This window comes from Nicotiana tomentosiformis, chromosome 5, assembly GCF_000390325.3.
Source record: "Nicotiana tomentosiformis chromosome 5, ASM39032v3, whole genome shotgun sequence".
NCBI lineage: Eukaryota > Viridiplantae > Streptophyta > Magnoliopsida > Solanales > Solanaceae > Nicotiana > Nicotiana tomentosiformis.
The window spans coordinates 54,819,102-54,963,280 of record NC_090816.1 but is presented as its reverse complement, the minus strand read 5'-3'; the positions used below and the strand labels follow the sequence as shown (position 1 = coordinate 54,963,280).

Sequence of the window (144,179 nt, the reverse complement as noted above, 5' to 3'; positions counted from 1 at the left end):
CTTGTGCGAATTTTGAGGTCAATCGGATTTTCAGAATTATGAAGTTCATAGTTCATAGGCTTGAATTTGGGTTGGGATTCATAGAATTTACGTTTTTGATATGATTTTAGGCCTCGAGTAGGTCCATTATGTGTTTTGGAACTTGTTGGTATATTCGGACAGGGTCCCGAAGGCCCCGGGTGTGAATCAGATTAAAATCGGATCATTATTGGACTTAGTGTTTTGCTGAAGTGTTGTTGTTCTAGTGTCATCGCACCTGCGGAGGGTTTGACCGTTGGTGCGGACACGCAGGTGCGTCATGGTCATCGCATAAGTGGAGGAGCCCAACCTAAGCCTGAGTTCACAGATGTGGATGCCTGGGCGCAGATGCGCTACCGCAGGCACGAGCTTCTCTTTCGCAGAAGAGAAATTGGGAAGGTCTTCTATAGGACCGCAAGTGCGGTCTAGTCTTCGCAGAAGAAGGCTCGTAGGTGCGAGCAATTTGTCCGCAGAAGCGGAATTTCCTGACCTTAATTGGAATCCGCACCTGCGATGGTTTTTCCGCAGGTGCGGCATCGAAGAAGCTGTACAAAGGCCGCAAATGTGAGGATCGCTGGGCAGACATATGAAATTCGAGGGTTTTGATTCATAATTCATTTTGGACATAGAGAGCTCGGCGGGAGGCAATTATTTCGAGGGTTTTTCAGAGATACCATTGGGTTAAGGAATCCTAACTCATTTTTGGTTAATTCACATGAATCTATTGTTAATTTCATCATTAAATTAGTGTTTTGGAGTTGGAAATTGGGGGAAAATGGTGGAAACTTCTTAGAATAAACTTTTAAGTTTTGAAAGGCAAATTGAGGGCGGATTTGAATAATTCTTGTTTGGTTGCACTCGATATCGAATGAGTGTTCGGATTTTATAATTTTGGTCGGGTTCCGAGGCACGGGCCCGGGTTTTGACTTTTGGGTTGACTTTTTAATTCTTCGCAAAGATCATAATTTTCATTGTTTGAATTATTTTCCTATTGTTATATTTTTAGAATGAAATTGTTTTGGCTAGATTCGAACCGTTCGGAGTTGGATAATCGAGGGAAATGCCTTTGAGTTGATTGATTTAGCGTGGTTTGGGGTAAGTGACTTGCCTAACCTTGTGTGGGGGAATTACCCCTTAGGATTGGTGTTGTTTGTGATAATTGTGATATGTGAAAGCTGTGTACACAAGGTGACAAGTGTGTAAACCAGCTACTTGTTGAAATTTCTGGTCTTGGCTATGTAGATCCCATTCGTGCCTTAATTGTCTTTCCTTAACATGTTATAGTCATCATTTTTAGTTTAATTTCACATGTCTACTGGTCTTATCTCTTACTTGCTAATTGCTCTTCATGCCTAGTTGAAGTTCTTGTTTCCTTTAACCCGTATTCATTATTTAACTGTTGAATTCTTTATTTGAAATTGCTATTCTTGGAATATCTTATTGTTAAAGTTGGTATTGAGTTGCAAAGGTCGTGATTCCTATTGAGGCAAAGTGTTAAGTGGTGAAATATCATTCTATCGAGTTAGTCTTCCGGTTATTATTGTTAAGACTTTGTGTACATTGTGGTTGAGCTGAGGGCTCCTTATTGTGAAATTCTGTTATTGTTTGGTTTCTCTTGCAAGTTGTGATATTGGGCGCTTGAGGTGCGAATCGTGATACATTGTGATATTGATATGCATGCGGTGGTATAAGATCTGGGTATTAAAACGCATGCGGTGAGATAAGGTGGGCTTGATACGCTTGGATAGTAAGGGAGCTACTACAAGCTATGTGGTGAGATAGGGTGGGCTAAAACGCGGGATGCTATTTCGGAAAAAATAATTTTTAAACTAAATGTAAAGGCTCCCGCAGTGGTATATGGAAAGACTGTGAGTTACTTTTGTGATTTGGGACTACGAGGCAGTACATCGGTAGTGGCCCTTGCTGATCTTTCTCTATTTGCTGTACTTCTCTTGGTTATTTGTTTCCTTAACATGTCAATCCTTAATTCCTTGCGTGTTGTATTATATGCCTTGATTCTGTATAGTTAATATTGGTAAATTCCTTATTTGTTTCATTTCCATTGTTATTACCATTGTATTGTTAAATCTTTCGCCCTGTTTCTTATTATTATTCCAGTAGGGCCTTGACCTGACCTCGTCAGTACCCTACCGAGGTTAGGATTGGCACTTACTGGGTACCGTTGTAGCGTACTCATACTTCGCTTCTACACATCTTCTTGTGTAGATCCAGATACATCATATCAGTCCCGATACTAGTGAGCTGAGTTTGCATTGGAGACTTCAAGGTACACCTGACCGCGTCTGCAGGCCTCGGTGCCTCCTTCTATCTCTTTTTATATTTTTCCTTCCTTACTAGGCATTGTTGTATATGAATGATTTGGTGTTGTCATGGAGCTTATGACTTGTATTACGCCAGGTTCTGGGCTATTGTATACACTTTGAGTTGTAGAGATTTCCTTTTTTATATATGTTGTTGAGTTTGAGATTTTAAATTACTATTTCATTCACTTCCGCATTTTTGTTAGGCTTACCTAGTCGTAGAGAATAGTGTCATCACGACATCCTATGGAGGAAAATTGGGGTAATGACAAATTGGTATTAGAGCTCTAGGTTCATAGGTGTTACGAGTCATAAGTAGGTTTAGTAGAGTCTTGCAGATCGGTATGGAGACGTCTGTACTTATCTTCGGGAGGCTATGGAACTGTTAGGAAAAAATTCACTTCTTTGATTCCTTATCATGCAAATTTGTTGACTTCGGAATTCTAAATTTCTGTATTTCTATTCTCTCACAGATGGTGAGAACACGTACAGCTGGATCGGATGACCAGACACCCGTGCCCCCTGCTAGAGCTGCGAGAGGTCGGGGCCAGGGTAGAGCCTGAGGATGTCCACGTGGTACAGCCAAAGCACCTGCACGAGCTGCTGACCTTTCTGTTTTTGTTCTTCAAATCTGAGGTACCGGACTCTGACCTTAACATTGAGACACTGATTTGTCTTCGTTCTCTCAAATCCAAACTCAGAGAATCATTCGCTTTGTCCCTAGACTATGAGGCCTGTGATTCACTTTTCATTTCATTGATTGGATTCAAAAAACCCCAAATCTGAAACCCTAAACTCAAAGGTGAAACTTCAAATCTCCAGATTTCTCTTTTGCTCAGCATGCATGAGCATATCTCGAAGCCTCATTATGATTATTAGAGGTCCAAAGGTCAAATGCAATGACCTCTAGACACTTGAGCTTTGACCGATGGGTTTTGTCTTCAACGATCAACAGCTCTTCTTTCAGGTAAAAAAATCTCATTGATTTCCTTCTGTCTCTCTGATTTTACTCGCCTATGATTGTATCATCCGATAGTCGTCACTCTCCACTACCTATGCTTGAATCTTATTGAAACCTTAAGCCATTAATGGCACTATAAATAGAGCCTTGATTGCTCTCACATAAGAATCACCAACCAAACCTACTGGACTTAACAATTGCCTAAAATCTCATACAAACTAAGAATCTAGGTCTCTTTTTTGATTGATCTCTATTTTCCTTTGTTTCTGAGTTCATTCACTGCAAAAAAGATTGAAGCTTTGGTTTTTATATGGCTAAGTAATAAATCATGTTTGGTCTCCTGCCCTAGAAAAGGGCCTCCACCCTCCCTTTTTGATTGTTTCATTCAAAGACCATGAACATACTACTGTCTTCTTATTAATTATTTCGTTTATAATGTTTGTTACTAGTCTATAATTGTTTATTTTGGTTCACTATGACCTGTTGTTGATCTATGATTAGCTATCATGCTTTCATCAGTATTTGATCGAGTTCCCATGTGACCTTAATGTCTTCTATTCTATATCAAACAACCTATGTGATTAAGCTACTTAATTTGCCTTAATGACTTTTCATGTTTGTATAGGCTTCATGTTTTCTTTTAACAATTCTGCTATGGTCTTTATCCCTATCATACTGTCTCTGTATTTATTGTTAAGATTGTTGTTTGATAATCCTAACTAGAACAAAGATGAAAGCTCGCAGTTTAATCTTTCATCACTTAATTGAAGTATGTGAAGTTTAAGTGCTTAAATGCTGTCCTTCTTTGTATAAGTGTTTGTTAACCTATAAGTATTCTTTGAGTCATCACTATGAAAGTCTTATGCCCATGTCTAACTGTTAGTTATATCTCTGAGTCTCTTTGCATGAAATAGTCTCATTAAGGACAACCTTTGTGAGCATCAACAACCATCTTGCATGTGTTCGGTTATGATTAAGTTATCTTTCATAAATTAGGTAATAATCATGTTGAATGTTAACTGTTTTACAAGCTGAGTATAACTACATCATGCTCAGATGTTAATCTTAGTCTATACAGCTGAGATAAACTTATTTGGTATAATATCTTTCATGTCTTTGACCCTTAATGACATTGTTAACCTGATTTTACAATGACTGAAACTCATCCTATTTTTGTAAGACTATGACATTAGTTGAAATATCTATATGTATAGTTGAATGAAGGTTTTGCATGTATCTCTGCATATCTCTCATGATTTTATGCTTCTGTGCATTGTCTTCAAACTGCATATAGTATTCTCTTTCCCCTCTAATCTGAATTGAACCTAGTTTATAAAGTTTAAGAGAAACCCTTTGTTGCTACTGCTTGGACATAATAGTTTGCTTATTTCATAACAAGATTAATACTCTCATAAAGGGTTGGTTCTATTACCAATTTCAAGGTTAAGTGAGACTGATAGTTTTTGATCTTGTTAAGCATTCTTAGATGTTCCATTTGAATTTGCAAACCTGTGATCATGTTAAAAGTTCTGATTATATTCTGGTAGATCTAATAACCCATATAAAAGTTCTAATTATGATTGGTTTCCCGAACCTTTGTTGATACTTTCAAAAGTTCCAAACAATATTGGTAACCTATGTGTGCAAGACTTGAGCTAAGCTAATCTGTGATTAGTGTATTAGGGCAAAAACATATGTGCCCTCTAAGATGTAGCTGCTTTAAACTCTGTGCTCTTTATCTGTCATTGAAGATGTATGATCCCAATTGTTTGGTTCTTTAGCAATAACAATATAATGGTTCCTACCTCTATGTGTGTTTGGAAGCTTGACCTTTAGATTTGTTCAATGTGTGTTTCATTCACTTAGTACTGGAAACCTAGTCATGAAAAAATAAAACTGCTTTGTGTTATTCTGGTAAGAAAGGCTATGCTTCTACGGTAGGGTGTGTTATGGTAGTTGGTTCACATTGAAAGAGCCTCATTGGCACCCAAACCTATACGGAAGAATGAGTCATTAGTGGTTGAGGGTATTTGGGAGTAAAATTTAATTATTGGTTGGGCTACTCTTCCCGGCACAAGCATTGCCCTGGGCCTTGAGACCCTTGGGAACTTTGAAGTGTCGGAGGATTCAAAGGGGGCATCGACCTTGAATAAAATTCTCTCCTTAGCCCTTAATTCATTGACACTTGTTATTCTCTTTGGGATTAGTGTTTAATGACAACGAAAGGTGTTCAATGTAGATCATTTGCTATACATAACCGCCACATTGGTATAACCTTCTTAGTGTTTAAATATTGTTAGTTATCCTTCTTTTATTCTTTGCTTGCAAGCTTCATGTATGAGCATATATATAGTATTGTCTTTCTAATGACTTTCTCTTTTTTTTTTTTGAACATGTACAATGGCTTGGGCCTACTGAGTTCTTAAAGAACTCAGGCCCAAATCCAGTATTGTTATATCATGGGAGTCCAGAGTTAGCTGTCATCCCTATTACTGTTGAGCCTGCCTCTTTGAGGCCCAAAATCCAGAGTCCTTTCTTTCCCTTTACCCCTTTATTTACTGCTTTCGCTATTCTATAGCTCTATATTATCGTTGTCCTTTATTGTGTTCCTGTTGTTTTACCTCATATGTATACAATAATTATATATTGTATTGAATGCTTTACTTTATGTCTTAAGTCATATAAAATAACTTAGGCAAGCCTTAAAGAACCTTGGATTAAAAGAAGCATTAGTTAGTAATTAATCCTACATTAATCAATCATAAGTTGTATATGTTATTAATCTACTATGCCTTCCTAACTCTTCTTAAAGATTTTTGAAGCTCCAAAAGCCTAACAAAAGGCGGCAGTCCCTCTTTGAAGAAGAAAACCAGAACTGAATTGCGAGTTTAACTTTCTAAAAGGAAATCAACCTCCTTTCGAAAACCAAGGTGCTGCCGCCCAGAACAAGGATTTTCAAATGGTTCCTTCAAGCCAAATATTTAAATACCAAGGTATATCTTAGGCTTATTTTCATACACCTTCACTAGAGTAGTATGAACTCCCATGCTTTAGGAACAAAGTTTTTTAACTTAGCTTTTCTTTTACACGTTTTCATACAAACACCACATCTTTTAAAGCTGTTTTCAAGCATATATACACTAGCATTATTTTTCTAAGATTCTTCTATAAACCCATACCTCTTTAAACGCTAGTTAAGCATAGTATAAGCAATTATTCCTAAATCTAGTCTAAGTCCTATGGAGCTACCTCAGATAGATTTTAAGGGGTGCCTAACACCTTCCCCTTACAGCCCTTACCCATAATCTCACAGGTTAACAGACTAATGAAGAATATGACCCATAGTAATTAAATAGGTATCCTAGTATACCTTTAAATATAAGGTGGAGACTCTCTTTCATCAACAAAAGAGAAATCACAAGTTGAATCTTGTTTTGACTTGTGCAAAATAGGGTGCAACAACATGGAGACTCTGTTAGGGAATCACACTTAGGTTCTAACCTTAGCAGATTTAGATTGAATTTGGTACATAGATTTATTTGTACATTACTTTAACTGTTTTTAATTTTCCATTAGATGCTTACCTGCCTTACTTGTTCCTTATGCTTTCTTATTATCATGCTTATTATTGCTACACCCTTATCTATCACTGCTATACATATACTGTCATCACACTTCTTCCTAGCGAGTCTTGGCCGTACACTATCACACATAATGGCACGCGAGGGCTGTCTTTTACACCCTTTAGAACCTTCTTTTAAAAACTCTTTCATTTTAGAGAATGGCTTTGGAAGAAGTTACTAGTTTTACAGAGTTGCCATTTACAGGGAGGAGACCAATACTACCAGTCACTATGCCCGGCTACAGGTTCCTAGATGCTTTGGGTCTAGCTAATAGTCAAGGTTTGAGAAACATCAAGGACGGATGGATGAGCCTAGATCAGTTGTTCGATAGGTTCGGACATCGTGAAAGCTATGAGTGGTATTCAGGAGAATTTCAGCGTGATCAAGCAATGTGGGAGAGTCTCAGGCCCATCACTTTCTCATTGGCACTATTGGAATAGTTGGTCTTCCCACAGAGAAGAGGTCGGATCAACATCAACTTATTACCCATGGTTCTGGCGACCTTCCATGGCAACCTCCAAGATACATTGGTATCTATGGTGCTAGATGAGATTCTAAGGGCTTTGTCTACCTGTGCACGGGGGTATGATTTCATTAAAGGGTGTAACTTGCTGCTTCAGATCTGGGCCACATAACATTTCTTCTAGCGAGAGGCTACCGTTGACTACTTTGTGGGCGTCAGCAACATGATGTGCAGTCACAATGAGAGGATGATACATTAGGTCTCCCCATATGCGCAATAAGAGTGGAGAGAAATGCTGACCAATCTAAGTGGAGAATGGGTCAATTGGAAGTTGTCATGGTTAGGCGGGAGGGCGACTCCTCAGAAATACTTCATTGAGCTGATAGGACTTGAGGGCATCATACCATACTCACCCTTGCGGGTTCTCAGACAGTTCAGGATGATCCAGGATGTGCCTCTATGGATGAGGACAATGCTATATGAGGATGTGTACAATGTACATATTCTAATACCAAGGATAAGAAGGCTCCAAGAAGAGTGGAACGATCTAGTCACAATGTCGATGGGTCAAAACTTGTGGTGCACTCCGAAGTATTATGTCGAGATCAAAGAGGAAGATGAGCTAGTCTAACCAAGCAGAAAATGTATAGCCTGGCTGGAGGACGCAGTGGCTGCTTTGCAAATCTACCATGAGATTCTACCACATTTCCTTGTGACTACCTCGATGCACCGTCAAGTGTTCCCTGGATCCATCGATCACATGCTGCCACCTACTGAAGATGATGACCGAGTAGTGGAGTGCATCTAGATTGAATCTGAGATAGAGCCGGAGGGAGATCTAGGAGAAGAGTCTGAGTTCAACGATGACGAAGAGGAGTTTGAAGAAGATCCGGAGGAAGAGCCAGAAGAAGAAGAAGAGGAGATGGGGAATGATTCCGGGGATGGTTACTAGAAGTTGGTTGATTTCCCCTTCTTTCCCACTTTGTATCTTTATCCCCAGTTTTCTTAATTTTCCCTATGGGCAAGTTGTTCAAGCCTATGCAGTTCTATGAATATCAGAAGTAGTGATGTGACCTCTGGTCTCACTTATCTCAATCCAAACATTATCAATGAAAACAAAATTTGTTTTGGATCTAAATGTGTCAAGTCTAATTGTTTTCAAACATTCGCGATTTAGGCCCACCTCCGGCAATGAGAGGTCCCACAAATTCTAGGAAAACGCACTTTCCTGAATACGTGAATTAATTGCTTTATGTGCTTTTCTGCTTGTATAAATGAAGAAATTGACTTCTGTTTCTTTTTTTTCATTTCTTATTTTATTATTAATCCCCAAAAAGGAAAGTTAGTAAGATCAAAAGGGAAGATGTCTGGTATAGAAAACCCTATAGAACATGCTCTGGTCATAGTTGATAGCCTGGGGCAATCGGGAGAGAAGGACGATACAAGGAATGATGAACACGTGGCCAGGATGGCCCAGGAGATGGAGTCTTTAAGGGAGGAAGTAAAACATATCTGGGAACTAGCACATCTGGCCGTGACAACGCTCCCTCAACCACCTCGCTTTCCTTCTTTGGATTCAATCCCTGACCACTTTCCTTCCACATCACGCCAAACCAATAAGTCCCTGACTTCAGTCCCCACCACTCAAATAATACCTCCAATAACCCCCGCAAACCTACCAAACCCCCATATCCACACTCCCTACGTACCACAATACGTTAAAATGCCACAAATCCTACCTATTACCACTAACACAACTCACACCCCTCCTCGTGACAGAGTCACTTTTACCACTCACCAAAATCAGCATATACCCATGGCACATACCGCCGCCCATGAGCGATATGTTCCTCATGTATATGCCATTTATGAACCTACCATTACAATGTCTGTCACGGTCAGTGTGCCTCCAAGTTGCTTGGGGAAGTGAAAGTTTCGATACGAGGATCTATGTATCCATCCAGATGTGGATATGCAAGTAGGGTATAAGCCTCCAAAGTTCGATATCTTTTATGGGACGGGCGATCCCCATGCACATTTGAGGGTATATTGTGACATGTTAGTTGGAGTGGGAAGGAACGAGAAGCTAAGAATGAAGTTGTGCATAAGGAGCCTAACGGGAGAAATACTTACCTGGTATACTCGACAAGATCTGCAAAACTGGAGAACATAGCAAGATATGGTGGAAGATTTCAAGAATCGCTTTTGATTCAACACAGAGATCACTCTCGATAGGTTCGCACTGGTAAACCTGCAGAAAAAGCCGTCCGAGTCATTCCAAGAATATGCACGTCGGTGGAGGTCAGAAGCCGCCAGGGCACAACCTCTGTTGGACGACAGTGAATTAACCAAGTATTTCATTAGGGCCCAAGAAGGGATATACTTTGAAAAAATGATGGGTATGATGGGACAGAAATTCCCCGAACTGCTCAAGATGGGATATTTCTTAGAAGAAGGTGTAAGATCCGTCAAAGTACAATCGATGGTTGCACTGCAAACGGCTAGCAAGGCAAAACAATCAGGGTCAATCGATAGCAGGAGGAAGAAAAAATAAGAAGTCTCAGCAGTCATCCCTTACTATCAACCTAACCCACATCATGGAAACAATTTTTATTCCCCGAACAACCATTTACCACCACCCACTTACACTCCAATCTACAATACCCAGTCATATTACCACCCTAACCTCAATATAACCCTCCTCGAGCCTATAACAACCTGAATCCACAACGACCATATGCTCCTGTCCAAACCACCACTCACCAAAATCGACCCACTTATGCACCACACCCTCGTCCCAATTCCGAAGAGAGGGGTCCCAGAAATTATACCCTGATTGCTGAGCCTCTAGCTGAATTGTTTGAAAGATTGAGGAGAGCAGGACTGATACATCCAGTGGAAGGAAGGGTTTCTGATATCCCTTAAAGTATTTTGATGCAACCAAAAGATGTGTGTACCATTGAAACGTGCCTCAGCATGATATTGAAGATGGTTTTAAGCTAAAAATTGAAATTGAAAAACTGATCAAGAGCGAAGCCATTCAGTGCACTCCGACTCCACCCAATGTGAATCGAAATCCGCTGCCAAATCACCAAAATCAGGGGGTCAACATGATCACCTTGGACGGATATGATTTGAAAGGAACTATTATCACAATAGGAAATGCAGAGGCCGCAAGGATCCCACCTCAAAGGACTCCGATGATCATAGTACAAGTAAGACCCACGATGATGGTTCAGACTTATCAGTGACAACCTACCGTTGCTACATGGGACGAAGAGAGTCGGGAATACAAAAATATCCCATGGACATACCAGCAAAGGGGAAGGCCAAGATGACAGACTCTGCAGCAGCCCGCGGTATGACTAGGTCTGAGAGATGTTACGCTCCTGAAGATGCAAATCGAGGGAATTTGGAAAGAGAGCAAATTCAAAGAAGGAACATAATAGACCCCGAAGCCACAGAATTATGGAAGAGAATGTTGACCAAAGAGTACTCCGGCGCAAATATCAACCATGGACTTGCTGATGAGGTTCGACCGTCATAAGGATGCCTTGATGAAAGTACTAAGTGGGTTAAGTGTGCCAAGCAACACCACCAGTGAGGCGCTGGCTACAATAATTAGGAAAATGGTCGAAGCAAATATGATCACTTTTAGAAGAGACGAGCTTCCTGTCGAAGGTGTGAGTCACAATAAAGCTCTTCATATCACTGTCAAATATGGGGAAAAGGTGGTGTCCCGAGTACTGGTTGATGGAGGGTCAGGAGTCAACATCTGTCCGCTCTCTACTCTGCAAGAGTTGGGAATCCATATGAGGGAAGTCAAGGAAATCCATGTGAGGGTAAAAGCTTTTGATAGTTCGCAGAAGGATGCTATTGGAGAAATTTATTTGGATTCGCAGATCAGACCAGTTGAATTACCCATATATTTTCAAGTGATGGATATTTCTTCTTCATACAATTTGCTACTAGGAAGACCCTAGATACACATGGCAGGGGCCATCCCATCCACCTTACACCAATGCATGAAATTTTAGTGGGGATGTCAATAGATCGCGGTCCATGGAGAATGGGGAAAATCAGCTTATTTGGTGCATGCAGTCCCGTTCATTGAAGAGCTAGGCAGAGTTGCCTTCCATGTAGTGGAAATCATGCAGACCACCGAAATAAAGGAGACTGAACAAAATTTTGGAATGCAGTTGCCGTATAGATCCAAGATGGCCATGAGGGAGATGATGAAATATGGATACAGACTAGGAACTGGGTTAGGAGCTAGGTCAGATGGGATTACATAGCCAATTGAACCAAATGGGCAGAAAGGAAGGGTCGGCATAGGATATAAACCTCCGATGGGGAAAACTCATACTGGTAGCTCTAGGGAAAAGGCTTTTGTGCCAGATCATGTTTCGGGTACGGGCTAGAGTTCAGCACCAAAAGATGATATCATCGATGAAATAGGAAGGCTATTCGTTTCTATGATTGAAGAATGTTGTGAAGAAACTAACATCAAGACATCGACCATCAAGAATGCTGAACCAGGAGAAGAGCTACGGAATTGGACTGCCAGTCCATCTTTGGTTCACTGGGAGTCTTGGTAGTGTGGAATTGTAAAAGTTTGCTTTTGAAAAGCGCACGATAAATTGAGGTCTGCACTGTGTCTATACCTTTTTGTCATTTGCCTCTTTTGAATGCTTAGTCGTTCCTCTTTTGATGAAATTGAAAAGAATCATTTTCTCAAAATATTGCAACTTTATTTACCGCTTCATTTATACTTAATTTTTCTTTTCAGTAATCAAAATGATAAAAACCCTGCGTTCCGCGATTGTGACATGTAACGAAACCATCAAGCAAAATGGCCCAGATCACGAGGAATACGATGAGAGTATGATGCCAGACAATCTCCCACAAGAGATCGAACATATGGAGAGTGAGAAAATGCCTAACCTCGAAGAAACGGAAGTGGTCAATCTCGGAAGCAAAGAAGATGTGAAAGAGACCATAATCAACATTCAGCTAGAAGCCGAGCAAAGGGAAAAATTGGTTGAGCTCCTTCGACAATACATCGATCTGTTCATAAGTTCATATGATGACATACCTAGATTAAGTACTAACATTGTCTTGCACCGACTACCAACCGATCCCGCCAGACCATTAGTCAAGCAAAACCCCGAAAATTCAAGCATGTTTGAGTTTGAGGATAAAGGAGGAAGTAACAAAACAGATATAGGTGAATGTGGTAAGGATCACCAATTATCCTAGCTGGTTGGCAAATATTATACCAGTACCCAAGAAAGACGAGAAGATTAGGATAATGCGTGGATTGACGAGATCTCAACAAAGCTAGACCAAAGGACGACTTCCCTTTACCAAATATCCACATCCTCATCAACAACTGCGCAAAGCATGAACTACAATCGTTCATAGATTGTTTTTCTAGATACCACTAGATCTTGATGCACAAGGAAGATGCAGAAAAAATAGCCTTCACCACACCTTAGAGAGTCTGTTGCTATAGATTCATGTCGTTTTGTCTCAGGAATGCTCGTGCCACTTACATGAAGGCCATGACGACCCTTTTTTACGACATGATTCACAAGGAGATCGAGGTATATATGGATGATGTTATCATCAAGTCTTAGAAGAGTTCAGAGCAATTGGATGATTTGAAGAATTTTTTCGAGCGCCTGCGGAGGTATAACTTGAAATTGAACCCGGTAAAATGTGCGTTTGGAGTCCCTGCTGGAAAATTATTAGCCTTCATCGTAAGCAGAAAAGGGATAGAACTTGACACATCAAAAATCAAGGCCATTCAGGAATTGCCACCACCCAAGAGTAAGAAATATGTGATGAGTTTCCTAGGTAGACTGAATTAAATTAGTCGTTTGATAGCCCAGTCCACGGTAATCTGTGAACCCATTTTCAAGTTTCTAAAAGAATGCTTCCATAAAATGGACAGAAGAGTGTCAGAAAGCCTTCGATAAAATTAAGGAGTATTTGTCAAATCCACCCGTACTGGTTCCCCCGAGCCCGGGAAGCCATTGTTACTATATTTGTTAGTCTTGGATAGCGCCTTCGGATGTGTGTTGGGACTACATGACAAAACTGGGAGAAAGGTCGAGGCCATCTACTACTTAAGTAAGAAGTTCACACTATGCGAGGCCAAATGCACTTTGATAGAATGCACTTGTTGTGCTCTAACTTGGATTGCCCAGAAACTAAGGCACTACATGTCAGAATACACTAAACATATGATATCTCGGATCGAGCCACTCAAGTACATCTTTCAGAAGTCGATGCTTACCGGAAAGCTAGCTAAATGGAACATTCTCCTCATCGAATTTGACATTGTGTACGTAACTCAAAAGGCTATCAAGGGGAAAGTTTTAGCCGACCACCTCGCAGAGAATCTAGTGAACGGGTATTACGAGCCGCTCACTATGTATTTTCCTGATGAAAAAGTTTTATTCACTGGAGAAGATATTGCAGAGTCATACACTGGATGAAGAATGTTTTTCGATAGAGCAACAAACTTCAAATGAGTAGGAATTGGGGCAGTCCTAATTTCGGAATTCGGACAACACTATTCAGCATCGGCAAAGATAAGATTCCCTTGTACCAATAATATGGATGAATATGAAGCATGCATCCTTGGGATAAAAATGGCAGTCGACATGAACGTCAAAGAACTTTGGTCATATGGGATTCTGATCTATTGATACACTAAGTCCAAGGAGTGTGGTCTACCAAAAATGTCAAGATCCTTCCATACTTGCATTGCATAAAAGAGCTATGCAAGAAGTTCATGAAGATTGAGTTCAAGCACATTCCCAGCGTTCATAACAAGTTCGTCGATGCCTTTGCAACTCTATCGTCCATGATTCAGCATCCAGACAAGAACTACATCAACCCTATCGAGGTAGATATCAGGGACCAACATTCCTATTGCTTCCATATAGATGAAGAGCCAGCCGGTAAGCCATGGTTCCACGACGTCAGGAGATTCCTCACAACTAGAGAGTACCCGAAGAATGCTACTAATAGTCAGAAGCAAGCCCTCGGGAGGTTAGTGAATCACTTTTTCCTTAATGGAGAAGTCCTGTATAGGAGGACCCCAGACCTGGTCTTGTTGAGATGTGTAGATGCCACCGAGGCGACCTGGTTATTGGAAGAAATACATGCAGTAATGTGCGGACCCCATATGCATGGGTTCACATTAGCCAAGAAGATCTTGAGAGCCGGATACTTTTGGATTACTATGGAATGTGATAGTATCCGCTACATACAAAAGTGTCACCAGTGCCAGGTTCACGGGGATTTCATCCGGGTTCTGCATAATGAGTTGAATGTTATGGGTTCACCCTAGCCGTTCGCCACTTGGGGCATGGACGTGATTGTACCTATAGAGCCCGTTGTATCACATGGGCACCACTTCATCTTGGTAGCCATCGACTACTTCACTAAATAGGTTGAACTATCTACCTACAAGGCCATCACAAAGAAGGTAGTGGCGGATTTTGTCTGAAACAACATCGTCTGCCAATTTGGGATACCTGAGTCAATCATCACTGACAATGCTGCAAACCTAAATAGAGACCTCATGAAAGAAATCTGTGAGAAGTTCAAAATAGCCCACCGCAACTCCACAACCTACAAATCACAAATGAATGGGACAGTCGAGGCAACCAACTAGAATATCAAGAGAATTCTGCGAAAGATAGTGGACAATCACATGCAATGGAACGAGAAACTATCCTTCGCATTACTGGAATATCGAACCACCATGAGAACATCCGTTAAGGCAACTCCATACATGTTAGTATATGGCACCGAAGATGTGATACTTGCAGAGGTTGAGATACCGTCTTTAAGAGTCATCGAAGAGGCCAAGTTGGATGATGTAGAGTGGATATGGGTCAGACAGGAGCAACTCATGCTCATCGATGAGAAGAGAATGGATGCAGTATGCCATGGTCAGCTATATAAGAATAGGATGGCCAGTGCATTTAACAAAAGGGTGAAGCCTCGCTAGTTCACACCGGGGCAATTGGTTCTGAAAAAAATATTTCCCCACCAGGAAGAAGCCAAAGGAAAATTCGCACCAAATTGGCAAGGTCCTTATGTTGTTCACCAAGTTTTGTTGGGCGGAGCTCTAAGCTTGGCAGAAATGGATGGAAGAATCAACACGAAGCCCATCAACCTAGACACAATCAAGAGATACTATGTTTGAAGATAGATAGAGTTAGGTTTTGCTGTAACAGAACTATGTTCAACCTAACTTCCCAAGGAGGGATATGTAGGCAACCCACGTAGGGTTCAGTTTCTCTCCCTCCTTTTTTTTGTAAAAGAAAATTCAAATATAATTTTTGTATGTTGCTCTGGAACTATGCCGACTTGATTTCCTCATGAAGGAATACGTTGGCAATCCTCATCGGATTCAGTCATCTTTTGTAATTGAACTACGTTCTGGCCTGATTCCATTTGGATACGTAGGCAGTCTGAGTCAGACTCGGCCATTTCATTCTTAATCTCATCATTTTCGCATCTATTGTAATTGAACTACATCTTGACCTGATTCTATTTGGATATATAGGGTGCCTGAGTCAGGCTCAATCATCTCTATTATGTTTCTTTCATGATCCACGAACTACGTTCAGAACTGATCCCCTTTGGATACGTAGGCAACCTGAAAGGGTTCGGTCATAACCTTACGAAAAACCTTTGTAATTAATTAGTTCGAATTAGGATGCAGTCGCAACAACAAGCAGCCGCATTGTTAAAGCATCACGAAGGATCGACATCAACGGGGTAGAGTTTTCAAGAAGTGACATTCGCATTTGGAGAATCTTTCATAGCATGTCATAATCCGGAAAGACGATATTTGTCTTAAAACAAAATTTTCAAAATTGTTTTAAAAAGAAAATATAGTAATTTGTTCCACCTACCGAACTTCATGGCGTAGCCACATCAAGGGTCAGGGAAAAAACCAACATTGTGGTTGACACCAACCAACCCCCCCCCCCCCCACTCCCATTAAGAAATTTTCTTTGAGTGCAGGGTCAACAGGAAGTAAGGAAATGTTGGGACCACACTGAGGCAAATGACGGATTCGCCACTTTCCTAGGATTATCACTCTTTCTCTTTTATTTAAATTTTTTCTGGTACATATGAAGCTAATTCTTGAATCCTCGCATGTATCTCGGAGTCAGATCGCTGATGCAGAAAAGGTACACTGTATATAGCAAACTAGCAGCTCAAACAATCATACCAACTTGTACAAAACAAACCGTTGGCTTCGCCGATTGAAGCCATGTATATAGCAAACCATGTGCTCGCCAATCAGAGAACTTTATACAAAACGGGCCGCTATCTTCACCAATTGAAGTGCTGTATATAGCAAATCATCAACTCAATCGATCGGAGCGCCCTGTACAAAATCAAATGTCAATTTTGTCAATCGGAATCTTGTATATAGCAAACTGTTCAGTACATCAACAGAACAATCCCCACTGTCGTTCCATCACAACGGAGGCCAGAATAGAGAGCCGCAAACCTCGTTACCGATGTTCTGTCAATCGGTGGCCGTAACTTAGCTTCGTAGTCAAGAGTATCTCTTGGGCATGCTTTCCTTTTCCTTTGCTATTATCTTGAATGTTTTGTTATTTTGCTCATGCATCTTTCAGGCATGATTACATTTAAGTCAATTACTCCCAACCAGAGATTACTTTACATTTTCCGGTGCAAAGCTCTCCCAACAAGTGGAAATGCACTCTACGAATCAAGCTCTCCCAACAAGCGGAGACACTCTTTAGTGCAAAGCTCTCCAAACAAGCGGAGACACTCTTTAGTGTAAAGCTCTCCCAACAAACGGAGACACACTCTACAAGTCAAGCTCACCCAACAAGCGGAGATACTTTTTCGTTGCTCTGAAAGCTGCGGAACAGTATAGAGCTTGACTAACAAATCGAGTCAAGTTCAAGTATCACATCATCCCAATCACAAATAACGGCTCGCTAGCAGCCAGACATCATCATTCCTGTATTATTTACATAACATCATAATATAATCTGCATTATATGGGTATGTGTGTATTTTGTTTTGCAGGAACAAATATTGCAACATGGAACTCCTTCTAAGTAGCAGACCAAACTACAACGCTATGAGGGACAACAAACTCATTAGTGGGCCAAGGATCTAAGCTCAAGTACGAAACGACCAGTGGAACTCCAAAATTTTCAAATCCTTCAAGTCAAGCCGCAAATTCAAGCTACTATAAGTGTCAAATCCTCCGTATCGCAGTATCATCATAATACGATACTGGGGCAATTCCTGCGAGTATCGCTTCCTCAAATTCCTCCCTCCAGATCTATATGAGGCATGATCTTCGTTAAGCCCGAGGTATATAAGCAATTCAAAGCCAGAATTTGGCCCTAACTTCCCAAAAATCCTCCCAGAATCTTCCTTAACTCCCAATCCTGCTGTTCATAATTTTCGTGCCATTCTTGCAATGTATGCCTAAAGTCGAGATAAAATTGGCTTTGGTTCAATTTCTTTGCCCGAAAACTCTTTCATCGTCTCTTGTCAAAGAGGGAAGCTGTTGACGACCAATTTTGACCCTCCTTTTTAAAATTAATTTACTTGTACTTAATAATTTACAATAAATATTTTGGAAGTATTTGCTATCGATAAATACCTATTTTACAAATTAATTAAGTATTAAATTTTAAATTAATCACCTAGTATTAGCATTATGTAATTATGAATTTAATTAGTATTTCAATATTATTAAAATAATCTTTATACACACCACATAGGATTTATAATTATTTTAATAAATTATTTCTCAATTTTAGTTAAATAGGTTACTATATTAATAATTTGAAATTAGAGTCATAATTTAGAAAACAAAGTATTTCATAAATAACTAGTTGCAATAATTGGTAGTATATTTGATATTTATGATTTTACTACATTTTATTGGAAATTATTTAAGCTTAATTAAACTAATTTTAAAAAGTTTAAAAACTAAAAGGCTACAATTGCAATTCCTTAATTAATTACACAATGGCTATCTTTAAAATAAATCCAGCCCAAATCCGGATATGGCCCAGTCCAAACAACCCCCTCGCTCGAAGTTGGCAATCTGCCCAACCCATTTGAACCAATCAAAGCATGTCGCGTCACCCGTCTCTATCACTTACAAAAGAAGAACAACAGATCCCAACCGTCCACCCTGCAGATTAATGACCCTCATTTATCTCCGCTTTTCTTTTAATTTTAATACTCTATTTGATTTAATCTCAACCTTTAAAATTAGAAGATCCAACGGCCTCCATAATTCTTTAGTTTTATTATTTAATCCCTGAATTATCAGGGTCGTTGATCTAAATAATCAATGACACAATTCCATCTCCAAACTTTAACCCTCAAAGACCCTCCCTAATCTTCTAACCCTAATTCATTTGCAAACTCCTTCAGCCGCCTCTCTTTCCTCTTTCCCTCCCCTTTCTCTCAATCTCTCAGGAATGTCAATCAACAAACCTTGCACAAATTCGTGCAAGGTCATGAAATCTCTTACCAAATCGTCCTCTCTTACTGCCCTGTCCAAGAATCCCTCTAACCTTTCTCTTTTTTTTATTCAAATCTGAAGTACAAGACTCTGACCTTATGTAAGGCCCCGTAAAAGTTTACCTAGAGCCCGGGGTTTCGTGCTACCGAGGTAGGCTAATATGTTTGAGGGTTGTAGGTACGGACGTTTTGGGTTGTGCAATGCGTTGGGGAGTTGGAAGAATAATTTTTGCAGAACATGGTATTTCTGTGGTCCACTATGCGATCGCAGAACCACTTTACGGACCGTAGATCGACCACTGAATGCAATAGGTGCCAATTATTTAGGGTCATTTTGTGGTCCATTATGCGACCGCATAATCATTTTGCGGGCCGCATATCCATCGAAGATCCAGCATGAGAAATTTCGGAGGAAGATTTTGCGGTGTGTTATGCGACCGCATAACTGTTCTGCGGACCGTAGAATGACCGCAGACTTGATCAGGCCAGCCCAATTTTGGGACCCTTTTTTCGGTACATTTTGCGGGCCGTAGACCTGATCGGCGGTGCACTCTACGACTGCATAGTTGAGTTCGGAGGGTCCATTTTTTATTTTTATAACCCGGCCCCATTTTGATTTAAATCCATTGGGGCTCGTTTAGAAGGCAAAAATCTGATATTTTAGAGAGAGGGAAAAAAAGTTAGAGAGAGAAGGAAGGGCACTAACATCTCCATACTTCAATTCCTTGCTCAAGCCTTAGAAAATTCACAAGGAAAGCTTGCAAAATTGTCTACTAAAGAGGTAAGGTTCTAGCCCCAGCTTTCAGTTTTGAATTTGGGAAGAAGTTGGGCAATGGGGGGTGATTATTGGATATGGGAGTCGTTCTTTGTGCATGCATGTACCGATGTAGGTGGTGGGGAGGTCATAGAACTAATATGGATAAACTCTTGGTTTTGGATTTATTGTGAGGTGAAGGAAATCCACCATAGAAACTTTGCAGTCGAATTTGTACACCTAGTGCTTGATGAAATGCATAGGTAGCTGAACCCATAAACCTCTCCCTAATTATGGTTCAACTTTGTCATGTCTCTAATTAGATTGAAGTCGTTAGGAGTTTCGAAATGTTATAGTAATTTAAGAAAAATTCAAGCGAGGTATGTTGGCTAAACTTCTCTCATAAGAATCGAATTTCGTGATGTTCTAGTAAGATTCAAGTATGATTGGCCCAAGTTCCTAATTCCCATGTTCCGAGTCATTCCTAATATATTCATTTATTCCAAATAAGCATTTTGTCGGAAATTATATTATCAAAATATGTTTCAATTGCTTCTATCACATTATGCTCGCCTTCAGGAGTGTGCTCAAGTATGGTTTATGTATTAAAATGTTATATTTTCAATTCGTGTTTCAAATGCAAGATTGTTATGCTTAATTTTTGAAAGAAAACTCAATGTGCTTGGGACTAATATTGCTCATATACATATTTAAAGTCTCGATTCAAAATGCTCTTATTGTTGATAACCTATGATGATGCTTGAAAGTGAAAGAAGTGAATATAAGATATAAAATTTGGCTATCTTGCCAAGAATGAGAATTACACTTGTGGCCAATAGTGTCAATGAAATGAAGAGGATGTGTGAAAGACTATGAAATTAACTGTAACTCCTTTATATAATAAATGTTTTGGGAGTATTGTTTAGTCACCGAGGAAGGGTGGGTTAAAATAACCTAAACCCCAAAACTACATATGCATGTGTATGAGTGGTTGAGGGGTAAAATCCCCGTATTTATGTGATGAGATTATTACCCTTAAATGGGATGAGATTGATGTGTTGAGATTATCCCCCTTAATTGGGATGAGATGATTGCCAGCGAAAAGTGATGTCGACCCACACGACATTGTGGTGAGACGGCTTAGCCAATCGGGCTGAGATCGGACACCATGCGGCGCACATGGTGGTATTGTGATTGGAGATCTTTGGGTGAGATGGCTTAGCCGATCGGGCCGAGATCAGACTCCGTGCTAAAAATACGGTGGTGTATCGGTACTAAAGATCTCCCAACCTAAAAATATTGACACTTTAATGTTGTTTAAGACTCTCATTGATTTCATGATTCTTACTCATTACACTGTTACTCGTTCCATTGAGAGGGTGTTTAGTCTTACATACTAATACTATTCCATATGTACTAATATTGATACCCAATTTTGTCCTCATATTTTATAAAATATTTTGTATACTTTCAAAATATCATTTTCGCATCATTACTCAATTTACATGTCATATAAGTATTTTCTATAATTTTCCATAATTTTTAAATTTTTTAATGGATCTCCTTGCATTTAATTTGTTAAAATATTTATTAATTATCTCTTTAAATTATTCTAGGGTGATTTAATTATCCAAATTTATCATTTTATATCCCCATTCATTTTATAATATTTTATCTCATTTTTATATAATTCTATTTGCATTTTTCCTATTTTATCTATACTATTTACAATATCATCCTATAAATAATCGCATTTATTATATTATTTATGACAACAATAGCATTTTTTATATTTTTATAATGTTGAGTTATTATTTTCAGACATTTGTACTGCATAAATAATATTTTTACAATTTATTATGGGTTTTAATAATTTTATTTTTATTAATTTCAGGTGTTTTAAAGCTAGCCCAAAAATGGCCAAATTTACGGACCATTCTAACGGCCCAAATGCCCAAAACCTCTGGCCTAGTCCTTTAACCCAAACCAAACAACCCCTTTATTAAATCCGGTTGCGACCCGTTCCAATTGACCTGCCCCACTCTTTCTTTTAATCTTGGCTGTTGATCTCAAAGATCAATGGCCCATAAACTATCTCCCTTTTTTTAATTAACCCTCATCAAAACCCTAACCTCATTTTACTTGTCCGCCGCCCCCAGATTCTCTCGAACCTTCTCCTCTCCTCGCAAACCCTAGCCGCCGTCTCCAACTCTTCTCCGAATCCAATCCATTCATGGATTCTTACCCTGATTTGCTTACCTTTTATGAATTATATCATTGTTACTTGCATAAATATGGTATTACTTAGTACTTGCCCAGTTTTGGCAAGTACCAATCTCCCAAATCAAGAGAAATCAGACGTACTCCTCAAGATTCAGATGGTTTCTCGTCTATATACGGCCATAGCAAGATTATGCAGGTCCGATTTGACAAGATTCTTCGGCCAATCTATGATTCCGGACAAAATTAAGGTTTGCATGATTTTTCTCCCAAATTGGTTCTTAGTCAATTCTGCATGCTCTTCTTTCCTTATTTATGTTTGATTAATTGTGTTTCCTTGTTTGGATGTTTGATTCTGGCCACTATATAAACCCCTTTCCCGTCTCCCAAACGGACCTTAATAACTACTATTATTCTGTTACTATCACTTGTCCTATACTACTCTGGAACCTAATTTCTTCACCGGCTGGAAGCCAAGGCCACCGGAATTCGATTATTGGACCTTTCTCAGTGTGAGAACTGTCCGGGGTTCATCTGAAACTCTTAGGAACTCTGACGCACTGCGATTCTTGGGTTCTACTGCTCATTTTGCCACTAACAATTGAGATATTATTGAAATTATTCTTCTTGTTTTCTTGTTTGTTAATTAGTAACTAGTAAATCCTTTGACCCTCGCAGTTTCATTTTTTGTTTGTGTTCATGAACTCTTATGAACTAAAGTGTTACCATGCTACCTCTGTTTACTGTCCTATTTCTTTGAAGTTATTTTGTGATTCTAAACTTCTTCTAACACTAGAACTTGCCTAGTTTGTTAACCCTGATCCTGGATTCCTTATGCATGTTTAGCTTACTATTCTATGTATTTCTGAGTACTTATGACTACTATCTGCCTGAGCCTATCTTTTTGCCTTACTCGAGATTCTTGTGAGAAACCAGTTTGTTGCCCTAAATGTGTTCAGATGCATTGCTTCAACTAGGTCATTCATGTATAGCCAGTTAACTTCCTCAATGATCATGTAATTTCTAAATGCCATTGCTGCTTGATCCTTTAAGACAAGTATCATATGTTTTCTGTAACTCTAATATGTGCTCTTTGACCTGCTCAATTCTTTGTTTCTAAATATTGCTCAATACATTCTAGGGTGAATCCCAATGTTTAGCCTCTTCTTACATATGCTCAATTGGCACTAAGCTTTATAATTACCTATATTGTTAACCTAGGGTTGATGTTTTCATGAATTCTAATGTCTACTTGTGCTTTTAACCTAGAATTAACATGTTCTTCTACCTACTATGAGTTCTTTAGAATCTTATACTGCAGTTAAATTTCATATTCAACTAAGTATGTTCAACAAATTGTTCTACTAGTATATTGTGTAAAATCCTCATATCAAGATTGCACTCCACCTTCTTCTTGTCTATGATTCTTCTAAGCTGCTATCTGGAATTCTTTGAGCTGGTTTTACTTTGAAACACTATTTGCAACAGTTTGCTAGCTTAGGATATGTAGTTATTTCAGTTATAAGAACTAAGTGTTTAAGTTATTTTATGAGTAGTTATGTTTGGTATCCATTAGCTTAATTACTTCGATCGTTTGAGCCTGGTATGTTGGACTTGCCTTTGGTATTGGGGGTTTGAAGTACACTATCTGCACCTGGAATTTGGGCCTGCTGTTCACATGAAGTTCTAAGCCTACTTGAAGGCCCAGATGTGTACTGGATTATTCTATATTTGTATTTGGACCTGTAATTATTCAATGTGATCTGTAATAACTTGTAAAACTTAATGATGGCGAAATTAGTTAAAGAAGGAGGCTGGGGTATTCTAATGCTTACATGAATGGGTAGAAAACCTGTCCATAGGGTTTAATTGCTTTGTTTGCTATTTGTTTGACGTGCTTAGAAATCATGCCTATAGGAACCCATGCACTTCACTTGCTTAACATGTTCTATTCTTGTACATTGTTAGAAAGCGTGCCTATAAGAATCTAAGTGCTTCACTTGTTCACATGCTCCACTTCTATACGCTACTAGATAGTATGCCTATAGGATTAAAACATCATTGGTTATTTGCTCAATTTGCTCTATTGCTATGTGTTAGATATCATGCCTGTAGGATCGCGTCAAGTAATAAAAGCCCGCTCTTATTGCTATTCATCTAGATACCATGTCTATAGGGCCTTAATTGATTAATTAAATATTCGTTGTTGCTGTTATGCCTGCCTAGGAAATATACTTACAGGGATAAAGTATTACAAAAATCAATTTCAATTGTCAACCGTTAGAAATCCTACCTATAGGATGCTAGTACTCGTTTTAAGACAGCATGAAACATCGTTAACCCTGGGGTTTTGAACAGTCTTACTGCCTCCTTGCACGAATAATATAGATGTCTTGCCTATAGGTTTGTAATACCTTTAATCTGCAAATCTGTTAGCTTAAAAGTTGTAACGCTGCCTGCACACTACAGGAAATCAGAATTACTAGAAATCATGCCTATAGGATTTAACGACTATAATGCTTCTTAACTATGAAATTGTCTACTGCCTAATCTGCCGTGTGTGTTCTCTATTTATGTGTGGGGGGTTAATTTGAGCCTTTTATTGCATTCATGTAAAGTCCTATATGTTTTGAATGTGCACTAGTTTTATCATTTTTTGAGCATCCTGAGTAGAGTCTAGAACCACCCAATAGTAGGCTCAGAGCCTCATGGACGATAGACATAGGACGGGTAGTGCACGCATAGGACGCGACCTAGATTTGAATTAGAGAGCCTTTAAGTAAACAACTTTAATATAGTAATCGGGTAGCAGATGATGATAGTCTGTGCCCGCTGAATAATATGAGCAACCCCTACCTTAAGGGAGTTGTGAAGTATTATTTATGTTGCACGTGGTGATCCTTTAGGCTAAAAACTTAGAACCCCTCCCCTCCCCCCCCCCCCCCATATGTTTGTTGTTCACACTTAGTCATTAAATATAGAGCAATGCAGTTGTATCCTGTAACTTCTAATGACTTGTACTGATTATTTATATAGTTTAATTCTTGTGCTATTTTCTTTACACTCATTTATATTACAATAGAACCTTTAAATTCCATGTCTTCCTTCACTTATATAATCAATTAGCTTAATTATAAATCAATAATCTACATAGTGCAAACTTCGGTCAGGACCCACAGTTATGGACCTTGAAGAGTGCCTAACACCTTCTCTTTCAGGTAAGTTGAGCCCTTACCTGTCTTTGGTAACATGAACTAGTTAAAACAGAGTTATTTGCAAATAGGTTCCCTAACGCACCTTAAAAATCGTTAGGTGGAGACTCTCCTCTTTTAATAACCATCTAAAAGAGTTGTCACATGTCGAAAACCGTTTTCGTTAGGAAACGGGGCGCGGCAGCATGGCGACTCTGCTGGGGATGTTGACTTAGGCTCTGACCATGATGAAGTTGACTTATGTGGATTATTGAATGACATGTATATCCGCTCCCTTATTTCCTTTATTTGTTTAAATTGCTATGACATGTACATCCCTTCCCTTATTTCCTTTATTTGTTTAAGTTGCTATGACATGCACATCCCTTTATCTGCAGATGGGCCCGACCTGGTTTGATGTATAATTCTAAGTACTAGACATATCCACCACCTACAACCTATTGTTGGGACGACCATGGATATACGCAGCTGGGGCAGTCACTTCTACTCTGCATCAGGTTATGAAGTTGGAGTGGAATAATCAAGAGGTGATCATTCATGGAAATGGAAGCAACCCTATTTACACCAACCAGACCATGCCAGTCATCGAAAATATGAGGAAGTTGGGAAGAGAAACATACCACCGCATTAAGCGGGTAAATGTAATTGAGAAGGATCAATGGTGGAGTAATAAGATAGAAAGCATATTGATGTGGTTAGGATATGAACCAGGCAAGGGTCTTGGCCGAAAGCTTAAGGGGATCACAGAACCCATACGACCATAATATCATGGCACAACCTTTGGTCTCGGGTATGAATTTACTGTGCAAGAATACCAGGATTGGACACTGCCATGGCGCACTGATTACTTTCCGCTAGAACAACCCATATCACCGCTGCACCAGACATTCTATCAGACTGACGTGATATGGGGATCCGAGGAAGACGAGATTTTGGCCGGTGTGAGGAAGTTGTTTCTGGATGAGGGAAATATGGAATGTAGTGCAATTTTAGAGGAGGAGGAGGAAGACCTTACAATTCAGACAGTGGGAGAAGGAGCCATTCTCAAGAACTAGACTGATGTACCATCCCGGGCTCGCCGAGTACTTGGATAGCCTTGGCAAAATTAGCATGATTTATGTTTAAAATCATTTTTTAGGCATTTAAGACATTTTCAGTGCTTTGTTTTGAAATAATTACTCGAGCCATCAAATCGTACTTGTTCACAATTTTATGTTTTATTAATCCATTATTGCTTTTCGTTTATTTATTATTATCTTTCTACATTCTTTTCAGCGTAATTATTATATATTCTGATGAACCTATGACTGTGACATGTAATGAGACAACACAACATAAGGAAAGTGATTCGAAATATTTTGAAGATGATATAATACCTGAGGAAATTGTCAAATAAATAGAGAACTTTGAGAACAAACCAAAGTCCAATTTGGAGGAAACTGAGGCAGTTAACTTAGGAGATTCCGAAACGGTTAAGGAAACTCGCATAAGCATTCATCTATCACCATCAGAGAGGGAAGAGTACATCCATTTTCTAAAGGAATATGTGTATACTTTTACATGGTCCTACGATGACATGATTGGGTTAAGCATATCCATAGTAGCTCACAAGCTACCTACCAACCCCATATGTCCGCCGGTAAAACAGAAGCTCGGGAAATTCAAGTCAGACATGAGTCTAAAAATAAATGAAGAAGTTACCAAGAAAATCAAAGCCAAGGTCCTTTGAGTAGTCGAATACCCAACATGGTTAGCCAACATTATGCCGGTTCCGAAGAAGGATGGGAAAAGTTAGGGTGTGTGTTGACTATCGAGATCTGAACTGAGCAAGTCCTAAGGATGATTTTGCGTTGCCCAACATACACATACTAATCGAAAACTACGCCAAGCATGAACTCCAATCCTTTGTGGATTGCTTCGCAGGATACCACAAGATTTGGATGGACGAAGAGCACGCCGAAAAGACTGGCTTTATCATGTCATGGGGGATATATTGTTACAAAATGATGCCATTTGGTTTGAAGAATGCTGGAGCCACCTACACGAGGGCCATGCCGACTCTTTTCTATGATATGATATACAAAGAGATAGAGGTGTACGTAGATGATGTTATCATCAAATCTAAGAGAAGTTTAGATCACATAGCAAACCTGAGGAAGTTTTTCGATCGACTTCAAGAATATAATTTGATGTTGAATCCTGGAAAATGTGCCTTTAGAGTCCCTGCTAAGAAGTTGTTCGGTTTCATCGCCAGTCGCCACGGTATTGAGTTAGACCCGTAAAAAATCAAAGCTATTCAAGACTTGCCACCGCCAAAGAACATGAAGGATGTGATGAGTTTTCTGAGACGCCTCAATTATAACAGCCGTTTTAAAGCACAGTCATCGGTGATATGTGAGCCGATCTTCAAGATGCTAAGGAAAGATGCTGCGACAAGCTGGACCGAAGAATGTCAGAAGGCTTTCGACAAAATCAAGGAGTACTTGTCTAAACCGCCCGTGTTGGTCCCGCTAGAGCCAGGAAGACCTCTGCTGCTATATCTGTCCGTGTTGGATGGAGCCTTTGGTTGCATTATGGGGCAACATGATGAAACCGGGAGGAAAGAGCATGCGATATATTATCTGAGTAAGAAGTTCACACCTTACGGGTAAGTTAGCAAAGTGGCAGATATTGCTCAGTGAGTTCGACATCATCTATGTGACTCAGAAAGTAGTCAAGGGGCAAGCTTTGGCCGATAACTTGGCAAAGAACCCCATAGACGGAGAATACGAACCATTAAAGACGTATTTTCCCTACGAGGAAGTGTCATTTGTAGGAGAAGATATTGCCGAGACATATGATGGTTTGAGGATGTTTTTCGACACAGCAACTAACTTTAAGGGAGTGGGCATCAGAGTTGTTTTAGTGTCAGAAACTAGTCAACATTATCCGGTATCCGCAAAACTCAGGTTCTCGTACACCAACAATATGATGGAATATGAGGCTTGTATCTTGGGACTCAGATTGGCCATCGACATGAATGTTCAGGAGTTGCTGGTAATCGGAGATTCAGATCTATTGGTAAACCAAGTACTGGAGAACGGGCTACCAAGAACACTACAATGTTGCCATACTTGCATTGTGTACAAGAGTTGATCAAGAGGTTCACAAAGATAGAATTCAAACATATTCCAAGGATTCAGAATGAGTTCGTAGATGTATTGCCAACCTTCTCTTCCATGATACAACATCCAGACAAGAATTTTATCGATCCTATCCTAATAGAGATTCGTAAACATCCAGCTTATTGCGCTCGTGTTGAAGAGGAGTTTGATGGAAATCCATGGTTTCACGATATCAAGGAGTATTTGGAGAAAAGGGAATACCCAGAAAATTCCACACACACTCAGAAGCGCATGCTTCAAGGTTGGCCAACCACTTCTTTTAGAGTTGAGGAATTATGTATAGAAGGACTCTTAATTTGGGATTGCTGCGATGTGTCGATGCCAAGGAGGCATCTAGATTGATCGAAGAAATACACGCCAGAACTTGTGGACCTCACATGAACAGGTTCGTTCTGGCCAAGAAGATATTAAGGACAAAGTATTTCAGGATGACTATGGAGAAAGACTGCATCAAATTTGTTCAAAAGTGTCGTCAATGCCAGATACATGCTGATATGATATGAGTGTCGCCCAACGAACTCAATGCAACAAGTTCACCATGGCCCTTCTCTGCTTCGGGAATAGATGTCGTCGGACCAATTGAGCCTGCTACCTCAAATGGGCATAGGTTCATTTTGGTGGATATAGATTACTTCACAAAATGGGTTGAAGCCACTTCCTATAGGACTATGACTAAGAAGGTTGTAGCGGATTTCATCCGAGATCGTATTGTTTGTCGATTTGGAGTACCTGAGTCAATCTTTACTGATAATGCCGCCAATCTCAATAGTGATCTGATGAAAGCTATGTGTGCAACATTCAAGATCAAGCATCGGAATTCTACAGCATACAAGTGGCAGATGAATGGAGTTGTAGAAGCCGCCAACAAGAATATCAAGAAGATATTGAGGAAGATGGTGGACAACTACAAGCAATGGCATGAAAAGCTACCATTTTCTTTGCTCGGGTACCGTACCATAGTTTGTATGTCAACTGGGGCAACCCCTATCTACTGGTCGATGGTACTGAAGCCGTTATACCCGCCGAAGTGGAGATTCCTTCCCTACGAATGATACAAGAGGCCGAACTCAGCGACGCGGAATGGATACGGAGCAAGTATGAACAACTGTCTCTCATTGACGGCAAGAGGATGAATGCAGTATGTCATGGTCAACTCTACTAGAATAGAATGGCAAGGGCTTTCAATAAAAAGGTTAGACTGAGGCAACTCACACAGCGTCAATTGGTGGTGAACGGATCTTCCCGCATCAGGACGAAGCAAAAGGGAAATTCTCACCTAGCTGGCAAGACCTTTACATGGTTTATCGAGTTATGACAGGAGGAGCGCTTATACTCGCAGAGATGGATGGAGAAATATGGCCAAAACCTATTAATTCAGATGCAATCATGAGATATCACATTTAAGATTATGCTTACACCTTCTATTTGATGTAATCTGAACTATGCTTGATCTGGTTCCCGTTTAAGAGGGGATACATAGGCACCCTTGTGGGCTCGGTAACATCATAATAAAATCTTCATTCCCCTCTATGGCCAGAAACTGGGGCAAGATTTCGAGTTTGTCAATCTCATTACGTCAAGGATCGCTAAGAAGTGCATTGCTGGAAGTATGTATTTCAACTGGGGAAGAATTTTGAGACGGGTCCTCAAAATTCCGAGTGAGGAGGTTGCAATGTCTCAAAGTGTGTCACAGTCTCCGATTCGACAAAATTATTTGTTTTATGCATCATCACATATTTTTAACAGCTGCAATTTTATAAATAATTATCACAAGTGCATATTTTTTCGAAAATTTCATTTTTCTGTACTAGCCAGATGTTACCCTGGGTGACTCGAACAAGGCATCAAGACAAGGAACAAAGGCGAAATGAGGAGTCAAAGCCATGGACCAACCTTCCCCCAAAAAATCACGATTTGTCTTTGGATGTAGGCATAATGGACATAACAAGCATGTCCACAAATACATAACAAGAATGTTGTCTTAACTGACATAAGTCACCAAGCACAAACGTGTCAAGCTAAGGACCACTTCCCCTATCATATTTAATCGTTGCTTTTTTTGCATAGGGATAAGCGCTACCCTCATCATCGCATAAGGCTAAACACTGCCTTTCTCTGTATAGGCCTAAGCACTAACCTCATTCATTGGATGAGGCTAAGCATTGCCTCCACTACTGCATAAGGCTAAGCACTATATTTCCTTGCATGAGACTAAGCATTGTCTCCATTACATTGCATGAGGCTAAGCACTGCCTCCATTACTTCACAAGGCTAAACGTTGCCTTCCCTTGCATGAGACTAAGCACTGTCTCCATTACATTGTAAGAGGCTAAGCATTGCCCCCATTATTGCATAAGGCTAAACGCTGCCTTTCCTCACATGAGACTAAGCACTGTCTCCATTACGGCTAAGCACTTCCTCCATTTGCATGAGACTAAACACTGTCTCTGTTACATCTACATGAGGCTAAGCATTGCCTCTATTATTGCATAAGGTTAAATGCTGCCTTTCTCTGAATAGGGCTAAGCACTGCCCTCATCACATACAAGGCTAAGCGCTGCCTTATTTTGTTCTCGCATATGATATATCACATGTTCCCTCTATTACATGATCAATATCATCGCATCTTTGTATTTCATGAGCTGAACATCGCCACTTGTCCGAAGGCATCTTAGTCTGAAGGCATCATCCTCGTAGACCGAAGATATCATGCCATGGCCAGAGGATCTCTGTCGAAACTGCATATCATTATTCAAAGGCGTCATAGTCCAGAGGCACTATCTTCATGGCCCGAGGACCCCATTCCATGGCCTACGAATCCCTTATTATACGCTTCATGGCCCATGACGTCATGGTCTAAAGACATCATCCTCATCGTCCAAAGACAACTCTCATGGTCCTAAGGGAATTTGCATCATGTCAAAATTTCTGCAATACCCATATGTATTTACGTGCATCATGTTTTAAGTTTTTCATGTAACTCGAGAGGTAACCGTTCTACAGACGGGAGCAATTCTCACTCCGATTTCCGTTCACAATGTTCACATCCTTTGATTATCTCAAATGTAACCAATAATCAACAATTGTTTACTCTTCGTCCCGTAATCGTCCAAAAAATTTTCCCAAATATCCGTAACATTCAAATTTGTATTATAGCTCCATCCAAAATTATCTGTTACTCATGACACCATCTTATACAATAGATCTTACCTTGAAACATATAACCCTTCTTATAATAACTCCATCGGTTTTGTTCGACGTTGGATCCAGAACTACACGACCTAATTTCCGTAACACCAGGGATATGTAGGCAACTCAGAAACAGTGTTCGACCCCCATTTTTCAAAAAGCAAAAACATCATCCTCACTCATTTCGGACAAAATTGGTCATCATTTTCTTTACCCGACAATTCTTTCATCATTCCCGGATAAAGAGGGGCAGTTGTTGATACCCAATTGTTTTCTCATATTTTATAAAATATTCTATATACTTTTAAAACATTATTTTTGTATCATTACTCAATTTACAAGAGTCATATAAGTATTTTCTATAATATTCCATAATTTGTAACGTTTTAAATCGATTTCCTTACATTTAATTTGTTTAAATATTTATTAATTATCTATTTAAATTATTCTAGGGTGATTTAGTTATCCAAATTTATCAGTTTAAACTCCCATGCATTTTATAATATTTCATCTCATTTTTATATAATTATATTTGTATTTTTCCTATTTTATCTATACTTTTTACAATAATAGCCTACATCTTATAAATAATCGCATTTATTATATTATTTATACCAAAAATAGCATTTTTATATTTTTATAATGTTGAGTCATTATTTTCAGACATATTTACTGCATAAATAATATTTTCACTATTTATTAGAGGTTTTAATAATCTTATTTTTATTAATTTGAGATGTTTTAAAGTTAGCCAAAAATAGGCCAAATTTACGAACCATTCTAACGGCCCAAACGCCCAAAACCTTTGGCCCAGTCCTTTAGCCCAAACCTAAATACCCCTTTATGAAATTCGGTCGCGACCCGTTCCTATTGACCCACCCTACTCTTTCTTTTAATCTTGGTCGTTGATCTCAGAGATCAACGACCCATAAACTATCTCCCCTTTTAATTAACCCTCACCCAAACCTTAACCTCATTTCACCCATCTGTCGCCCCCAGATTCTCTCGAACCTTCTCCTCTCCTGACAAACCCTAGTTGTCGTCTCCAACTCTTCTCTGAATCCAATCCATTCATGGATTCTTACCCTGATTTGCTTACCTTTTATGGATTATATCATTGTTACTTGCATAAATATGGCATTACCTAGTACTTGCCCATTTTGGCAAGTACTAATCTTCCAAATCAAGAGAAATCAGACGTACTCCTCAAGATTCAGACGATTCTCGTCTATATACGTCCATAGCAAAATCATACAGGTTTGATTCGACATGATTCTTCGGCCACTCTGTGATACTGGGCAAAATTAGGGTTTGCCTGATTTTTCTCCTAATTTGGTTCTTAATCGATTCTGCATGCTCTTCTTTCCTTATTAGGTTTGATTAATTGTGTTTTATTATTTGGATATTTGATTCTGGCCACTATATAAACCCCCTTCCCCGTCTCCCTAATGGACCTTAACAACTACTGGTATTCTCTCACTCTCAGTTGTCCTATACTGCTTTGGAACTTAATTTCTTGGTCGGTTGGAAGCCAAGGCCTCCGGAATTCGATTATTGGACCTTTTTCAGTATGAGCACTGCCCGGGGTTCATCTGTAACTCTTGGGAACTCTGATGCACAGGTATTCTTGGGTTCTACTGCTCATTTTGCCACTAACGATTGAGATACTGTTGAAATTGTTCTTCTTGTTTACTTGTTTGTCAATTAGTAACTAGTAAGTCCTTTGACCCTCGCAGTTTCATCTTTTCTTTGTGTTCATGAACTTTTGTGAACCAATGTGTTACCATGCTCTGTTTACAATTCTATTTCTTTGAAGTTATTTTGTGATTCTAAACTTCTTCTAACACTAGAACTTGCCTAGTTTGTTAACCCTGAACCTGGATTCCTTAAGCATGTTTAGCTTACTGTTCTATGTGTTTCTGAGTACTTATGCCTACTATCTGCTTGAGCCTATCTCCCTGCCTTACTCGAGATTCTTGTGAGAAACTAGTTTGTTTCCCTAAATGTGTTCAGATGCATTGCTTCTACTAGGTCATTCATGTGTAGCCCGTTAACTTCCTCAATGATCATGTAATTCTAAATGTCATTACTGCATGAACCTCTAAAATAAGTATGACATTTTTTCGGTAACTCTAATATGTGCTCTTTTACCTGCTCAATTTTCTGTTTCTAAGTGTTGCCCAAGACTTTCTAGGGTGAATCCCAATGTTTAGTCTCTTCTTGCATATGGTCAATTGGAACTAAGCTTGATAATTACCTGTCTTGTTAACCTAGGGTTGATATTTTCATGAATTCTAATGTCTACTTGTCATGTTAACCTAGAATCAACATGCTCTTCTACCTACTATGAGTTCTTTAGAATCTTATGCTACAAATAAGTTTCATTCAACTAAGTATGTTCACCAAATTGTGATACTAGTATGTTGTGTAAAATCCTCATATGAAGATTGCACTCCACCTTTTTCTTGTCTATGATTCTACTAAGCTGCCATCTGGAACTCTTTGGGTTGGTTTTACTTTGAAACATTGTTTGCAGTAGTTTGCTAGCTTAGGATATCCTACCTTGTCCCTGTTAATCTTGTTTTTTTCTGAAATTACTTGATCATATGTGTCTTTGACACCTTACAACTTAGCATGGCCCTGATTATTAGTTGAAACTGTAGTTATTTCAATTGTATGAACTAAGTGTTTAAGTTATTCTATGAGTAGTTATGTTTGGTATCTATTAGCTTAATTTCTTCGATCGTTTGAGCCTGATATGTTGGGCCTGCCTTTGGTATTAGGGGTTTGAAGTACACTACCTGTACCTGGAGTTTGGGCCTGTTGTCCACGTGAAGTTCTAAGCCTACTTCAAGTCCCAGATATGTTACTGGGTTATTCAATATTTGTATATGGACCTGTAATTATTCAATGTGGTATATAATAACTTGTAAAACTGAATGATGGGGAAATTAGTGAAAGAAGGGGGTTGGGTTATTTGAATGCTTGCATGAATGGGTAGAAAACCTGTCCATAGGGTTTAATTGCTTTGTTTGCTATTTGTCTGACGTTCTTAGAAATCATGCCTATAGGAACCCAAGCACTTCACTTGCTTAACATGTTTTATTCTTGTATAATGTTAGAAAGCATGCCTATAAGAATCTAAATACTTCACTTGTTCACATGCTCCACTTCTATACGCTACTAGATAGTATGCCTATAGGATTCAAACATCATTGGTTATTTGCTCAATTTGCTCTATTGCTATGTGTTAGATATAATGCCTATAGGATAGCGTATAGTAATAAAGACCTGCTCTTATTGCTATTCATCTAGATACCATGTCTATAGGGCCTTAATTGATTAATTAAATTGTTGTTGTAGCTGTTCTGCCCGCCTAGGAAATATACTTATAGGGATAAAGTATTACAAAAATCAATTTCAATTGTCAACCGTTAGTAATCCTGCCTAAAGGATGTTTTTACTCACTTTAAGACAGCACGATCAACATCATTAAAGCTAGGGTTTTGAACAGTCTTACTGCTCCTTGCATGAATAATATAGATGTCATGCCTAGAGGTTTATAATACCTTTAATCTGCAAATATGTTAGCTTAAAAGTTGTAACGCTGCCATCACACTACTGGAAATCAGAATTACCTAGAAATCATGCCTATAGGATTTAACAACTATAATGCTTCTTAACTCTGAAATTGTATACTGCCTAATCTGCCACGTATCTGTTTATGTGTAGAGGTTAATTTGAGCTTTTTATTGCACTCATTTAAAGTCCTATATGTTTTGAATGTGCGCTAGTTTTATCATTTTTCTGAGCATCCTAAGTAGAGTCTATGACTACCCAATAGTAGGTCCAAAGCCTTCTGGACCATAGGCATGGGACGGGTAGTGCATGCATAGGACGCGACCTAGAATTGAATTAGAGTTCCTTTAAGTAAACAACTTTACCATAGTAATCGAATAGCAAGACATGATAGTATGTGCCTGCAGAATAATATGAGCAACCTCTACCTTAAGAGAGTTGCGAAATATTATTTATGTTGCACCTGGTGATCCTTTAGGCAACAAAACTTAGCCCCCCGACCCCCTCCCCTTTATATGTTTGTTGTTCACACTTAGTCATCAAATATAGACCAATGCAGTTGTATCCTGTAACTTCTAAAGACTTGTACTGATTATTTATATAGTTTAATCTTATGTTATTTTCATTACACTCATTTATATTACAATAGAACCTTTAAATTTCATGTCTTCCTTCACTTATATGATCACATAGCTTAATTATAATTCAATAATCTACATAGAGTAAACTTCGGTCGGGACCCACAATTGTAGACCTCGACGAGTGCTTATCAGCTTCTCTTTGAGGTAATTTGAGCTCTTACCCGTCTTTAGTAACATGGGCTAGTTAAAAAATAGTTATTTTCAAATAGGTGCCCTAACACACCTTAAAAATCGTTAGGTGGCAACTCTCCTCTTTTAATACCCATCTAAAAGAGTTATCACATGTCAAAACCCGCTTTCGCGAGGAAACGGGGTGTGACAACTAATGTCCCTTTTGCCAGGGGTTCTGCATCTTTAATGGATGCAGGTGGTTCTATAGAATGTGGAATCAATTGATGATAGTGGCACACCCTTTTTTCAGCTGACTTGGTGAGCCCCACTCCATACTGGGGTCTTGTATCTTTTGTTCCATATGTATAGTGTTTTGAGGTCTTGCCGGAAAATTGTTGTCTGAACCATCATTTTACTCTTATGTATCCATTAGAGGCTCCGTAAACATAGTGTGGGTTGTATCTTGGTTTTGGAAAGTCAAACTAGAAATGTTGTATTTGTATCACATGTTCCGACTTCTAAACTATGAATGTGTAGAATATTTTTAGAAGTTGTAAATGAAGTAACTAATGGTAATGAAATTTGTGTTGTTCTTAAAATCCTCTCATTATCTAACGAATGGTATGCATCTTCACTTTATTCATGGGTAAGGTCGGGTAGAAGGCATTGATGTAGGCTTGCTTGACAGGAATATCTCGGTTGAGCACCGGTCGCGCTCCCCTAGGTCGGGGCATGACACCTTAGCATCGAGATACTATTTTGCCTTTGTTCTATCAAATCCAAACTCGTAGAATCATTTTCTTTGTCCCTAGGCTATTAGGTCTGTGATTCACATTCCATTTCATTGAGTGGATTCAAAAATGCCAAATCTGAAATCCTAAATTCAAAGGTGAAACTTCAAATCTCCAGATTTCTCTTATTCCCAGCATGCATGAGCGTATCTCAATGCCTCGTTATAATTATTTGAGGTCCAGAAGTCAAATTCAATGACCTCTGGCCACTGGAGCTTTGACTGATGGGTTTTGCCTTCAACGGTCAACAACCATTCTTTCAGGTAAAAAAACTCTCACCTATGCTTGAATCTTGCTAAAACCCTATGCCATTAATGGCACTATAAATAGAGCCTTGATTTCTCTCACCTAAGAATCACCAACCAGACCTACTGGACTTAACAATAGCCTAAAATCTCATACAAACTAAGAATCTAGGTCACTTTTCTGATTGAACTCTATTTTCCTTTGTTTCCAAGTTCATTCACTGCAAAATTCTTGAAGCTTTGGTTTGCTAAGTAAAAAATGATATTTGGTCTGCTGCCCTCGAAAAGGTCAGTGTGCCTCCACCCTCCCTCTTTGATGGTTTCATTCAAAGACCATGACCTTACTACTGTCTTCTTGTTAATATTTTCGGTTATAATGTTTGTTACTAGTCTATAATTGTTTTTTTTTTGGTTCACTATGACTTGTTGTTGATCTGTGATTAGCTATCATGCTTTCATAAGTATTTGATAGAGTTTCTATGTGACCTTAATGTCTTCTATTCTGTATCAAACAGCCTGCGTGATTAAGCTACTTAATATGCCTTAATGACTTTTCATGTTTGTATAGGCTTCAGGTTTTGTTTTAACGATTCTGCTATGGTCTTTATCCCTGTCATATTATCTCTGCATTTATTGTTAAGGTTGTTTTTTGATAATCCTAACTATAACAAACATGAAAGCTCGCAGTTTAATCTTTCATCACTTAATTGAAGTATGTGAAGTTTAAGTGCTTAAATGCTCTCCTTATTTCTATAAGTGTTTGTTAACCTGTAAGCATTATTTGAGTCATCACTATGAAAGTCATATGCCCATACCTAACTGTTAGTTACATCTCTAAGTCTCTTTGCTTGAAACAATCTCATTAAGGAAAACCTTTGTGACATCAGCAACCATCTTGCATGTGTTCTATTATGATTAAGTTATCTTGCATAAATTAGGTTATAATCATGTTGAATGTTAATTGTTTTACAAGCTGAGTATAACTACATCATGCTAAGATATCAATCTTAGTCTATACATTTGAGATAAACTTGTTTGGTATAATATCTTTCTTGTATTTGACCCTTAATGACATTATTAACATGATTTTACAATGATTGAAACTCATCATGTTTTTGTAAGACTATGACATTAGTTGAAATATCTATATGTATAGTTGAATGAAGGTTCTGTATGTATATCTACATATCTCTCATGATTTTATACTTCTGTGCTCTGTCTTGAAATTGCATATAGTCTTCTCTTTCCCCTTTAATCTGAATTGAATCTAGTCTATGATGTTTAAGAGTAACCCTTTGTTGCTACTGTTTGGACATAATAGTTTTCTTATTTCATAACAAGATTAATACTCCCATAAAGAGTTGGTTCTGTCACCAATTTCAAGGTTAAGTGAGACTGATAGTTTGTGATCTTGTTAAGCATTCTTAGATGTTCCATTTCAATCTGCAAACTTGTGATCATGTTAAAAGTTTTGATTATATTTTGCTAGCTCTAATAACCCATATAGAAGTTCTAACTATGATTGTTTGCCTGAACCTTTGTTGATACTTTCAAAAGTTCCAAACAATAGTGTTAACCTATGTGTGCAAGACTTGATTTAAACTAATCTATGATTAGTCTATTAGGGAAAAAGCATTTGTGCCCCCTAAGTTGTAGATGCTCTAAACTATTTGCTCTTTATCTGTTCTTAAAGATATATGATCCCAGTTGTTTGGTTCTTTAGCAATAACAGTATAATGGTTCATGCCTCTATGTGTGTTTGGAAGCTTGACCTTTAGATTTGTTCAATGTGTGTTTCATTCTTAGTAAAATTGCTTTGTGTTATTCTGTTAAGAAAGGCTATGCTTTTGTGGTAAGGTGTGTTATGGTAGTTGGTTCACATTGAAAGAATCTCATTGGTGTTGATACCCAATTTTGCTCTCATATTTTATAAATTATTATATATACTTTCAAAATATCATTTTGCATGTATAAGAACCATATAAGTATTTTCTATAATTTTTCATATTTTGTTAAAGCTTTAAAATTAATTTTCTTGCATTTAAATTTTTAAAATGTTTATTAATTATCCTTTCAAATTATTTTGTGATGAATTAATCACCTAAAGTTATTATTTACAACCACATGTATGTTTTATAACATTTTACTTCATTTCATAAAATTACATTTGTATTTTTGAGCTATTTACATATTTTTTGCAATAATAGCCTATATTCTATAAATAATAATATTTATTACATTACTTATGCTAAAATAGTATTTTATATTTTTATAATATTAAGCTATTGTTTTTAAGCATTTTATTGCATAAATAATATTTTATTATTTATTAATTACTTTTTATAAATTAGTATTATAATAATTTTTGTGTATTTAAACATTGCCCAATCCTTGAATTAATTTTAGACCCAATACACTAGCCCAATAGCCCCAAGCTCAAACCAGACAACCCTTTTATGAACCCGGTCGGTAGTCATTTAAATGACCAGCCCCGCTCTCTCCTTCTATCTCAGTTGTTGATCTTAGTGATCAATGGCCCACAAACCATCTCCCATTTTTAATTAACCTGCCCCAAACCATAACGCCCATTTTCCCTGAGACGCCACCCCCAAACACTCCCCATCCTCTTCTTCTCCTCTCAAACCCTAGCAGCCGCCTCCCTTATTCTCTCCAATTCCGACCCTAATATGGAATCTCTCAGTGAGTTTCCTTCCATATATGCTTTGTCGCTTTGTTACTTACATGGCACTTACCTATTTTTGGCAAGTACCAGGTCTGGAATCGAGTACAATCATCTACAAATCTTCAAGATCCAGACGGTGTTTCTTCTATATACATTCACTACCAGGTTATATGTGTCTGATTCACTGAGATTTTTGACTGATTGTGTTCTTCTTCTTGAACTAGGATTTACCCAATTTTTCTCCTAAATTGATTATGGATTGATTCTGCATGCTTTTATTTCCTTGTTTGTGTTTGATTAACTATGTTTCCTTGTTTGTTCATTCAATTTTTTCTACTATATAAACACCCTTCCTCGTTCCCCTTCGAAGTCTCAACGACTATTACTTGACTATTGTTACTACCACTATTCTCTCACTCTCACTCACCCTATATTGTTCTGAGACTTTGATTTTGGCCGGCTGAAAGCCAAGGCCACTAGAATCTGTTCATTAGCCTCCTCCAGTGCAAGCACTTCTCGGAGTCTACTTCGAGGCTCTTGTGAACTCTGAAGCACTGGAGATTTGGGGTTTCATTGTTCTCCTGTAATCGCTGCTATTTCTGAGATTTTGAGCTTCTCATTCTTTGTTCTTTTTGTCTGCAACTGGTTAGTACTTTATACTCTCGCAATTCTACTTCCTTCTGTTTGTGTTTCTGTTATGTGCACTAGGGCTACTTCGATTTCCTTGAGTTAATTTTGATATTATGTCACTTCGTATACAATTCTACTCGTTTTAGTACTACTCTATAGTTCCACTAGCTTCAACTCTATTGAAGTCTTGATTTTAACTCATGTATGGCTAGCTAAGCTGATTCATGATGCCCGCCTGACACTTAATTGAAACCTGATTGACATCGATTGCACCTTGTCTTTATTTCTTGTATTGAAATCTGTAAGAAATTAGGTCCTTGCTCAAAATTGCCTAAATGTCTCTCTATTGAATCTTTTATGCACAGTTGTTATTTTCTCTGCAGATCATGTAATGACATTGTCTAAATGCTTAGCCTAATACGCTTTCCTAACATTACTAGCCTTAATGCATGCCCATTATAAGTGTCCAACCTGATTGATTGCTCACCTTCATGTTTATGTATAACTGGTTACTTAAGGTCCGTTGTTTATCATGAATCCATGACTAAGATTCTCCTAGGGAACTAATGCATGCCCAAAATATATTTGAATGTGTTTTGCTAAGTATTTCATGTACAACCTACTACTTCCCTAAAATCAACCTGTGATTATATGATTTCTATATGCCAATATTGTTGCAATTGCCAAGCAGACTTGTTTCTCTGCTCTGATGTTGTATGCTCACTAATTTCTTAAGACTCCTAGGGTGAAATTCCAATATATGTCTAGTCTATTCTCCTTATGTCAACTAAAATAAGTCTTGGCCCTCTTCTTGTGATGCATGTTTGCCTTATTAATCTTGAAGTTAGCTTATTCTCATTAGCTATGAATGCTTACCTGTTGGATTTAGAACCTTTGTGTTGTGATTGGTATTTTCCTGAACATTTCACATGTTAAGTTCTGCAAGTTAGTTGTGATCATTAGGCTCTCCTGCCAAAGTTTTCTTGTGAAATTGTTTCACCCTTTGTTTGTTCTGATTATGGCTCTTCTGGTCTTCCATGTCAAGACTATTATGTCTAAAGCCCTACTGAGATTAGTTTGGAATCATGTCTACTTTGAACTTCTGTTTTTGTTGTCCTATGATGTTCAAATCTGTCATTGGGAACTTACTTATGTCTATGTCATATGTGCCTGTAGAGGATTTTGTGTAACCATACTTGTGTGTCTTTGTTTGGAAATCCCTGCTCTCTGTTAGCTATAGTGTTAAGGGATAAAATTCCTAAGTCTTGAAGTTTGTCTAGCTGGCTTAGTACCTAGCTTGTCACTTGTGTTGTTATGGCTATTTAGTATTCCATAGGTAAGCAAGGAAGATGTCTTATGGTTTGTGCCTAGCTGTTGGGTCAGTTTGGTACTCAGAACTGAAGCATATTAATCACGCACGATTTATGCCAAGGTTGTTCGGCCCGATTAAAAAAAATATATTGTGTGCACTATCGAGGGTCGAACGACACGAACCATAGATGCACCTATTATACTGTCGAGGCAAACGGCCTGCTCCCATGAGAATAGAGAAGTTTACCTCGCTCGCGGAAGTACTTGCGACGCGAGAGGACATGGATTTCTCAGAGATAATAAATTCTCACCAATTCTTCCCCAAAACAAGATCTTTAAATTGGAAGTTTTCAACTCTAAAATCTCTAGTCTCAACTCTATTCAAGATAATTGATATGCATAACAAATATGACATTACAATTAAAGCATGATGTAAAGCTAAGACTACCCGGACATCTTATGAAATATACCTACGCACGGACTCTCGTCACCTAGTGTGTATGTAGCTCCCCAAACAAATAACACACAACAAGATACACCTAAGGGGATGAGTTCCCTATTACAAGGTTAGGCAGCAGACTTACCTCATTCTCAAGCTCACTTCAGGTCCAGAAATACGCTCTATGTCCTCAACTTGGTGCCAAACAACCCAAAACTACCCAAATATTATATAAATAAATCAATATATACTCAAAAGTTCATAATTTAACTATTGCAGTAATTACCCAACCCAATTTGGAAGATTCCTAAAATTTACCCCCGGGCCCATAACCTCACGAACTCAAATACATAATTTTTACCCAATTTCATAACAATTTTCGTGGTTATATTCCATTTTTATCAAAACCTAGGTTTTTCAACTAAACCCATAATTTTCACTATTTTACATGCTAAAATCTACCCATAATCTATGTATTTAACTTACATTGGGGAGGAATTACTTACCTTCAATAGCTAGGTGGAAATCTCTCTCTAAAAAGCTCCAAATATCGCCCAAGAAGTGAAATAAATGAACCAAAATGGCCTAAGTCCCGTATTAAATGGACCTCACGGCCTCCCAGCGATTTCCGCTTTTGCGGATAATTGGCCTCTTTTGTGGCTCTGCATCTGTGGAAAATGCATCACAGATGTGACCCTTCCCCAGCTGGCCTACTTCCGCTTCTGTGGACAAAGTCTCGCTTCTGCGAGCCCGCTTCTACGGCGTATGTGTCGCGCATGCGACCTTGCCTGCTTCTGTTGTCATCTGCCTCGCACCTGCGCTTTCGCAGGTGTGCTCGTTTCTTCATTTCTATAACAACGTGCCCAGGCTGCAAAATCCACTTCTACGAGGTCTTTTCTATGACCAAATTTCTGCAGAAGCGATCGCACCAACAACAGAAAATTCTCAACTCTTCAACATGGCCGAAATCGATCTGAACCCCATATGAAACTCACCCTAGCCACTCGGTGCCTTAACCAATTATACCAATAAGTTTGTAAACATATGACGGACTCGCTCGATTCCGCGGATCGCGTAAAACAACATCAAAATTAAGAATCATAGTCCAAACCAAATCCCAGTTTCGGGGTCGTTTACGACAACTGTTGACCCAAGTCAAACTTAACCCTTTTAAGCCAATAATAAAGAACTAAGTGTTCTGATTTCAACCTGAACCCTTCCAAACCCAAACTAACCACCCCCGCAAGTCATAAAACATTAAAAGCAAATACGGGGAGTCTTATTTAGGGGAACGGGGATCTAGGAATCAAAACGACCGGTCGGGTCATTACATTCTCCACCTCTTAAACAAACGTTCGTCCTTGAACGAGTCTAGAATCGTACCTGCAGTGCCGAATAAGTGTGGATATATGCTCTGCATGTCCTCCTCAGTCTCCCAAGTCGCCTCCTCGACTAGTTGACCCCTCTACTGAACTTTTGCCGTAGAATTCTTCTTGGACCTCAACTGGCGAACCTACCTGTCAACAATGGCAACTGCCTCCTCCTCGTAGCCCAGGCTCTCATATAACTGAACTGTGTTGTAGTATAACACATGCGACCTATCGGCATGATACTTCTGGATCATAGACACGTGGAAGAATGGATGAAATCCCGATAGACTGGGAGGCAAAGCAAACTCATAAGCAACCTCCCCGACTCGTCTCAACACCTCAAATGGACCTATAAGCCTTGGGATCAACTTGCCCTTCTTCCCGAACCTCATGATTGCCTTCATCGGCGATACTTTCAAGAGAACTTTCTCACCCACCATAAATGATAAATCACGCGCCTTCTGATCCGCATAACTCTTTTGTCTGGACTGTGCTGTGCGAAGTGGCTCCTGAATCAACTTTACCTTTTACAAGGCATCCTTCACCAAATATGTACCATATAACTTAGCCTAGCCGGGTTCAAACCATCCGATGGGCGAATCACATCGCCGAACATATAAAGCCTCAAATGAAGCTATCTCGATGTTGGACTGATAACTGTTCTTGTAAGAAAACTCGGCCAAAGGCAAGAATTGATCCCACTTCCCTCCGAAGTCAATCACACATGCTATGAGCATATCCTCCAAGATCTGAACCATCTGCTCCAACTGCCTGTCGGTCTGCAGATGAAAGGGTGTACTGAGCTCTACTCGGGTCCCCAACTCACTATGTACTGCACTCCAGAAATGCGAAGTAAACTAAGGGATTCTATTTGATATGATGGAAATAGGAACACCATGCAACCGAACAATCTCTTGAATGTAAATCTGGGCCAATCTCTCTGAAGAATACATGGTCACGATCGGAATGAAGTGTGTTGACTTATTTAGCCTGTCAACAATGACCCAAACTGCATCAAACTTCCTCAAGGTCCGCGAAAATCCAACTACGAAGTCCATAGTGATGCTCTCTTATTTCCACTAAGGTATAATTATCTACTGGAGTAGGCCACCTGGCCTCTGATGCTCATACTTAACCTGCTAGCAATTTAGGCACCTCACTACATACTCGACTATGTCCTTCTTAAACCGCCACCACCAATAATGCTGCCTCAGGTCGCGATATATTTTCGTAGCACCTGGATGAATAGAATACCGAGAACTGTGTGCATCATCTAGGATCTTCTCCCTCAATCCATCAACATTAGGGACATATAGACGAACCTGGAGTCGCAGAACACCATCCTCACCGATAGTAACCCATTTGGCACCACCCTATAGTATTGTATCTCTGAGAACCAATAAGTGTGGATCTTCATATTGGCGAGCCTTGATCTGCTCAAATAGTGAAGTCTGGGCGACGACTCATGCGAGACTCAGTTGGGCTCTGAAATATCCAACCTCATAAGTCTGTTAGCCAAGGACTGAATGTCTAAGGATAATGGCCTCTCCTCTCCTAAAATGAAGGCCAAACTACCCATACTCTCTGCCTTTCTACTCAAGGCATCTGCAACAACATTTGCCTTACCCGGATGATAAAGGATAGTAATATCATAGTCTTTTAGTAATTCAAGCCACCTGTGCTGCCTCAAATTGAGATATGTCTTCTTGAACAAATAATGCAAGCTATGATGATCGGTGTAAACCTCACAGGACACCCCTTAAAGATAATGCATCCAGATCTTAAGAGCATGAACTATCACAGCCAACTTCAAATCATGTACGGGGTAATTCTTCTTGTAGGGCTTCAGCTGACGTGAAGCATATGCAATAACTCGCCCCTCCTGCATCAGTACACAACCCAAGCCAACATGTGAAGCATCGCAATACACAGTATACATCCCTAAAATGGAAAGCAACACTAACACCGGTGTTGAAGTCAAGGTGTCTTGAGCTTCTGAAAGCTCGCCTCACAATCGTCGGACCATCTAAACGGAGCACCCTTCTGGGTCAATCTAGTCAAAGGTGCTGCAATAGATGAGACGCCATCCACAAAACGATGATAATAACCTACTAACACCAAGAAGCTCCTGATCTCGGTCGCGATGGTAGGACGAGGCCAACTCTGAACTGCCTTGATCTTCTTGGGATCTACCTTAATACCCTCGCCTGATACAACATGCTCCAAGAATGCCACAGAATCTAACCAAAACTCACACTTAGAGAACTTAGCATATAGCTTTTGTTCCAGCAAGGTCTGAAGCACCACTCTCAAATGTTGCTCGTGCTCCTCTATGCTACGCGAGTAGATCAAAATGTCATTAATGAAGACAATGACAAACGAATCAATATATGGCCTGAACACCCGGTTCATCAAATCCATAAATGTCACCGAGGCATTAGTCAAACCGAAGGACATCACTAGGAACTCATAGTGGCCATTTCTAGTCCGAAAATTTGTCTTCGGAATATCCGAATCATGAATACTCAACTGATGGAACCCGAATCTCAAGTCAATCTTAGAGAACACCCTGGCACCCTGCAACTGGTCAAACAAATCATCAATATGTGGCAACGGGTACTTGTTCTTAATTGTAACTTTGTTCAACTGGCGGTAATCAATGCACATATGCATAGTTACATCTATCTTCTTTAAAAATAACATCGGCGCATCCCAAGGCGACACACTCGGTCTGACGAACCCCTTTGCTAGCAACTCCTCAAGCTATTCTTTCAACTCCCTCAACTATTTCGGAGCCATTCGTTACGGTGGGATGGAGATAGGCTGGGTACCTGGAGCCAAATCAATACATAAATTGATATCACAATCTGGTGGCATGCTTGGAAGATCAGAAGGAAACACATCGAAAAACTCCTGAACTACGGGCATTGAATCAACCATCGGAGTCTCTATAGTAGTATCCCAAACATAAACTAGATAAGCCAAACAACCCTTCTCGACCATGTGTCGAGCCTTCAAAAAAGATATAACCTGACTAGATGCACTGACAGACGAACCCTTCCACTCCAATCTAGGCAACTCTGGCATTGCCAAGGTAACAGTCTTGGCATGGCAATAAAGGATGGCATGATATGGAGACAACCAATACATGCCCAGGATCACCTCAAAGTCGGTCATATCAAGCAACAGAAGATCTGCTCTAGTCTTATAACCACAGAAAGACATGATATAAAACTAGTGGATCCGATCCACTACAACAGAATTGCCCACTAGCCCTACACATATATGGAGTACCCAAGGACTCGCGAGGAACACCCAGGAAATGAGAAAACAGAGATGAAACATATGAATATGTAGACCCTAGATCAAATAGTACCGAAGCATCCCTACTGCAAACAGAAATAATACATGTGATCACTACATCTTAGGCCACTGCATCTGGTCTGGCTAAAAAAGCATAAAACCTAGCTGGAGCGCCACCTGACTGGCCTTCACCTGTCTGGCCTCCACCCCTAGGATGGCCCCTACCCACCTGCCCTTTACCTCTATGCGATCGGACGGTTGGTGCGGTAGTTGGTGCTAAAATTATAGGCTGATGACCCTGCTATACTACCTTGCCCCAAAGTTTAGGACAAAATATCTTCATGTGGCCAGGGTCCCTGCACTCGTAACAACCCCTCGGATGGTGGACTACTGACCTGAAGTCTGACCCTGATGACCTGAATACCCACTGGAGGAACCTTGAATAGCTGGTGGGCGGTAGGAGCTCTCTGGCATGGCGCTGAAATAGGGTCGCACTGGAGCACCCCGAGAAGGAGGCAGTGCTGGATATGTAGGCCTACTAGGCTGACCTCTCCCAAACTGGCCTTTGCCCCCAGACGGAGCTCCACTGAACCCTTCAGAATAACGGAACTGCTTGTCCCCGGTCATCGGCTCTCGGCTACGCTGACGAACGCCCTCGATCCTTCGAGCTATCTCCACAACTAGCTCGTAAGAAATTCCCATCTCAACCTCCCAGACTATGGTGGCCTGGATACCAGAGTGAAACCCTGCAACAAACCTTTGCACCATCTCTGCATCGGTAGGAAGTATCATAAGTGCATGACGAGATAACTCAGAGAATCTCGCCGTATAGTCGGTCACGGACATCTGACGCTACTGGAGCTGCTCAAACTAAAACTGTAACTCTTCCCTCTAAGAGGGTGGAATATACTTATCCAGAAAGATACGTGTGAACTGGTCCCAAGTCAAGGGAGGAGAACCTGTTGGTCTGCCGAGAAGATAGGACTGCCACCATCTACAAGCCCTGCCATCCATCTGAAAGGTGGTAAAGTCCACCCCGTGGGACTCCAATATCCTTATGTTGTGTAGTTTGTCCCTACACCGGTCAATAAAGTCCTGGGGGTGCTCATGTCTCTCACCTCCAAAGACAGGAGGATGTAGCCTAGTCTATCTGTCCAATAGCTTTTGCGGCTCGCCGGCAGCAACTGGCCTGGGTTCAGGTATAGCTGCTGCAACTGGCTGAGCTCCACCCATGGGTAGTGCACCCGGGGTCTGATATATGGCAGATGCATGCCCTAGAACCTGAGCGGTAGGGGTCTATGCTTCCTCTCCCTCCTGAGATGTGGGTGGGTCCATTGAAAATAAACTAGCCTGAGTCATAGAATCCGTGAACCACAGCACACAGCCTGTGACCTCCTGGAATCCCGGTGCAGACATCAAATCCACTGGGGACGGCTCTGATGCAGCCACCTCATCCTACTCCTCAATAATAGGGTCCTCTAATGGATCCACTGGTGGCACAACTAGAGCAACTCTAGGACGTCCTCGTCCTCTACCACGAGCTGGGGCTCTCCCTCGGCCTCTGCCTCGGCCTCTAGCAACAGGGGGAGCAACTCCTCCATCTATGAGAGAATAAGAGAAAGGTACTTAGCACAGCATCAACTGCACGATAGGAAATGAAGAAAGGGTAGTTTCCTAACACCCTTTAGCCTCTCGAAGATAAGTACGGACGTCTCCGCACCAATCTGCAAGACTCTATTAGGCATGCTCATAACTTGTGAGACCTACGTGAACCTAGTGCTTTGATACCATATTGTCACGAGCCAATTTCTACTATAGGTCGTGATGGCGCCCAACGTCACTGCAAGGCTAGCCAACAGTGAACTAGCCATGTATTTATTCTTTTTAAGAATTTCAAAATAGTTGATTTTTATTTATTAAGTAAGTTAGAGGTGAAAGATTTAATAGAATAAAGCATAAACAAATATAAGAACAAGTGTGGTGAAATAACACTCAAAAGCCATCAAATGTCTACTAGCATATTTTCTAACACCTGGTGTTACAAGTGTATGAGCTACTAGTAGGATATACAAAACTCTAAACTATTGTCTGAAAAGGAGTAGACAGAAAGTAAATGCAAAAGAGAGACTACGGGTGCTACAGAACGGACTCGTAAAGCAGCTCACCACTAAGTCTTGAAGTATCAGGGGTGCGCGCCGGGATGACTGCCAGATGCACCTACCTCAAATCCTGAACGATTAGTACAGAAGTGTAGTGTGAGTACATAAACAACATGTACCCAGTAAATATCAAGTCTAACCTCGAAGAAGTAGTGACAAGGGGTTGACATTGACACTTACTATGGGCCAACAATAAAGTACAGAAATTCTAAACGGGCATGGGACATGGAAATAATAATAATAATAATAATAATAATAATAATACAATGCCAAGTAGTGAATAAATAACTCATTAACTAATAATAAATCCCAAAATCTCTAGCCAACATCTGCTAACCCTAAATCAATTTATGTTATTAATAAATTATAACCTCTCGAGCCATAAAGTAATATCAAGTGTAATCAGGATCGGACTATTATCACGCACGATTTATGCCGAGGTTGTTCGGCCAGATCCAAAAACATATATTGTGTGCACCGCCGAGGGTCGAACGACGCAAACCATAGATGGATCTATTATACTGCCGAGGCGAATAGCCCGCTCTCATGAGAATAGAGAAGTTTACCTAGCTCGTGGAAATACTTGTGATGCGATAGGACATGGATCTCTCAGTGATATTAAATATTCATCAATTCTTCTCCAAAATAAGAATTTTAAATTGGAAGTTTTCAACTCTAAAATCTCTAGTCTCGGCTCTATTTAAGATAATTAATATGCATAACAAATATGACAGTACAATTAAAGCATGATGTAAAGCTAAGACTACCCGCACATCTCATGTAATATAGCTATGCACGGACTCTCGTCACTTAGTGCGTACATAGCTCCCCACACAAATAACACACAACAAGATACACCTAAGGGGATGAGTTCTCTCTTACAAGGTTAGGAAAGAGACTTAGGTTTTTCAACTAAACCCATAATATCCACTATTTTACATATTAAACTCTACCTATAATATTTGTATTTAACTTACATTGGGTAGGAATTACTTACCTTCAATAGCTAGTGGAAATCCTCTCTAAGAAGCTCCAAAAATTGCCTAAGAAGCGAAATAAATGAACCAAAATGGCCTAAGTCCCGTATTAAATGGACCTCACTACCTCCAGCGATTTTCGCTTCTGCGGAGAATTTGCCGCTTCTGCGGCTCCGCATATGTGGAAAATGCTTCGCAGATGCGGCTCTCCCCCAGCTGGCCTACTTCCGCTTCTGCGTACAAAGTCTCGCTTCTGCGAGCCCGCTTTTGCGGCGTATGTGTTACGCTTGCGACCTTGCCCGCTTCTGCGGTCATCTGCCTCACACCTGTGCTTTCGCAAGCCGATTCTACGACATGCCCAGGCTGCCCGAGACGCTTCTACGAGATTCACCTCACTTCTGCGGCCAAACTTCCGCAGAAGTGATCGCACCAGCAACAGAAAATTCTCAGCTCTTCAACATGGCCCAAATCAATCTGAACCCCGTCCAAAACTTGCCCGAGCCACTCGGGTCCTTAAACAATTATACCAACAAGTTATTAAACATAGGACGGACTCGCTTGAACCCTTGGAATGTGTAATACAACATCAAAATTAAGAATCACACTCTAAACCAAATCGAATCAACTTATGAATTTCAAGTTCTTCCAACATGCTCTAAACGCGCCAAATCATACTTAAACTACTCGGAGCTATACAGAGCTATTCCCATGTCCGTATATGTCTTAAATCACCATACGGAACTCCTTGCGTGCATGTCTTAAATCACCATACAAAGTTATTCCCAGGCTCATAATCCCAAACAGACTTCGATAATACCAAAACCTACTTCCACCCAAATTTAAAGCACTTGAATACCTTCATTGCACCAATTTTCAACTTTAGGCGCTGAAACGCTCCCAGGTCATCCAAAATCATCATACGAATCTATTGGAACCGTCAAATCCTGATTTCAGGGTCGTTTACTACAAATATTGACCCAAAATCATCATACGAACCTACAAATATTGACCCAAGCTATTTGAATCATCAGAATACAATTTCGGTGTCGTCTACACAAAAGTCAGACTCCGGTAAACTCTTGCCACTTAAGCTATAAAACAAGAACCATTCTTCCAAATTAATCCTGAATCATCCAAAAATCAATCTCGGCCATACACGCAAGTCACGATACATAATACAAAGTTGCTCCAGACCTTAAGCTACCTAACGAAATGCTAATTCTCAAAATGAATGATCGGGTCATTACAATATCTCTCAAATATTATAATTGATATTTGACACAGATACAATGTACATGGTATCACGTGGGCTTTTATGTGCGAAGGTTATTGTTATTTTGGACATGAGGTTCTAGACGTGTAAGATTTGGAAATTATGGCTCATGTTAAGAGGTGTAGTCCATGCGTTGAAAACGATTGATTAATTGTGTTGTCATATGTAATTCCCTATTTGAGTTCATTCATATCTCATCTGTGCTCTGATTATGTTGCTGCTTTATTACCAGTCTACTTCTTGCTGCCATTTGTGCTTTTATTATTTTCATTGCTGGTTGTAAATCAATAATCTTTCCGATGCTAGTCTTACATTTTTGTTCTTTCCATTGTTAGCTTTATGTTATATCTTACACAAGTTTCTATGGCTAGTAGGTATCTTGACCTGGCCTCGCCACTACTCTACCGAGGTTAGGCTTGATACTTACTGGGTACCATTGTGGTGTACTCATGCTATGTTTCTACAAATATTTCTGCTGATCAAGGTACTTCTAATCATGTTGTTGAGAGTTGTGTATGTGCGGTGGGAGAATTCAAGGTTTACCTGCTTGACGTTTGTAGGCCTTGGAGTCACCTTCGTATATTATCTTTACCGTTATTTATCTTTAATGTAGAACAGTATTGTATTTAGAAATTCTAGTGTAGGTCAGTAGAGCTTATGACTCCGTACTACCGATTTTGGAAAATGTATAACTATTGTCGTTTGTAGCTATGTATGTCATTTAATGGTTTATAACAAATGATTAAATAGTTCAACTCTATTATTAACTCAACATGTGTTAGGCTTACGTAGTCTTACAGACTAGGTGCCATCATGACATCCTAAGGTGGGAATTTGGGGTCATGACAAGTTAGTATCAGAGCTCTAGGTTCATAGGTGCTACGAGTCATAAGCAAGTTTAGTGGACGCGGATCGGTACGGAGACGTATGTAATTATCTCCGAGAGGCTACGAAACTATTAGGTAATTCCATTTCTTTCATTCCTTATCGTGCGGCATTGATTCAACTTGAAGCACATATCTTACATTCCCTTGCATCCACTTGTATACGATATTGTGCACGCGGTATCAGCTATGCACCGACGATTTTTGATGCCACATATGGGCTACGAGGGGGCCATGGATGCTCGATCATTTTCTCGAGGTGTTTTCTAGACTGTGGACACGAATGTGTTAGTAGATATTCATATGTTCAAGTGTAGGATGCAACGGGTTCATATATCTAATTGGTGTTGTACGAGCTTATGAAGGTTGGTATTGTGGATCATCGGATGTTATGTCCTATGGTCATGTGTTATATCAGTTCTTGTTTGAGGTATATATGTGTTATTGAATGATTCCCCAGAACTGTATATGGCTAAGGTCAGAGCTTTGCATGGGATAGTATTGGGACTTATTACATTTCTGTATCATTATTAATTCTACATTTCAGTATCAAAGAGGTTAGATAAACAACTTCAGATTCAAAGAAGGTCTCTTCAGAATGGGTATCTCGATTGTGGCATTATTGGGTGCTTTAGAGGAAATACAACAGTTTATGGGCTTTTGGACGATGTGGTTCATGTTAGGATCTCTTGCAGCAAGCTTGGTTTAGGATCATAATGTACTGGTGAGGAGAAGTGTTAAACTAAAGACAAGTCGAGGAGGATTCGAAGAAATGGGTCAACTCGGTGGTGTTGGGTCAGCGTGGCAATAAAGGTAATTGGTTCTTTTGGTGTAGTAATGATTTACTAGTGTTTTACGGCAATACTCTTGGGTTTGACGACTTGCATGACTTGATTGAGTTAGGGAAAATCAATTCTGATGGCTTGGTTACGCGGGGCTCGAAAAGTTCTTAATTGTGTTTTGACTTGCAGATGCTTGACTAGTACTACGGTAATCTCCTAGTTGATCGACCGCTGATGTTCAGATTTTTCTATATGGCACAAAAAAATTATAAAAGTATTTCTCATGGGAGGATCGTGTATGAGGAATGTCTTAGTCATTTGAGTTGTGTAGCTGGGATCAGATATAGATATTCTGGTATTCTAATTATTTGAAGACTAAGAGGGTTCTCATAGGAATATTGTTCTATGGTTGTGAACGGTGAAGGCATACTAAGAGGTTGGCGACTAATGGTATTTTCTATAGATATGTTATGGTGGGATTTTCGGAGGCTATCTACCTATTTCGGAAGGGTCGGAATTGATTTGCAGGCCACTGGAAGGCCTAATGAGAATGTGTATTCTACATCGGGTCGGATTTGTTTACCCGGCACAACTGATGTTAGTGGTGATGTCATCGATTAGAGTTGATCTTATTTGTATTCTGATGTGTTCCATGTGTTACTCTCCTATGCTACTGTAATGACTCGGCCGGTCTTTTTGAGAGTTATAGTCTCGATCCCCTATTAACTGCTTCTCCCATATCTATTTCTGCTATTGTGACTTGCCGGGAGGTTTCGTTTTGGTTTATGGAGTGTTTTGGGACACTTAGTCCTTAAATGGACGTTTAAGCCTTAGGATTTGTACCGTAGTTGGAACAGTGCGAAGAAGACTCCAAAATGGAGTTTCATCAGTTCCGTTAGGTGATTTTGGACCTAGGGGCGTGTCCTGATAGTGGTTTGGAGGTCTGTAGCTCATTTAGGCTTGAAATGGCGAAAGTCAAAGTTTTGGAGATTTGGACCGGTAGTGGAATTTTGATACCGGGGTTGGATTCTAATTCCGAAAGTTGGAATAGGTCCGTAGGGTTTAATATGACATGTGTGCAAAATTTGGGGTCAATCAGACGTGGTTTGGTTGGTTTTGGCATCGATTGTCAGATTTGGAAGTTTCAAGTTCTTTATGTTTGAATCGGAGAATGATAAGTGATTTTAGCATTGTTTGATGTGGTTTGAGGGCTTGACTAAGTCCGTATGGTGTTTTAGGTCTGGTTGGTATGTTTGGTTGAGGTCCCGGGGGCCTCGGGTGTGTTTCGAATGCTTAATGGATTGAGTTTGGGACTTATGCAATTGCAGAAGCTACTGCACCTGGTGTAATCACACCTGCGCACTTTGGGCCGCAGAAGTGGCCATGGAGCTGCAGAAGCAGTTTTGGCCCTGTCAAGCTAGGGTCGCAGGTGCGGCGATGGATCCGCGGAAGAGGACACGCAGAAGCAGAAGAGGAGCGCAGATGCGGCCCTTGTTCGCAAATCGGACCCAGTTCCCCTTAAGTGATTTTTTGCACATGCGATGGTATTTCCGCAGGTGCGGTACCACAGGTGCGGTTGAACAGTCGCAGAAGCGAGATCTCTAGTAGAAAAGGGCTCAGTGCGAGGGTTTGAGGGATTTTCAGAGGAAGCTTTGGGGTAATGATTCCTAACTTGACTTTGGTTATATCCCACTAATCTATCATTAATTTCATCATTAAATTTCAGATTTGGGTTGAAAATTAGGGAAACAATGGGAAGAAGTTCTTCAACTAAGATTTTGGGTTTTGATTGGGATTTTGACATCGGAATTGGATGATTTTAATACGAGTGAACTCGTGAGTGAATGGGTATTCATATTTTGTGACTTTTACTCAATTCTGAGACATAGACCCGCGGAGGCTTTTTAGGGCGATTTTCCAAATTCCTTGCTTTAGCTTCGATTGCAATAGCTAGATTAGTTCCTTGTAGTTATATTTATGATATGTAATTGATTTTGGCTAGATTTGGGCCATTCAGAGTCGGATTTTCATGGAAAGAGCATTGTTACGGATTGATTGAGCTTGGTTTGAGGTAAGTGGCTTGCCTAACCTTGTGTGGTGAAAATCCCCTTAGGATTTGGTGTTGTTATGATATGTGAGCGCCGTGTACGCGAGGTGACGAGTGCATACATGGGCTATTTGTGAAAAAACCTGAGTTTTACCGAGTATTAGCATGTTTTCATCTTATCTGAGTATACTAGCATGTGCAGTTATCCTGTTAGCCTAGAATAGCATGTCTACTTGTCCTAATTGCCTATTTGAACTCTTTGCAGCATGTTTAAAAGAATCCTACTTCTTTCTTGACTTGTACTTAGTCTAAATTATAGGTTTCGTATTGTAACTGTTATAATCATTTGTTTGAGCTACGCATTAACTTTAGGACTATGGGACGGTATCCTGGGGGATCCCCCTGCATATGTACTTTTGAGACTACGTGGCGGTTCCTCGGGAGTTCTCCCTTCACATTTACTTTTGAGACTACGAGGCTGTTCCTCGGGAGCTCTCCCTGCACATTTACTTTTGGGAATACGAGGCAGTTCCTCGGGAGTTCTCCATACATATTTACTTTTGAGACTACGAGGCGGTACCCGGGAGATATCCTTGCACTTTTAGTTTTGGGACTACGAGATGGTATCTCGGGAGATCCCCTGTTGTTTATCCTTGTGTTCTGCATTGCTACTTTGCTATGTTTTCTTTGTTTAAATTCCAGCCTCTTATTATATTGTTATACTCTCCTGCTTATTTATTATATACCAGTAGGGCCTTGACCTGACCTCGTCACTACTCGGCCGAGGTTAGGCTTGGCACTTACTGGGTACCGTTGTGGTGTACTCACGCCCTTTCCTGCACATGTTTTTCGTGTATAGATCTAGGTTCCTTTTACCAGCCTCGGCCTTAGTTGCAGTCGCTGCTGTTTTCGGAGAACTTCAAGGTACATATGCCCGCGCCGCAGATCCTCGGAGTCCCCCTCTATCCCCCTACCCCCTATGTTGATTCTTCTCATATTTCTATAAACACTGATGTATAGAACAGTTAGAACTTTATAGAAGCTTGTGTCTTACGGTGTTCTGGGTCTTGGGAGTGTTATGTATATTTCAAGAGTTGATTATTTTATATATCGATCAGCATCTCAATTGCTTATTAAAATATTTGTTACTGTTAGTTGTTAAATTTTCCTGTTTTTCATTTCATTTCAGCAAGTGTTAGGCTTACCTAGTCGTAGAGACTAGGTGCCGCCGCGACGATTTATGGAGGGAGAATTTGGGTCGTGACAAGTTGGTATCAGAGCTCTAGGTTCATTGGTGTCGTGAGTCACAAGATGGTTTATTAGAGTCTCGCGGATCGGTACGAAGACGTCTATACTTATCTTCAGGAGGCTATGAAACTAATTGCTAGGAGATTGGAGGGCATGCTTGCCCGAGATTGGAGGGCATGTACTGCCAGTATTTAGTGTGCCTCCTGCTCGGGGTACTTTTAGCGGCTAGTCCAGCAAACCTGGCCCGAGTCAGTCACAGCAGCCACACCCTCTAAGGGGTTGTTTTGAGTGTGGCGACACCTGCCGTATGGTGAGGGATTGCCCCAGACTTAGGAGGGTTTCACCTCCACAGACTTCTCAGCCACCATGTGCTCCACCGGGTCCTCAGGCTATGATTCCAGCACCAGCTACTGCCCCACCTGCTCAACCAGCTAGAGGTGGAGGTTGGGGAGGTCGAGGTCATCCTATAAAGGGAGGCCAGGCCAGGTATTATGCTCTTCCGGCTCGTACAGAGGTAGTTGCTTCCGACTCTATCATTACATGTATTGTTCTAGTCTATTATAGAGATGCGTCGGTATTATTTGTCTCAGGCTCTACGTATTCATATGTGTTCTCTTACTTTGCCCCACATTTGGGGGTATCTCGGGATTCTTTGAGTTCCCCTGTTTATGTGTCTACTCCTGCTGGAGATTCTCTTGTTGTGAACCGCATGTATCGGTCGTGTTTGATTGCTCTTAGTGGTTTTGAGACCAGAACGGATTTTTTATTGCTTAGTATGGTAGACTTTGATGTTATTTTGGGCATGGACTGGTTGTCACCCCATTATGCTATTCTTGATTGTTACGCTAAGACCGTGACGCTGACTATGCCGGGTGTACCGCGATTAGAGTGGAGAGGTACCTTAGAGTATACTCCCAGCCGAGTTATTTCATTTCTTAAAGCTCAATGAATGGTTGAGAAGATGTGTGACGCGTATCTAGCTTATGTGAGAGATGTCAGTATTGATACCCCTACAGTTGAGTCAGTTCCAGTAGTAAGAGGCTATCCAGATATGTTTCTAGCTGATCTTTCGGGTATACCGCCCGATAGAGATATTGATTTTGGCATTGATTTGTTGTCGGGCACTCAGCCCATGTCTATTCTTCCATATTGTATGGCTCTTCCTGAATTAAAGGAGATGAAGGAGCAGTTACAGGAGTTGCTTGATAAGGGCTTCATTCGGCCCAATGTGTCACCTTGGGGTGCTCCGATCTTGTTTGTGAAGAAAAAGGATAGTTCTATGCATATGTGCATTGATTATCGCTAGTTGAACAAAGTTACGATGAAGAATAGGTATCCATTGCCTCGTATTGATGACCTATTTGATCAATTACTGGGTGCTAGAGTGTTTTCCAAGATTGACTTACGTTCAGGCTATCATCAGTTGAAGATTCGGGAGCCAGATATCCCGAAGACTGCTTTTAGGACCCGATATGGCCACTATGAGTTTCTTGTTATGTCTTTTGGGTTGACCAATGCCCCAGCAGCCTTTATGAATTTGATTCACAGTGTGTTCTGGCCTTATCTTGACTCCTTCATTATTGTGTTTATTGACGACATTCTGGTGTACTCTCGGACTCGGGAGGATCACGAGCAGCACCTGAGGAATGTGCTTCAGACTTTGAGTGAAAAGAAGTTGTATGCGAAATTTTCTAAGTGTGAGTTATGGCTAGACTCAGTGGCATTTTTGGGCCATGTAGTATCAAGTGATGGGATCAAGGTGGATCCGAAGAAGGTGGAAGCAGTGCAGAGTTGGCCTAGACCGTCATCGGCTACGGAGATCCGTAGTTTTCTTGGTTTGGCGGGGTATTACCATCGCTTTGTAAAGGGATTCTCATCTATTGCAGTGCCTATGACCAGGCTGACCCAGAAGGGTGCTCCGTTCAGGTGGACAGAGGAGTGTGAGGAGAGCTTTCAGAAGCTCAAGACGGCTTTGACTACAGCCCCAGTATTAGTATTGCCTACAGGATCGGGGTCTTACATTGTATATTGTGATGCAGGGGATTGGTCTCAGCGCGGTGTTGATGCAGGACAGTAGGGTTATTGCCTACGCGTCCAAACAGCTGAAGGTGTATGAAAAGAACTATCTTGTCTATGACCTTGAGTTAGCAGCTATTGTTCATGCCTTGAAGATTTGGCGGCACTATTTGTACGGTGTCCCTTGTGAGATTTACATTGATCATCGGAGTTTGTAGCATCTGCTCAAGCAAAAGGATCTTAACTTGCATCAGCGGAGGTGGTTGGAGATACTTAAGGACTATGATATCACTATTTTATACCACCCGGGGAAGGCCAATGTGGTGGCCGATACTTTGAGTCACCTGGCAGAGAGTTTGGGGAGCTTAGCATATCTTCCAGCAGCAGAGAGCCCCTAAGCATTAGATGTTCAAGCCTTAGCCAGCCAGTTTGTGAGATTGGATATTTCGGAGCCGAGTCGAGTGTTGGCTTGTGTGGTCTCTCGGTTTTCTCTTTATGATCGCATCAAGGAGCATCAGTATGATGACCCCGACCTATTTTTCCTTAAGGACACGGTTCAGCACGGTGATACTAAGGAGGTCACTATTGGGGATGATGGCGTATTGAGGATGCAGGGCAGGCTATGTGTGCCTAATGTAGATGGTTTGCATGAGTTGATTCTTCAGGAGGCTCATAGCTCGTGGTACTCTATTCATCCAGGTGCCGCGAAGATATATCAGGACTTGATGTAGCATTACTAGTGGAGGAGGATGAAAAAGGACACAGTGGAGTATGTGGCTCGATGCCTAAATTGCCAGCAAGTGAAGTATGAGCATCAGCGGCCGGGTGGGTTGCTTCAGAAGTTAGAGATTCCGGAGTGGAAATGGGAGCAGATCACTATGGATTTCGTTGTTAGACTCCCACGGACTTAACGGAGATTTGATGCAGTTTGGGTGATTGTAGATAGGCTGACCAAGTTAGCTCATTTCATTCCTGTGATGACTACATATTCTTCCGAGCAACTGGCTCGAATCTACATCCGTGAGATCGTCAGGCTTCACGGAGTATTGGTATCTATCATCTTTGACCAAGGTACGCAGTTTACATCACGATTTTGGAGGGTCGTACAGCATGAGATGGATACTCGGGTTGAGTTGAGCACAACATTTAACCCTCAGACGGATGGACAGTCCGAGCGCACTATTCAGATATTAGAGGATATGCTCTGTGCTTGTGTAATAGATTTTGGGGGTGTTTGAGATCAATTCTTGCCACTTGTAGAGTTTTCCTACAATAACAGTTATCAGTCGAGCATTCAGATGGCACCGTATGAGGCTCTATATGGTAGGCAGTGCCGGTCTCCAGTGGGTTGGTTCGAGTCAGGAAGACTAGATTATTGGGTACAAACTTGGTCCAGGATACCCTGGATAAGGTGAAGGTGATTCAGGATCGACTTCGCACAGCCCAGTCCAGACAGAAGAGTTATGCAGATCGGAGGGTTCGCGATGTAGCATTCATGGTAGGAGAGCTGGTCTTGCTCTGGTTTTCGCCTATGAGATTCGGGAAGAAGGGAAAGCTGAGCTCAAGGTTCATTGGTCCCTTTGAAGTATTGCAGAGTGTTGGGGAGGTTGCTTATGAGCTTGCCTTGCCTCCTAGTCTAGAAGGAGTCCATCCGGTATTCCACGTTTCTATGCTCCGAAAGTATCACGGCGATCTGTCTCATGTATTGGATTTCAGCTCAGTCCAGTTGGACAAAAATCTATCTTATTTTGAGGAGCCTTTGGCTATTTTGGATAGGCAGGTTCAAAAGTTGAGGTTAAAGAACATTGCTTCCGTGAAGGTTCAGTGGAGGGGTCAGTCGGTCAAGGAGGCGACTTAGGAGACCGAGCATGTTATGCGCAGCCGTTATCCTCATCTTTTTACCACTTCAGGTATGTCTTTATGCTCGTTCGAGGATAAACGATTGTATTAAGAGGGGGAGGATGTAATGACTCGGACGGTCGTTTTGAGAGTTATAGTCCCGATCCCCTGGTAACTGCTTCTCCTATATCTATTTCTACTATTGTGACTTGCCGGGAGGTTTCCTTTTGGTTTATGGAGTGTTTTGGGACACTTAGTCCCTAAATAGAGGTTTAAGCCTTAGGATTTGGACCATAGTCAGATCTATGCAAAGACGACTCTGGAATGGAGTTCCGTCGGCTCTGTTAGGTGATTTTGGACTTAGGGCGTGTCCGGATAGTGTTTTGGAGGTCTGTAGCTCATTTAGGCTTGAAATGGTAAAAGTCGAAGTTTTGGAGATTTGGACCGGTAGTGGAATATTGATACAGGGGTCGGATTCCAATTCCGGAAGTTGGAATAGGTCTGTAGGGTTAAATATGACCTATGTGCAAAGTTTAGGGTCAATCGGACGTGGTTTGGTTGGTTTTGGCATCGGTTGTCGGATTTGGAAGTTTCAAGTTCTTTAAGTTTGAATCGGAGGATGATAAGTGATTTTAGCATTGTTTGATGTGGTTTGAGGGCTCGACTAAGTCTGTATGGTGTTTTAGGACCGGTTGGTATGTTTAGTTGAGGTCCCGGGGGACTTGTGTATGTTTCAAATGCTTAACGGATTGAGTTTGGGACTTATGCAATTGTAGAAGCTATTGCACCTGGTGTAATCGCACCTGCGCACTTTGGGCCGCAGAAGCGGTTTTGGCCCTGTCAAGCTGGGGCTGCAGGTGCGGCGATGGATCCGCAGAAGCGGACACGCAGAAGCGGAAGAAGAGCACAGGTGAGGGCCCGCAGGTACGGCCCTTGTTCGTAGATACGGACCCAGTTCCCCTTAAGTGATTTTTCGCACCTACGATGGTATTTCCGCAGGTGCGGTACTGCATATGCGGTTGAAGGCTCGCAGAAGCGAGATCTCTGGCAAAAAATGGCAAACTGCGAGGGTTTGATTTCATTCTTCATTTTTGAACTCGAGACATTTTCAGAGGAAGCTTTAGGGTAATGATTCCTAACTTGATTTTGGTTATATCCCACTAATCTATCATTAATTTCATTATTAAATTTCGGATTTGGGTTGAAAATTAGAGGGAAAATGGGAAGAAGTTCTTCAACTAAGATTTTGGGTTTTGAATGGGATTTTGACATCGGATTTGGATAATTTTCGTATGAGTGAACTCGTGAGTTAATGGGTGTTCATATTTGGTGACTTTTACTCAATTCTGAGACGTGGGATCGGGGAGGCTTTTTAGGGCGATTTTTCAAATTTCTTGCTTTAGCTTTGATTTCAGTAGCTAGATTAGTTCCTTGTATTTATATTTATGATATGTAATTGATTTTGGCTAGATTTGGGTCATTCGGAGTCGCATTTTCATGGAAAGAGCATTGTTACGGATTAATTGAGCTTGGTTTGAGGTAAGTGGCTTGCCTAACCTCTTGTGGGGAAATCCCCTTAGGATTTGATGTTGTTATGATATGTGAGCACCGTGTACGCGAGGTGACGAGTGCGTACACTGGCTATTTTTGGAAATACCTGATCTTTACCGAGTAATAGCCTGTTTTTATCTTATCTGAGTATACTAGCATGTGTAGTTATCATGTTAGCCTAGAATAGCATGTCTACGTGTCCTAATTGCCTATTTGAACTTTTTGCAGCATGTTTAGAAGAATCATGCTTCTCTCTTGACTTGTACTTTGTCTAAATTATAGGTTTCGTGTTGTAACTGTTATAATCATTTGTTTGAGCTGCGTATTTACTTTGGGACTACGGGACGGTATCCCTGGAGATCGCCCTACATATTTACTTTTAACAGTACGAGGCGGTTCCTTGGGAGTTCTCCCTGCACATTTACTTTTGAGACTACGAGGCTGTTCCTCGGGAGTTCTCCCTGCATATTTACTTTTGAGACCATGAGGCAGTACCTCGGGAGATCTCCTTGCACTTTTATTTTTGGGACTACGAGATGGTATCTCGGGAGATCCCCTGGTGTTTATCTTTGTGTTCTGTATTGCTACTTTGCTATGTTCTTTTTGTTTTCTCTTATTATATTGTTATACTCTCCTACTTATTTATTATATACCAGTAGGGCCTTGACCCGACCTCGTCACTACTCAGCCGAGGTTAGGCTTGGCACTTACTGGGTACCGTTGTGGTGTACTCACGCCCTTTCCCGCACATGTTTTTCGTGTGCAGATCCAGGTTCTTTTACCAGCCTCGTCCTTAGTTGCAGTCGCTGCTTTTTTCGGAGAACTTCAAGGTATATCTGCCCGCGCCGCAGATCCTTAGAGTCCCCCTATATCCCCTCCCCCCCCCACCCCATGTTGATTCTTCTCTTATTTCTATAGACACTGATGTATAGAACAGTTAGAACTTTGTAGAGGCTTATGTCTTACGATGTTTCGGGTCTTGGGAGTGTTATTTATATTTCTAGAGTTGATTATTGTATATGCCGAGCGGCATCTCAATTGCTTATTAAAATATCTGTTACTATTAGTTGTTAAACTTTCATGTTTTTCTTTTCATTTCTGCAAGTGTTAGGCTTACCTAGTCGTAGAGACTAGGTGTCGTCACGACGATTCATGGAGGGAGAATTTGGGTCGTGATAGCTACGGTGAGTTGTGACACTTTTAACTATTTGCACACCTAATGCGGTACTGTTTGGGCCTTGTGGTGGAATTCGAGCGAGGTGGATCTTGGGATGTTGCATGGTTGACTGTGCCTTGATTATGGTCTTCTGTTTGTGATATATAGTGATATCCGTTTCTCCATGGTTATGGTCACGCGTTTCATGTATTTGTTGTTGATATGCATATGTATGTTGATTGTGAGCCTCATGGATCGATGTATTCTATGTGGACCGGTGTCTGGATTTTGTCACGCATCGTAGCGGGGTTATGCTAAGATATGATTCTTGAGCGTATCCAGTATGTTTGTGTCTCCTTGTGTGATGGGTTAGCATTGCGCTTAGTGATGGTATCTGTTGAGCTGGCAGGGCAGTTATTTCACTTCATTCTCTTTCCATCGTTAGGTAAATCTGAGCTAGTGTACGTAGGTGCACGAATTGCATGGTATGTGACAGTAAATAGTATTGGTGTGCCAAATTGGTAGAGCAGCTTGTACTGGATGGGGTGAGGTTATTTGACTTGGAATGAGTGTTATCGGACTTGATTAAGGTATGTTGGAAGGATAATATCACTAGTCAGCTTAGACTTCAAATAAGGTTCTTGTCGGATAAGAGAGCTCCATGAATAGTTGATGTGATGGGTGGTTATGAGTTTCTGCATGTTTCTTTCATCATTGGCAGTGTACAAAGATTTAGAACAAGGTTTTTATTTATAAGAGGTTAGATACCTATACCGGATTTGCTATTTGAGTTGCTATTGTGGTCGGGAGTTATTTCTATGTGTATCTGGGTTACGTGGAATATCATGTTATTATACTTGGGATATGGTTACGGCTTGACACAGCTTTATTCAGACTTATACATCGTATAAATGCAAGAATCGGGCATTATAATAAATTTCAGAAGATGGAGATTGGGTTCTAAGGGTTGTGAGCTAAGGTTGAGGTATAGATCTTTGGTTAGATTGTGTAGTTAGAATTATATAGGTTGAGGTGATGTGGGATCACTCATTGGTATGTGTATTTCAAGTTTATACAGCTATTTGATTGCTTTGGAGCGACTCTTGGCACGCTCGAGGACGAACGTATGTTAAAGTGGGGGAGAATGTAACGACCCGATCAGCCGTTTTGAGCTTAACCATTTCATCTGGTGGTTTGAGACTTTGATTAGCTTCATATTATGTATTATGACTTGCGTGTATGATTGGTTTTGATTTTCAAGCAGTTCGGGATTGATTTGGAAGAATGATTCTCGTTTTAGAAGCTTTAAGTTGAAATAGTTGACCAAGGTTTGACTTTTGGGTAAACAGAATCGGAATCAGGTTTTGATTATTGTGATAGGTTCGTATGATGATTTTGGACTTGTACATATGTTTGGTTTGGTTTCAGAGGTTCCTAGAAGAATTCGACACTATTTGTCGAAAGTTGGCAATTTGAAGAACTTCAGGGTGCATAAGTTAGACCAAGAGTTGACTTTGATGTTATTGGACTACAATTGGTGTTCTGAGAATTTGAATAGGTTTATATAGTTAAATTGAACTTGTGTGCAAAGGTTGAAAGTAATCCAATTTGTTTAAGTGTGATTCAGACACTTTTTGAAAGAATGAAGATTTAACAGCTTAAGGGAAATTCTATTCGGTTTGAGCCTCGATTCTTTGTTGTGATGTTCCCATCTGTGTTTTGAGGCTTTGGACAAGTTTGGATAATGTATTTTACTTGTTGGTATAAATGGATGGTGTCCCGAGGGGTTCGGGTGTGTTTTGGATCATTAGTTGAGAAACTAGTTAAGGATTCGAAGTTTGACCATGGTCAATATCAGGTAAAGATGACCACTTTTTGGTGTTTTGAGTGCGCGATCAGGTTCGTAGCGTATTTTATGATTGAAATGCATATATGGTTTGTGTACGGGGCGTTCCAAATGAGTTTTGGGTGCTAAAACGAAGATTTTCTTATTGTTGGTTTTTTTTTTTGGTGCAAGTAATTACGAAAATGGCATTTATATCCCTGAAATATTCGGATTTCTTTTAAAACTTCAAAACATCATATCTCCCTCATTTTAAGGCCAAATTGGGTGATTCAAGAGGCTATATTTGGTGTAATATTGCAAGGATCATGTTGGAATTATCAAACATGAGTTTCAACATCATTTAGGACCTAAATTAAGCTGGGACATTTGCTGCATTTGTTATCTTGTTTCGGAATTTAGTTACTTTTTCTCACAATGTTTTGGAGCTCGATTTTTGTGATTTTGAAGGGAATTTTTACTACTTGGACTGGCATAAGTATTTTTGACTCGGATTTGTTATTATTTCATGATTCCAACCTCAATTTTAGTGTTTAATTAATAATTTGAATTGGAGAAATTGAGGATTTTAGTAAAAGTATTTTAAAACATATTTTGATGGTTTGAAGGACGATTTGAGGTTAGAATTGAATGGTTTTGGTTTGATTGGACTCGTATCGAAATGGGTGTTAAAAAATTGTGAGTTTTGTCGGGTTCTGAGGTGCGGGCCCAGGGTTGACTTTTTGGACTGACTTTTTGGTTTTCATTAAAGATCGAAGCTTTATTGTCCGAAATTATTTTCTATTGCTTTTATATATGATATTAAGTTATTTTGGCTAGATTCAAGCCGTCTGGAGGTTGTTTCACACGGGAAGGGCTTAACTTTGTGTGGGGCAACTACCCATTAGGATTTGGGTTGTTTGCATTAATTGAATTATATGGGATACGTGTGCACGAGGTAACGAGTGTGTACATGGGCTCATATGTGGTATTTTTAGTGGTTTAGACTCTTAGGCTTCTTTCATGCATTTAACTGAAATTATCATATCATATTATATCTTTCATTGTTTAGTTTACTCTTACATGCCTTGTTTGATGTTGTTAGTACATGTTCTATCTCTTATTGTCAAATTTGCACTTATATGCCTTAATTGAAGATGTTACGTCTCTTATTGTTATGTTACATCCTGTATTGTTGAGTTATTCTTATTTGGAGCTATTATTACGTGAAGTCTCTTTGTATTGAGTTATTCTGATGCATTTAGATGTAGTTACTATTTCATATTATATCTTTCGTTGTTAAGTTTATGTATTGAATTGGAAATTGTCATTTCGTGGAAATACCTTCATTTTGAGTTATTGAAGTTGAAGTCGCGAAACCTATTAGCACATTAAAGTTAAGGTTGTTGATTATTTAGATATCTTTCCTTGTTGAGTATTTCTCATTCATTTTGTTATTCTGAGATTCTTGTACACATTGTGGTTGAGCTGTGGGCTGTGTGTTTTGGTAACATTGATATTGTTGATTTTGAAAAGTTGTGGTATATGTGCATGTATGGTGCGAGATGGTATTGTGTTGTTATATTGATGCGCATGTGGCGGTGTATAAGGATATGGGTTGATGTGCATGCGGCGACATAAGGTGGAATTTATGTGCGTATTGCTAGTAAGTGAATTACTTGAAGCCACGCAGTGACATAAGGGGCTAAAGCGCGAAAAATATTTTAAAAAATATCTAAATGTAAGGAGCACGCGGTAATATAAGGAAAGATTGTGATTGTGAATTGAGAAATGTGAATATGAGGTGTGGTACCTCGATGTGATTCTTATTGTACATTCTATGTTGGAAAGACTTGTTGACTTGAATGGTCATTGTTCTTCCTTCATTCATTCATTTGTATTTTCATTGTATTTGGTTATTCGTTGTTATCTTGGTGTTGGAACAATTGTGGCTTATTGTGTGATTCATGCATTCCACGTAATTTATTATGTTGCTTTAACATACCAATTTGTGCCTCCGTTATTACTTGATAAATTGATTGTCAATGTGAATTTATTTGCGTGGAGTATTTATCTCATATTCTGTTGAGTTGTTGTTAACATAACTTTTTAAATAAAAGAATTATCAACATACTTTATTCTAAGTGTCTCTTAAGATAGAACTCGTTATCTTACTCGGTGCTTTACTATTTTAAATGGTCATCACATTTTTACTTTAATTGGGTTCTCAAGTTATACATATCACCCTATTTGATGTTTACTTTACTTAAAATTATTATCACGTTTTACTTTAACAAATTCTATATTTAATTCGTTAATTAACTGATATTTTACTTTGTTTAAACACGATATTTTTACTTTATTTTATTGATTTCTAAACTAAGCTCATCTGAGTCTCTATTTTGTATAAATTGTGCTTTATCTTACTTAAATTGATCCAAAAAACTCATTATCTCATTTGACGCCTTACTTTATTCAAGATTGTTATTATGGTTTATTGTGTATAATATATCTCTCAAATATTTTAATTGATATTTGAAACGGATACAATGTACATGATAGCACGTGGGTTTTGCTGTGAGAAGGTAATTATTATTGTGGGCACGAGGTGCAAGACGTGTAAGATTTGAAAATTGTGGCTCATGATTTGTGGTTACGAGCTGAGGTGCATCGGGGTAATTCTTGTTGTAAGTCCATGCGTTAGAAATGATTGATTAATTGAGTTATCATATGTTATTCCTTATTTGAGTTCATTCATATCTCATATGTGTTCTGATTATGCTGCTGCTTTATTACTCGTCTACTTCTTACTGCCATTTGTGCTTCTATTATTTTCATTGCTGGTTGTAAATCAATAAAAATTTTCGATGTTAGTCTTACATTGATGTTCTTTCCCTTGTTAGCTTTATGTTATATCTTACACAGGTTTCTATGGCTAGTAGTTGTCTTGACCTGGCCTCGTCACTACTCTATAGAGGTTAGGCTTGATTTTTACTAGGTACCGCAGTAGTGTACTTATGCTACGCTTCTGCACATTTTTGTGCAGATCCATGTACTTCTGATCGTGTTGTTGAGAGTTGTGTTTGCACGGTGGGAGACTTCAAGATATACCTGCTTGACGTTCGCAGGCCTTGGAGTCACCTTCGGATATTATCTTTACCGTTGTTTATCTTTACTTCAGAACAACATCGTATTTAGAAATTCTAATGTAGGTGAGTAGAGCTTATGACTCCGTACTACCGGTTTTGTGAAATGTATAACTGTTGTTGTTTGCAGCTATGTATGTTATTTACTAGTTTATATCTATTGATTAAATAGTTCTATTCTGTTATTAACTCAACATGTGTTAGGCTTACCTAGTCTTAGGGACTAGGTGCCATCACGACATCCTAAGGTGGGAATTTGGGGTCATGATAGTTTGTTTTTTGCGATCGTGAAGGTTGTTCCGCGATCGCAATGTTTATATGTGGGCAGACCATTTAAGTACTCTATTTCGTGTATTTTGGTTATTTTATCATAATTTGAGTTAGAGAGCTCGGATTTGGGCAATTTTGTAGGGGATTTTCACGATTTGGATTGTGGTAAGTAGGTTTTACTCGAATTTGATTATATTTCATGATTCCAACCTTGAATTAGCAATTTTTTGATGAATTGAATTGAAGAAATTAGGGATTTTACTACAAACTTTTCTAAAACATAAGTGATGATTTGAAAGACAATTTAAGGTCAAAATTGGATGAAATTTGTATGGTTAAGGTTGGTTCGTGCCTCTGATTCCTTGTTCTATCCTTGCTTCTGACTTTGCTTTCTGAGCTTGACACTTCTATGCTTAAAGCTATCCTGGGCAGCATTTGGCTATTACAAAAAATGAGTTTGAAAATATGCATTTTGTAATTAGTCACTCATAAAGAATGTTATTAAAATATGTGACAATGCATAAAATAGATTGTTTTCTCGAATCATAGACTGTGACACATTTTGAGACATTGCAATGTCCTCGTCATGTGTAGGATTGAGAGGAACCCCTCGGGATTCGAATTCTACCCCAGCTCTGATGGATCAGCCCTGATATATTTCCCGATAATCCTCTTCCGGTGGCTCTTGGTGCAATGGTGACGGATCTGATGAAATTCAAAATTTGCGCAAATCTTTGACCATGTAGGGAAATGGAAATTTTATTATAATGTGACCGAACCCACAGGACTGCCTATGTATCCCCTCTTAAACAGAAATCAAGTCAAGTGTAGTTCATGTTACATCAGGAAGAAAGTGCAAATACAATCTTAGACATAATATCTTTTGACGGCATCTGAATTGATAAATTTTGGCCATATCTCTCCATCCGTTGATTCTACTATGAGTGCCCCTCCTGTCAGCACTCGGTGAACCATGTAAGGACCTTACCAGTTTTGTCACGACCCCAATTTCTCTTTGTAGGGTATCGTGATGGCACCTAGTCTTTAAGACTAGGTAAGCCTAATATTTTGCGGAATAACTGAATATAAAACTGAACTCAAAACTCAACACATGAAATATAAATACGATCTTCGATTCAATTAATTTACAACCCCCAAAACCCGGTAGAAACAAGTCACAACCTTCTAAGAGAAAATGCTAAGTGTCTTTATACATCAAAGTCTAAAAAAATTAAGGATAAACAACATAGTAAGGATAAAGGGGGGACTCCGAGGTTTGCGGACGCTGACAGATATACCTTGAAGTCTCCACGTACGGTCCAGCTCACTAGTATCTGTCCTGGTAGGAAGAACCTGGCTCTACACAAAAAGATGTGTAGAAGTGTAATATGAGTACACCACAACGGTACCCAGCAAGTGCCGAGCCTAACCTCGGTAGAGTAGTGATGAGGTCAGGTTAGGGTCCTACTGGAATAAAAAGGAAATGAGGCAGAAAATATAAAAATACAATGAAATGACTGAGAAATGAACAATGAGAAATTTCAGAAAGGTAACAGCACAACAAATAGAGATAAACAATAGGGCGCTCCCGAGGTACCGCTTCGTAGTCCCAAATGTAAATACACAACAGGGGGATCTCCCGAGGTACCGCCTCGTAGTCCCAAATGTAAATACACAACAGGGGGATCTCCCGAGGTACCGCCTCGTAGTCCCAAAAGTAAATATACAACAGGGTATCTCCCGAGGTACTGCCTCATAGTCCCAAAAGTGAATACACAACAGGGGGATCTCCCGAGTCACCGCCTCGTAGTCCCAGAAGTAAATATGCAAAAGGTGATCTCCAGAGGTACCGCCTCGTAGTCCCAAAATTAAATACACGACAGGAGAATCTCTCAAGGTACTGCCTCGTAGTCCCAAAAGTAAATACACAACTCATAACTTATGGAACAACGAATTTACAGCGAGGAATCATACAGTTAAACACTGAATACGAGATCACGAAAGGAAGTAATTCACAATAGCATGTTGCACAAATTTCAAGTAAAGGTTAAGAAACATAGACATGCGATACTAGGCTAAACATGACGGCTACACATGCTAAGGAAATTTAGTTAAGGAAATTGAAAGAAGACTACTCAGCAAGAATCGGAATTTCAACAATTAGCTCGTGTACGCACTCGTCACCTCGTGTACACAGCACTCACATATCACAAATTGTTACAATGATACCAAATCCTAAGGGGATTTCCCCCACAAAAGGTTAGACAAGTCACTTACCTCAAATCAAGCTCAATCAGTCAATGAGAATGCCTTTCCCTCGACTTTCCGACTCCGAACGGCCCAAATCTAGCCAAAAGTAGTTACAAACTATAAATACAACTACAAGAAATTAATTTAAATAATAAAACTATAACTTTAGCAAAGAATCGAAAATTTGCCCCAAAAGGTTGACTCAGGCCCACATCTCGGAATCGGCTAAAAGTCACAAAATACGAACACTCATTCGACCACGAGTTCACTCATACCAAAATTACTCAAATCCGATACAAAAATCTCAATCAAACCTCAAAATTTGGCCTAGGGATCCCCCCCCCCCCCCCATTTTCACAAATTTCACAACCCAAATCCTTAATTAAAGGAAGAATAAATGATTATCTTAGTGGGAATTAATCAAAAACAAGTCAAGAATCCTTACCCATATGTTATCTCTGAAAAACTCTCGAAATTTTGCCTCATTTTTAGCTCTCTAGGTTCAAAAATGGAGAATGAAATTCAACCCTATAAATTGGCCCTTTTCTGCCCAGCGAAATCGCTTCTGCAAGTCCACAACCGCATCTGCGGCTCTGCACCAGCGGAATTTCCATCGCATGTGTGGTTCTAACTTAGTCCAGGCACGTCCGCATCTGCGGACCCAAATGTGCATGCGCTTCCGCTTCTGCGTTCATTCCTCCGTAGAAGCGACTCTGCTTCTGCGGTCTTCACATTGCACCTGCGACCACTGGCCATCCTCATCATTTCGCATATCCGATCACCCGCTCGCTTCTGTGAGCTCGCACCTGCGGTCAACCTTGTGCAGGTGCGATTGCACCAGAACTGGTGCCTTCAGCCATTCTCACAAGTCCAAATTTGATCCGTTAACCATCCGGAATCCACCCGAGGTCCCCGGAACCTCAACCAAACATACCAACAAGTCCTACACCATACGAACTTAATCGAGTCTTTACATCACATCAAACAATGCTAAAGTTATGAATTGTGCATCGATTCAAGCCTAATGAACTTTAAAACTTCAAACTTCTACATCCGATGTCGAAACCTATCAAATCAAGTCCGATTAACCTCAAATTTTGCACACAAGTCATAATTGACATTATGGACCTATTCCAACTTCCGGAATAGGAATCCGACCCCGATATCAAAAAGTCCACTACCGGTCAAACTTTCCAAAAATCATCCAATTCTCCCATTTTCGCCAATTCATGCTAAAATGAACTATGGACCTCCAAATAAACATCCGGACACGCTCCTAATACCCAAATCACCCTACGGAGCTATTGAAACCGTCGAAACTCCATTCCGGAGTCGTCCTCACACAATTCAAGCTACGATAAATTCCTAGAACTTAAACTCCCGATTTAGGGACTATGTGTCCCTTTTCACTCCGAAACCAAAAATAAATCCTCCCGACAAGTCACAAAACCCAAAAATGAAATAGAGAGAGCAATAATTAGGGGTTCGGGGCTAATACTCTCAAAACGACTAGCCGGGTTCTTACATCCTCCCTCTCTTAAAACAAACGTTCATCCTCGAACTAGTATAGAGACATACCTGGAGTGGTGAAAAGATGAGGATAACGGTTGCGCATATCATACTCGGTCTCTCAAGTCGCCTCCTCGACCAGATGACCCCTCCACTGAAACTTCACAGAAGCGATGTTCTTTGACCTCAACTTTTGAAGCTGCCTATCCAAAATGGTCACCGGCTCCTCAACATAGGATAGATCCTTGTCCAACTGGACTAAGCTGAAGTCTAACACATGTGACGGATCGCCGTGATAATTCCGGAGCATGGATGGACTGTAGAGAGACTAGGTGGTAGTGCAAGTCTGTTAGCCACCTCTCCAACCCTCTCAAGAATCTGAAAAGGCCCGATATACGTAGGGCTCAACTTGCCCTTCTTTACGAACCTCATAACACCCTTCATGGGCGAAACCCGGAGCAAGAACCGCTCCCTAACCATGAATGCAACGTCGCAAACCTTCCGATCCTCATAACTCTTCTGCCTGGACTTGGCTGTATGAAGTCGATCCTGAATTAATTTAACCTTTTCCAAGGCATCCTTAACCAAGTCTGTACCCAATATCCTAGCCTCACTCGGCTCGAACCAACCCACTGGAGACCAGCACCGTCTACCATACAAAGCCTCATACGGTGCCATCTGAATGCTCAACTGATAATTGTTGTTGTAGGAAAACTCCGCAAGTGGCAAGAATTGATCCCAAGCACCCCAAAAATCCATCACATATGCACGAAGCATATCCTCCAATATCTGAATAGTGCACTCGGACTGTCTATCCGTCTAAGGGTGAAATGTTGTACTCAACTCCACCCGAGTACCCAACTCACGTTGTACGGCTCTCCAGAACCGCGATGTAAACTGCGTACCCCGGTCATAGATGATAGATACCGGAACGCCATGAAGCCTTACAATCTCGCGAATGTAAACCTGAGCCAATTGCTCCGAAGAGTAAGTAGTAACCACAGGAATGAAATAAGCTGACTTGGTCAATCTATCCACAATCACCCAAACTGCATTGAACTTCCTCTGAGTCAGTGGGAGCCCAACAATGAAATCCATAGTGATCCGCTCCCATTTCCACTCTGGAATCTCTAGCTTATGAAGAAATCCACCCGATCGCTGATGCTCACACTTCACCTTCTGACAATTTAAGCAACGAGCTACATATTCCACTATGTCTTTCTTTATCCGCCTCCACCAATAGTGCTACCTCAAATCCTGATACATCTTCGCGGCACCTGGGTGAATGGAGTACCGCGAACTTTGAGCCACCTGGAGAATCAACTCACGCAAACCATCTACATTAGGCACACATACCATGCCCTGCATCTGTAATACACCATCATCCCCAATAGTGACTTCCTTGGCATCGCCGTGCTAAATTGTGTCCTTAAGGACAAGCAGATGGGGGTCATTATATTGATGCTCTCTGATACGGTCATAAATATAAGACTGAGAAACCACACAAGATAACAGTCGGCTCGGCTCGAAAATATCCAATCTGACAAACTGGTTGGCCAAGGCCTGAACATCCAAGGCTAAAGGCCTCTCTACTACTGGTAGATATGCTAAAGTACCCAAACTCTCCGCCTTGCGACTCAAGGCATCGGCCACCATATTGGCCTTGTCGGGATGATAGAGAATGGTGATATCATATTCCTTAAGCAACTCCAACCACCTTTGTTACCGCAAGTTAAGATCCTTCTATTTAAACAGATGCTGCAGACTCCGGTGAGCGGTGAAGACCTCACAAGGGATACCATACAAATAGTACTGTCAGATCTTCAAGGCATAAATAATAGCTGATAACTCGAGGACGTTGACCGGATAGTTCTTCTCATGCACCTTCAGCTGTCTAGATATGTAGGCAATCAACCTACCGTCTTGCATCAACACCGTGCCGAGACCAATGCGTGACGCATCACAATACACCCTGAACCAGTAGGCAACACTAACACTGGGGCTATAGTCAAAGCAGTCTTGAGCTTTTGAAAGCTCTCCTCACACTCCTCGGTCTACCTGAGCGGAGCACCCTTCTGGGTCAATCTGGTCATAGGTGCTGAAACAGACGAGAAACCCTCTACAAATCGACGGTAATACCCCGCCAAGCCAAGAAAACTCTGGATCTCTGTAGCTGAGGACGGTCTGGGCCAACTCTGCACTGCTTTAATCTTCTTCGAATCTACCTTGATCCCCTCACTCGACACTACATGACCCAAAAATGCCACTGACTCTAGCTAGAATTCACACTTCAAAAATTTTGCATACAACTTCTTCTCCCTCAAGGTCTGAAGCACAGTCCTCAGGTGCTGCTCATGATCCTCCCGACTCCGGGAGTACACCAGAATGTCGTCAATAAACACAATGACAAAAGAGTCAAGATAGGGCTGAAATACAATGTTCATCAAGTGCATGAAAATTGTTGGGGCATTGGTCAGCCTAAAAGACATCACAAGGAACTCATAATGACCATACCGAGTCCTGAAAGCAGTCATCAGGATATCTGGCTCCCAAATCTTCAACTGACGATAGCCTGAACGCAAGTTGATCTTAGAGAACACTCTGGCACCCTGAAGTTGATCAAATAGGTCATCAATACGTGGCAATGGATACCTATTCTTTACTGTAACCGTGTTCAACTAGCGATAATTAATACACATTCACATAGAACCATCCTTCTTCTTTACAAACAACACAAGAGCACCTCAAGGCGACACACTGGGCCGAATGAAGCCCTTATCCAGCAAATCTTGCAACTGTTCCTTTAATTCTTTTAACTCTGTCGGGGCCATACGATAAGGTGGAATAGTAATGGGTTGAGTGCCCCATAATAAATCAATGCCAAAGTCAATATTCCTGTCGGGCAGCATGCCTAGAAGATCCACTAAAAATACATCTGAATAGTCTCTCACTACCGGAACAGACTCGACGGTATGAGTATCAACACTAACATCCCTCATATAGTCCAGATACGCATCACACCCCTTCTCAACCATTCGCTGAGCTTTAAGAAATGAGACAACTATGCTAGGAACATTATCTAAGGTACCTCTCCACTCTAGCCGTGGAAGACCTGGCATAGCCAACATCACCATCTTGGAATGACAATCAAGGATAGCGTGATAGGGCGACAACCAGTCCATGCCCAAAATAATATCGAAATCCACCATACTTAGAAATAATAAATCAGCTCTGGTCCAAAAACCACTAAGAACGATCAAACACGACTGATACACATGGTCAACAATAACAGAATCACCCATAGGTGTAGACACATAGACAGGTGAACTCAGAGAATCACTGGATACACCCAAATATGAAGCAAAATAAGATGACACATAGCGATAAGTGGATCTTGGATCAAATAAGATTGATGCATCTCTATGACAGACCGGAACAATACTTATGATGACAGAATCTAATGCAACTGCCTCCGTCCTAGCAGGAAGGGCATAATATCTGGCCTGGCCTCCCCCTCTAGGGCGACCTCTACCTGCTCGACCTCTACCTCTAGCTGGCGGTGCAGGTGGAGTGGTAGCTGGTGCTGTAATCATAGCTTAAAGACACGGTGGAGCACGCGGTGCCTGAGAAATCTGTGGAGGTGCACCCCTCCTAAGTCTGGCGTAATCCCTCACCACATGACGAGTGTCGCCACGCTCAAAACAAGCTCTCGGAAGACGTGGTTGTTGCGACTGGCTCATGCCTGATGGCTAGACTGACCACTGAAAGTACCTCGTACAGGAGGTACACTAAACACTGGTGGTGCTTAATAGGGATCCTGGGGCTTAGGAGTGGCCGGAGCACCACTGGCGGCTGGAAGTGTTGAATGATCAGAGTGACCCATTTAACCCCTGCCCTGACGAGTTGCAGCTGGGGCACGAGTACACTCTAAGTGCCAGACTCTCGATACCTTTTGGCCTCTCTCTCCTCCCTCTCCCGAGTCAGCATACCCTCCAACCTCCTAGCAATCCCTACTACCTGCTGGTACGCAATATCCATCTCCAACTCTCGGGCTATGCTAAATCGGATACTGGGGCTGAGCCCCTCAATAAATTGACGAACCCTTTCTCGAATAATAGCAACCAAGGCTGGTGCATGCCTAGCCAAATCACTGAATCGGACTTCATACTCTGACACGATCATAGAACCCTGGCGCAACTGCTTAAACTTTGCATGCCATGCATCTGTGAGACTATGAGAACATACTCCCTCAAGAACATATCTGAGAACTGAGTCCAAGTGAGTGAAATCGTCATGGCTATCCAACTCATAAGCTCGCCACCACTGATAAGCTGCTCCTCTAAGCTGGAACGTAGTGAAAGAAATCCCACTAGTCTCTGCAACACCCATAGTACGGATACGGTGGCACTCCTCAAGAAAACCCTGGGAATCCTCTGACGCCAAGCCACTGAAAGTAGGATGGTGGTACTTCTTGTACCTCTCGAGCCTGAGATGCTTCGCCTCAGAAACTGCTACGCTAACCTCGGGCTGAACTGGAGCTACCAGCTGCATCGGTAAGATCTCTGGAACCTAGTCGACCTGGACCCGCTGCTCTGGGGTACTGATGACGGGAGTCTATTCTCCTCCCCCGGCCTGAGAGGTGTCAGGAGCAAGTGGTATCAATCCTGCCTGAGCCAAGGTGCTGAACATGCTCAGAAACTGGGCTAGAGTCTCCTGAAGGGCTGGTGCAGTAACATGCGTCTCAGGTGCCTGCCCTCCAACTGGAGCTACTAGTGGCTCCTCTGTAGCATCTCGTGTGGGTGCTCTGGCTGCACCACGTGGATGTCCTCGGCCTCTACCCGGCCCTGGCCCTGGCCTCTCGTAGCTCTAGCAGGGGGCGCAGGTGTCTGGTCTTCCGATCCAGCTGTACATGTCCTCACCATCTGTGAGAGAATATAAAAATTGAAGTTTAGAGTCCGAAGTCAAAATATCGCACGATAAGGAATCAAGGAAGTGAAGCTTTTCCTAACAGTTCCATAGCCTCCCGAAGATAAGTACAGACGTCTCCGTACCAATCCGCGAAACTCTACTAAACCTGCTTGTGACTCATAACACCTATGAACCTAGTGCTCTGATACCAACTTGTCACAACCCCAATTTCCCTCTGTAGGGTATCATGATGGCTCCTAGTCTTTAAGACTAGGTAAGCCTAACAATTTGCGGAATAACTGAATATAAAACTGAACTCAAAACTCAACATATAAAATATAAATACAATGTGCGATTCAAATAATTTACAACTCCCAAAACCCGGTAGAAACAAGTCACAAACTTCTAAGAGAAAATACTAAGTGTCTCTATACATCAAAGTCTAAATAAAATAAGGAAAAACAACATAGTAAGGATAGAGGTGGGACTCTGAGGTCTACGGACGCTGGCAGATATACCTTGAAGTCTCCACATACGGTCCAGCTCACTAGTATCTGACTTGGTAGGAAGAACCTGGATCTACACAGAAAGATGTGCAGAAGTGTAGTATATGTACACCACAACAGTACTCAGTAAGTTTCAAGCCTAACCTCGGTAGAGTAGTGATGAGGTCAGGTTAGGGCCCTACTGGAATAAAAAGGAAATGAGGAAGAAAATATAATAATACAATGAAATGACTGAGAAATGAACAATGAGAAATTTCAGAAAGGTAACAGCACAACAAATAGAGGTAAACAACAGGGCGCTCCCGAGGTACCGCCTCGTAGTCTCAAATGTAAATACAAAACAGGGGGACTTCCAGAGGCACCGCCACGTAGTCCCAAAAGTAAATATACAATAGGGAATCTCCCGAGGTACCGTCTCGTAGTCCCAAAAGTGAATAGACGATAGGGGGATCTCCCGAGGTACTGCCTCATAGTCCCAAAAGTAAATATGCAATAGGGGATCTCCTGAGGTACCGCCTCGTAGTCCTAAAGTAAATGCACGACAGGGGGATAGTACCTCCTCGTAGTCCGAAAAGTAAAAACACAACTCAAAACTTATGGAAAAACGAATTTACAGTGAGGAATCATACAGTTAAAGCGTGAATACGAGATCACGGAAGCAAGTAATTCACAATAGCATGTTGCACAAATTTGAAGTAAAGGTTAAGGCACATATACATGCGATACTAGGTTAAACAAGACAGCTACTCATGCTAAGGCAATTTAGTTAAGAAAATTGAAAGAAGACTAATCAGCATGAACCGGAATTTCCACAATTAGCCCATGTATGCACTCATCACCTCGCGTACACGGCACTCACATATCACAAATATTTACAACAGTACCAAATCCTAAGAGGATTTCCCCCACACAAGGTTAGACAAGTCACTTACCTCAAATCAAGCTCAATCAGTCAATGAGAATGCCTTTCCCTCGACTTTCCGACTCCGAATGGCCCAAATCTAGCCAAAAGCAATTACATACTATAAATACAACTACAAGAAATTAATTTAAATAATGAAACTATGACTTTAGCAAAGAATCAAAAAATTGCCCCAAAAGTTTGACCCGAGACCACGTCTCGGAATCGGCTAAAAGTCACAAAATACGAACACTCATTCGACCACTAGTTCACTCATACCAAAATTACTCAAATCCGATACAAAATTCTCAATCAAGCCTCAATCTTCGGCCTAGGGATTTGTTTCCCCCTTTTTCACAAATTTCACCACCCAAATCCTTAATTAAAGGAAGAATAAATGATATCTTAGTGGGAATTAATCAAAAACAAGTCAAGAATACTTACCCAAATATTTTCTCTTAAAAACCCTTAAAATTTCGCCTCAATCTGAGCTCTCTAGGTTCAACAATAGAGAATGAAATTCAACCCTATAAATTGGCCCTTTTCTGCCCAGCGAAATTGCTTCTGCGAGTCCACAGCCACATCTGTGGCTCCGCACCTGTGGAATTTCCATCGTATGTGCGGTTTTAACTTAGTCCAGGCATGTCCGCATCTGCGGACCCAAATGAGCATATGCGCTTCTGCTTCTTCGATTATTCCTCCGTAGAAGCGACTCTGCTTCTTCGATCTTCACGTCGCACTTGTGACCACGGGCCATCCTCATCATTTCGCATCTACGATCGCCCGCTCACTTCTACGAGCTCGCACCTATGATCAATCTTGCGCAGGTACGATTGCACCGGAACTAGTGCCTTCAGCCATTCTCACAAGTTCAAATTTGATCTGTTAACCATCCGGAATCCTCTCGAGGCCCCCGAGACCTCAACCAAACATACCAACAAGTCCTAAAACAACACCATATGAACTTAGTCGAGCCTTTAAATCACATCAAACAACGTAAAGATATGAATTGTGCATCGATTCAAGCCTAATAAACTTTAAAACTTCAAACTTCTACATCTGATTCTAAAACCTATCAAATCAAGTCCGATTGACCTCAAATTTTGCACACAAGTCATAATTGACATTACGGACCTATTCCAACTTCCGAAATTGGAATCCAACCCCGATATCCAAAAGTCCACTCCCGGTCAAACATTCCAAAAATCATCCAATTCTCCCATTTTCACCAATTGATGCTAAAATGACCTACGGACCTCCAAATAAACATCTGGACATGCTCCTGAGACAAAAATCACCCTACGGAGCTATTGAAACCGTCAAAACGCCATTCCGGAGTCGTCCTTACACAATTCAAGCTACGGTCAATTCCTAAAACTTAAACTCCCGATTTAGGGACTATGTGTCCCATTTCTCTCAGAAACCAAAATTAAATCCTCCCGGCAAGTCACAAAACCCAAAAATGAAATAGAGGGAGCAATAATTAGGGGTTTGGGGATAATACTCTCAAAACGACCGGCTGGATCATTACAAGTTTGGTGATAATTTACCCTTTGCCTTATCCTGATGTAGGAAGATTCGCTTCTGAATTAGTTGCCTTGGTGTGAACAGTCTTGGTCTAACCTTCTTAATGAAGGCCCTTGCCATTCTGTTCTGGTAAAGATGGTCGTGGCACACCACATTTATTATTTTTTCGTCAATAAGAGCCAAATGATCATATCGACCTAGTACCCATTCTACATCACTAAGCTCAGCTTCTTGTATGATATGCAGGGAAGGGATTTCTACCTCTGCGGGTATAACAGCTTCAGTACCATAAACCAATAGATAGAAAGTTTCCCCAGTTGCAGTTCGGACCGTAGTGCGGTATCCAAGCAAAGCAAATGGTAACTTCTCATGCCACTGTTTGTAATTGTTTACCATCTTCCTTAGCATCTTCTTAATATTCTTCTTGGCGGCTTCTATGGGCCCATTCATCTGTGGTCTTTATGCAGTGGAATTTTGGTGTTTGATCTTAAATGTCTTGCATATGGCACGCATCAGATCACTGTCGTGGTTGTCGGCATTATTAATTATAATGGACTCGAGCACCCCGAATCGGCAAATAATACGATCTCGAACAAAATCTGCCACGACCTTCTTTGTTACATCTTTGTAGGAGGTGGCTTCGTCCCATTTGGTTAAGTAACCAATGGGTACCAAGATAAATCTGTCTCCGTTGGAGGCGGCAGGCTCGATTGGGCCAATAACATCCATGCCCCAAGAAGCAAAAGACTAAGGCGAGCTCGTCACATTGAGTTCATTGAGTGGAACCCAGATCATGTCAGCATGTACCTAACACTGGTGACATTTCTGCACATACTTGATACAATCAGTCTCCATAGTCATTTAGAAATATCTTTCCCTTAGTATTTTCTTGGCTAGAATGAATCCATTCATGTGAGGTTTGCATGTTCCAGCATGTATTTCTTCGAGTAGTCTGCATTATTCCTTGGCATCGGCACATCTTAGCAATCCTAGATCGGGAGTTATTCTGTACAAAATTCCTCCACTCCAAAAGAAATGATTAGCTAACCTCCGTAATGTGTGCTTTTGAGTATGTGTAGCACTTTCCGAGTACTCTAACTTTTCCAGATACTCTCTGACATCATGAAACCATGGATTCCCATCAAATTCTTCTTCAACATAAGGACAGTAGGCAGACTGCTTGCGGATCACTATTGGGATGGGGTCGATATAATTCTTATCTGGATGTTGTATCATGGACGACAATGTGGCCAGTACATCTGTGAACTCGTTCTAAATCTGAGGAACATGCTTGAACTCTATCTTTGAAAATCTCTTAATCAATCCTTGCACACAATGCAACTAAGGTAGTAATTTGATATTCTTGGTAGCCTATTCTCTGATTACCTGATGAGTCAACAGGTCCGAATCTCTAATCAACAATCATTCCTGGATGTTCCTGTCAATGGCCATCCTAAGTTCCAGATTGCAAGCCTCATATTCCGCCATATTGTTAGTGCATGGTCATGTAAGCTTGGCGGATACCAGATAGTGTTGGCATGTTTCTGATACTAGGACGGCTCTGATTCCTACTCCCTTGAAGTTTGTGGCTCCGTCGAAAAACAATCTCCAACCATCATAAGCTTCAGTGATATCCTCCCCTATGAATGACATTGTTGGGAAAATACGTCTTCAATGGTTCATATTCTCTATCCACAGGATTCTCTACCAGGTGATCGGCCAAGGCTTGCCCCTTGATTGCCTTCTGAGTCACATAAATGATATCGAACTCACTTAGCAATATTTTCCACTTTGCCAACTTACTAGTAGGCATAGGTTTCTGAAACTATATACTTTAAATGGTCCATTCTTGATATGAGTTATGTGGAGTATGCGCAGAAATAGTGCCTCAACTTCTGGGCTATCCATGTCAGGGCGCAGCAAGTATGCTCCAATAAATAATATCGATCTTCATAGGGTGTGAACTTCTTTTTCAAGTAGTATAGGGCCTACTTTTTCCTCCCGGTCTCATCATGTTGTCCCAAGACGCATCCAAATGCTCCATCCAACACAGTCAAGTATAGCAGTAGAGGACACCCGGGCTCCGGTGGGACTAGCATTGGAGGTTTGGATAAATACTCCTTGATTTTATCGAAAGTCGTTTGACATTCCTCGGTCCAGCTTGTTGTAGCATCCTTTCTCAATATCTTGAAGATTGGTTCACATATTACCATCAATAGCACTATGAAATGGCTGATGTAAATGATACGGTCCAAGAAGCTTATCATGTCCTTCTTGTTCCTTGGCGGCGGCAAATCTTGGGTGGATTTGATCTTTGATGAGTCCAGCTTGATCCCTCGATGACTATCAATGAAATCTAGTAGCTTCTCGGTAGGGACCCTGAAGGAACATTATGCGGGGTTCAGCTTCAAGTTGTATCTCCGCAGGCGGTCGAAGAACTTTCTCAGATCTGCTATGTGATCTAGGATCTTCTTGGATTTGATGACGTCTCTTTATGTATCATATCATGGAAAAGTGTAGTCATGGACCTCATGTAAGTAGATCTGGCATTCTTTAAACCAAATGGCATCATTTTATAGCAATACACACCCCATCACGTGATGAAGACTGTTTACTTTACGTCTTCTTATCCATCCAAATCTGGTGATATCCCGTGAAACAATCAATAAAGAATTGGAGTTCATACATAGCGCAGTTGTCGATCAAAATATGTATGTTTGGCAGCCAAAAATCATCCTTGGGACTTGCTCGGTTCAAATGTCTTTAGTTGACGCATGACCTGACCTTCCCATCTTTCTTTGGCTCAGGTACGATATTGGCTAACCAGGTCAGATACTCGACCACTCGAAGGACCTTGGCGTTGATCTACTTGGTAATTTCCTCTTTTATTTTCAAACTCATGTCTGGTTTGAATTTCCTGAGTTTCTGCTTTACCGATGAACACATTGGGTTGGTGGGTAGCTTATGGGCTACTATGGATGTGCTCAACCCTATCATGTCATCATAGGACCATGCAAATATGTCCACATATTCTCTCAAAAATCTGATGTACTCTTCTTTTTCGGACGGTGATAGGTGGATACTAATGCGGGTCTCTTTGACTATTTCGGAATCTCCCAAATTAACTATCTCAGTTTTCTCTAAGTTCGACTTTGGTTTTTTCTCAAAATCCTCTACTTCCGTGACAATTTTCTTGGGTGTTAAATCATTTTCCCATTCTTCTGAATCACTCTCGTCGTGTTACATTGTCTCATCACATATCACAGTTGTAGATTCAACAAGATAGGAAATAATTATGATGAAAAGAATTCCAAGATAATAACATAAATGAACGAAGAGAAATAATGCATTAATTTAAAACATAAAAACGTCAAAGCAAACATGACTCAATGTCTCGAATATTTGTTTCAAAATAAAATAATGAATGTCTTAAATGCTAGAAAATAATTTTTAAAAATCATGCTAGTCCGCCAAAGCTACCCAGGTGCTAGACAAGCCTGGGATGGTTTAGCTGTCTAATTCCCTAGAACAGTTCCATCTCTTGCCATTTCTTTGTTGATGGGTTATGAGGATATGCCTCTTGATGATAAATTGCTATCTTGTAATGTTGTGATAATTATAGCGCGTGTGGACATATTGTGTGGGTTGATTGTTATTGTGTGGAAATAAGGCTGGCATTTCACTTCGAGTATAAGGGTGGTGAGATGCGCATGTGGCAACATAAGGGAGGCATTTCATTTATGATGCACATGCGGCGAGATAAGGGTAGCTTATGTGTGTGTAGCGACATATGGGAGACATTTCGTTGTGATGCGCATACGACGAAATAAGGGTGGCAATATGCGCATGCGGAAAAATAAACGTGGCATTGTGGGGATGTTATGTGATGGCCTGGGGCGATTTTTATTGTTTATGTTTATGTGGTGGTACGAGGGTGATATCCTTGATTATGCATTTTATTTCCTTATGTGTGTCATGAATTTGTTTACATGTTTTATTATGTTGCATTTAACATGCTAAGCTATGCCTCTGTTATTACTTGATGGTTTGGTTGCCAAGATGAATTTACCTACGTTGAGTTGTTATCTCATATCTTGTTGCGTTGTTGGTAGCATATCAAATTGATGAGATGAGGAAGTTATCATCATGAATTAATATATTTGATTCTTGATAAGTTCTCTTGGATGAATTATTTGGCAATTGATTCAGAATCAGATTATAATGTGGCATGAGGTCTTTGCTGTGCAAGTGTGATTTATAATGTCGCACGAGGTCTTTGTCGTATGGGTGTGACTTATGTTGTGGCATGAGGTATTTTTCGTGCGAGGGTGATTGATAATATGGCCACGAGGTACCATATGTGTGCGATTCTATTTGATGACTTGTTATTGAAGCTGAGCCTTTACTTGTATTGAATTGTTATCACTTGTTCTAATGAGATTATAGTTATTATTTTTCTGCTATACTTTTTGTTTCTAGTCTTTGATATATTGCACAAGTTATGTGACTAGTGAGTATATTTCTACTTAAGGGTCTTGTCACTACTTCTCTGAGGTTAGTCAAGATGCTTACTAAGTACATGGGGTAGGTTGTACTCATACTACACTTCTGCACCTTACGTGCAGATTCTGGAGCTGAGTAGCTGCGAAAATGGAGCTTTACATTGGAGACATACCAGTGTACCGGATTCATGCTACCTTTGTTTATGGTAGCTTAGGATTTCATTTTCTATTTATGTAACTTTCAAACATATATTGTATTTATTTCTCATATCAGTTTTGTAAATCTAAATCATAGTGGCACATGACTTGTACTACCAGTCCTTGAGGTAGTTGTATTAAAATCTTTTGCAGATTTATTTATCATATTGATGATTTCTCATTGTAGTAGTGACATATGCAGTTTGTGGGTATTGTGTTATGTTGAGATGATGTTGTTGCGGGGCTTGTAGTAGGGGAGGATTCAGATTTTATGGGACTAGAGGTAGGGGTTTTATATTGTTGAGTGGTAGGAGATAGAGGATTTTGTGGAGCTTTTGGTGGTGGGTTCTGAGGTGGTTGTGCATTATGGGTAGTGGCATTCTGGTGCTTTATGCCTGGGATGTTTAGGGTCAGGGATATGCTGGCGAGATTGTGGGCCTTCTCTAACTCACCTTGCAACTCCAAGATTTTCTGTTCTAAGTGCAGAACCAACTCGTTCTGCTCCGGCATGCTTCTCACATCAGATGTTTTTACATTTTCCACCAGTGGAGCATTATCTTTCCCATTTCTACTCAGATTGTCCGTTTTTCCTTTGCCTTTGCCTTTGCCTTTAACATTGCTAGGAGGGGGAGGAGGCGGAGGACCTCTAGACCTTGTACTATACATTGATGTTGCCAGAGTGCACAAATCAACCTTTTGGGAATGGGAATAATCAAAAAGAAAGAAAAACAAAAATATCCAAGTTAGTAAGGTAGAATAAGAAAGGAGTATTGCTATACTTAAACAGGTAGCACATAAGACATTTAATAACTCGCCTCCTAATTTAGGACGTTGTTGTGCCCGAAGTAGGTCTAAAGCGACAAGTAAACTTGGAAAGATTTATGCCAACATGTTTCATCCCATTAACTCGAAATTAATTAAATCATTCTATTACTAAAATAAAATAATGAAATAGAATCACCAGTAGCTCAAGGCCTTATTACATCAGTTCTAAAACGAAATCTAATACTAATGATAAATGATTTTGAAGTCTTATTACATATAAAATAAAGTCCCCTATTCTTACTTGGTCCCAGATGGTCCCTTGTTGTGCCTTGCCTTCTTTGCCCCTTCGATCATGTTCCCTAGGTCACGCACGTCAATCAGCAAGTAAGCTATCGCAAACTTTCCACCTTCGTCATATCCCAACTCCTGACAGTCCCAGAGTCTCTTCCTCATCTTCCTTTCTAATTCCATCAATCCTGCTCCAAATACTCTAACCTTTATGTTGCTTTGTTTTCTATCTCCTCCCATTCCCTTATAGCTTCCATGTCCGTCCTATGTTGCTCTTTTTGTTCGGATTCGGAATCAAAATGTAAGGCCTCATAAAACTTTACCTAAAACCCGGAGTTTCGTGGTGCCGAAGTAGACTTATGTATTGACGATTGTAGGGCATTTTCTGCGGCCCATTCTGCGGTCGCAAAACTAATCTACAAATCGCAGATCTGCAGCAGACTGAGGCAGAAATCTGGGTAATTATTTTTGGATTATTATGCGGTCTATTATGCGGACGCATAATCATTTTGCGGGGCGTATAACCCATCGCATACCCAGCACAAACATTTTCGGAGGGCAGTTCTGCGGCACATTATGGGACCACAGAATAGGTCTGTGGACTGCATACCGGTCGCAGAGTGAAGCAGGGATACCCAGTTCCGGAGCGCCATTATGCGGCCTATTTTGCGGACCGCAGAAGCGTTATGCAATCGCATATGTAACCGCAGATCTGTTTCGGGGATTCATTTTTCTATTTTTTTTACCCAACCCTATTTTGATTAAAAGCCCTTAGGGCTCATTTTGAAAGAGAAATCTGATATTTTAGAGAGATGGGAGAGTGTTCTAGAGAGAGAGAGATAAAGAAACCCTGGGCTAATTGTTCATCAACTCTTGCTCAAGACTTGGAGAAGTTACAAGGAAAACTCACAAGGTCTTCATCCAAGAGATAAGGTTCTAACCCTAGTCTTCAATTTCGAGTTTTGGTAGAAGATGGGTAATTGGGAGTATGATTCTTGGGTATGAGAGTTGTTATTTATGCATGCATATGGCTATGAGGATGGTGGGGAGGTAATTGAACTAGTATGAGTAAACTTTTGGTATTGAATTAGTTGTGGAGTGAAGCAAATCTTGTGGAAGAAACTTGTAATCGAATTCGCACACCTAGTGTTTGATTAAATGCTCAAATGAGCTAAAACCATGAATATCTTCCTAATTTGTGTTCAATTTTTCCATGTCTCTAAATAGATCGAAGTTGCTAGGATTTTCGGAACTGTGTAGTGAATTAGGGAAAGCTCAAAGCGAGGTATGAAGGCTAAACTCTTCTTCTAGTATCGGAATTCCCGAATTCTTGTAAAATTCTATTATGTGTAATCGAACTTGAAATGCTATTGATGTGGGGTATTCAAACAGGTAAAATTGATTCCCGATTAGCATAACGTGTTAGAACCCTCATGAGTTAATGATTCTCTATTTTTGACTTAATTATGTTATACTCCTTTTTGGGAAGAAGATCTTGTATGAAATCAATGTGATTAAACACTTATTTCTCATATGATGAGACCTTGTGAACTTACACTTGCTAAGGCCAAAGGTACCAGCCAAATGGTTGATTTAAAAGGGAACTCTCTTGTATAAACTATTATCATTTTGGGAATCCGAAGTGTGGCATTGTGAATACACCTCTACTCGCATACATTGGGGTGAGGTGGCGAGGCCGCTTTGTGTAAAGTTATGATATTGTGAATACACCTCCACCTGCATACATCGGGGTAAGGAGGCAGGGCCACTTTGTGTAGAGTTTGTGGCATGGTGAATGCGCCTCCACCCGCATACATTGGGGTGAGGCGGCAGGGTCGCTTTGTGTAGAGTTTCTGGTATTGTGATTTCACCTCAACCCGTATACGTTGGGGTGAGGCGGCAGGCCTTCTTTGTGTAAAGGTAGTTGTAGAGGATCCCCGACTTATGAATTTATAAATGTTATTGAAAGCTCTTAATAAATTTGCTATGGCTTTAACGGCTAACTAAGCCTTTTATTGTTACCATGATTCATCATATCCATGTTGTATTTCCAAGTCCTTGCATAGGCGTTTGGTTTTGGTACTAGTAATATTCGATATGTACTAACGTCTCTTTTGTCAGGGGCATTGCATCTTTAATGGATTCAGGTGGTTTCATAGCAGGTGGTATTGATTAGTGATAGCAGCACCCCTTCTCCTCAGGTGACTTGGTGAACCCCACTTCATTCCAGGGTCTTGTGTCTCTTATTCCATGTACATAGTGTTTTGAGGTATAGCCGGGGACTTGTTGTCGGCACTGTCGTAGTACCCTTTTGTTTCTGTTAAAGGCTCCGTAGACATAGTGTGGGTTGTATTTGTTTTTGGGAAGGTTAAACTAAAAATGTTGTGATCATATTATCTATTTCACTTTAACTATGATTGTACAATGTACTATTTTGGAGACTCGTTAATGACATAACTAATGAAAATGAACTGGTGATATTCTCATGACCTCTTACTGTCTAATTAATGAAAGGTATCCTCCCATTTATTTATGGGTGAGTTGGGTAGAAGGTATTGTACAGGCTTTCTCGGTTGGGGTATCTCGGTTGAGCGCCAGCCGCATTCCCCGAGGTCGGGGCGTGACACAAAACCCTCTTTCATAGCCTTCTATATTTCACTTATGCCTCAGCTTCTTCGTCTATGATCCACCCCTTCAGCTTGATTCACGGTTTGACATCTCCAATTATGTCATCTTCTAGCCATGAAATATAGTAATACATGTGCCCAACATGATATCTATTGATCTTTATGCTTTCCTCCCCCACGATTGTTTTCCGGTTCCAGATGTGTTGAGCTTCAAACTTGAAGAGTATGGCATCCCCTTTAAAATCTGCCTTATATTGTGTTATGTTGGATACTTGTGGTATAACCTGCTTCCATCCAGCTTGCCTCATTACTCTCATCGGAGCATAAGGTTAAATACCTCGTAACCCGATCAACACTAGATGAGTAGCCTTCTTGGAACGTATTATAAGATCCTTGCTTGGGGACCACTCGAATATCCATTGTACTTGTTTCTCGGTTAAGTTGTCGAAGAGGTGTGCACATCCTTTAGCATCAGTGGGCCTTGAAAATCTCTCTGGAGCAAAAGTCATCTTCTTTGGATGGTGGCTGGTGATATAATCATTTAGTGGCCTGCGAAGAAACTCCTGGCGGCAATCACCTCTCTGAAGGTGTTCTATCAGTCAAACTTGCAAAAATGTTGCTCCCTTCAAAGTAACTTGCCCCATGCTTGCATCTATCTAGGGCTCGGTACATTTTCGCTAATATCATAGAGACGATAGTATAGGCTTGTCCCTTGATCCCTTCTATCATGTTCCTGGAAACCATGGCTAGTCGGGTATGGATATTTTCCCCTTGCATTGGAAAGATTATGTGCCCCAAAAAACATACAATGAAAGCATAGACCCTTCGATGGATACAGCCAACAAAAGTATTGGCTAATTCTTCGTGAAATAACCGATATGATTTGTTATGCCCACACTATTCATATAGAAAATCAAAAGATATGTAAGACTTATTCAAGAAACCTAGTTCATCATTATTTTTTATCCCAAACATTTTTAGAAAACCGCGGGGTACACGATTATCCGGTACCAGTAGAGGGACTATCCCAAGGAATCCTACCGAAACCTCTAATTTCTTCCAAGAGCAGGGTGATATTCAGGTTTCTAAATCGAAATACGGCCTTTTTCTTATCCCAAAACATAGTCTCTGCCTCGATTAGTTCCTTGTATGATTGAATGTCCATCAAGGATGGCATGTTACCTAGTACCTGTCTCATATGGTTTCTATCACATTGAGGGAAGTCGTTCCGCCAGTCGTTCAGCTTGGATGGAATACTTTGGACCATATCGAATATGGGGATGTCGTGCTTCATTTTTCTGCATTGAAAAAGAGTTAGCCCTACCCCCTCCTGACTTGATTAATTGAGCGATAATAGTCAACATGTCGGCACGTTTTCTCCAAGTAATGCTCGGGATTGTAGAAATCTCTTTGGACTATTGGACAAGGTTTATCTAAATGGACTTGATACACCAAGGGTATTTATCCATCCTAGGTTTAACATGATGCATGCAGAATTTCGATCAGAGTGAGTTTCTAAAGGTCTAACCGGTATTCTCAAGCGGACAAGTTGAGAGGGGAAGGCATGGAACCATAGACTACACCGTTGATCGACTAAACTTCTGCTAATAAGCCTTTCCCATTTTAGAAGGGTAGTTTCGGAAAGCACAGACACTCATCAAGTACTGTTATATTGATAATAGGTACGAGTAGAATATGATGTTGAAAGCATGCTTATAAAAGCAATAACACATTGCCAAATAATTTTACATGATGAAAAAACATATAGAGATATGATTCAAACAAAGCGGTAAATAAAATAAGTAAGGAAGAGAAGAAAAAAAGGAAAAGGAAAAATAGTCAACAATGATGACAATTCGAAAGACATGAATGAATAGTAAAGCAAACTAAGGAGAGGGGAAATGAAAGTTCATGGTATAATAATTTTGAACAAGTAAAGGGATGCGGAAAGGGAGGTACATGAAAGAAGTCAAATAAAGCAACTCAATTAATAATCCACACAAGCAAAAATCTGTTATGGTAAGAGCCTAAGTTTCTCCAGCAGAGTCGCCATGCTATCAGTCATATTTTCTCGCGAAAGCGGATTTCAACATGTGACAACTCTTTTAAAGTGTATTAAAAGAGAGAAGTCGCCACCTAATGATTTTGAGGTGCGTTAGGGCACCTATTTTGTAAATGACTATGGTTTAACTTGTCATCATCACCAAAGATCGGTTACGGCTCAAACTACCTTGAAGAGAAGGTGTTAGGCACTTTTCGAGGTATACAACTGTGGTTCCCGGCCAAATTTTAAACTATATGGGGAATAATAGGTTATTAACTAAATATCCTGAGTGGGCATGTGAATTGATTCATTATTAAGCTAAGTGAATAAATAAATGACAAGCTATTAATTATTCTAAATGAAACAAAACAATTGAATATAGTTCAACTACCAATAATTGACTAGTTTAAAGGATATTCGGGAGAGAGTGATACAAAGATATAACTTGAGACGAGATAAAGAATGATTCATCAACTGACTAATAGTATTTGACAAAACCCTTTGATTACAAAGAAGTTCAAATCTTAGAACTACTTAAACAATTCCTAGATTCCTTCAAACTCGGATACACATGAATAATTAGACACAGTAGAGGTCCTAAATTCTTAAGCCTAAAGGATCACTACATGCAACATAAATAATACTTCACAACCTTAAGTGTAATGGTTACTTATATTATCCAGCGAGCACAGACTATCATCTCCAGTTACATGATTACTATCTTCAAGTTGTTTACCTAAAGCGTACTAATTCAATTCTAAATCATACCCTATGAGTGCCTACCCGTCCCTTTCCTATAGTCCAGGAGGGGTTGGACAGCTATAGGGATGGTTCTACTCAAAACCAAAGTTTTCTCAAAATTTAAAACTAGGCGACAAACAAGTAAAACAAATAGGACTTCAAAGAGTGCAATTAGCATGTAAGGGGTTCGCATTCACCTCCCACATAGACTTAGATATAAATACAAGGATTGCCATTAATTAAAACCTAATTTTAAAGGTGTTACACAAGGATTAGGCGTGGCAAAATTAATTTATCGATGTCAGGTTGGTATGACAAATTATGTCCTATGAGAATGATTTCTAAGTGCGGTGGCATACCGGACAGATCATCTTAGACTAATTTGTGTTGTTAGATTAATTAGTTTAGGCCTACAACATGATTACGAGGTGACCGTTGTGAGTGACCTGGGTGCAATAACAAATGGTGCAAACTTCCTAAGCAAAATAATAGTCCTGTAGGCATGATCTCTATGTGAATGTCATAGCAAGAATGAAATTCTATAGGCAGGCTTCTACATGATTAAAGAATTAGAGAACATAAATCAATTAAGTGATGAAATAATCAAGTAGAACGGATTTTTAGTAGCAGTCCTATAAGCATGATTTCTAAGTGAGCGTAAAATCCTAAGAGCATGCTTCCTATGCGCAGTAATTAATAGGCAAACAAATTAAAATAGAGTTAAACCATATACGCATGTTATCTAGGCGATGATGTTGGATTATAAATCGTATAGGTAGGTTATCTGTGCAGTGCCCGATCCATACCAATTAGAGTATCATAGTTTCTAAGTGGAATAAATCGAAGATGGAAGCACGTTAAAAAAAATGTAAATCCAATAGGCATGATTACTACTAACAGGTAGCACGTAGGAATTCAAAGCCCTAAAAGTATGTTTTTGTAGCGGTAGTTAATAGGTAAGGATTTAGAAACATATAGGCATGTAATCTACCCGATCATGCATGAATTGAAATATTCCCAGGCCCAATTCACTATTTTTCCCATTATTCGTCTTTACAAAATATTACAGACCAATGAAAAGAATATCAGAGGCCCAATAGAGTAAAAAAAATAACCCAGTCATATTCTTGGGTCTTCAATAGCCTTAAACTTCACTCAAAACAACATGCCCAAACTCCAGGTGTATAAGGCAAGGCTGACCGTGTTGTTTTGGACTTAATAACCATCTTGACCCAATGGACTAAGCCCAGACCTAGCAACGACTCTTTACTCTTATACCATTAATGCTTAAACAATTAATGAGAAAATAGCTAAGAAATGCAGATGAGATCCTATAGGCATGCTCTTTAAATGCAACTTCATAAACTCAAATTTGAACAAGAACCATACATATACACTCAAAAATGCTATGTGTTATTGTCTGCAAATTAGCCAAAGACAGCATATCACGTTCATGAAATCAAGATGACAAGATCTTATAGGCATGTCTCCTAGAAGGGTCAAGGATAGCATGGAGAGAACAACCAGAGATAGATTTGTACTGGAAAAACAACAGGATTTATTAAGACACAAGTTCAGCAGAAACATTCTATAATCATGTTCTCTATGCAAAAACAATTAATAAGTCATTTGATTGCAAATAGGCACAAAAGAGATAGGTATTCGACTGATCATATAAGTCAACTAAAGAAAATGCACATTGGAGAGTATTGCTAACATGTAATAGGGAGTCACATATAGATGCACTTAGGCCAAATTGAAGGACAGTGAGTTACAACAAGGTTTAAGCAGGCATGTAACATGAGAGGGGATATCATAACATTAGGAGGTTAATATCTTAAGCCATGTTTTCTACCTTCTTAGAATTCAGTAGGCAAAGATAACAGTATCACATAAGGCATGACACATATAGACATCAATGAGATTGAGCTAGAATGGGTTTCAACATTAGCATGCAAAGAATCAAACTACAAAGGTCAAGGGTACTAATCAGTGCACTGAGTAGCAGGTAAACAAGAAAAATCCAAAAATCCAATAGTAGTTCAATGATTACAAGCGAAAAAGTGCAAGCAACAGAAACCCCAAGTTCTCTGGCACTTCAGAGTTCACAAGAGCCTCGAGGACTCTGAGCAGTGGTTGTGCCGGAGGATGTTACAAAATAATATCCGAGTGACCTTGGCTTTCAGCCGTCCAAGAGCAAAATTAAACAAACAAAGATTTCAGAGAACCAGAGCACAAAAGAAAGCAAGTATAAGCAAGGAAGAAGTGACTAAAGTTCGTCCACAAGGGAAATCGGGGAGGGGCATATATAGTGCTCGATTAGGCAAACAAACAAGATAAGAAATCAATCAAACGCAAACAAGTAAAATAAAAATCACATGCAATCACTAAAACAACTCGTAAATGAAAGAAATCGGTTTTCAAACCCTAGCCAGGGTTCCTTTCACAAGAATAATCGCAGACCGGCCAGTGAGTGTAGGAATCGCCTCCCTTCACATGTATATAGACGGGATATCATCTAAACCCCAAAGATTGAAGTAAGTCAGGTCTTATTTTGAAAGATAGTACTTGCCAAAATTGGGCAAGTACTACATAATACCACAAACGCATGAATAATGATGAGATAACCCAAATACGGCAAGCAGATCATTAAGGGATACCATCATTTAGCCGGACTTGGAGAGGATTTGGGGAGTGAGGCATCCAGGGCTAGCAGAGAGGAAGAGAGAGAGGAAAGCATTGAGAGGCGGCTGAAGTAAAAAAAGGGGATTAGGATTTGGGGTCGGGTGAAATAAGGAAAAAGGGGGAAGGCTGCGAGTTGTTGATCATTTTAGATCAACAGTCGAAGATTAAAATGAAGCGGGTGGGTTAACGGGTCACCCGGCCCGGTATAGGGTATTGGTTCGCGTGTATTGGGTTTAGGAGTGTTGGGCCAATGTTTTGGGCCTCTTTGATCCGATACTTAGCCTATAATTGGGCTATATTTTGAAACACAAAATTAAAATAAATTATAAAAATAGCTAACAAATATATAAAAATATCATTTATGAAATTAAAGACTTCAAAATAGTAAATTACGATTATAAAAATATTATTTTGACACAAACAATGTAATAAATATAGTTATTGTGGAAAGTACAAGCTATTTTGTTTAAATAATGCATAAATAATATAAAGCATAAATAAATCATAGGAAGTGTTGTAAAATATTATAAAATGCGCATAAAATATTATGAAATATGAATAAATATTTTGGCCAATCGGTCACTCATAAATGATTTTAAGAAAATAATAAGTAAATTATTTATCAATTATAAAATTCTAAAACCAATCAAAAATACTTATAGTATATAAATGGAAGGTCATTTGCATAAATCTTCCATAATAATTTGAAAATGCTATGAAATAATAATAAATTAATAAATTAATATCTTAAACATGTCAAGGAGAAATAATGCAGGGAGGTGTCCTATGAATAATACTTATAAATATTTAAAAAATACATTATAAAAATATAACAACCCACAAAGGCTAAATGAAAAACCATGAGGGCAAAATAGACTATCAACACATAGGCAATCACCCTACCATTCTACATCAACACACACCCAATGCCAACACGCGAGGCATCACAATAGACAGTATACATCCCCGATCTTGAAGGTAATACCAAAACTGGAGTTGTAGTCAAAGAAACCTTGAGCTTCTGAAAGCTCCCTCACACTCGTCAGGCCATTTGAACGAAGCACCCTTCTAAGTCAACTTGGTCAATGGAGTTGTAATAGATGAAAACTCTTCCACAAAGCGATGATAGTAACCATCCAAGCCTAAGAAACTTCTGATCTTTGTAGCGGTAGAAGGTCTGGTCCAACTATGAACTACCTCAATCTTCTTCGGGCCAACTTTGATCCCATCACCAGACACCACGTGGCCCAAAATTGCCACTGAGTCCAACTAAAACTCACACTTGAGAACTTAGCATACAACATGTTCTCCCTCAAAATATGGAGCACAATCCTCCAGTGTTGCTCGTGCAACTCCCTACTATGAGAGTACACCAAGATATCATCAATGAACAAGATGACAAAAGAATCCAAATAAGGCTAGAACACATTGTTCATCAAATGCATGAAAGCTGATGGGGCATTAGTCAAACCAAATAAAATCACCAAAAACTCATAATTCCTACAACGAGTCCTAAATACCGCCTTAGAAATATCTAAAGCCCTAATCTTCAATTGGTGATAACTTGATCTCAAGTCAATCTTCGAGAACACCCTGGCACCCTAAAGCTGATCAAACAATTTATCAATGTGAGGCAATGGATACGTGTTCTTGATAGTGACCTTGTCCAACTGCATTTAAAAATACACATCCTCATGGAACCATCCTTCTTCTTCACAAACAACACTGGCGTACCCCAAGTTGAAAAAGTCGGCTTGATGAACCCCTTATCCAACAACTTCTACACTGCTCCGTCAATTCCTTCAACTCAGTTGGAGCCATAAAATACGCTGGAATAGATATGGGTTGAGTACTCGGCACCAAATCAATACCAAATTCAATATCACTATCGGGTGACATGCCCGGTAAGTCTGCAAGAAATATATTTGGGAACTTCCTCCCTACTGGGACTGAATCATCAGTAGGAGTATAAGCCCGAACATCTCTAACAAAATCCAGATACACCAAACACCCTTCTCAACCATCTGTTGAGCCTTCAGAAAAGAAATCACTCTACTAGGAATGTGACCAAGAGAACCCATCCATTCCAACTTAGGTAACTCCCATATGGCCAACGTCACAGTTTTGGAGCGGTAATCAAAAATAGCATGATATGGAGCTAACTAATTCAAACCCAAAATCACATCAAAATCTACCATACTAAACAACAGAAAATCAACCCTAGTCTTATAACCCCAAATACTAACCATACAAGATCGATATACATGATCCACCACAATAGAATCACACACAGGTGTAGATACATGAATAGGAACATCAAGCGAACTGTAAGACCCTATGAAATTTCACCTAGAACCCGAGGTTTTGTGGTGTCAAGGTAAGCTAATGTGTTTGAGGATTGTAGAAATTCTTTTGGGGTTGCTCTTCGTCGAGGAGTTAAAGGAAAAGGTTTGAGGAAAATAGCAGTTTTGCGATCCACTATGCGACCGTAGAACCAGTTTGCGGGCTGCAGATCGGCCGCGGAATGAAGCAAAATAATTTGCCAATTTTGCGGGCCGCAGATCCCATCGCAGAACCAGCATGAGAAATTTGGAAGGAGGTGCTGCGGTCCATTATGCGACTGCAGAATTGGTCTATGGACCACATACCTGTCGCAGAGTGAAGCAAAAATGCCCAATTCTGGAAGGCCATTATACGGTCCATTTTGCGAATCACAGTAGTATTATGCGACCGCAGATCTGCATCGAGGCTTTATTTTTCTAATTTTATAACCCGACCTCCATTTTGTTTATCTAGCCTGCGGGTTCATTTTTGGGGGATTACCTGACATTTTAGAGAGAGACGAGAGTTGTTCTAGAGAGAGGAAAGGGATGACTAAGAATTTCACGACTCTACTCTGATCAAACCTTGGAATTTCATCAAAAGGAACTTACTAGGGCTTCAAAAAGGTAAGAATTTCTTCCCCCAATTCTTCAATTTCGGGTTTGGGTTGATTATGGGTGATGAGGGTAGATTATCACATGCATGATCTAATAGAGACTGTGGGAAAGTTATTGAACCACCTTGGGCGGTTTTGTTCTTGAATTAGTTGAGGGAGGGTTGAGTCGTCAGTGTAGCAGCTCTTGCCATACGAATTCCTCTAATCATGCTTGTAATTCTCCCCTCTTCTATAGATTAACATCATTAGAAGAGTCGGGATGTTATTCTTACACCAAGGAAAGCTCTTTCGAGGTATGAAGGATAAACTCTTCTTCTAGTATTGGAATTCCCAAATCCTTGCAAAACTCCATCATATGTAGTCGAACTTGAAACACTGTTGAGGTGGGATGTTCAAGCTAGTAAATTGATTCTCAAATTGCATAACGTGTCCAAATCCTCATGTGTTAAAGATTTTCTATTGTGACTTAATTATGTTATACTCCCATTTAGGAAGAAAACCTTGTATGAAATCAATGTGATCAAACACTTATTTCTCATATGATAAAACCTTATGAGCTTACACTTGTTAAGGCCGAAGGTGCCAAATGGTTTATTGGAAGAGAACTCCTTGTACAATCTATTATCGTTTTGGGAATCTAAATTATGGTATTGTGATTACACCTCCACCCGCAAACATTGGGGTGAGGCAGTATGGCCTCTTTGTGTAGAATTGTGGTATTATGATTACACCTCCACCCACATACATTAGGGTGAGGTGGCAGGGCCTCTTTGTGTAGAGTTATGGTATTGTGATTACACATCCATCCGTACACATTAAGGTGAGGCGGCAGCGCCGCTTTGTGTAGGGTTTATGGTATTGAGATTGCACCTCCACCCGCATACATTGAGGTGAGGCGGTAGGGCTGCTTTATGTAAGGGTGGTTACAGAGGATCCCCGACTTAAAATTTATAAATGTTATTGGAAGCTCTTAATAAAATTTGCTTTGACTTTAACGGCTATTTAAGCCCTTTTATTGTTACCATGATTCATCATATCCATGTTGTATTTCCAAGTCCTTAAATAGGTGTTTTGGTTTTCATACTAGTACTATTCGACATGCACTAACGTCTCTTTTGCCGGGGGCGCTGCATCTTTAATGGGTGCAGGTGGTTCCACAGTGGGAGATATCGACCAGTGATAGCGTACACTTTCTTCCCAGCTGACTTGGTGAGCTCCACTTCATTTCGGGGTCGTGCATCTTTTGTTCCATGTGTATTATCTTTTGAGGTATAGCCGGAGCCTTGTTGTTGGTACTATCATTGTACTCTTTTGTATCTATTAGAGGTTCTGTAGTCATAGACTGGGTTGTGTATTGTTATTGGGAAAGTTAAGCTAGTAATGCCGTATGTGTATTACATGTTCCACTTCAAACTATGAAATTGTTTGTATTTTGAGACTTAATGTAACGACCTGACCGGTCGTTTTGAGGTCTAGTGCGCCGTTCATCAGTTTGAGGCCTTGAGTATCTTCGCTTCATGTTTCATGACTTCTACGCGTAGTCGGAATCGAATTTCAAGAAGTTTGGAGTTGATTCGGATGGAAAATTCTAATTTCAGAAGCTTAAGTTGGAAGAATTAACTAAGGTTTGACTTTTGAGTAAACGACCTTGGAATCGGGATTTGAAGGTTCCAATAGGTTCGTATGATGATTTCGGACTTAGGCGTATGTTCGGGTTGAGTATCGGGTGGTCCGGAAGCATTTCGGCACTTATTATGGAAGTTGGTGTTTTTTGAAAGTTTAAGAATTTCTTATGGTTGGTTTGGGGTGGACTTTGGTATTATGGATGACCGTTCGGGATTCCGAGCCTTGGAATAGGTTCGTATCGTGATTTGTGTCTTACACGCAAAATTTGGTGTCGTTCTGGGATATTTAAGTATAATTCGAACGCATTCGGCGAAGTTTGGATGTTTGAAATTTTTAAGGAAGGTTTCGATCGTCGATCCGTAGTTTTGATGTCGTTTGGCGTGATTTGAGGCTTCGACTAGGTCCGTGTCATGTTTTGGGATGCGTTGGTATGTTTAGATGGGGTCCCGGGGGCCTCGAGTTTGATTCGTATTGAAATCGGAGTGAGAATTTGGCCTTATGCAATTTATGGTGGCAGCACATCTGGTATAACCGCACCTTCGAGGTTTTGGGATGCGTTAGTATGTTTGGATGGGGTCCCGGAGGCCTCGAGTTTGATTCGTATTGAAATCGGAGTGAGAATTTGGCCTTATGCAATTTTTGGTGGTAGCACATCTGGTGTAACCGCACCTGCGAGGTTTTGGCCATAGGTGCGAAGGTGCAAAAGCGGCCAGGAGGGTCGCAGAAGCAGTTCTGGGCGAGCTCGAGAGTGGGCGCAGGTGCGAGACTATTTCCGCATATGCGATGGCGCAGAAGTGGCTTCCTAGAGCACATAAGCGGAGTAGAGCGCAGAAGCGAGGGAGATTGTCGCACCTGCGATGTCGTAGGAGAGGGACCTTGTCCGCAAGTGCGAAGGGGAGGCCTCCAGTGCTTTTCGCAGAAGCGTATTTATTGCCGCAGAAGCGTCCATTGGCTTCGCAGGTGCGAAGATCGCCTGGGCAGAATGTATATGTTAGCCAAATCGGGTTTTGGTTTATTTTACCTCTTTTCAGCCGGCCTTGGGGGCGATTTTGGAGATCTATTTTTGTCATCCTTCATGAGGTAAGTGATTCCTACCGTTGTGAGTTAAATACTTGATTTACATGTGGATTTAAACATGAAATATTGTAGTAATTTTGGAATTTTTGAAGAAACCTAGAAATTGGTAATTTTGGATTTTGACCACGGTTTTGGAAATGAAATTAGGAATAAATTATATATTTGAGTTCGTGGTGTTATGGGTAATGATTATCTTCAAAAAATTTCGAAATCCGGGTATATGGGCCAGAAGGTTGACTTTATTGACTTTTCGAGCGGAGATGAGAATTATTATAAATTGATTAATTATGGGTAATGGAGTATATATTTATGGATTTGCACATTGTTTGACTAGTTTTGGAGAGACGGGCATCGGTTTGAGGTGTTTGAGTGGCGTTGGAGCCGGTTATGGAACTTCGGAGCGAGGTAAGTCTCATGTCTAACTCTATGAGGGGGAAACTACCCCTAGGTGATGTATTTGATAGGTGCTACTTGTTGCGGGGGCTACGTATGCACGAGGTGACTAGAGTCCATACGTAGCTAGATTCATGCTATGTTCGGGTAGACTTAGGTTCACGCCATGCTATAATTGTACTATTGGAGTTATCTTTGCTCGTTTAATTCCTTTATTTTACGTTACGACTTGAGACTAGACTTGCGTAGAGTGTTAGACTTGCTATTGTAGAGATTCGATGCGCTACTTTATTTAGCCGCAGAATAATTGTGCTCCCCTTTTGAATTTCTACCGCATTGTGCGTTTTTTATCGAAAAGCTTTCTTAAATTTCATAACTCACATGTTTATTCATAAATGGGGTCAAGGACCCGTAAAAGCTTCTTATTTTAATGGGATCAGGCCGTTTGACCCTTGGTAGTGCATACATTATAATGGGAACGGGTCGTACACCTCGGCATTTCTATAAAATACTCTTATGGAATCGTGTGTAATATTTGACAAGAAGCCAGTGTATCTGTGAGTTTTCCTGATTTTAATTGTGGTGACCTATCTGGTGAGGTCCATATATATATATATATATATATATATATATATATATATATATATGCGCTCTGGTTGAGGAGGTATCTGCTAATTGAGAGCTTGAGTTTATTGTTGAGAGGAGGATTGTACTACGTATTTATACTTGTTTATTTCGTTCATTTACTCTGCCTCACATCTGCTTACTTCTTACTGTACATGATTTGTTGGACCACTAGTAAGTGTCAATGTCGACCCCTCGTCACTACTTCTCCAGGGTTTGGCTAGATACTTACTGGGTACGCGTTGATTTACTTACTCATGATGCACTTATTGTGTAGGTACATATATGTCTGGTGGTCTTTTGGGCGCAAAGGCGCGACTATTGCGGGGACTTTACCGTGAGCTGCATTTCATGTTACGATCTGTAACATGCAGAGTCTCATTCAGAGTTATTTATATTCTCTTGTCTAACTTGTATTCCAAACAGATGTTGTATTTTATTATATTTCCTAGTTGATGCTCATGCACTTGTGACACCGAGTTTTGGGGGTTCCTACTAGATGTTTAGTATGGTAGTTCACGTAATTATTATCATTTCACCTTGTAAACTCTATTTCATACTATTTAGTTAATGAAAATTATGATTTTAAAAGTAATAAAATGAGTAACTAAGTTGATTAATCACCGTTGGCGTGCCTGACGGCGGTGTTAGGCGTCATTACGACCTATAGTGGATTTTGGGTCGTGAAACTTAAAAATAGAGTAACTAATGTTAATGGAGTTGGGGTTGTTTATGAAATCCTCGCATTGTTTAATTAATAGAATATATCTCCTCTTTATTCATTGGTGACTTTGGGTAGAAGTAAATCTAACAGTCTTGCTCGGCTGAGTTATTTCGGTTGAGCGCCGGTCGCGCTCCCTGAGGTTGAGGCGTGACACGAACTACGGGGCATATCAAAATAAGGAGAAAAGTATTATGGCACATAGGAATAGGTAGACCCCAAATCAAACAACATAGAAGCATCTCTATGACAAACCGAAACCATACCTGTAATCACAGCATCTGAGGCTATCGCCTCAGGTCTACCCTGAAAAGCATAGCATCGAACCTGACCACCACCTAACAGATTACCACCAACTTAGCACCCTCATCTAGGATGACCTTTGGTTGTTTGTCCTCCCCATGTAAATGATTGGGTCGGGGATGAAGCAACTGGTGTGGGGGCCACAGACTAATAAGTTTGTGGAGTTGCGCCTCTAGCAAGTCTAGGGAAAAGCCTCCTCACATGACTGAACTCTCCGCACTCAAAGCAACCTCTAGCTGGTGGAGACCGCTAAACCTGAATCTACCCTCGAATATCCACTAAAAGAAACCTAAGCAAACAAAACACGGTATGAACTCACTGGGAGAGTACTGAAAGATGATGGAACTAGAGTGCTAAAAGATGATCGAGCCACTACACCACGGGCTCCGTGCTATATGAAATGAGCTGGCCTACCATGATGGCCGCTACTGAACTGACCTCTACCTCTAGATGAGGTGCCAAGGAAACTACCATAACGACAAGGCTCTTATTCCTCATCATAGCCTCTCTCCCCTGACTACGAATACGCTTGATCCTCTGAGCTATATCCACAGTCCAAAGTCAAAGTAGTCTCAATATCTGACTGTTGGGCCATAGTATTTCTGATATCATAAGTCAATCCCTCAATGAAGCTCCTCACCTTCTCTACCTCGGTGGTGATCAAGAAAGCATCATGATGAGACAACTTTGTGAACCTCATCTCATACTCAATCACAGTCATGTGATCCTGCTGAAGGCGCTCAAACTGACTCTTCAACTCATCCATCCTAGTATGTGAGATGTGCCTCTCCAAAAACAAGTGCAAAAACTAAGTCCAAGTAAGTGGAGATGAACCAGCTAGCCTGCCCGACATAGTGAAGTCCACACCATTGGGCTCTACCAAGCCCAAATTGCAAAGCATCTTATGGCATCTATCTAGAAAGCCCTGAGCATCCTCTGAAGCATCACCATCAAAGTGAGGAGGATGTAACTTCTGGAACCTCTCAAGCCTCTTTTGCTCCTCATCAGACATAGCAGGCTCAACCACGAGTCTGGCTACCACAATAGGCTGCTCAACTGGCAATGCTCTTGACGTTTTAACCATTGTCGCTACCTGCTCTAGGGTACTAGTGATAGGGGTTTGAGCTACCCCTCCAGCTTGAGATGTGGTTGGGGCCACTAGAACCACTACAGCCTGAGTTAGTGCATCAATAAAGTTGACCATCTTGTCCATGGTCTCCTGGAATATCGGTGCGACAATAAAACTCTCTAGATGTTGGGCGTGCGCTGGAGCCACAATATGATCATCCTTTTATCTGAACCTCCCCATGATCTGCATGTGGGTCCATTGATGCTTCTATGGAATGCCCTCAAGCTACAGTAGGTGCTCTACCTCTCGCCATAATTGTGCAACCCCTGGTAGGAGACTTGGCCCTACCCCAAACTCTGCCCCTCCCGGCTACGGCCGCTGGTACTTCCTCTGGAGTTCCTACTGCAGATGTGCATGTTCTCACCATCTGTGAGAGAATAGAAGAAACAGATTTAAATTCAAAACAATAATCAATGCACGAGAGGAATCACGAAAGAGAAGTTTCCAAAATCACTATAGCCTCTCGCAGATAGATACTAACGTCTCTATACCAATCCACATGACTCTATTAGACCTGCTTGTAACTTGTGAAACCCTTAGAACCTAGAGTTTTGATACCAATTTATCACAACCCAAAATCTCACCAAAGGTCGTAATGGCATCTAACTTGCTTTCTAGACAAGTCAACACTTAATAACAATAACATAAGCCAATTTATTAAGTTATTAATAGAGTTATGATAAATATAAAAGAAGAAATAGTCTCAAAACCAATATAAAGATAATAAATATCTAAGACATGATCTAAATACGACCACAACTATCTAGAAATGCCCAAAATCCGGTGTCACAACTGTCACGGGCATCTAATAATAAGAGTAAATTATATCTGACAATATAGCAATATTTGTCTGAAAGGAACAAAGACAGAAATAGGTAATCAAAGAGAGGGACTCCATGTACTACGGATCGAACAAGTAGGCATCTCACCACGAAGTCTCCAAATGCAAGTCACTAAGCAGCTGGACGGGTATGACTGGTACCAGCCTCAAAGTCTACAGAAAATGTGTAAAAGTATAGTATAAGTATAGAACTATATTACTCAGTAAGTATCAAGTCTAGCCTCGAAGAAGTAATGATGAGGGGTCAGTACTGACACTCACTAGAATTATAATGAGCAAGTGAAAGCATAAAAGAAAGCAGTAAATAAGACATGATATCACTAAAGGATACAAAGGTTAAGTCACGGTAATAACTGATATGTAGGCATGCTTTTCAGGCGAAGAACCACAATACAGGGTCACATATCTCAATTACTTTCAAAATCAGGATAATACTAAGTGATATGTATAAATGAGGGCTATGACATGAATCTAGAATGCATATGCATGCTCATGATCTAACTCAAGACCTCACAATACAAAACCATATGTCCAACACTGGCCAAGTGTAAACTAGCACCAATTTGTGTGCCTGCGCTCACAAGCCTAAAGTAACATGGGTAATCACATGATTTCAGAGGGACGAATCTATATCCAAGCGATGTGTGCAGCCCGATCCATTGATAATATTGAAGTCCATAATCAATTTCCGCTCATAATGTCCTTTGTGCCAAATCCTCAACTTTCCTCAATATCAACTCTCCAACTCATGCATATGCATATGAGATGATGTAATAAAGGTGCATCGGGACATAAGAATAAAATGTGGATGAACATCAACATGAATAAGAGATAGCTATGGCTAATCATGTAATTCAACTTTCCATAACAGTTCAACATATTCATTTATTATTCTACAATCCGAATATGATATCAAATATGAGACACAAGGGCGATAATCTCAAATCATGTCAAATAAGGAAATTGCATGCATATGGCTAGAATAGAAAGCCAAACATGGTGAAAGAAGTCCGTCAAGTTCAAATCAACAAGTCATAATTATCACATAGTCTCTAAAAATGATTTAGATTCATCACGTAGTCAAAGATTCAAGGAAGCTTGGATAATAATTCTTAAAGTCTCAACAAGGAATGATATACGTATAACTCTAACCGGCTATGGTCAAGACCTAACCACGCATATACGCTCGTCACCTCGCATATACGAGCACTTAAATCATGTATAAAATAGCAAGCATATCACCTATGGGAGGAATTTCCTCTTACAAGGATAGACAAGAGGCTTACCTCCACCCGGTAACAACTTCAACCGTCCAACATAGCTTTTCCTTTCAAATGAAACTATGAATGCCTTGAATCTAGTCAAATACAACTCAATAACATCAAATAATGATATAGAAATCAACTCCAAGCAGTAAAGCTTCAATCTTTAATCAAATTCCTAAAAGTTAACAAAAGTCAACTCGAGCCCACATGGTCAAAACCTGAGTCAAGGGGTAGATCCCGACTACCATGAGTCCAAATATGTGATTAGATTCCAAAATAGAGTCCAAAATCGACACTCAAATCCCAAAAATTCTTCCTTTTAATTTGTAGACAAAAACTCAAATTTTTTCTTCAAAATCTGATGATTAAATTGAAAACGGAAAAGGGCCAGAACTGACCCTGAACTATAGTTTCAGGGTTAAAAATACCCTTCGTCCACCTATTGGGTATTGGAATCCCTAACGTTTTTTCCCTAGCCCTTACATGCCATTCCGACTAACGACTGATAATTAAAAAAAAGTTAATGACTAATTACGTGGAAAATTCTCATTGACCTATTTTGAAACAAGGGACCCCATTACATATCCAAACTAGATGAACCGTACCCGCCCAAAAAACCCACCCGCTCCGACCCATAAACTAGTAACCTTAATTAGGAGAGAAGAACTATGAGAGACTATTTTCATGTCATGTGTCAGCTCTTCAACCCTCGATTCAAGAGGTTTTGAGAAACATGCTCATTACCAAGAGAAAATTAGAGAAACCACAAAATGAAAATGCAACACGTCAATAATTGGATACTTCAATTACTGTTCTGCTTATTTTCTTTCTTTTCAAGTCTGCTGCAGAATTTAAGTTCTTAATTCTTCCACCAAACAAAAGGAAAGGAATATAAAGTGTGATAACGCATAACATTTGACTATATGGTAAAAATGATCACAAAAGTTGATAGTTTTGGGGTATATCCCAGCAAATCAAACATTTGAGTAATGTTTTGTAGAATCTGCAAGATTCTTTAATTATTTCCAGCGCCAAGGCAATAGAGGGACAGATGCAAGAAGCCTATATTTACGAGATAAATGGGTTGACATTGGCCGATCTCCCAAAGTTCCAAGGAAGAGGAAGTGCACAAGAAGCCTATATCTATGAGATAAATGGACTGAGATTTGCCTATCTTCAACCGTTAATTTTGACTGAGACCTTAGGAGAGAAGAACGATGGCTAAGAAATAAGGTGAAATCCGTTTTTAATTTAGATTATTAGTTTGTGGATCGGAGCGGCTGGGTTTTATGGGGCAAGTACGGTTCAGCTGGTTTGGATATATGATAGGGTCCCTTGTTTCAAAATAGGCCAATGAGAATTTGCCAAGTAACTAGTCATTAACTTTTTTTATTTAATTATCAGCCGTTAGTCGGAGTGGCATGAAAGGGCCAGAAAAAAATGTTAGGGATACCAATAACCCAATAGGTAGACGGAGGGTATTTTTAACCCTGAAATTATAGTTTAGGGTCAGTTCTGGCCCTTTTTCGAATTGAAAATTACTTACCCACAAAATAGTGATGAAAATCACCTCAAAAATTACCTCTTATCGAGCTCCAAAACTCAAAATAATTAAAAAAACAAAAAGCTAACCCTCGAAATATATGAAGTCTGCTAGTGATTCTGCACCTGAAGACAAAATATTCGCATCTGTGACATCACTTCTATAGTCCAAGGCTCGCATCTACGAGCTTCACTAATGCTGCCAGCCTTCGTATCTGTGGAACATATGTCGCATTTGCGACTCCACTGGTGCGTCCAAATCCTCCGTAGTTGTGCTATCTCTCAAGGTTGCCAATCCTCACAGGTGCGCATTCGCACTTGCGCTCCCCCTTCGCAGAAGCGACCTCCCAAAGAACCAACAAGCCTCGTAAGTGTGATATGTCATCGCAAGTGCGACCTCTGTACTTGCACTCGCTCTTCCGCAGATGCGACAATTCCCTATACCAGCTCAATACTGCAAATGCGATAGACCAATGGCACCTGTGCCCAAGCTTCCGCATGTGCGATGCACTAGAACTAGATTTGGCAAAAGACACCAAAAAAAAGCTATGAAATCATTCTGAAACACAACCGAGACAATTAACATTAAAACTAAGTATTATCAATAAAAATCCATCTCTTAACTTTCGAATTTTTTAACTTCAACAAACACGTCTGAATCGTGCCTAAACATTCTGGACTCTAGCCAAACTTTTCACACAAGTTCAAATCAACTAAATGAACCTATCCATAGCCCCACAACACAAATCGAAACACGATAACACCAAAGCCAACTCCTGATCAACCTATGAACTCTCCAAACTTCCAAATTGCCAACTTTTGGCAAATAGAGCCAAAACCTCATAGGAACCTCCATATTCAAATTCAAATGTACGCCTAAGTCCAAAATCACCTTATGAACCTACTGGAACCATTAAATCACCAATCCGACACTATCTACTCAAAATTCAAACCTTGATTAACTCCTACCACTTAAGCCTCCAAAATAAGACTAAGTGTCTCAAATCACTCTCACGCCTTCTCAGAGCCAAATCAATCAACTTTGCAAGTCACAAAACTACAAACACACACGGGAAGGAAACAGGTTCACATACACATAACGACTACTCGGGTCATTACATCAACAAAAAGTCCACCTCAGGCCCCGGACCCAAAATCCGAAATTGATCAAAGATATAGTTCATCTGTAACCTCATGATTTCAAATAAATGATTAGATTCCAAACCGGAGTCCAATTTCACAATCAAAACCCCCCCAAAATCACTCTCTTAAGCTCATACCAAAAACTCTAACTTCTATACTTTAAATCCATGTTTTAGGGGTTAAATGTCCATATAGATTCTTGAAATATAATCACAAATGAGTAGAAATCACTTACTGTCATGCCCCGACCTTGGGCAGTGGGACCGGCACTCAACCGAGTTACCCCAGTCAAGCAAGCCTACTTAGTGCCTATCTTTCAACCTTGCCCATGAATAATGTGAGATGAATATCAAGAGTTAGACAAACGAGAGAAAAATATGTACAACACCAATTTCATTACTTATAGAAACTTCATTTATGATTTCCAAAATATTACACGCTCATAGTTTAAAAGTGGAAACATGTTTGATAACTACTACATTTCTAGTTTGTTTTTTCCAATCAAAATACAACCCACAACATATCTACGGAGCCTTTAAATGAAACAGAAGAGTAGTACGAAAGTGCCGGCGATAAGCCCCTGACTATACCTCAAAAGGAATGTACAAGAGAATTAAATCGACACAAGGGCATGAAGTAGAGTAGGGCTCACAAATCAGTTGAGCAGAGGGTATGATGCTATCAACGATCAATACTACCTGCTGAGAAATCACCTGCATCCATTAAAGATGCAGCGCCCTCGGGAAAAGGGACGTTAGTAGATATGGAATAGTAGTAGTATGTAAAGATAAATACCATATCATGGAATGGAATGCCAACGTAATTAGGAGAGAAACATGGAAACAGTAAGAAAAGTCAATACTTATTTAAATGCCAAGTTAAAACAAAGTAATCCTTCAAGTAAGCATTAATAATTTAGGTTGGGAGATCCTTAGTACCGACACACAACCATACACATGGCATGATATCTGATTCCCGCCCAATCGACTAAGACATCTCACCCCAATGTATGCGGGTGGACATAGGACACAATACCACCATGTGCGCGGCATGGCGTCTGATCTCCACCCGATCAGCTAAGCCGTCTCACCACCATGTCGTGTAGGTCGACATGGTCCTTGCTAGCTATCAACGCATCCCAATCAAGGGGAATAATCTCAATATAATATAATGGGGACTCACCCCTAAATCAATTTCTACACCGACATATGTAGTTTCGGGCCTGGGCATTTATAACCCAGCCTTCCTCAGTGATCTAAGGATACTCGTAAAAACAATTATCATATTAAAGAATCATATTTGTTTCATAATCTTTCATACTTCCTTTCAGTTCATTGGCACTCTTGGCCACACATATAAATCATCATTCTTGGCACGATGGCTGCATTTCACATTTCATACTTCCCTTTCTTTTGCTTTCAAGATCATCATAAAACATCAATATGTAGAATGTTTTGGAAATTATGACTTTAAATACATGAATGATAAGAGCCTTAAACACATTGAGTTTCTTCCACAAAGAGGGCATAGTGATTCGCAATTGAAACATGAATTCAAATCATAGGCATTAGATACAATAACCATACTTGAAACATTCTTCCAAAGGATAGTGATATAATAGGGGCAATTGAAACATGACTTGAGTACATAAGCATTTGGGTAAACTAATTGTTAGGAGCAATTCTTAACATTAGAAGTAAGAACTTGAACAAACCATGCTTGGAATTTATAAGGAATTCGTGGAATCCGATTCTACAGAAGGAGTTTAGCCAACATACCTCGATTGAGATTTTCTTAGAATTACTACAACGTTCCCCCACTCTTAGTTACTTCAATCTATAGAAACATAACCAAATTGAATCATTATTAGGGAGGCATTCATAGGCTTAGCCAATATTGGCATTTCATCAAACACTAAGCTCAAAATCGACTACCAGGTTCTATAATGGAATTCCCTCTCCTAAAAACCAATTTCAACAACAAGAAATCAATCTACACAGTCTTACAACACTTCTCAACCTTTACTAGCACATGCATGCCCAACCATCTATTTAAAACTTCAAGAATCACACTTCTTAGCCCCCCCCCCCCCCCCCCCACATACACGCACATTCGAGTTTGGGACTTATGGCTTTTGATCACCATCCCATAAGCCCTGTCACTATAAAATCATACTTAAACCCATTACAAATATTGCTTGAAAGCTTAGGAGCTAGAACTTACCCGTTTGGTTGAAGACCTAGTGAGTAGCTTCCTTGAATCTTTAATATTGAGCAAGAATTGAGTAAAATGGTTGGAACTTCTTCATCTCTCTCTCTCTCTCTCTAAGATACTCCCCTCTCTCTAAAATAACCGTTTATGCATTTCAAAATGACCCATAATGCCTTTTATTAAAAACGGGTCGGGTAAATTTCTCAAATATTAACCTTCTGAGTCGGGCCTTTGATCGCATATTGGACCGCAAAGCAGGTGTGCGGCCCGTGAAGTGGACCACGAAATGGTTCTCCAAAATTGGGCTGGCATGATCAAGTCTGTTGTCCGCAGATCAATTCCGCGATTGCACATTGGACCGCAGAATCTCCTCCCAAAATTTTCTCTTGCTGAAATGCGACTATATGCAGTCCGCGAAATGATTATACGGCTGCACATTGGACTGCAAAATAGCCTTCAAAATTGAGCTTCTTCTGGTCAAATCTGTGATGGTTCTACGTTCAGCGGAACTGATCCGCGGTCGCGAAATGGACTGCAGAAACGCCAATTCCTGCAAATCTTTCACCAACTCCACAATGTATTGCACAACCCAAAAAGTATGTACCCACAACCTTCCAAACACATTAGCCTACCTCGACACCATTAAACCTCAAATTTTTGGCAAAATTTTACGGGTCCTTACACTTACCCTCTTGCTTCGGGTGGAAAACCTCTTAAAGAATCGCCTCTCTCGAAGTCTAGAGCCCAAAATATGAAAGATTAGGAAAAATTCCGAAATTCCACTTATTATATGTTGCCCAATGAAGACCTTCACGATCGTGATCCAAAGCTATAAGATAGTGAAGAACAAAAGCTCTTCTGCTAGAAAACATCCTACGCAATCGCGAAATACACCCTGTGATCGCGAAAGCCAAAGGTCCCCCCCCCCCCCCCAGCGAACTCGAGAGCCACTGTGCAAACACGAAGACCAGCTTCTCCACACTACACAATCGAGACTCCATGCCCGTGAACGCGATGAAAAAAATGTCCTGCCAACTTCTCTTCTACATAATCGTGAAGCATTGCCCTGCACCAGAAAACCAGCAATGCAAAACTCAACCGAAATGATCTGAAACCACCCTGAATCACACCGGAGCCCCCCAGTCTCCCCTACAATCATACAAACAAGTCTGGATACCTTATCCAAACTTATCAAAATACTCAAAATTACACAACTAACATCAAAACCGAGAATCAAAGACTAAAATCCATCTCTTAACTTTCAAGTATTCCAACTACGCCAAACGCGTCTGAATCAAACTTAGACATTTCGGATTACAACCAAACTTTGCATACAAGTTCATATCAACCATTATGACCTACCCAAGGTCTCAAAACCATAACCGAAGTTAGATAACACAAAAGTCAATATCCGGTCAAACTTAAGAACTCTCCAATTCTTCAATTGCCAACTTTCGACAAATAGAGCCAAAACCTTCTAGGAGCCTCCGAATCCAAATTCGAACATACACCTAAGTCCAAAATCACCATACGAACCTATTGAAATCATCAAATCATGGATCTAAATTCGTTTACATAAAAGTCAAACCTTGATCATCTCTTATAACTTAATGCTTTCAAATTATATTACTCTTCCAAACCACTCCCGAACCTTTCGGAGATCAAAACCAACCATACTCACAAGTCATAATATATCATATGGAACTACTAAAGGTCTCAAATCACGTAATGAAATGCTAGAGCTCAAAACAATCAGTCGGGTCATTACACAAATCCTTGATTTCATGTTAAAATAAATGATAGATCCTCAACTTGAAGATAAATGTGAGTTAGAATCACTTAAACCATCGTGGCTATTTAAAATAGGTCAACCCCTCAAAATCGAGCCCCCATGCTCCAAAATTGAAGAAAAATATCAAAATCACAAAATGGGCTCTATTTATAGTGTGAAGAACCATCTTGTGTCCTCCTCCCCCCCCCCCCCCCACACACCCCTCCCCCCAATCGAGGTAGTGTTGTAACCTGCAACATTCTGGTGACCAAATACTGTTCTTCCACCCTTCAGTAAACACAATCACAACTTAGTTCTCAAATGTGAGAATGATGAACGATTTAAACACAAGAAACTAAACTCAAAGGATACAATATCATCAAAACCTCATCCCAAAATACAATATATATTGGGAGATATGCACTTTTTAAGTCAAGTCAAATGTAGAAAAGCCCTTTTTCAACAACTCAATTCTTCCAAACCTTGCCCCTAATATATCGAAACTCACCCAAGCCCTTAGGGGCTCTATCTAATCATTCCTACAAGTCCAAATACCCTATATGGACTTGTCTAAAGGCTCAAAATACCTACAAGAACATCACAACAAAGAATCAAGGCTCAAACTGAATAGAATTTCTCTTAAGTTCTTAAATCTTTATTTGTTCAAATGAGGGTCTAAATCACACTTAGACACTTCGGCTTACTTTCAAACTGTGTACACAAGTTCATTCAACTATATAAACTTATCCAAAGTCTCAGAACAATAGTCGATGTCCAATAACATCAAAATCAACTCTTGGTCAAACTTATGAACTCTTAAGTTCTTCAAATTGCCAACTTTCGACAAATGGTGTCGAATACTTCTAGGAACCTCCAAAACAAAATTCATACGTACTTACAAGTCCAAAATTATCATAAAAACCTATTGGAACTATCAAAATCTAATTTTGAATCTTTGTACCCAAAAGTCAAACCATGGTCAACTCTCTTAACTTAAAACTTTCATTTAAGAACTAAGTTTTTCAAATCACTCCTAAGCCTATTGGGACAAAAATCACCCATATCCGCAAGTCATAAAACATCAAGTGGACCTACGAAAAGTCTCAAACCACGAAACAAAATGCTAAAACTCAAAATGACTAATTGGGTCATTACAACATAGTTTATGTCCTAGTAGTCAGCTCTGCATTATCACTTGCAATTTAAGTGTTTGAAATGCGCCTCTGACTCTCTCTTTTAACAAGTATCAAATAGGCTTTGTTCACAGATAGAACTGGAATTATCATAAGAATTTAGTTGTGTGCTTGCTCATATGACTCGTTTAGTCTCATAAGAAATTACAACTTCTATCTTTGCATGAATTCGACAAAATCTCGAGATTTCACATAGTCACACCTAGGAACTAGAGGTAGGGTATCAAATTTATCCCAGAGCGAACATAATTTCGAAAAATAAGATGCAATAGTATTTTTACCTTGAGTCACTGTCGCAATCTCCTTATGAATTTGAAAAATCCTAGTACAATCGATTTCATCAAATCGCTCCTTTAAATCAACCCAAAGAGTAAACTATCATACTGAGCAAATTCTTCGAGACACAATTCATAATCCATGAAAGAACTATGGCTTTGCATCATTCCCATAGATCAATTAGGTTAGGATCGTAATTCTCCTTTTGTGCATGTGCCATCATGAACCGCTAACTTATTCTAGCCTAGGATTGCGATCTGCATTACACGACTCCACACAGAGTAATTCTTCGGTCCAGTCAATTGAAGAGATATCAACATAACACTTGAATTATTCGTGGAATGTAGAAACATACGGTGATTATTGTTGAGGTTCTCCAGCAATGTTTCGAAAACGCATTTGATGAGCTCGCCTTGAAGGTACTCCAAAGCAATGATGAAGCATCAAACCCATACTAATTGCCAAAAGGTTTTGATGCCGTGTTAAAAATATAAGCTTTAGCTAATTATAGATTCACGGGAATTATGTTCTTAACTACATAGATTGGTTCTATATTTTTAAGGGGATAATAATTTCACTTTGAACAAGTACAGGGAAGTTATTTGGTCGCCCCTAAAGGTTAAGTCTGAAAATTATTTTGTCAGACAACTACACGGTGCAACTTATGTATTTTCTCTTTAAATTATCATAGAATATGTGAACAGATATATTCATCGTTCCACTACATTTACATTTACATGAAACAAAATTTAACTTAAATATTAAATCCTGTCCAGTCAAATGACGTCAAACACAATCAAATGGAGGAAGTGCATCCAGCTATTCTCTCTACAAAAGGTTAAGCATTTTTAGGCGTTCTTCATGCTCTATATCCAGTTTTGGAGGAGTGTAACAGCCACGAAGATCCTCCACTATATACTCCTGCAATGTTTTCAAAGAGTGAGCATATCAACAAACGGTGCTAATAGAAACAGGAAGCAATCACCATGCCATAGCATTGGAGTGTTAGCTCCACTTGGAAAGATAAGAAAAAGATGCTTGCAGCGAGTCAGACTATTTACATGGCCGGGATAACTTAATTTTTCACTATTCCATGATATGGATTGACACTTGGGTGTGATTATCATTACTAGTCAACATTTAACGATTATTCAGACATAAAACCAGTCTGACTCCTGATGCAATTTCACCAACCCAAGTTGGTTATTAGGTTGATGCATGCACGAGTCAAGTACTCCCTCTGTTTCAAAAAGATTGGCACTAATTCCTTATTAGTATATTCCAAAAAGATTGGCACCTTTCAATATTTCCTTAATATGAAGCATTTATAGCCACACAAATGCTATGGCAAGTTTCAGACCACAAGTTTCAAAAGTTTTACAGACACACAAATGTTATGGCTTATTTAAGACCACATATTTCAAAAGTCTTTCATTCTTTATTAAAGAATGTGCCGAGTCAAACTAAGACAATCTTTTTGAAACGGAGGAAGTAATAGATCTGTTCTTTTGAAATACGGAGCGAGAAGGAGAAGTGTTGATGCAAACCCCTAACTCGGAGATGAACAAAAAAAAAGGAAAGCAGACTTGTAACTTGTTTTTACAGCCTTCTGTAAGTTAACAAGAATTCTGGGTTGCGACCATCAAAGATGACCAAAATATACACCTTTATTAATGAAGACCACGAACTTTTCGGTAAGTGGTGAAGAACACAATCATTAGCATCCAACTGAACCCAGGAAAAGGAAAAAAGAAAAAATACTTTTTGGGACAGACCAAGGTACAGATATCGCACCTGAGTAAGTTCTCTCTTGGTTAGGATGTGGTAGTGTCTTTGCCAGATCCGCTGGATGGCCATTGTGGCTGCAAGGAAACTATATGCAATGCCAAGAATGGCAAGGATGACAACAAACACAACAACCAAAGCAAAGCATGCTTCCATTGACGCAGGAAAAAGATCCCACATTCCCCAGCCATAACAACAGTTATGACATCCAGCCATGTGTGGATCATTGCTATTAAGGGAAGAGCAGTGCAATATGAGCCCAAAAAGTCCGAGCAGAAAAAAGAAGACAAGAACTCCTGTATTATATACACCATTGTGTTAATTACATGAATATTATAATACCCTAAGCCAGTTGTTAAAGACAACAACAACAACAACAACCCAGTATAATCCCACTAGTGGGGTCTGGGGAGGGTAGTGTGTACGCAGACCTTACCCCTACCCTGGGGTAGAGAGGCTGTTTCCAATAGACCCTCGGCTCCTTCCCTCCAAGAACTACCCAGTTGTTAAAGAGATAAATGAAAAAGAGACAGGATCTAAATACAACATCTGCTTAAATTCAATTGTTTAGGTTTTTCAGCAGAAATTTTAGTGCCAGTTATATATTTTGTACAAATGGAGATACAAATTTGAAGCATACTGTAGTGCAGGCCCTAGCCGTAGCCATAGTCTTTTGATGCTTTTTTTGGGCTGCTATTTCAGGGAGTAGCTACAGCAGAAATTCAAATTTTCTGAGGAAAGCATCCTACTTGGATTTAAAGCAAGGCCAAAAGAAGACAATAAATTACATCATTACCGACTTCCACCCAATGCGAAATTTATGCATCTTGCCCCTACAAATTCAATAAGAGCATTTTGTTATTTTTTTTTTATAACAGTGGCGTAGGGACCTGCTTGCACACACCTTCTACTATTCCACCAGTGCTTGCTAATTTCCACTAGCACAGGCACTCGGTAACTTTGCCCGCCAAGACTTAGCCTAATTAGAAGAAATTACCAAATGTTTTTTGTCTCTGTTGAAATTTGAATTCTGGTTTGCATGGTTTGCACTCACTGCATTGACCAAGGCCACACTCTTGGTACCCGTTACTCATTAAATGTCTTAATAGTATTTCTAGGAGGTCGTAAGAGATCAAAGGTGCACACATTAGGTTTTGATATATAACCCCATCAGTGGCAGAGCCAGGATTTTCATTAAGGGGAATCAAAATATAAAGAAACAAACTCACCAAGAAGTCAAGGGGTGTCATTATATAGTATATATACATATTTTTAAAAAAATTACCGAGCTATACAGTATAATTTTCCAGCGAAGGGGTACCGGTTGACACCCCTTTGGTGCTTGTAGCTCCGCCACTGAACCCCATATACTAGTACCATACAACTTAACGTCTTTACAAACATAAACATATAACTCTATCCATGTCAACTTGCAGGTCCCGAGCAAAGGAGAATGGTTGTGACAAGTTGACAACCTATAAAAATAGTCGAGCTATGATGAATCTTCTGTAAATCGAATTCGTGCGATCATGCTCACCTAGATACGAGCTAGATGTGATGTCCATGACGGAGGGTGGGCTGATAAGGGGTCAAGCAGGACTGACAAACTTCTAAGCTGGCAAGCTTCCGAAGAAGGGGTGCACATGTCACCTTAGACGAATTCCACATCGGAATGGGAGAAGAAAGTGAAGAACCTTTTTTTTTATGAAGGGAATTTCATTAAATGGCATCAAGAAGATGCATAGCAAAAATTATCATATACAAATAGTTATTTTTCTGGAACAGACAAAATCCAGAAAAAGTTCAACAGTAGTTACCGGGGCCTGATTGAACCAACTAAATAAGTTAATTAAACAAGTGACTTTAAGAGTGTGGTTGGGAGTTGAAATCCCATCAAAACATCTACGGTTCCTTTCATTCCAAAATACTCCAAAAAATAGCACCAGGTACCATTGACCAAGTCTTTTTGATGGATATCCCAGCTCTCCATGAACACCAACTCTCATAAGCTTCCTTGATACTGTTTGGCATATCCCAGGCAAGTCCAAAAACTGATACAAACATACTCCAAATGTCAGATGCTACTAAATAGTGCAAAAACAAATGCCTCACACTCTCAGATTCCATCTGGCACATATAACATCTATTTACAATCTTTATACTCCTTCTGCTAAGGAAAGTGAAGAACCTTATAAGGCATGACACAAGTTCACATGATACGAACGCTTTTGGGGCTCGATGTGGCATAGCCCAAAAAGACAAATCCGTGCGGGCCTAGGCCTAAAGCAGACAATACGTTCCATGGGCTTGGGTCGTGACAAATATGGTATCAGAGCCGAATCTCTCTTAGTACGATGGTGGAGCAAATCTCAGTGGTCAACTAAATTTAGGCGAATCCCACGTCTTTGAGAAAGTGCCCAGGAGGGTGAATGTGATGCCCATGACGGGTGGCGGGCCGACGAGGACGGGTCAAGCAGGACTGACAGGCTTCTAGGCTGGCAAGCTTCTGAAGAAGGGGTGCACATGCCACCTTAGGCGAATCCCACATCGGAATGGGAGAGGAAAGTGAAGAACCTTATAAGGCATGACACAAGTTCACATCGTATGCTTGCTTTTGGGGCTCAATGTGGCGTAACCCAAAAAGACAAATCTGTGCTGGCCTACGCCCAAAGTGGACAATATGTGTCATGTGCTTGGGTCGTGACACTAGATTGGCATCGTGATGTTGTGATAAATTAGTAAGGAGTTCCATGATACTGCCGCCTCGGTATGAGGAACATAAGCAAAATTTCATCATCAACGACTGATGTTTAAAATAGGCCCACTACATTGGTGCCTGAATCTGGTGCTAGATGGAAAATGATTCTCGCATCTTATTAGAAAGATGGAGGTAAAGAAATGGTCCCACAGATTAACTCGGATAGTTAGTTGGAACATCGACTCAGGCAGATGGATACCTTAAAAGAGAAGAATTTACAAGAGACTAAACAGCCAGGGAAAAAGATTAGACAATTTGGAAACATAGCTAATGAATCATCGTATTATGGATTAGACAAAAATATGTTATTGATATTGGATGATAAATACAATACAAGAGGTCCCTATTTATAGCTATACACTACAAGGAGATATTACTCCTCTTCCAATGTGGGACAAGACTACACTATACATATCTATAAACTAACACTCCCCCTCAAGCCGGTGCATACACATCATATGTACCGAGCTTGTTACACATGTAACTAATACGAGAACCAGTAAGAGACTTAGTGAAAATATCTACTAGTTGATCATTCCACTTTACAAACTTTGTAACAATATCTCCTGAAAGTATTTTTTCTCTGACAAAGTGACAGTCGATCTCAATGTGTTTAGTCCTCTCATGGAACACCGGATTTGACGCAATATGAAGAGCAGCTTGGTTATCACACACTAGTTCCATCTTGCTGATTTCTCCGAACTTTAACTCCTTGAGCAACTGCTTGACCCAAACTAACTCACACGTCGCCATAGCCATGGCCCGATATTCGGCTTCGGCGCTAGATCGAGCAACTACATTCTGTTTCTTGCTCTTCCACGAGACCAAATTACCTCCTACTAGAACACAATATCCAGACGTAGAACGTCTATCAAAAGGTGATCCTGCCCAATCAGCATCTGTGTACCCAACAATCTGCTCGTGGCCTCGATCCTCGAATAGTAATCCTTTGCCTGGAGCTGACTTTATATACCGAAGAATGCGAACAACTGCATCCCAGTGACTATCACAGGGAGAATCCATAAACTGACTTACAACACTCACCGGAAAAGAAATGTCAGGTCTAGTCACTGTGAGGTAATTCAATTTGCCAACCAACCTCCTATATCTCGTAGGGTCTCTAAGAGGCTCCCCCTGTCCAGGCAGAAGCTTAGCATTCGGATCCATAGGAGAGTCAATAGGTCTGCAACCCATCATTCCAGTCTCCTCAAGAATGTCTAAGGCATACTTCCGCTGTGAAATAATAATACCTGAGCTAGACTGAGCGACCTCAATACCTAGAAAATACTTCAATCTGCCCAGATCCTTAGTCTGGAAGTGCTGAAAGAGATGTTCCTTCAGATTAGTAATACCATCCTGATCATTACCAGTAATAACAATATCATCAACATAAACCACTAGATAAATACACAGATTAGGACCACAATGCCGATAAAACACAAAGTGATCAGCCTCACTACGAGTCATGCCGAACTCCTGAATAATTGTACTAAACTTACCAAACCAAGCTCGAGGGGACTGTTTCAAACCATATAGTGACTTGCGCAATCTGCACACACAACCACTAAACTCCCCCTGAGCAACAAAACCAGGTGGTTGCTCCATATAAACTTCTTCCTCAAGATCACCATGGAGAAAAGCATTCTTAATGTCTAACTGATAAAGAAGCCAATGATGTACAGCAGCCATGGACAAAAAGAGACGAACAGATGCTACTTTAGCCACGGGAGAGAAAGTATCACTATAATCAAGCCCAAAAATCTGAGAATATCCTTTTGCAACAAGACAAGCCTTAAGCCGATCAACCTGGCCATCCGGGCCTACTTTGAGTGCATAAACCCAACGACAACCAACAGTAGACTTATCTGCAGGAAGAGGAACAAGCTCCCAAGTGTCACTCGCATGTAAAGCAGACATCTCGTCAATCATAGCATGTCGCCATCCTGGATGAGATAATGCCTCACATGTAGACTTTGGGAAAGAAACAGTGGACAAAGAAGATATAAAAGCATAATGTGGTGACGGCAGACGATGATAACTTAAACCGACATAGTGGGGATTAGGATTAAGTGTGGATCGTACACCTTTGCGGAGTGCAATTGGTTGACTAAGAGGAGACAAGTCCGCAGTAGGTGCAGAATCTGATGCGGGACGTGAATCACCTGGGCCTGATGCTGGATGTGGACGACGATGAAAAGTCAAGAGTGGTGGAGCTGCAGAAGGTTGAACTGGATTATGTGGAAGAACTGGAGCTATAGGTGGTGGAGCTACAACCGGAGCTGTAGGTGGTGGAACTGGAGCTATAGGTGGTAGAGCTACAACTGGAGCTATAGGTGGTGGAGCTACAATTGGAGCTATAGGTGGTGGGGCTGGAGTGACTGAATCTCCAAAAGATGAAATTGGTAGTACCTCAGAAATATCTAAGTGATGACCTGAACCTGTGAAGTATGATTGGGTTTCAAAGAAGGTAACATCAGCGGACATAAGGTACCGCTGGAGGTCAGGAGAGTAGCATCGATACCCCTTTTGTGTTCTCGAGAAACCCAGAAATACGCACTTAAGAGCACGAGGAGCTAACTTATCTGTTCCTGGAGTAAGGTTATGGACAAAACAAGTGCTTCCAAAGATACGGGGTGGAAGAGAGAACAAAGGTAAGTGGGAAAACATGACAGAGAATGGAACTTGGTTCTGGATAGCTGAAGATGGCATACGATTAATACGATAGCAAGATGTAAGAACGGCATCCCCAAAAACGCAACGGAGCATGAATTGTATGAGTAGGGTACGAGCAGTTTCAATAAGATGTCTATTCTTTCTTTCAGCTACCCCATTTTGTTGAGATGTGTACGGACAAGATGTTTGATGAATAATCCCATGAGATTTCATAAACTGCTGAAATGGGGAAGACAAATACTCTCGGGCATTATCACTACGAAATGTGCGAATAGAAACCCCAAATTGATTTTGAATTTCAGCGTGGAAGGTCTGGAAAATAGAAAACAGCTCAGATCGATTTTTTATCAAAAATATCCAAGTGCACCTGGAATAATCATCAATGAAACTGACAAAGTAGCGGAATCCTAAGGTGAAACTGACCCGACTAGGACCCCAAACATCTGAATGGACTAAAGTAAAAGGTGACTCTGCTCGATTATCAAAACGCCGAGGGAAATGGGAGCGGGTATGCTTACCGAGCTGACATGACTCACACTCTAGAGCTGACAAGTGAGATAAACCAGATACAATTTTCTGAAGTTTTGACAAACTGGGATGTCCCAACCGTTTATGTAATAAATCTGGTGAATCAGTAACAGGACAAGTTGTAGAAGGAAGAGAAGATGCGAGTCCATGTGATTTAGCAAGGATAAGGTAATAAAGTCCGTTTGATTCACGTCTGGTACAAATGATCCGCCCCGTACTGCGTTCCTGTATAAAAACATGGTCATCAAGAAATAAAACAGCGCATTTAAGTGATTTAGCTAAGCGACTAACAGCTATGAGATTAAAAGGACTATTGGGAACATAAAGGACTGAATCTAAAGATAAGGAAGGAAGTGGGCTTGCTTGACCTATTGCAGTTGCCATGGTTTGAGACTCATTGGCCATTGTGACTTTTGGAAGAGATTGAGAATACGAAATAGTAGTGAAAAGAGATTTGTTACCAGAAATATGATCTGATGCACCTGAATCAATGACCCAAGACTCAGAGGATGAAGATTGGGAGAAACAAGTCACGCTATTACCTATTTGAACAACAGAAGGTATCTCAGAAGATGTCTGCTTACATGCTTTATACTGAAGGAACTCAATATACTCTGCTAAAGAAATCATCCGACTATTCAAAGCATCGGTTCCCATGTCGCTACAATTTGTAGTAGTAGGGTTAACTTGAAATAGTGGAAATAAGTAACTCCTGTGAGAAAACTGAAAAAATAGCTTGAAAAACACTGTTTACAGCAAGAAAACAGAACAATGTTCTGTGCCGGAACACTGTTCACGCCGGAAACACTGTAGCTCGCCGGAAAATTCCAAAGTTGTCAGAATTTGTTGTAATAAGGATGGATAGACTCGGAATTCCTTTGCGAGCAAGCTGTCCTGAAGAAATATTTTCAAAAAAATGACCAGAAAGGTCACTGTTCACGCCAGAAAAATATAAAAGTGGCCGGAATTTGATTTGAATTAGATGGGTAGGCTCGGAATTTTGAGGAGAGCACACTGTCCTGAAGAAACTTCGCGAAAAAATGGCCGGAAAGTGGCCGGAACCCTCACCGGAAAAGTTGTTGCCGGCGCGTGGAGGAGCGTGGCGACTTTTCTGCCAGATAAAATTTCAAGGGTCGGTAGTCGGAGGGTGATCTACCTCGTGGTGGTGTTGGTTTTAGCACAACACCGACAGAAAGTGACTTTCACTTCGACAAGCCTTAGGTCACCGGAAAAATTACACGATGACTAAGTTCTTTCTTCCCGGTTAACACACAACGATCTTTTCTCACTAATGCTCTGATACCATGTGAGAAGGCACGGGAGAAAATATATTATTGATATTGGATGATAAATACAATACAAGAGGTCCCTATTTATAGTTATACACTACAAGGAGATATTACTCCTCTTCTAATGTGGGACAAGACTACACTATACATATCTATAAACTAACAGGAATGAAGAAGGGAATCTTTCTAGAACCAGAACTTCAGGATAGAGTTGTAAAAGTAAAGAGAACTGGTGATATGATTGTCTCTTTTACACTAGTGGTGGGAAAGAAGACAATCAACATTAGTAGTGCCTATTGTTACAACCCAGAATTTGGGGTTGTAATTTCGGCCAAGAACTGGTGAGAAAGGAGCCTTCTGATGGTCTGACGTAGAACAGTCTACTCGGGCAACTTGGGCTTTTTAATTTTAAGCATATATAAAGGGGGTATAGGTGATGAAAGCTCCGACCTGCCTCACCCATACGCGCTGCCACCGAGCCGTATAGAACGAGCTGCCTTGGGGGCGAACCCCAAGGGCCTGCCTAGATGACTCAAGGGAGTGTCAAAGGTATCCATGCGAGTTTGGGAACTCGTATGGGCTGCGCAACGCCTTAGGGCCTGCGTTGGGCATCAAAAGGGTAGTGGAGGCTGCTATTGTGGAACGGCCAGCCCCGCGGGCTACCGAGTGTTGGAAAGAGACCTCCACGCCGATTGGATACTTGACGCACCTGTCATAGGGGCATCATGTGTCGACTTGTGAGCATGGCTTTGGTTCAGCCATGCAAGCAAGGGTCCGTTGGCCTAAAGGTGCAGGTGTGGGCGAACACTGCACTACTTCGGAATGGAAGCGTGCTGCAAGAGGGCTATGTATGGGCATGGCACGAAAGAGGCGCATGACAATGGCCAAGGACTAAAGGTTGCCTTACTCGGGCGAGGCACGAGCTAGTCGCGGATGCACTAGACGAGTGTAAGCTTGAGGATAAGGTTGTGCACGCGGGAGCGATGCTCAGTCTTGGGCTAAGGACAAGGCATGTCCTAAGCCAAGTCCCCAGGGCGCGCAAGGATTGTGATCCTAAGATGGAGCGCCACGACATGCCTAGGGCCAAGGGCCTAGGCATCTTACGGGCGGCACAAGTTGGGGCGAGTCCCCAACCGACAGGCACAGGATCGTGCTTGGGAAATCCTGGGACGGATAGGAAGGCTGGCCCGCAGCGAGGGGAACTGCGGGCGCCGCACGGGCGAGCAGGTGCCGCTACCCAATGTAAGGAAATGGGCCCGTGACACTTGGTATCATAGCTGATTAAGGCCATACTATGCCATGGCACAACGTCAAGGCAATAGGGTGGATATGGCTAGTGCATTTTGGATGTCAGTGCCGAGATCACGTCAAAGCAGAGATTGATGTTCATATGCCAACAAAGATCGAGAACCAAATACTAATGGTCGACGAAGGAAATGGGTGATTCCATTGTCTTTCGTCAGTCTAAGGTGCTACTGAATGAGGTGATATGCCGATGAGTCGGATGGCCAAGAGAATGCCATGTTTGCCAGGTCGTGCAACCATATTACGAAAGAGTAGGCCATGGACTATAAACTTTGGGCATGATCATAGCGGAGATCTTGCCAAGGATGCGTGCAACGCATCATGCTGAGTGTCTTTCCTTCGGGAGAAGACTTTGGGTTGCCTGAGGGCATTGCCAAGGTGAGGAAAAGAATTTGAGGGTATAGCGAAGCAAGGGGAATGGGACGAGTTCCCAAGTTTGGAAGTTGTCATCATTCTGGAAAGGGGTATGTCGAATGATCGGGGACCGAGAGTGTCCAAGTGCGTGGCACACCGAACCGGGAAGCCGTGCTAGCAGGACCAAGAGAGTACCTGTCTATAGGGCGAGTATTGAAGTACTACCGGGAACATTGGCTACTTGCTGAGGAAGTGACGGCCGGAGAACAAAGAACTCTGTTCGGAAAGGCGACGATGCTATGACTTTGGGAATGTAGTACTCACCGAGGGTCGTCTCAAGAGCTGGCCGAGTGCCAAGTGAGACGACAGTGCTAAAATGTATCCTCCACATTTAGTGTGGGAGGATCCCGCCTATGCAAGAGGCATATGGGCGAAGTCGTGGGTCTGGAAGCGAACACATCTTCAAGGTAGTGGGCAAAGAGAGCCGCGGGAGCAGAATGCTACGTGAGCTATGCCAAAGGCGTTTGAAGGCCAAGTGAGCGAATGAGCTACTAGGGCTGCGCCAAAGAGGGCGTCTTAATGCTACGGGAGCGAAAGGCTACGGGAGCCAAGCCAAAGGCATCTCAGGGCTACGCGAGCGAAAGGCTGCGGGAGCTATGCCAAAGAGGGCATCTTGAGGCTACGGAAGCGGATGGCTACGGGAGCGACGTCAAAATAGCACATTGATGTGCTAACCTGTGAAGGAAAGCTTCGGACGGACATGAGGGCCGTGAGGGTCATGGTGTGATTTGACTAGTGTGGGTCAATCACAAAGTTAGACACCAGAGGGTGCAAGTGCGGAGGCACTTTCCAAGTGAACACCGAATAGAGGTGAAGTGCAGAGGCACGCTTGGAAGATACTTGGGAGGAGGAGTGCATGGGGCACGACTCCTTTTGAGAAAGGACTTCGAGGAAGTCCAACCCACAGGACAAAGGGGAGCTTGAATGGGCATACCTGAGGGGGCAGACTCCGGGATGTCTTAAGCCATGATGTGTCATCGGGGCGATGACATTATGAGTGTGGGAGGATGTTACAACCCAGAATTTGGGGTTGTAATTTCGGCCAAGAACTGGTGAGAAAGGAGCCTTCTGATGGTCTGACGTAGAACAGTCTACTCGGGCAACTTGGGCTTTTTAATTTTAAGCATATATAAGGGGGTATAGGTGATGAAAGCTCCGACCTGCCTCCCCCATACGCGCTGCCACCGAGCCGTATAAAACGAGCTGCCTTGGGGGCGAACCCCAAGGGCCTGCCTAGATGACTCAAGGGAGTGTCAAAGGTATCCATACGAGTTTGGGAACTCGTATGGGCTGCGCAACGCCTTAGGGCCTGCGTTGGGCATCAAAAGGGCAGTGGAGGCTGCTATTGTGGAACGGCCAGCCCCGCGGGCTGCCGAGTGTTGGAAAGAGACCTCCACGCCGATTGGATACTTGACGCACCTGTCATAGGGGCATCATGTGTCGACTTGTGAGCATGGCTTTGGTTCAGCCATGCAAGCAAGGGTCCGTTGGCCTAAAGGTGCAGGTGTGGGCGACACTGCACTACTTCGGAATGGAAGCGTGCTGCACGAGGGCTATGTATGGGCATGGCACGAAAGAGGCGCATGACAATGGCCAAGGACTAAAGGTTGCCTTACTCTGGCGAGGCACGAGCTAGTCGCGGATGCACTAGACGAGTGTAAGCTTGAGGATAGGGCTGTGCACGCGGGAGCGATGCTCAGTCTTGGGCTAAGGACAAGGCATGTCCTAAGCCAAGTCCCCAGGGCGCGCAAGGATTGTGATCCTAAGATGGAGCGCCACGACATGCCTAGGGCCAAGGGCCTAGGCATCTTACGGGCGGCACAAATTGGGGCGAGTCCCCAACCGACAGGCACAGGATCGTGCTTGGGAAATCCTGGGACGGATAGGAAGGCTGGCCCGCAGCGAGGGGAACTGCGGGCGCCGCACGGGCGAGCAGGTGCCGCTACCCAATGTAAGGAAATGGGCCCGTGACACTATGCTCCGCAAACAAGATTAGCTGAGGAAACCAAATAAAATTCTAAGAACTAGTATCTGGTTCTCCAAAGTCTGATATCTATTCATGTTAGTTGGAGCTCGCGTGCGAGTTCTATCAGGTAAAGACAATGACTTGAGCAATCGGGGGCACACAATGATGGATTAAACCAAGTATATGGAGTATATGGCTGTGAAACCAGGAATGCTATTTATAATTTGTCGCGCACTCTTATAGAAAAGGATAAAAGGTAAACATCATCGAATTTGCTTTACCTGAACAACACCCTGTGTCTGCTATTAAAAAAAGAATTCTACTTGTATCATAGAATGAGACCCTATCAGTTCAAGCCGGGGAAATCCAGTTCTTAATATTTGGAAATCCTGATGTGCTATTGCACCTAGAAAGAAGAATTGAACTGCCATTTGGCGGGGTTCAGCTTTTACTTTGAATTAGACTTAGCTTTGTACTATGAGAGAGCTAGATTGCAGAGAAGAAAAGTATGCGATGAAGAATTACTGGCAACTGGCAAATGGTCCTACAACAGCCCCAAAAAAAGGGGAAGAAAATCACACTTTTTTATAGGTATGATAGAAAAAGAGAAAATCACACTTGAACATTTAAGAATGGAGGTGATATAGCTAAATAAGCTTCAAACTTACAAGAAGTAGTACCAGGACCACATGCAAAAGTTGCGATATTGTAGTAGAAGAACCCATAACCACCCATCATTGACTAGTGGTCGTAGTGAAAGCGTGGAGCCAAAACAGGAGAAAGAGTTGCAAAAAATCTAGAATTCGGTGATGGAAATAAAGGCAGCATTGAAAGACAAGCTATTAAAGTAGGAAGCATGAGATTTAGAAGCTAATGCAGTAATCTTGATGGAAGAAAATGATTAAGTTGCATTAAAAATTAGCAAATGAAGCTCTCAATGTTTCTAAAGGTCTAGGACCTCGTTGACAAGAGTTGTTGTAGTTGAATGAGGTGCAAAAAGCTATTAAAGAAAAAGAAGATTGGTATACGAAGTTACCAAGGTCTGGAAATGGAGAAGCTCTTGAAGAATATAAGAGAACAAAAAGAGAAGCTGTGAAGCCGAGTGAAGCTAGAGGTATGCCTTAGATGACTTGTATTAGGGATGCAGGAAGGGAGAAAGAAATGTTCAAGCGATCAAGAATAATAAAGAATAAGGTTAAAAAACTTGAAACAAGTTAACAGTGTCAAAGATGATTTCCTTAGACAGGAAATAATAAGACCATAGAGAGTTGGAGGAGTTATTTTGGTTAATTGCGACAAAAATTACGATATTAACTTTATAGATATTCATGCAATTGACAGACAGAAATCTTAACTACACTCTCCAAATTATGTCTATTGGAGTAACGATGGGTACGAAAAATATAAGGGTAAGAAAAGCCTATGGTCCAGATGGAATCTCTATAGAAGTTTGAAAGTGCCTTGGCTAAATTCGAGTAATATTGCTAACCAAGCCATTCAACATTATTGAGAAGGAAGTATGTGTATAACAAGAGTACATTGGTTCCAAAATGCATCTTTAAATAAAGGATATCTTCAAAGTTTTCTGAAATGTTGTGATATTAAACTTATTAGTCATACAGAGAAATTTTGGGACAGTGTGATACAACATAAACCCAGGAACATACAAGATTGATGGAGAACCATTTGGATTTATGCTTGTTGTTCTACAACAAATGCTATTATTGTTGTAAGAAGATTTATAGTAGCTTATAGGGAGAGAAGGATGTTCACATGATATTCATTTGACCTACAAAAAGCATACAATAGAGTGACAAGAGAAGTCCTTTGATGAGAGTCACAAAGAAAGGCTTCCATATCACCTATATCATAAATATAAACTTCATAAAGGATATGTGTGACAAAAGCCATCAAAATGTTGAACAGTGGAAGAAGATAAATATAAGATTCTCATAATCGTAGATTTACACCAAGAATCTACTTTCAATTGCACTGGTTTACCCTAGTTGTAGATGACCTAACCAATAGTATACAGGATAAGGGTCAACATTGTGCGCTATTTGCATGTAACATAGTGTTAATTGACAAAACTAGCGAAGGAACTGACGAAAGCTGGATCGATAGAGAAGCACTTTAATAAAAAATATATAATGATAAGAGAAGTAAGACTTAACATTTGCATTGCAAGTTTAGCTCACATAAGTAGAGTGAAGGTGAAGTGAGATAGATGGAACAGTGGTACCTAAATGCAGTAATTTAGAAATCAATATTTAATCTTCTAGGGAAAAAACATGATAGAGGAAGATATAATAGATCAAATGAAAAAGGAATGATTGAAATGGACGACTAATGCAAGAGTATTATGCAATAGGGATACCTAACAAATTGAAACGACAAATTTCATAGAATGACGATGAGACCAACAATGTCATATTGGAATACATGTTCGGCCTCTTTGGCCTAACCTACTGACAAGATAAATGTCGTAAAATGCAAATGTTAAAATAGATGAACAAATATATAACATTGGACGAGATCAAAATTAATCATGCCAAACAGAGGATGCATACATAACACATAGGATAAATGAGAGAAATAAGTATAAAAGGTTTGGTCATGTCTGGTGCAAACCTCCATATACACTGGTCTACAGGTGGGACATTATGATTATTAAAAATGATAAAAAGAAACGAGGTAAACCTAAAAGTACATGGCATGAAGTTGATTTCAAAGACCTATAACCTTTCTAAATTAGTGCAGATTTAGCTTTAAAAGATGCACAGTAGAAGCAAAGGATAATATATGTGATACAAAGTAATTGTTATTGTTACACTTACGTCGGTTCATATGTTTATCAAGAGTCTTTTTAGATGGTTAAATAACTTGTATTTCACTAAAGGGGACAAGTGCGAAAATTTTAAAATCTCGAGTCTCAGAGAACCTCTAATTTGTCTTTTGTTCTAACTTTGTACCGGAGTGAAATAATCCAAATAGGGTGGATGTTTACAAATGATTCATGAAGTCGACCCAACTAGCTATTATGGTTGATTTTGTTGATTGATTGATTGACAAAAGCTTACATATGCATACATAACAGAACTCCATCTCTAAAACTTTATCTGATCTTACTAGCATGATACTTTTTAATAGAAATATTGAATAGGTATTATACAAAGTTGGCTGAGCGTAATATTAACAGATAACTTATCAAAAAAACAAAAGTTGTTACTGACAGATGATAATCCCACAGAATAACTGACAACCAGCAGAGTGCAACATGACAGATAAATTATTCCAAAAGAATTGCATCATTGACAGACGAGAATCCATCAGAATAATTGAAAACCAAGTTTGTTTTGTTTTTTATATTATAAAACAATTCCTTCGAGTCTATAACCCCCCCCCCCCCCCCCAAAAGAAAAAAAAAGGTGTGAAAGGTTAAACAAACAATTAAAATCTGATGGTGCTGACCTATAATTTGCCAATATTAAAGGAACATTTCGTGTTTGCTAAAAGGTTCACATACTCAGCCCTTAAAAGCTTCCTGTCCTTCCTTTTTCCTAGAAGTACAGTGTTACAATACTTACCTATACAGTAGTAAAAAGGAATTGGGTGTTTTGACAATATTCGGTCCCAACTGTCATTGAATGAATTCCTAAAAGTTCCATCTTTGTCCAAGAGGTATGTGAATCCACCAATGAGTGCAATTACCTGAGAAAAGGGAAGTAGTCAAATTATAAAATAAAATAAAAATAAAATAAAATAAAAAACTCATGTGTTAATTGAAAAAACTAGCAAAAGAACTGACAAAAGTTGGAACTATGGAGAAGCACTCTAGTAAAAAATATTTAATGACAAGTAGAAGCAAGACTGGACATTTGCGTTGCAAATAAGAAGAAGGTGAAGTGAGATAAATGAAACAATAGTGACTAAATGCAGCAATTCAGATATCTAGGCTTAATCTTCCAAGAAAAAGACATGATATAATATATAGAATAAAAAAAGAATTGACTGAAATGAAGGAGTAATACACGAGTATTATGCAATAGGAAGATCTCAAATATCAGGGCTAAAGAAGTTGTGCTCTACAATGTCCAGCGTGAGAGAAAGTAAATATTGATTCTCTAGATCAAGAGTACCTTTCAACATTGAGATAGGGTAACACAAAATTTTGGATTCTCTCCAACCATCTTTTATCCTTCACAGATATTTCCGATTCGTTAGTGTTTCATTGGGACACAAATTGATAACAAGCACGACAACAAAAGTATTATGAACACAAATACATTGTTTCACATTTTTTTATTAATATTAATGTTTTCGGGAAGATATATTACGGTGTCGATAAGCTACATAACCATGCATGTTTTAAGTTCTAATTAGATATGCCAAAGATAAAAGGTTTGATGGATCTAAAGAAGACTCAATCAGGTCCAGATGTTGGCACATTTGCTTCATTAAGTTCCAGTCAACCTCAATGACTGAATGAACGATTTGGAAGGATCATGAAACCAAAAGCTATAAGTGGTTTAGTTTATACAACTACATGTCATAAAGCCTCTTTGATTTCCATAGTTTTTGACTTGCACACCTATAACCTATTAGTTCCTCCATTCTGACATAGCCACTCTGACATAGTATAACACCTGCACTTGGGGCTAACTGCTAAGTAGGTGTAACACATTCTATAAATTTGCTGCTGAAGGGCTGAATAGGTTTAACACAATCCCAGAACTTCTTCCAAATATCATACCACCACAGGAAGGATACTAGATAACTATGTTGAATCAGTGAGCACGAGTGAAATCTTCAGTAATTTTTTGAACAGAAGAACTTTTAAGTACTTAAAGTGAGGACAAGAAAGAACAGAACAATTGCCAACCTAAGAACATACTTCCCAAGTGCATAGCGCCATAGCCATTGCAAGTGCATATTTTATGAACAGAAAAATAAGTTTGTTGCCCTCTACAAAAGTTCTTCGATTCTCATCAGTCATAAAGAGAACTATCACCTTCAAGCTTTAAAAATGGAGTATTCTTGAAAACTTTCAGTGTTTTTAGTTTCCAAAATGCTATTTTCAATTAGAATTTTCTTAAATTCTGCTTTTGGAAATTCTCAATTAAGCTCCATCCCTAAAATTTCCTTTACAGCCTCTCCTCAGGTAACAGAAGAAATGTAATAAACCATGCGTCGCAAATACTGGTTACACTCTTTCGACAAATTAAGGCCAATAACATCAATTTTTTTGATAAGGTAACAGATTTCAATATATTAAAAGAGAAAGCCCTTGCACAAAGATTGTGCTAAGGGGTAACATGCTTACAAGACCCCAAAAATTGACAAAAACCAATCTTGTAAACAGCTACAAGGAACCAATGAGATCTACTATAGATTCTACATCTTGTACCAGTGCTTCTTTGCACCAAAAATAAAACAAAAATATACAATTCATCTTGATCCTTTGTTCATGGTTAGCCAAATCTTCAAAGCATCTTGAGTTTCTCTCCTTCCAAATTTTCCATCAAATACATGCTGGGATAATGTTCCACCACCCCCTTTGACCTGTGCCTATACCAGAGCCATTCCAACATGCCAACATCTCATCAGTTCTCCTAGGCATTGACCAACTTAAACCTTTCATGATCATGAACAATTGCCATAGTCTATCGGTGACCTGACAATGTATGAAAAGATGGCTTATTGTTTCATTTTCAATTCAACAGAAAAAACATCTTGAACACAGAGGCAATCCTCTCTTCATCAGGTTGTCATGAGTCAGTACAGCCTGTTTTACCACTAACCAGCAGAAAATTGTCACCTTTAGGGGTATTTTCATCTTCCATAAGTGTTTCCAGTGCCATGACCCATAATGCTGGTCACTTCTGTTTAAGTCATGTAGGTTGACTTTACTGAGGACGTTCTATGTTGTTTCTGGCCCATACCATCTTGTCTTCTTGTTCAGTGGTTCCCCAGAAGTTGTGTAGCATTCTGAAGAACTCGGTCACTCTACTTACCTCCCAATCATTTAGGAATCTTCTAAAGGTTAGGTTCCATCCCTGTAGACTCCAACTTCCAGCTAAAGTTGCATCAGGTTGTTGCACCAAACTGAAAATATCAGGGAAGCTCTCTTTGAGTGGTCCATTACCAATCCAGTCATCATGCCAAAAGGAGATTTTCAAACCATTCCCAACTTTAAAACTAATGTTGCTTGCAAAGTCTTGCCAAAGGGTTCTTATTGATTTCCAAACACTCACTCCATATCAGCTGGTAACAGAACTTGTGCACCACTAACTTGTTGACCCATATTTCTCCATAGAGCTTGGTCTTCTAGAGGGAATCTCCACACCCATTCATCTATAGGAGTTTGTTATGCTGCCTTAAATTTCTAATTCCCAACCCCCTTCCTTATTGCTGCATGTTAGAGATTCCCACGTAACTAGATAATAACCTCTCTTCTCCTTGTTTCCATGCCAGATAAAATTCCTCCTCAAAGCATCAATTCTCTTTTCAACATTTACTGGCATGGGAAAGAGAGACATCATGTATGTTGGGAGAGCATCAAGGATACTATTAACCAGGACAACCCTTCCTCCAAGAGATAGGTAATTGCTTTTCCACTTGGATAGTTTCTTCTCACACCTTTCTAGGATTCCATTGCCATATCTATTTGGACTTGTTCTTAGCCCCTAGTGGTAACCCCAAGTATGTAGTTGGTAGGTTCCCCAGCTCACAACCTAAAGAGCCTGCCAGTCTTTGGATGTTTGGGACAATATTCACCGTGAAAAGCTGGGATTTCCTACCTGAAGCTGCTTCAAACACAGTTAGAATCAAGCTCATGTGAGAAACTTGTTCCACTTTGGCATCACCAAAAATCAGTGAGTCACCGGCATACAGTAGGTGTGTAATCGAGGTTACTTCTGACATTGTTAAGCACCTTGAAACCCCTAAACCAACCTTCAGTATTTGCTTTCTTGATCATGCTATTCAATCATTCCATGGCTATAATGAATAGGAATGGTGAGAGAGGATCTCCCTGTCTTAAGCCTTTCTGAGATGGGAAGAAGCCTTCTACGGAGCCACTCACGAGGACCGAGAATCAGACATTACGGATACAGAACTGTACACTTAGTCCATTTCCTGCAAAATCTCATATCTTCCGGGAGCTTAAGGAGATATTTCCAATCGATGTGATCAAACGCCTTTTCAATATTTAATTTGCAAAGAACCCCTAGTTTTTCCCCCCGATTCTGGAATCAACACATTCATTGGCTATAAGAGCTGCATCCATAATCTGCTACCTTTGATAAAGGCCATCTGTTGAGAGTCGACCAACTTATGAATCACTTTCTTCAACCTTTCTGTGAATACCTTGGAGATAATTTAGTAGACACTTCCAATAAGGCTGATGGGTCTGAAGTCCTTTAATTATGCTGCCCCAACCTTCTTAGGAATCAGTGCTATGTAGGTGGCATTGAAACTCTTCTCAAAATATTCCTGAGAGTGGAAATTCTGAAAAGTGTTCATCAGGTCCTCTTTTATAATTTTCCAGCAATGTAAAAAGAAACCCATAGTATATCCACCAGGACCAAGAGCCTTCTCAATTGCACAAGCCTTAATACCTTCTAAAATCTCTTGTTCTTCAAAATCCCTTTGAAGCCACTGCTTTTCTATAGCATTAATTTGAGGACATTGGAGGTGAGTAAAATCAGGCCTCCATGCCTCAGGTTCACTATATAACAGCTGATTGAAATCAATAATCTCACTTTTAATTGTTATTAAATCCTCAACCGAAACCCGATTGATGTTGAGCTTGTCAGTAGTGTTGAACCTCCTGTTTGCATTTGCCACCATGTGAAAGAATTTTGTATTTTTGCCCCCTTGCTGTAACTAGTCTCTGAGCCGAGGGTCTCCCGGAAACAGCCTCTCTATCCCTTCGGGGTAGGGGTAAGGTCTGCGTACACTCTACCCTCCCCAGACCCCACTAGTGGGATTCTACCTTCTTTGCAATCTCTTCTAAGTCCCATAGATAGACTTGCCCTCTGCAGCATCTTATCTCCAGTAAGATTCCTAGTCTCCTATGCTACATCTAGTTCCAATATCATGTTTAAACACTCAGTTTTCATAGCTGCCAAGTTTTCTCCTTGAGATAAACTCCATTCTCTCAAGTTACCTTTCAAAAGCTTGAGCTTCTATGCCAAGATGAAATCTGGTCTTCCGAAGATACTAAAGGAAGACCACCACAAAGCTACCATTCTCCTCGACTCCCAACCACCAATTCTCAAATTGAAATATGATTTTGAATTTTCCCGGTCACCACAATTGAGAAGAATAGGGGTGTGGTCAGAAGTAGCTTTGGTCACTGATTGCCTGATGCTCCTAAAGCTTTCATCCCAATTTGAAAAACCTATCCAATCGGGAGGCAATGACAGAGTTATTGTCTTTGGACCATGTATACCTTCCTCCAATTAAAGGAAGATCAAGAAGCTCTAAATCCTCAATGAAGTTGGAGAAATCAGTCATGGCCCTTGTTATGATGTTGTTATTTCTTCTTTCCTCCATAAACCTGGTGATATCAAAAATCACCACATATTACCCAAGGTCCATTAAAGGTTCCTCGGGAGGCAGTAGCTTCCCACAAGACATTCCTTCTTTCTGATCTATGGTGTGGAGCATAGACTCCAGTCAAGTGCCATAAAAAATTATTCCTCTAAGATACAAAATTGCAAGTGATGGTATAACTTCCCACATTAATCACCACCCCCCTACAAGTTCTACTGTCCTATAACCACAATATCCCCTTGGTGCTACTAGCTCCCAAATCTAACCCACATGTACCCCCCAAATCTCTTTCACGAACCCCCGGACATCACCTTCTAATTTGAATTGTTGCAAGCAGTAAATATCAGCCTTCCAGTACTCTATTAATGACTTCACAATAGATCTTTTATCCCTTTTATTCAATCGCCTAACGTTCCATGAGTTAATTTTTACCTTCACTGATAAAAGTTGCTGATGGATTTCCCCCTGCTTCTACTGCTGGATTCAGGGAAGGAAGTTCATGTTGAAAACTAGATTTTGAACCTCCATGCTCCCGTTTCTCTTTTTCAGAGTCGATACTAAACTAAGAGCTGCTGCTTCTCTTTTTTGTAACCTGCGTCTGACAATTTTCATGAACAGTGACAGGGCTTATGGATCATCAACACACCGGCTAAGAAAAAGTACGTAAGGTATACGCCTTCCAATTCTCATGTCTTGAGCACGAGATTTGTTCCAATTTTGTGGAATGAGATACTCCACCCCTGGAAATTCACCCCATATGCTTTGCGCATCTTCATTACATTTTTGTGTACCCATAAGGAGGCTTCCATCTCAGCCTCTAAAATTAGAAACCCAAAGGTTGTACTTCATCAACTGACCATGTATCTTGGTCCTCGTAGTCCACCAGTTGTTGGTCATGTATTGGAGGATGAGTGAGAGGAATGATTTCTCCACCAAACTAGTTTGACCTTCTTCTTCTTCAGTGCCAACGTGCGAGCCAACTCGTCTATCATGGCTGTATCTAGCATAGCCTCTTCTCTCGAAGAAAAAGCAGATGAAATTTCAATGGCCCTTGTGATTTGGTTTACGTTAAATTCCTCCTCCATTGGGTCAGATCTATCTTCTGGGTAAAGAAGTGCAAATATTTTGAGTAGTAGTATGTTTCTCCGGTCTGGGCTTTTTATTAAATCCAAATAAGATTTTGTATTAAAAGGGGTATTGGGTCTTTCTATAATAGGCCCAATAGTTGGCTTTGGGGCAGCTAGAAGCCCCTTCTTTAACAAGACATCACTCATTGAAATGGTCCCACATGCCCTTCCATTATACCAGGTCGCCGGCGATTCAAACCTGATCGGAATAGAAAAAATTACTCTGTTTTTCTCCACCTCTATGACTCTTGGGATTATTTCAAATGGACCCTTGACTTTGATTCGAGCCCATTTCAGATGATTTGTGAGGGAAGTTTCCTCCTCTGTTTCAATCTAGCCTCCACATTTGTCTCTGACTAAGTTGCTCCGACATGGCAGTTTAGGTGCCGCACCCGTGTCGACACGATACTAGTATGGGTGTGGTATGGGATCCGTATAGGATCTAGTCAAACAATTTTGGGTACTTTGACCACGACGGACGAAAAAATTCGAGATGAGATACAATTTAATTTCTGAAATCAGAACCAAAACTAGGATTAATTTGAAGAAAATAGCATACCTTATCTAGGAAATCAATCATTTATTTATCTACAACTTGAAAATAAAAAAGAAATTCACACTTTACAAGCTATACGTAAGTATTCCACAAAATTTCGCATAATTTAGATATATTTATTTATTTATTTTATTTTATTGAATTATTTTTAGTCGTATCCTCGCACCCGTATCCGTACTAGGATCCATATCCCTGAATCTTAGAATTTACATCTCGAAGGATCCGACCTCTATGTAACGACCCGACCGGTTGTTTTGAGCATTTGCACTTCGCTCGGTAGTTTACGGGCATGAGTAGCTCCGTATGATGCATTATGACTTATGTGAATCGTCGGTTTTGATTTTCAGGTTATTCGGAATCGAATTGGAAGAATGGATTTCATTGTCGAAGCTTTAAATTGGGAGAGGTAACCAAGTTTGACTTTTTGTGAATTTGAACCCGGAACGGAGTTTTGATAGTTCTGTTAGCTTCGTTGGGTGATTTTGGACTTAGAAACGCGTCCGGATTGTGATTCGGAGGTCCGTAGTGGAATTTGGCTTGAAATGGCGAAAGTTGAATTTTTGGAAAGTTTGACCGAGGGTTGACTTTTTGATATCGGGGTCGGATTTCAATTCCAGAAGTGGGAGTAGGTCCGTAATGTCGAATGTGACTTGTGTGCAAAATTTGAGGTCAATCGGACGTGATTTGATAGGTTTCGGCATCGGTTGTGAAAGTTTGAAATTTCAAAGTTCATAGATTTCGAATTGAGGTGTGATTCGTCGTTTCGATGTTGTTTTGTGTGTTTTGAAGCCTCGAGTAGGTCTGTATTATGTTATAGGATTTGCTGGTACATTTGGACGGGGTCCCGAGGGGCTCGAGTGAGTTTCGGACGTAGTTTGGATCATTTCGAATGGTTTTTGCATTGTTGGTTTTTCTGCTGTTACCTGTTGCTTCTGACGTTCTTCGCGATCGCGAAGGCTTGGCCGCGATCTCGAAAGGTGTTTGATCAGTGGAGCTATTTGTTCTTCGCGTTCGCGCTTCTGAGGTCGCGTTCGCACTGGATTGAAGATTGTAGTCTTCGCGTCCGCGTCCATGGCTATGCGTTCGCGTAGTGTTGAGCGGGGGTTGGTCAGTCTATATGGATTCTTCATCGCGTTCGCAGGGAGTTGTCCGCGATCGCGGAAGTCTAGTAGTGTGTTTCATCGCGTTCGCGAGGGCTTTGCCGCGAGCACGTAGTGCAAAGTGAGGCAGTGTGGATTTGTGCTTCGCGAACGCGAGGCTTCTACCGCGTTCGCGTAAGAGGATGCCTGGGCAGAAGTATAAAGTACTCTATTTCGAGGGTTTCGGCCATTTTTACATTTTTGGAGCTATGGAGCTCGGATTGAGGCGATTCTTGAAGCAATTTTCACCATATGAATTGGGGTAAGTGTTCTCTACTCGGTTTTGGTTATATTTCATGAATCTATCTTCGATTTTAGCGTTTACTTGATGAATTTTAAAGAGGAAATTGAGGGTTTTGGCCGAAAGTTTCATAATATAAATTTTTCAGTTTTGAACATCGAATTGGAGTCGGATTTGAGTGAAACTAGTATGGTTGGACTCGTAATTGAATGGGTTGTCGGGTTCCGATGTGTGGGCCCGGGTGGGGCTTTTTGGCCGATTTTGGGCTTTTGATTCAAGATTTGATCTTTTTCGATCGGGATAGGTTCCTTTAGCATTGTTTGATGCATTTGAGTTGTTTTTGGTTAATTTCGAGTCGTTCGGAGGTCGGAACGCGCGGATGGCATCTTTGGAGTATCGCTTGGCTTTCTCGGCATTGGTATTGGCTTGTTCGAGGTAAGTAACTCTTCTAATCTTAGTGCTGAGGGTATGAAACCCCGAAATACGTGTTATGTGATTGGTATTGAGGTGACGCACATGCTAGGTGACGGGCGTGTGGGCGTGCACCATGTGAATTAGGACTCTGTTGTTTCCATGGCACTGTATAGTGGTCCTACTTTGTTGATATCCGTGTTTTCACTATGTGATAAAGTAGTTAAGCTGTCAATCATGCTAGATATCATGTTTAGGCATTATGCCGATACTGTTTGGACCCATAGTGGTCGTTTCTTACTGTCACCTCACTGATTTCATTGATATTTCATACTCAGTCATATCCATGCATTCATGCCATATCTCAGTCTCGGTTATTATTTATTGATACATCATATCATTGTTGTCGGGCTAATTTCATGACAGTGTGAGCCCGTGAGTGAGATTGGAGAGATAGATGACTGAGTGAGGCCGAGGGCCTGAGTGAGAGTGATATTTTGGGATCGGGCTGCACGCCGCAGCATGATATATTGATTACATTTATGGGATCGGGTTGCACGCCGCAACGAGCCTTAGGGCTGTATATGTATATGGATCGGGTTGCGCGTCGCAACGAGCCTTATGGCTATTTATATATTATGGGGTCGGGATGCACGCCGCAACGATATAGCGCTTGGGCTGAAAGGAGCCCCTCCAGGAGTCTGTACACCCCAGTGAGCGCAGTCGACTATATATATATATATATATATATATATATATATATGTGTGTGGATCGGGCTGCACGCCGCAGCAGTTATTATACAGCGCTGAGTGATTGAGTGAGAGCATAGTGAGAGAGGATGCGAGACAGTGAGATTGAGTACTCTGAGAGTGTGAGTACATGATTCATCTCTGAGGTACATGGCATTTGCATGCACGCATGACATACAGGCATAGAGATGCATTTTTCCTCGTGCTATACGGTATCACGTCATTCATGATTTTTTTTTATACACATTGATATGTGAGCATAGAGAGGTATTTTATACTTGTTATCTGGAAAGAATATGAAACATTTTTTTTATTTATTGTGGAAAGGATATTTGAAAAATTACAGTTTTCAAACTTACTCGTATTTTTGGCATTTTCGGTAAGAGACTTGGGTTTTTCACCGAGATACTTGAAAAGCATGACCATTTTCTGAAACTGTGAACGAGCTGAGCATTTTTACTTCTGAGATACCTCTTTTATCCTTGTATTTGTGCTGTTATGATTTTTTGCGGGATTTTGGTATTGAACTCGACCTTGTGTTAGCTCGTCACTGCTTTCAACCTAAGGTTAGGTTTGTTACTTATTGAGTACATGGGGTCGGTTGTACTCATACTACACTTCTGCATCTTGCGTGCAGATGTTGGCTGCTGTTATAGCTGTGTTCGATGGGAGCTGGATTGAAGATGTACCTACGTCCCGGCTGTAGTTGCCTCTTGTTCGTGGTAGCTTTAGATCTGTAAAACTCTATTTATGTACTATTCAAACAGACTATGTATTTATTTCATTTCTGTTTTGTAAACTCTATTCTTAGAAGCTCATGATTTATACTACCAGTTCTTGGGGAATGTATAAGATCAAGACTTTTCATTACTTAATTGCTTTATAAATTGTTATTGGAATTGGTTAGTGTTTAATTGGCTTACCCAGCGGGTTGGGTTAGGTGCCATCACGACTAGTCGGATTTTGGGTCGTGATACTCTAGATCCGTACCCATGTCGGACACCCGCACCCATGTCCGAGCAACTTAAGTCTCTGATTTGTTTGAAGATTTTTTGGGACCAAAGATACGGAGGAATCCCCAGCAATCTCACTCAAACCCAATCAAGTTTTGTTGCAGCTAGAAAGTAACCCACTGTCGGTGCCCACCATTCAAGAATCAGCAATAAATTCCTCCATCTCTATTCCTCCATCTTGATATGATCCGCCATTTTTCTTACCGGAAACTCAAACAAGAATTTCCATCCGTGCATTTCGTACATCTGCCTGGAATATTGCTTTATTTGTTACTGACCCATCTCCTAACGTCAGAGAACGTGGGTAGCTCTTTCGAGACGCTGAAGCTTCCAACCAAACATCCACTCAACAAATCCTTATCAGAAATTTCAGGGCCTTGAACAATTACATTTTTATGCATGAAAATTTGCACAGTTGATGTCGAAGCCCCCTTAGGTTCCCATTTATCAGTCTTGAAAGCTTCAAAATAAGAGTGGTTAGCTGCTGGAATAGCACGCCTATGCACGACTGGGACCGCCTTATTTATGAATATCTCTATCTTTAATGCTACAGATTTCCAACCCACATTGAATGCTGCTTCTAGGAGTATTATGACTGCTCTCCGTTCCCCCGTATTGCTAGTACACTTATGTATCTGCCAAAATCGTTGTATTTCTTTGTGCAAAAGAAGTTATATACGCGGTCTCTGGTCTTCCATCTCCTGAGTTCATTCCCCCTCCCTTCAGACGAAGTATGCAGAAGCTTGCAAGCCCACAACATGACATTCCGGCTGAGAGTCATCTTTCTCACAAAATTCTTCTTGTGTTCCACCCATTCGTACCAGACCTCTGCACCATTTGTAACTTCAGTAATATCAAAGGACTTCTCACCGATAATAAAGTAAATTTTGTCAACCATGATTCTAAGTAAAAGAGAGAAAACCAAGTTTTTGAGCCAATCATCAAGACATGATTGATAAAAAAACTAAGTGAAACCAAGGAGCATAACACCGCAAAGAAACAAAAGAGCCACCAGAGAGAGATGTTAGGCTCTCTACTCATAACTAGTGCCTAGGAGCATTTTTTGCTTTAACATCAAGTTTTTACACTATGAACATCTTCATAAACACTGGCTTTCCATAATCTGATCCTTAACCACACAAGGAACCACCCTATAACTTCTAACACAAGCACTTTTGCGCACTGAGCATAGAGATGCTTCTCAAAGTAGAGCTAACTGGTCATAAAATGCAATATTACCACTGGAACACTTGAAAGAGGCATAAAATCTTTTACTTACAGTTTGCACAGCCAAAAAACCAAGAAAAACATCCCTAGCCACAAAAAGTCTGAATTTTGTTTTGCGCCAATTTCCGTCCTCCAGCTCGGCCACTCGAAGATGAAATTGAGCCTTACAAGTTGTGCAATGCGAAAATGCAAACCCTTCCTGCATAACAATCAAGGGGTTACAACTGAAAGCTTTATCACAAATTAGTAACCCATATTCAACTAGTAGGAAAGAAAATATCTAACTTTGACAGATCTCCAATGATCAAGGCAAGAGCGATGCACATATTGTTGGGTGCCTTTGCACATGCAAGGAGATATCAGTTCATCGTCTGAAAACAACAGCACAATCAGGCCGAAGGAAAAAGTCCGTTGTACAATTTAGCATTTAAATACAATAATGTAAGCTCATCATGGCTGTAAAATTTCCACTAAGATCAGCTAACTTATCCAAAAAGGGAAACACAGATTCTTCAGAAAAATGGTTTCAGAAGTGGTAATAATGCTAAAGTAAAAGTAAATAGATCATTGCAAATGCAGCCTAAGGTTGAATTGATTAGACTATTTGAAACATTAAATATTGTCAACATCGACTAAAGCCTGTATCTTCATAATAAAAAAACTCTCACATGAGAAAATAGTAATCTGATGAAAAAGAAAGTTATAACATGAGGAACGCTTCACACAATCCCTGGGAATAAAAAGAAAATGATGCCCCATTAGGAAGACCAAAACCGCCATAAGAATAGGGTTTCTCCAGAACAAAAAATTTTCACTATGGCTTTTCATTCATTATAATCAAATGAGAAGACACAATTGTTTCAAGCACCATCACCTTATGGGCTATTCATATTTCAATCGAAAGGTAAATAGTTGCAATAACCATTCAAAGTTCTTACAACCCAATACAAATCAAGTAAAAATAAGAGGATCAAAACTAAATTATTAAACCCAAAGGGCCCCTTGTTCCGGTTTCATTCGAAGCTAAGCAGTGGCAAGAAAGACAACAAATTGAAATTTACTCAAAGATAACATATAAAATACCATCATCGCCATCACATTCGAGACAAATTCGACAGCAAGGTAAGGAACCAAGTTCGACATCTTCATCATCCTTTATTATTTCATTCGAAGGCGGAGGCTCATGTTCATTTTGATGAAGCAGAGGATCGGATTCATTAGTGTTCCACTCCTCTCCCACTACCTCCAGCTCTAATTCACTTTTCATTGGACGGAGCCTCTTTCTAATCCTCAATAGTGGACGCACAATCCTCCTTCCGCAGACTGTTTATCAGTGATCAAATCGCAATCCGGGAGAAATGAATTGAAAGAAGGAGAATAATTATACAAATAAAATAACACGAATATTGTTGATTTTTACATTGATATAAGAGGGTTTGCAGGGAGAGGGCTGCACGATGTTGGTAACTGTTGTCAATTATTTGTTCCTTGTTCCTGCGGAGCCTATTTGAGCAAAGATCAATTTTCTACACTTTCTTTTAATTTCTTTTAGGAAATTGTTATAGTGTCACGGTTGTTAGTAACAAAATTAGTATGAGATTCAAAAATAGGAAGATTTATAAGTGAAAACTGAAAAATAGAGTAATCGATTTTAGCTATTTTTCATGTAAAGATCAATCTAAACGAAAACACTTTTTAAAATTCGGAAAATATTCTAGCATAATATTTTACATGTGAACTTCCAGCATAATATAGTGGATTTTCAACATAATATACTGGAAGTTCATACACAGGTGAACTTTCTTACGCTGAGAGTTCATACACAAGTACTCCAATCTTCAGTATATATGCTGAAACTTTCCGTGTGCTGAAGTTCATACTATGCTGAAGTTCATACACAAGTGCATCAATCTCCAGTATATTATGATGGAACTTTCCGTGTTGTAGCAAAATACGCTGGGAGTTCATACACAGGTGCTCCAATCTCCAATATATATGCTAGAACTTTTCGTGTGCTAGAGTTCATACTATGCTGGAAGTTCATACACAAGTGCACCAATCTCCACTATATTATGCTAGAACTTTCCGTGTTGTAGCAAAATAGTGGTTATTTTTTAATTACTAGTCCGAAACTGGCTAGCCCGTACTTTTTTCACAGAGAATTAGAGTATTAAAATTGAACACATATTTGAATATTAAGATATTATATTAATATTATTTTATCTTTAATTAAAAAGTTATAAATATTAAAAATTTAAATAAATTGCTAAATAATTTTATACTATATTAGAAAAATATTTTTTAAAAAATATATGGTAGTTAGTGGTGATGATAGCTAATGATGGTAGTTGTGGTGCCAACTAGGGGTGGTAGTTGGGGGTGGTTTTAGCTAATGGTGGTGGTTGTGGAGAGCATCTAGTGGTAATGGTGTGTAACCGTAGTGGTTAACGGTGGTTGATGGTGGTGGTTGATAATGTGACGATCCAATCGGTCGTTTTAAGTTTACCATTTTGTTATGTGATTCGTGACTTTGAGTAGGTCCTTATGATATTTTATAACTTACGGGTATGAGTGATTTGGAAGCGAAAGGGATCAGGGAGGATTTAGAACAATATCTTACTATTTAGAAGGTTAAAGATTAGCTAACTTACCCCTCGATCCTAGAAATAACGATTTGGTTTATGTTTTGAAGCTTACAAGTTTTTATGACGTATTTACTTTAATTTATATTTGAATTAGGACCCGAGGGGCTCGGGAGCATTTCGGCATTATTGCATAAAAATTATAGTTTTAAAGTACTTTAAATCAACTTGACATGTCATTTTGAGTTGTAGCACTTTGCTTCATATGTTGAGCCTTTGGATAAGTCCATATATGTTTTTTGGGATAGTGTGGATGGTTTGAAGGGGTCCCCAAGGGCTCAGGTGAGTTTCAAGGTATCAGAGGAGACTTTAAGTGAAACTGGAGAAATTTGTTGTGTAGTAGACCTGCGCATCGCGCCGGGCAATGCATGGGGCGTCGCAACAACGTAGTTTTTCAGCAGTTTTACCTTCCTCTTTAAATAGCCTCATTTCGTACCCAAAGTTCATTTTACCATTTTGGAGTTAGGGCTCAGATTGAGGCGATTTTTGAATGGTTTTTCATCTATGATGTTGTGGTGAGTCTAAATCGAATGTATGATGATATCATGAATCTATTATCAATTTTATCTTGAAACATAGATTGAAGGTTAAATCAAGTGAAAATTTGGATAAAACCTATCTAAATTATGATTTGAATGCCTAAATGATCTTAGATTAAAAGTCTAATAGTAGATTTGGACTCGGGAGGTTATGGGTCACTGTAATTTAACTTTTCTTTTGGTGTTTGACCATGTTGGCCCGAGGTTTCTTTTATTGACTTTGGCCTAAACTTATTTTTGCTTAGGAATTGAGTCTTCTGACTTTGTATGGCATTGTGGAGCACTCTCTGGTCTAGATCGGACTCATCTGATAGATTTATAGTGAGGGAAGGTGATGTTTATAGATTAGATCTAGTCGGGGACCTAGGTAAGTTGAGACTTGACCTCAATGAGAGAATTGTCCTTAATTATCTTGTTTTGCTATGTGTTACGTATTTGGGAGTACTGTCCATGCGAGGTAACGAGCCTATATGCAGATTCTATGTGATTCTATGCACAGGTAGAATAATAACCTTTGCATGTTTATCTTTTTTAACTTACTTTACTTGTGTCATGACTATTTGTGCCTCTTTAGTAAAGGCATCTCTCATATGCTAGTTAACATGATGGAATATTATAGGTCAAGAAATATTGTTGTATGACTACTGCAGGAGCTTATTCATGTTAGTATAATGTTACAGGCATCCTTCACATACTAGTATAATATTACAGATTTCATATATCTATTTTACATGGTTAAATTATTTATCCATATACTATTTATATGCACCTTATTAGCATATATTGTTCTCATTACTTGTTTGAGATGATTTGAGCTATTGAGCTATTTGGGCATCTGAAACCACGTTTTTGTTGAGGTATGAGTTAGAGCATGTACATTATGTTCCTGTAGGACGTAAAAGATTTACCTTCATATTTGCATGTGCATAAGGATCTATCACTCTAGAGTAACTAAACACCAAAAACTCGGTGGTAATGTGCGCACAGGTT

The 144,179-nt window shown here is 40.3% G+C and overlaps 4 protein-coding genes across 4 annotated transcripts; 1 reads left to right on the top strand and 3 right to left on the bottom strand.

Annotated features, from left to right (window-relative positions):
- The first annotated feature begins 27,458 nt into the window (after positions 1–27,458).
- Positions 27,459–29,353, top strand: LOC138892382 (uncharacterized). The gene is made up of 3 exons (XM_070176093.1): positions 27,459–27,762; positions 28,165–28,542; positions 28,866–29,353. Exons 1-3 carry the CDS (start codon positions 27,459–27,461, stop codon positions 29,351–29,353), a joined length of 1,170 nt encoding a protein of 389 aa, XP_070032194.1.
- An 18,695-nt stretch (positions 29,354–48,048) lies between these two features.
- LOC138892381 (uncharacterized) lies at positions 48,049–76,073 on the bottom strand. The gene is made up of 4 exons (XM_070176092.1): positions 75,512–76,073; positions 74,767–75,105; positions 74,356–74,634; positions 48,049–48,194 (listed from the first exon to the last, which is right to left on the bottom strand). Exons 1-4 carry the CDS (start codon positions 76,071–76,073, stop codon positions 48,049–48,051), a joined length of 1,326 nt encoding a protein of 441 aa, XP_070032193.1.
- A 3,291-nt stretch (positions 76,074–79,364) lies between these two features.
- LOC138892380 (uncharacterized) lies at positions 79,365–79,814 on the bottom strand. The gene has a single exon (XM_070176091.1). It carries the CDS (start codon positions 79,812–79,814, stop codon positions 79,365–79,367), a length of 450 nt encoding a protein of 149 aa, XP_070032192.1.
- Positions 79,815–112,918: 33,104 nt separating this feature from the next.
- On the bottom strand, positions 112,919–141,487 carry LOC104107891 (uncharacterized). The gene is made up of 6 exons (XM_070174930.1): positions 141,092–141,487; positions 140,294–140,379; positions 140,061–140,207; positions 128,573–128,696; positions 114,062–114,348; positions 112,919–113,188 (listed from the first exon to the last, which is right to left on the bottom strand). Exons 1-6 carry the CDS (start codon positions 141,273–141,275, stop codon positions 113,096–113,098), a joined length of 921 nt encoding a protein of 306 aa, XP_070031031.1. The 5' UTR covers positions 141,276–141,487; the 3' UTR covers positions 112,919–113,095.
- Positions 141,488–144,179: the final 2,692 nt, after the last annotated feature.

Coding starts and splice junctions, on each gene's coding strand:
- LOC104107891 (XM_070174930.1), bottom strand. CDS start 141,275: ATGAAAAGTGAATTAGAGCTGGAGGTAGTGGGAGAGGAGTGGAACACT. Junction 128,697..140,060: donor GTTTTTTGGCTGTGCAAACT/GTAAGTAAAAGA, acceptor CCCTTTTCTCAG/GTAATTGCACTCATTGGTGG. Junction 113,189..114,061: donor CCAAGAGAGAACTTACTCAG/GTGCGATATCTG, acceptor AAAACATTGCAG/GAGTATATAGTGGAGGATCT.
- LOC138892381 (XM_070176092.1), bottom strand. CDS start 76,073: ATGCAGCTGGTAGCTCCAGTTCAGCCCGAGGTTAGCGTAGCAGTTTCT. Junction 75,106..75,511: donor GATTGCTAGGAGGTTGGAGG/GTATGCTGACTC, acceptor CTATGATTACAG/CACCAGCTACCACTCCACCT. Junction 48,195..74,355: donor CATTACTATTCCACCTTATC/GTATGGCCCCGA, acceptor ATTCTCTCATAG/ATGGAGGAGTTGCTCCCCCT.
- LOC138892382 (XM_070176093.1), top strand. CDS start 27,459: ATGAAGGATGTGATGAGTTTTCTGAGACGCCTCAATTATAACAGCCGT. Junction 27,763..28,164: donor GCATGCGATATATTATCTGA/GTAAGAAGTTCA, acceptor ATGAATGTTCAG/GAGTTGCTGGTAATCGGAGA. Junction 28,543..28,865: donor TCAGAAGCGCATGCTTCAAG/GTTGGCCAACCA, acceptor CTTCGGGAATAG/ATGTCGTCGGACCAATTGAG.
- LOC138892380 (XM_070176091.1), bottom strand. CDS start 79,814: ATGAATGGGCCCATAGAAGCCGCCAAGAAGAATATTAAGAAGATGCTA.